General features: G+C 38.3%; 2 protein-coding genes across 3 annotated transcripts in view; one reads left to right on the top strand and one right to left on the bottom strand.

Moving 5' to 3' along the window:
* Positions 1 to 10,512, bottom strand: part of GEMIN2 (gem nuclear organelle associated protein 2) — a 15,906-nt gene extending 5,394 nt beyond the window's left edge. The window contains exons 1-8 of one of the 2 annotated variants that reach the window (XM_068991323.1): positions 10,349 to 10,512; positions 9,885 to 9,969; positions 8,415 to 8,504; positions 8,086 to 8,145; positions 5,046 to 5,159; positions 3,457 to 3,501; positions 1,984 to 2,052; positions 589 to 699 (exon numbers count right to left, since the gene is read on the bottom strand). In XM_068991323.1, the coding sequence (XP_068847424.1) occupies positions 589 to 699; positions 1,984 to 2,052; positions 3,457 to 3,501; positions 5,046 to 5,159; positions 8,086 to 8,145; positions 8,415 to 8,504; positions 9,885 to 9,969; positions 10,349 to 10,485 (711 nt within the window). In that variant the 5' untranslated portion in view covers positions 10,486 to 10,512. The remainder of the gene's footprint in view (positions 1 to 588; positions 700 to 1,983; positions 2,053 to 3,456; positions 3,502 to 5,045; positions 5,160 to 8,085; positions 8,146 to 8,414; positions 8,505 to 9,884; positions 9,970 to 10,348) is intronic. The other variant, XM_068991324.1, reaches the window with a different exon arrangement.
* A 16,775-nt stretch (positions 10,513 to 27,287) lies between these two features.
* On the top strand, positions 27,288 to 87,363 carry SEC23A (SEC23 homolog A, COPII coat complex component). Its single transcript, XM_068991602.1, has 20 exons — positions 27,288 to 27,399; positions 31,203 to 31,447; positions 32,828 to 32,885; positions 33,113 to 33,199; positions 34,112 to 34,348; positions 36,162 to 36,241; positions 37,443 to 37,587; positions 43,928 to 44,086; positions 45,476 to 45,591; positions 49,978 to 50,101; positions 52,675 to 52,755; positions 54,612 to 54,701; positions 56,330 to 56,436; positions 61,093 to 61,246; positions 65,022 to 65,099; positions 66,789 to 66,950; positions 70,370 to 70,456; positions 72,652 to 72,807; positions 75,070 to 75,135; positions 84,023 to 87,363. Exons 2-20 carry the CDS (start codon positions 31,227 to 31,229, stop codon positions 84,110 to 84,112), a joined length of 2,298 nt encoding a protein of 765 aa, XP_068847703.1. The 5' UTR covers positions 27,288 to 27,399; positions 31,203 to 31,226; the 3' UTR covers positions 84,113 to 87,363.
* Positions 87,364 to 144,179: the final 56,816 nt, after the last annotated feature.

Raw genomic sequence — 144,179 nt, 5'->3', positions numbered from 1 at the left:
ATGAGTTAGAGGAAGGGTCTAAATGGAAAAATTCAAAACCATTATTATGCCAGAGACTGTTAGTTGACCACTGTGGCTTCTTGATTCCCCATATTATGTAGCAAATGAAGCTCATTTTTAGATGGGTACACTGTCACCCAACTAAAATAAACATTTCCTATAGTTCCTTATGGTCATGTGACCAAATTCTGGCCAATGAGCTGTTTTGGCCAGATGTGCTTGTAAGAGGCTCTAGAAAGGCTCTTTAGAGGGGAGAACCTTCTCTTCTTCCCAGCTTCCTTTAGTGAAACAAACTGGCGGAACCTGGATTATGAAGTGAGCTTGGGGAGGGAAACCACAAGTGGCAGAACTCGAAGGCCTGGGTTACTGCCACCTTAGATCCAATCTGCCTACTTTCATTCTCCCTGTGTCTGAGAAAAACACTTGCATTTTATTTAAGATAATGTTATTTTGGACTCTTCTACCACGCGGCTAAATCTAATCTTGACTAACAATATAGTCCACCTTTTGTTACTTCACTGAAATTGTTCTTTACCACCACAGAAGCTGCTGAGTGCTTCCGATGTGGAATAGTGAGTCTGAACTTACCACCAGAAGCCTCACTTCAGAGCACCTTCTTGCAAGCTGCCGAATCAGTGAATGAGCCTCCGGTAATAAAGGTTTTTCAAGACAGGCCAATAAAGCATAAAGCCATCTTCCCTATACAGGATTTAAGAAAGTAATAAGTAGGCAAACTACACCATAAGTTTAACTTATAATCACTTAATTGTACCTCAGAAGGGCTGTTATCAAGTTATATTCCACCAGTAGTACGCACGACTGAGTTTATTTGGAGCAACACATCACTCCAGGGACTACACAAGAGTATTTGAACGAAGTTTAAATAGCAATTTGCACAACACACTAAGTTAGCTCCTTAAGCAACCCCAAGTCAATGGTTTTTTTTCCCCATTTTTTTTAAAAAAAAATGGCTTCACTCTATTCAAGCTTTATTTCAATGACTTTCTCTTGAACAAAAAGATTCACATCCAGGTTTCTTTCACAAAGAGTGAGTGGGATTCTCTTCTATGTGAAAAGAGCAAGCATACATTTAAATTTGACCAGAAGCTTCTGGACGGCAAAGATTATATCTTGTGTTTTGACTGGGAGCCTTGAAGCTTCAGATACACTCTTTTTTGCAAATATCCTCAGTGGTGAAAAATACTTGTTTTTAAAATCAAATCTAACTGCAAAGGATGATAAAATTTCTTATTAGGGGATTAAGTAGGTAATTCATTTACATAACATCTATCAAATTTACCCAATTTTGAAGGTGAAAAATTTTTAAGCTGTGAGTGTAAAGCAATAAAACAGAAGGGCAGTACAGTAGAGTTGGTCAGAGTACAGCCAAACTGCCCCAGCATGCGTCTCCGTTCTGCCAGTTATAATCTGTGTGCCCTCAGGCCAGTTACTGAATCCCTATGTGCTCCAGTTTCCTCATCTGTAAAATGGAAATAACAGCTCATAGGTTATTCAAGGATTCGAGGAGTTATTATACGTAAAATCCTTAGAACAAAGCCTGGCACATATATTTGCTATTATTCCTATTTCTGATATTCTTTAGTGGACTGGATTTCAAAGCCATTTTAGAAAATGCATTTCAAACTTCTCTAAGCCAGGACTATTTGAAATGGGGTCTGCAGACTGGTAGCCATTCTGTTTGTTACTGATCTGTGAAAAGATAAGCAGCTTCTCCCAGAATATAAACCAGCTATTTGGTTGATGGTTTTTCTCCCCAATGCAAGATTCTCAATGAAGGAAGTACTATGTTGATTAACATTCTATTGTAAGTTCCTTATTTTACTGCAAACAAGCATTGTCTGCATTATACATATAGATGAATAACACATACATATATATAAATAATACAGAACCATAGCTTACATATAAGGTAAGTATATATAATTTTGTCTGCCTTATGAAAAGAAAAAGATGCAGTACTACCAATTCTGGAGTAAAGTCTCTTTCTCCAAACCAATTATTCAGATATTCCAAGACACTAGCTACTGTTGCCTAAAAAAAGGGGGAGGGGGAAGAGATGGAAGAACAGCATTAGTAATAAAACACTGACAAGTTCAAGCTGAGTTACATTAAGTTCAGTGAGAAAACAACTCCTTAAAATGGACTTCTTTAGACTTAGAGAGAAACCTTTGACTCTATTTAGTAATTTGATTAGATGGAACACTCAGTGAGATAAGGCTTTTTCGACAAATATATTTTTATATATTTTCAATTATCAACACAGTTTAAATCCTAGGATTTAGTTAGTAACTACTAATTTAGTTCAGAACTATTTTTTTTTTAATTCCACACTCTCAAAAAAAAGTCTTTGCATAAATTCAGCTTATTTTCATTAAATCAAAGTACAAATCTAAATACAAAGTTAGCTAGAGAAATATAATCTACCAAATTCTCTAGCTTATTCTAGTATAGATGCTGCTGCTAAGTCGCTTCAGTTGTGTCTGACTCTGTGCGACCCCATAGATGGCAGCCCACCAGGCTCCCCAGTCCCTGGGATTCTCCAGGCAAGAACACTGGAGTGGGTTGCCATTTCCTTCTCCAATGCATGAAAGTGCAAAGTGAAAGTGAAGTCACTCAGTCGTGTCCGACTCTTAGTGATCCCATGGACTGCAGCCCACCAGGCTCTTCCGTCCATGGGATTTTCCACGCCAGAGTATTAGAGTGGGGTGCCATTGCCTTCTCCGTAATATAGATGGGACACTTACAAAAGTCATTCTCATTGAATTTAGTATAATTATTAGAGTATCTTAATGTAAATGATCAAGTAAGTAAAACTGTAGGCCAGTATATTATTTACAAGAGTATGACTTGTTAAAAAAATTTATCTTCCAAGGGTATCCAATATATGTGAATACAAAACAATCAAAGTTTTATTTGCTCTTTAAGTGGGCAACAGAGTTCCTAGTGCTGAGAGACCGAACAACTAAAATTCATATTGCTTCCCTTTTGACCCAAGAAATTCAAATTTCATTCTTAATGAAGTGTGCCCAACATCTGGAACTAGAAATAGCAATCTAACCTTAGTATTTTTTTTCAAACCCCATAATCTAAGACTTATAACTGAAACATAAATGTATGAATAGTTTAGCACCATGATAAAGAGCATGAGTTCTGAAGTGAGATCAACCTGGGACTGAATTCCAGTACTGCCGTTAAAACTTGCCAATAAACCACCTACAAATGACTTAATCACCAACCGTTTCCTCACTTATTAAAAAAAAGTATATTAATAATAATTCCCCATATAAGGTTGTAGTGAGGATTAAATAAGAATTTTAAAGAGTTTAGGACAGGGTCTTACATACTGTAAATATTAAATAAATGTATTCAAATATCTTAATACACACTGCAAACATAAGAATGCATATATTCTTATTATTATTAGCTATATTTTACCTGATTCATTCTGCTAACAATACTAAGCAAGGGAGGAAAACCAATCTGAAAGAAAAATGAGACTGAAGTTTACTAAGTGGTATTACAAAGCGGGAGGGTGGGGGGGCGCTTCATTTTTTTTTAATTGGTGAATTTCTCAACATGCTATTTTATGAAAACAAAACATAGATAAAATTCCTTCATTATATATTACAATAAAACATTCCATGAACTACTATGCTAATAATACCCAAGAAAACAATGTCTTGACATTTGAATACATAAATGTAAAAATATAGAATGATTTGAGTAATGAAGATATTAAAATAAACCATGTAATAAAAAACAGTATGATATTAATAAGTTTTGCATACTCTTTCAAAAATCTTTAGCTAAGCAAACATTCTGGGGAAGTAAGGGTACTTGAATGAGTTCTTTCAAACCTAGTCTGCTTTAAATAAAAAAAGTTATTTTGGACTTTAATGTTGGGAGCTTTGATTATGAAAACAGTACTGACTTTTGAGAAACTTAAGTGGACACGCATTAAAGTGTATTTTGCAATAACAAACTGAATAAATATATATTCTTTGCCAAATTAAAACATTTTGAAAAGTAACATACACTAGGGATATAATCCAATAGAAGAAATGCTGTATAGGAGACAGCATTAAATTAGCTCTCAGAGACCTGAATCTTTCTACACTCCCACCACCATGCAGTAAGGCTGCCTGTTTCCCCAGCCCTTATGAACAGTGTGTCAAACTTGTTTTACCAATGTTAACTGAAAAATGCCAGCTCAGTGGAGTTGTAAGTAATGTTTTTATTTTAAGAGAGTTTGGGCATCTTCTCATATAAGAACAATTTGCATTTCCTTCCTGTGAAATGTCTCTTTATATCCTTTGCTTGTTTTTGTTTTTTTAAATTGAGGTCTTGGGTCTTTTTTAGTGATTTTCAGAGCTTTTACATTTAGGGGATAAACTAATTTTAAATGAGAAAAACAAAACGTGGCACCAAAGAGAAAACAATACCTATTCAACAGAACAGACAACATGGTATAGGGAGTTACCAGTAATGCAGATGTATCAACATCTGCAAGCTTGGGGGCAGATGAATCCTGAAGGACAAGAAGCAGCTGGCCACATACTTTATTATTAAAGTCATATGAAATATAAATAATCTTTATATTTATAAAATATAAATTAAATATAGCCTCAACATTTCACCACCAGAATATGCAACTTATTAAAACATTTTTAAGCACCTGAGTTTTCCTTTGTTTCTCTGACTACTCAGAACTCACTGTTTGACCCTTGCCTAATCATTAAAAAAAAAAAGTCCTATCTAGCTCAAAAAATTATTAAACAGCTAAAGCACACACTGTTTTAGAAAACAGGCTGTTATACATCAGTCATATATTAGTTGCTTTTTAAATTTTTTTTACAACCTTGGAAAACAAAAAAGCTATTATGCTTCTATGTTTAGCAAATGGGCTTATAAAAACAGTCATGAGACTGGATTTGGCCTAAGCTATATTCTGCTAAGTCTCTATACTAAATCTTGCACCAAAACTATGACCTGTTTTTTGTTTGTTTAGTCACAGTATCACTTACTTGTACATAATCGATTCCAGGACTTTCACTTGCAGCTGGTCCAATAGCCCCTTCAGCACATAACCTTTCACCTAGACAAAATTTTTTCCAGCCTTCTTCATCTTCAGATTTTGGCTAAAAGAAAAAAAAAAAAAAAAGAATTTACTTACGTATTTTCTTCAATACTGAACAATGAAAAAACAAGTGAGGATTCCTTCATATTCCCACCACCTCACACAAACATATAGTGCTTGTAATGGAGTGAACTGTGTCCCCTCAAAATTCCTATGTTGAGATCCTCACCTCCAGCATGTGCTGGTTAGGAGACTGAGTCTTTACAGCAGTGATTAAGTTAAAATGAGTTGAGTAGAGTGTGTCCTAATCCAATCTGACTGACATTCTTGTGGGAAAGAGGAAATTTGGATAAAAAGACATTAGGGATGCATATGCACACAGGGGACCCAGCTAGAAGATGGCCATCTGCAAGCCAGAGAGAGAGAGTGGCCTTGAGAGAAACCTGCTGACACCTCGATCTTAGCCCTCTAACCCACAAAGCTGTGAGAAATACCTTACTGTTTGGTAAGCCACTACATCTGTGGTGGTTTGTTACAGCAGTTCTAGCAAACCGGTACAGGACCCAGGTGGTCACACCATATGTGGGACACTTTTAGTCTGGATCATACTTTAATGAACACTGTCAAGCGAGTACGTGCTCAAAAGAGGGTGATAAAGATGTAAAATTGATATTAAAAAAAATACACTAAGAATGCTTACAAGAATGAAGCCTATTTATCCCAAGGAAGGAGACATAATTACATACTTCAAATAAAAGGCTGTCCAAAGAGGGAATAGATTTATTCTACACTGTCAGATGAAAAAAGCATGACCTTTCAGCTCAACCTTAACAGAACCTAAAATTTTTTATTTATTTATAGTTGATTTATAACATTGACTTAGTTTCAGGTGTATAGCAAAGTGATTCAGTTAACAGAACAATTTTTATTTGGGCACATCACCTCACAAATCATTTTACATACATATGCAGTTTCCCCCCCTGAGGATAAAGAGCTTTCATTAGATCCTCAGGGGAACAAAACCCCTAAAAGGTAAAAGCCTACTGTCCTGGAACAATGTTTTCCCATTACTCCATTAGGTCAGAGACTGTTTCTGCTTCAGGTAGCACTGAAAATCCTAATTATTACATATGGTTGGTGTTTAACAAATGATTAGATCAATCAATCAATCAATGTTCATATTTACATAGTTGCCTTCAGAGGTTGCTTTAAAAATTCATCTTATTATTTACATGTTCCACATCTGCCATGATGAATATATATGTTACTGCTATGTAATATTCCATTGTTTTGATGGAGGATCTTCATTTATTAAATCGATTAATTATGCTGTCATTTCTCTTTTGACAAAATTATATCACCATCCTGTTACTGGTGCAGCTTCTTTTTGAATTATATAGGTACCCAAAAGTCCTTACCTTGAGCAAGGAAAAAATGTATCTACCTACCTACCGCCCTCTCCTTCTTCTTACCAGGAGACCTCACCGTACAGTGAAAGGCTTTCGAATCAGACAAAGTTTGGTTTCTATCTCAGCTATACTTTTTATGAGTTAAATGATCTTGGGCAAGTGATGTTAGTGTCTTGCACACTTTTCCTAGAGCAGAGCGTCCAACAAGTATACAGAAGCATATAGAGAGATTACACTGACTCTCTCAGATTTCAGCTGGTAGTCTTAGGCCATGAGAACAGCTTCCTCCATTTATCCCAAAGTGACACCATTTAAAACATGTTAGGAAGCACTGCCTGGAAGAAGCTTCTAAAATCTGAAATCTGTGGGGAATTCCCTGGTGGGCCAACGGTTAGGACTCCATGCTTACACTACATGGGTGTGATCCCTGGTGAGGGAACCAAGATCCCACGGGGAGCACAGCATGGCCAAAAGAACCCCCTGAAATCTACGAACCACCTGAAACAATGAGCAAAATTGTATGAATAGGTGTGTTTTCCCCTCTCTGAAAATAAACAGCTTTCATTCAATTCTCCAGAATATGAGACTCCATAAGAGGTTAAAGAGGTTCCCTGGTTGCTCAGCAGTAAAGAATCGGCCTGCCAATGCAGGAGTCTCGGCTTCAATCCCTGGGTTGGAAAGATCCCCTGGAGAAGGAAATGGCAACCCACTCCAGTATTCTTCCCTGGGAAATCCCATGGACAGAGGAGTCTGGTGGGCTACAGGCCATAGGGTTGCAGAGAGTCAGACACAATTGAGTGACAAACACTTTCACTTTTTCAATGGAGATACAGACATAGGATACAGACTTGTGGACACAGTGTGAGAAGCAGAAGGTGGGAAGAATTGGGAGAGCAGCATGGAACATATAAATTACTATGTAAAATAGATAGCCAGTAGAAATTTGCTGGATGAGACAAGGAACTCAAATCAGGTGCTCTGTGACAACCTAAAGGGGTTGGATGGGGTGGGAGGTGGGAATGAGGTTCAAGAGGGAGGGGACATATGTAAACCATTCATGTTGATGTAGGACAGAGACCAACACAATACTGTAAAACAGTTATCTTCCAATTACAAATTTTAAAAAATTAGTCTAAGCTGATAAAACATCAAATGGTACTTTCCAGTAAGCATGACAAACTTTACTAAAAAGTCAATCATTGGTACTGGCACCATTACCTCATCAAGAAAATCCAAGGAGCCTTTATTCAATCTTTTTGTAAATACTGAAAATGTATTTACTTTCTTGAAAACCAAATGTCTAGAAGAACCTTTACAGACTTGTAGAGACTGATCCAAAGTCTCTCAAGATGTGGATTAAGGGTGTCATAAACATAACTTGCATTACTTATTCTATCCTTTTCAGGCGAAAAGACAATGGAACTGTTACTATTAATAGTAGATGGGAGAGAATGAAAATAATATGGATTAAATGAGAATCTTTAAGAACTGGAAGTAAATATGGAGTATTTCCAATAGCTATAATAGTTACAATCAATAGTTATAATAGTTACGATCTAAAGAGAGAAACTTACATACCATGGTCACGTTACTATCCAACTGTTGTGATTTCCAGTGACTTCTATGTCTGTTCACACTCTAAAGGAAGAGAAATCAGACAAATGATCATAGAATGGATAACTCAAAAGAAATCAATTGCTGCACAACATTCTAACAATCTTAAAGCCTGGAAAATGTTTCAAATTGTATTATGTCAAGTGATTATAATAATAATAATTTGGTAATTGATTCATGAATATTCTTATCATTACATATTTAGCAGCCCCAATTTTTCCAACTACTGTCTAAGAACAGAAATAAATCTGAAGGAAGGCTTTAATTTGATTAAATGATTAAAGTACAGCTACCTGCCGAACAGTTGAAAATTGTGCCACTTGTTGCTGTTGCCACTGCAGAGTGGGGGAGTATCCTTCTGGGGCAGGCTGGCATCCTGAAAGCTAGAGATCAGTTCATAAATTTTAGGATCAATGTTACGTGTTACCACTAGACTCTCAAGCCTCTGCAAAGTAAAAGCAGAATCAAGAGGAAAAATGAGTAATAAAGCAAGTAAGACTACACAAGAAAGGAAGTACTTTTTGCAGATGTAAAAAAGGATGCAATTCATTTATGTCTGAGTTTAAAACATCAAGAAAAGATCCTTATATAGTTGCTTTAGTAAAAGCAATCTGGAACAGTTTATAGTTGGAGTTTCTACAAAATCCAAGTATGAGACCTAAAGATTTAACCCAGTACTACCTTTCTATAATAGCAAAACTATTTGAAGCAAAAAGACATAACGCAAATAAAACATTCTGGTATGAGCAGAATGCAAATAATTAAAAGCATTTGACTTTACAAGGGCTACTTCTGTTTCTTAAAACAGCACATAGGTCACAACTGATCACATACTGCCTTGAAATAAAACTGAATATGGTAACATTTCAAAAGTCAGGTATACAAGATATCATCTGCCATCAACTAAAAATTTCTGTAAAGGAATTATATGAAACATTATAGTGTCTGAGTTAAAATCTCCTGATAATAAACATCAGATAAACAAATTACTTAGAACACTAAAGGAAAAGGAACTGTGGTAATTTAAAAACTGCTGCTCTCCTTCCACCATAGGTTAAACAGCATCAAGTGGACCTTCTGTGGCTACTCCATCCAGACTAGTTCTCCCTGTTACTTACTGGTCGTTATATGTTAACTTTCTTCACAGCAATAGACATAATATATAACTGTTTGTTTTTTAAATGTCTTCCTCAGGAGAAAGGGCAAATTCTACAAGGGTAGGGACTTTCTGTCTCATCCTCTATTGTATTCCCAGTGCCTGGCACATAAGTTGCTTAGTTAAAAAAATGTGCTGGATAAATAAATGAATGAAAAGGTTCACAGTGGGCAAGTAGGTAGAAAAGTGTGATACTTGGGTTTTTATTTTTAAAAAACAAAACCTAGTCAAATTCAAAACATACAAACTACTCTAAGTAAGATTAAACGCCAGCCCAATAATAATTGTGAACTGGTAAAAGGTACCTTAAAAATAAAGCCTAGCATAAATAACCTATTTAAAGACTCCATGAAGATCGGATCATGCTCCTCAAGTGTTACCAGCTCCAGGAATGTCAGGGTTACTAAAAGCCTCTCTGGAGGTAGTAAACGCCAGCTGTCCTTTTGGGGGAAAAAGTACAAGCACCTGTCTAACTGAACATACAGCAATAAAATCTTACATTTTAACTGATCCTGTCCGATACTTTCTGACACTATAGGGTGAGCCTCCGTCTTTTAATTTGCGGGGAGGAAAAAAAAAAAATCCCCTGATGCGTAATAACACTCACAGAAATATTCACACTTTGCGTCCTTTTCAACTTCTTTGGGTCAATTTGAGCTACCACAACATCCGGACATTGAGCTGCTTCGATCCTACAAACAAGTGATAAATGCAAAAAAACGTGATTACTATTGTTCATGTGTAGTATAACAAGCGATCCAACTTCTACAGTTCAATATAAAATTACAAACTTCAGAATTGCAATGGAAGCTCTAAACAATAAATTTCTGAAATTATCTGGACTGAAAGCAATCTAAGAGCATGTATCTTGTCACGAGTAATCAGGTTTAATAAAATGAAGTTCACGGAAACTCGCTCACACAAAGATGTTATCAAGGGATTTTGTTTTGACCGAGTATGGGGACGTAACAGAAGTGGGGCTTTATCGCACTTTGGGGTCGAGCGGGGTACGGGCGATGTGCCCAAGGGCGTAAGGACAACCGGCCCACCCGCACAGGGTCCAACACTCACTGGACCCGCCTCAGGTATTCCTGGGGAGTCCTCGGAGGTACGCTGGGATCGAAACTTTCCGTCAAGTCGCAGGGCTCCACCGGCAAAAGCCGTGGCATCAACTCCTCCACCGCAGACTCCGCAGGTACCCACGCCATAGTTTTCAATGAAGAGCGTCCCACCCAGCGCATGCGCCAGAGTTGGGGGTCACAGCGCAGGCGCACGTAGAGGCGCGTTAGGCGCGGAGTTGAGCAAGAGGCCGGCCTTAGGGGGCGTAACTGCGCATGAGCAAACCTGAAGCTTGTCCCAGAGTTTAAGGGTCCGGTGCTGTAGTGAAGACTGCGAACTTGGTTCCTTGTAGAAGTGGTTCTGAAGTTTTTCTGGGTTTTATTATTATACCTTTCTAAGACTGAGGGTTATTAACTTTTATGCATCGTTAGTATTGAGGGAACTGTAAGTACTTTTTAAGTTAATGAGCAGTTACTGTACCGATCATTTCTTGAGCTTTAAATTCACATCACCTGCATTTCCTCATTTAATTTTTACTGTCTTTTAAAGTAAGTGGTATTATGCAAAGTTTGTGGGGACGGAAATCGACTGAAAGAGGGGTTAAGGACAGTTGTAACTTTCTTCTAAGGAAGACCTATTGGAAAAGACCCTGCCGCTGGGAAGGATTGATAGCAGGAGGAGACGGGAAGGACAGATGATGAGATGGTTGGATGGCATCACCAACTCCAGGGACATGAGTTTCAGCAAACTCTGGGCGATGGTGAAGGATAGGGAAGCCTGGCGTGTTTCAGTATATGGGATCGCAGAGTCAGACACCACTGAACAAGAACGACAAAAGATAAGAGCCGATTCCAACCCAGATTTATCTGATGCCAAATGAATGTAAAATTAGTTTCCCAGAGGAATTTCTTCTACTTGGCTGTGCCAAAGATCAGTTTATATTTATCCAAAATTATCTAGTAATAATAGAGTTCAGTTCAGTTCAGTTCAGACGGTCAGTCGTGTCTGACTCTTTGCGACCCCATGAATTGCAGCACGCCAGGCCTCCCTGTCCATCATCACCAACTCCCGGAGTTCATTCAGACTCACGTCCATCGAGTCAGTGATGCCATCCAGCCATCTCATCCTCTGTCATCCCCTTCTCCTCCTGCCCCGAATCCCTCCCAGCATCAGAGTCTTTTCCAGTGAGTCAACTCTAAGCACGAGGTGGCCAAAGTACTGGAGCTTCAGCTTTAGCATCATTCCTTCCAAAGAAATCCCAGGGCTGATCTTCAGAATGGACTGATTGGATCTCCTTGCAGTCCAAGGGACTCTGAAGAGTCTTCTCCAACACCACAGTTCAAAAGCATCAATTCTTCGGCGCTCAGCCTTCTTCACAGTCGAACTCTCACATCCATACATGACCACAGGAAAAACCATAGCCTTGACCAGACGGACCTTAGTCGGCATGTCTTAGTAATGTCTCTCCTTTTGAATATGCTATCAAGGTGGCTCATAACTTTTCTTCCAAGGAGTAAGAGTCTTTTAATTTCATGGCTGCAATCACCATCTGCAGTGATTTTGGAGCCCAGAAAAATAAGTCTCACACTGTTTCCACTGTTTCCCCATCTATTTCCCATGAAGTGATGGGAATGCCATGATCTTCCTTTTCTGAATGTTGAGCTTTAAGCCAACTTTTTCAAACTCCACTTTCACTTTCATCAAGAGGCTTTTTACTTTCTCTTCACTTTCTGCCATAAGGGTGGTGTCATCTGCCTATCTGAGGTTATTGATATTCCTCCCAGCAATCTTGATTCCAGCTTGTGTTTCTTCCAGTCCAGTGTTTTTCATGATGTACCCTGCATAGAAGTTAAATAAGCAGGGTGACAATATACAGCCTTGACGTACTCCTTTTCCTATTTGGAACCAGTCTGTTGTTCCATGTCCAGTTCTAACTGTTGCTTCCTGATCCACATACAGATTTCTCAAGAGGCAGGTCAGGTGGTCTGCTATTCCCATCTCTTTCAGAATTTTCCACAGTTTATTGTGATCCACACAGTCAAAGGCTTTGGCATAGTCAATCAAGCAGAAATAGATCTTTTTCTGGAACTCTCTTGCTTTTTCCATGATCCAATGGATGTTGGCAATTTGATCTTTGGTTCCTCTGCCTTTTCTAAAACCAGCTTGAACATCAGGAAGTTCACGGTTCACATATTGCTGAAGTCTGGCTTGGAGAATTTTGAGCATTACTTTACTAGCATGTGAGATGAGTGCAATTGTGCCATAGTTTGAGCATTCTTTGGCATATCCTTTCTTTGGGATTGGAATGAAAACTGATCTTTTCCAGTCCTGTGGCCACTGCTGAGTTTTCCAAATTTGCTGGCATATTGAGTGCAGCACTTTCACAGCATCATCTTTCAGGATTTGAAATAGCTCAACTGGAATTCCATCACCTCCACTAGCTTTGTTCGTAGTGATGCTTTCTAAGGCCCACTTGACCTCACATTCCAGGATGTCTGGCTCTAGATGAGTGATCACACCATTGTGATTATCTGGGTCGTGATCTTTTTTGTACAGTTCTTCTGTGTATTCTTGCCACCTCTTCTTAATATCTTCTGCTTCTGTTAGGTCTATACCATTTCTGTCCTTTATCGAGCCCATCTTTGCATGAAATGTTCCCTTGGTATCTCTAATTTTCTTGAAGAGATCTCTAGTCTTTCCCATTCTGTTGTTTTCTTCTATTTCTTTGCACTGATCGCTGAGAAAGGCTTTCTTATCTCTTCTTACTGTTCTTTGGAACTCTGCATTCAGATGCTTATATCTTTCCTTTCCTCCTTTGCTTTTCACTTCTCTTCTTTTCACAGCTATTTGTAAGGCCTCCCCAGACAGCCATTTTGCTTTTTTTGTATTTCTGTTCCATGGGGATTGTCTTGATCCCTGTCTCCTGTACAATGTCACGAACCTTATTCCATAGTTCATCAGGTACTCTATCTATCAGATCTAGTCCTCTAAATCTATTTCTCACTTCCACTGTATAATCATAAGGGATTTGATTTAGGTCATACCTGAATGATCTAGGGGTTTTCCCTACTTTCTTCAATTAAGTCTGAATTTGGTAATAAGGAGTTCATGATCTGAGCCACAGTCAGCTCCTGGTCTTGTTTTTGTTGACTGTATAATAGAGTAGCCATCCCTTTTTCCTTTTAAGAGAGATTTCTTAAATAGTGCAAAGAACAAAGTTAATGCCAACACCCAGAAGTTATCATTATTAATCTCAGGGGCAATCTTGTGAGGGGGTCCTATTATTTCCACTTTACAAGTGAGTAAACAAGGCAGAAATGGATTAAGTTAACTTATGCTAGGTCACAACTTGCAAGAAACAATGAAAGTACTATGTCTCGGTCTTTTCTAAACAAGCTCCGAATGAATACAATTGTTTTCTAAGGTCTGTTTAATTTCAGGCTTTTGTTTGTTTGTTTGTTCTTAAATCAGTCTTTAGATTGAACGCAATTAATTTTAAAACCAGAAAGTAACTTTCTAAACTGGAGATAAAGTAAGGACAATCTTTAGGTTAAGTGCTTAAGAATTAGTGCTTATAAATACTAACTAAACAATTGGGAGACATGGAAAGAAACTGCTGGCTGCAAACTAAAAAGTTATTTGGTTAAAAAATCTTGCTGATTTTAGAAGAAACAAACTTATAAGAGATGCAGAGAAACACTCCTGTCACCGAACATTTTGGTGATGATGAAGAATAAATTAGAAATCATAATGTGTCATTTCTGGATTTTCTTACACATACTTTTTTCTTTGGAAACTAGCTTATTAGCAATTTACCCCCATTTTTCTGTAGAAAAGAACCTACTAGATCAACCACAAAGGAAGAGTTCTTAATACTGGACTCCATATATAAGTGCATGGCAAAACTACACATGGATGAAGGAAACAAGGATAGAGATAAAATGGAACAAAGCTTGTCCCAGGAAATAAGAAAATTTTTTCAAAAGAAGTGTGTAATAAAGGACATCAATAATTCTGAAATGGTTCTAAAATTTTAAATACACAGGAATGAATTCATTCAAGAGAGAGGAAATTAATTAAACATTTATAAGGCTTACTCTCTGGTCTTTAAAACATATCTGGCTTAAAAGAATTAAGGAATGAATTTTGGAACACGTTTAATATGGTTATAAATAGGAGATTGCACTAAGTATTTTTTTTTAAGTCTTTATTGAATTTGTCACAATACTGCTTCTGTTTTATGTTTTGGTTTTTTGGTCATGAGGCATGTTAGCTTCCTGACCAGCCCCTGTATTGGAAGGTGAAGTCTTAACCACTGGACCACCAGGGAAGTCCCCTGCACTAAGTATTTTTGAATGTTTTGATTGAGATATGAGACAGTTGAGAAGAAACTCTATTTTGTTGATGAAATTATTCTGAAGAGAAACTTAACTTTTTAGAAATCTGAACTTCTAAAACTATAATAACCATTTCTTCCTAGGAAGAACTATTTCTAAGATATTTAACTGCTTCTGAGGCCCTGTTTTTAAAGATTTCCAGTCACTTCTCAGTTTACAATGGAAAGATTTTTATGTTTCAATGTTTCTTACATTGGTGCTTGGCTGTGGGAGTAATATAGAGGTTGTGAGCACAGAATGTCTGTTTATTGATGACAGAAGCATCTGCTAAGTCAAACTTGCAGAGCTAAATGAAAAATTTGTCCCTGTACTTTATGTCCTTTTAAGCAGCTCAGTTATTTTCAAGTATTAGTGTATATAAGAATTATCTGCAAGAAATTCTTTAAAATACAGACTCCTGGGTCCTATAACTCTCTCCTCCAGAGTTTCTGACTCTGTTTATTGGCTGTAGGACTCTGAACCTGAAATTTTTCGAAAGCATTACAAGTGAGAAACATAGCTTAGTCCATCCATTTTATCTTTTCCTTCTTATTCTTTAAGATTTACTCCCCGAGAATTTGGGGCTTCCATGTGGTGTTAGTGGTAAAGAACTCACCTGGCAATGCAGGAGACATAAGAGACATGGGTTCGATCGCTGGGTTGGCAAGATCCCTTGGAGGATGGCGTGACAACCCAGTCCAGTATTCTTGCCTGAAAAATCCCATGGACAGAGGAGCCTGGCAGGCTACAGTCCATAGGCTCTCAAAGAGTCAGACATGACTCAAACAACTTATCACACACCCTAGAATTCTGAATTACCATACTTTGTCAGTTCTTTTCTCCTTGGCCACAGTCTGAAATTTCACTTGTCACTTTTATACCATTAAACTTTAATAAATTCGGTCATCCAATTAACGTTTCAATTAAGTTCAGTTCAGTCATTCAGTCATGTCCGACTCTTTGCGACCCCATGAACTGCACCATGCCAGGCCTCCCTCTCCATCACCAACTCCCAGAGTCCACCCAAACCCATGTCCATTGAGTCAGTGATGCCATCTAACCATCTCATCCTCTGTTGTCCCCTTCTCCTCCTGCCCCCAATCCCTCCCAGCATCAGGGTCTTTTCCAATGAGTCAGCTCTTCCCATCAGGTGGCCAAAATATTAGAGTTTCAGCTTCAACATCACTCCTTCCAATGAATACCCAGTACTGATTTCCTTTAGGATGGACTGGCTGGATCTCCTTGCAGTCCAAGGGACTCGCAAGAGTCTTCTCCAACACCACAGTTCAAAAGCATCAATTCTTCTGTGCCCAGCCTTCTCTCTATAAAGAGAGTCTCTCTATAAAGAAAGTCTGATTCTCACATCCATACATGACTACTTAAAAACCATAGCCTTGACTAGACAGACCTTTGTTCACAAAGTAATGTCTCTGCTTTTTAATATGCTGTCTAGGTTTATCAGTTTTCTATTATGTGTCAGACACTATCGTAGGGATTGGGCTTTATTAGGTAATGTGGGGACAGTGGAGGTTTGCTGTCAGGAAATGGGGACAAGTTTGAGGAGGACAATTCTGATGAATCCTGTTCCTTGATTTAAAACTTATATGTGATTTTTTAGGCCTGACCATGTGTGCATGCTCAGTCACTTCAGTCATGTCTGACTCCCTGCAACTCTATGAACTGTAGCCTGCCATGCTCCTTTGTCCATGGGATTCTCCAAGCAAGAATACTGGAGTGGGTTGCCATGTCCTCCTCCAGGGGATCTTCCCGACCCAGAGATAGAGCCAGGCTAATTTCAGTTTCTCAGAAACTGCTTTTCTCTTTCTTGGGCTAAATGTTTTATACAGTTTATCATGATATGTTGTTATTCTAAGCGGTAAGTACAATTATTATATTTATTTTCAGACGAAGAAACTGGCTCAGAAAAGGTTATATAACATGCCCAGATAATACAGCTAGGAAGTGGATGGAGGTGAGAGTCCATCTTGGGTAGTCAGATTAATGAACCATTGCTCTAAAAATTACTATACTCCACAAGATACAGCTCATCTCTTGTCAGAGCCCTTATGACCCACTGTAAAGAGCAATATTACATAGGAACCTGGAATGTTAGTTCCATGAATCAAGGCAAATTGGAAGTGGTCAAACAGGAGATGGCAAGAGTGAACGTTGACATTCTAGGAATCAGTGAACTAAAATGGACTGGAATGGGTGAATTTAACTCAGATGACCATTATATCTACTATTGTGGACAGGAATCCCTTAGAAAAAATGGAGTAGCCATCATGGTCAACAAAAGAGTCTGAAATGCAGTACTTGGATGCAATCTCAAAAATGACAGAATAATCTCTGTTCATTACCAAGGCAAACTATTCAATATCACGATAATCCAAGCTTATGCCCCAACCAGTAATGCTGAAGAAGCTGAAGTTGAATGGTTCTATGAAGACCTACAAGACCTTTTAGAACTAACACCTAAAAAAGATGTCCTTTTCATTATAGGGAACTGGAATGCAAAAGTAGGAAGTCAAGAAACAGCTGGAGTAACAGGCAAATTTGGCCTTGGAGTACGGAATGAAGCAGGGCAAAGGCTAATAGAGTTTTGCCAAGAGAACGCACTGGTCACAGCAAACACCCTCTTCCAACAACACAGGAGAAGACTCTACACATGGACATCACCAGATGGCCAACACCGAAATCAGATTGATTATATTCTTTGCAGCCAAAGATGTAGAAGCTCTATACAGTCAGCAAAAACAAGACTGGGAGCTGACTGTGGCTCAGATCATGAACTCCTTATTGCCAAATTCAAACTGAAATTGAAGAAAGGGAAAACCACTAGACCATTCAGTTCAGTTCAGTTGCTCAGTCGTGTCTGACTCTTTGAGACCCCATGAATTGCAGCACGCCAAGCCTCCCTGTCCATCAAAAACTCCCAGAGTTCACTCAGAGTCAAGTCCATCGAGTCCGTGATGCCATCCAGCCATCTCATCCTCGGTTGTCCCCTTCTCCTCCTGCCCCCAATCCCTCCCAGCATCAGAGTCTTTTCCAATGAGTCAACTCTTCGCATGAGGTGGCCCAAGTATTGGAGTTTCAGCTTTAACATCATTCCTTCCAAAGAAATCCCATTCAGGTATGACCTAAATCAAATCCCTTATGATTATACAGTGGAAGTGAGAAATAGATTTAGAGGACTAGATCTGATAGACAGAGTGCCTGATGAACTATGGACAGAGGTTCATGACATTGTACAGGAGACAGGGATCAAGACAATCCCCATGGAAAAGAAATGCAAAAAAGCAAAATGGCTCTCTGAGGAGGCCTTACAAATAGCTGTGAAAAGAAAAGTGAAAAGCAAAGCAGGAAAGGAAAGATATAAGCATCTGAATGCAGAGTTCCAAAGAACAGCAAGAAGAGATAAAAAGCCTTCCTCAGCAATCAATGCAAAGAAATAGAGGAAAACAACAGAATGGGAAAGACTAGAGATCTCTTCAAGAAAATTAGAGATGTCAGAGGAACATTTCATGCAAAGATGGGCTCGATAAAGGACAGAAATGGTATAGACCTAACAGAAGCAGAAGATATTAAGAAGAGGTGGCAAGAATACACAGAAGAACTGTACAAAAAAGATCTTCACGACCCAGATAATCATGATGGTGTGATCACTCATCTAGAGCCAGACATCCTGGAATGTGAGGTCAAGTGGGCCTTAGAAAGCATCACTACGAACAAAGCTAGTGGAGGTGATGGAATTCCAGTTGAGCTATTTCAAATCCTGAAAGATGATGCTGTGAAAGTGCTGCACTCAACATGCCAGCAAATTTGGAAAACTCAGCAGTGGCCACAGGACTGGAAAAGATCAGTTTTCATTCCAATCCCAAAGAAAGGATATGCCAAAGAATGCTCAAACTATGGCACAATTGCACTCATCTCACATGCTAGTAAAGTAATGCTCAAAATTCTCCAAACCAGGCTTCAGCAATATGTCAACTGTGATCTTCCAGATGTTCAAGCTGGTTTTAGAAAAGGCAGAGGAACCAAAGATCAAATTGCCAACATCCGCTGGATCATGGAAAAAGCAAGAGTTCCAGAAAAAGATCTATTTCTGCTTGATTGACTATGCCAAAGTCACAATAAACTGTGGAAAATTCTGTGGATTTTGACTGTGTGGATCACAATAAACTGTGGAAAATTCTGAAAGAGATGGGAATACCAGAGCACCTGACCTGCCTCTTGAGGAACCTATATGTGTGGATCACAATAAACTGTGGAAAATTCTGAAAGAGATGGGAATACCAGAGCACCTGACCTGCCTCTTGAGAAACCTATATGCAGGTCAGGGAGCAACAGTTAGAACTGGACATGAAACAACAGACCGGTTTCAAATAGGAAAAGGAGTACATCAAGGCTGTATATTGTCACCCTGCTTATTTAGCTTCTACGCAGAGTACATCATGAGAAACGCTGGACTGGAAGAAGCAAAAGCTGGAATCAAGATTGCTGGGAGAAATATCAGTAACCTCAGATATGCAGATGACACCACCCTTATGGCAGAAAGTGAAGAGGAACTAAAGAGCCTCTTGATAATAGTGAAAGAGGAGAGTGAAAAAGTTGGCTTAAAGCTCAACATTCAGAAAATGAAGATCATGGCATTCCCATCACTTCATGGGAAATAGATGGGGAAACAGTGGAAACAGTGTCAGACTATTTTTCTGGGCTCCAAAGTCACTGCAGATGGTGACTGCAGCCATGAAATTAAAAGACGCTTACTCCTTGACAGGCAATTTATGACCAATCTAGATACCATATTGAAAAGCAGGGACATTACTTTGTCAACTAAGGTCCGTCTAGTCAAGGCTATGGTTTTTCCAGTAGTCATGTATGGATGTGAGAGTTGGACTGTGAAGAAAGCTGAGAGCCGAAGAATTGATGCTTTTGAACTGTTGTGTTGAAGAAGAATCTTGAGAGTCCCTTGGATGGCAAGGAGGTCCAACCTGCCCATTCTAAAGGAGATCCTGGGTGTTCATTGGAAGGACTCATGCTAAAGCTGAAACTCCAATACTTTGGCCACCTCATGCGAAGAGTTGACTCATTGGAAAAGACCCTGATGCTGGGAGGGATTTGGGGCAGAAGAAGAAGTGGACGACAGAGTATGAGATGGCTGGATTTCATCACCAAATCAATGGAGATGAGTTTGAGTAAACTCCTGGAGTTGGTGATTGACAGGGAGGTCTGGCATGCTGCGATTCATGGGGTCGCAAAGAGTCGGACACGACTGAGCGACTGAACTGGAACTGGAACTGGCAATTCCAGAGAGAGGCAATTCTATTAGATGCAAGGTCACACCCTTTGGGCATGAACAGTCAGTCTCTATCTCTGAGAATGCTGTTTGTAAGTTTTTGAATCCAGATCCACAAAACGTACTTGATGCCAGAAAGTTGAAGCAAGGTCTAATTTAATTATAGAAACCCCAAACCCAAAACTTTACTCCTCTTTTAAAGTAAAAATACAAATCTAGGTCCTTCGTTTTAAAGTAGGAGTTCTCTTCTTTGCTACATGGTTTTAATAATTCTTATGTTCTTTAGAAATCAAATAAACATTAGATAAAAAGAAAAGGAAAAAAACTTTAAAAAATATTTAAAAATAACCATGTTCTGCTTCTTTAGCTATAACTGAATGAAGAACAGATCATACAATTTCATTTGTTTTGTTTGATCACGTGTACTCTTAGTAATTAATTATGGATTTGGTCAGAGTGGCAGAATGAAATGATATTGAAGTATAATACTGGTGGGGCACTCTGTGGAATAGAAACAATTGCTGTTTGAACAAGAGCTAGAAATTTTAATGCCAAGTCTCGCCAACATTTAAAGAGGCTATGATAGGCATGAAACTAATACTAAGTGCTCTCGGTTTAAATGGACATAAACACCCTGACCGTGGATATGTTACTTAAACTCTATTATCCTCACATTCGTTTGTTATGTACAGGGATTAGACTAACTGATCACTGAGATCTGTTTTGAGTTTAGAATTCTATAACTCTCGTGTATAATTCTTTTTTGCAGATTATCAATTTTTTTGTTGAAGTAGAGTTGAATTACATTGTGTGTTTGCTGCTGCTGTACAGCAAAGTGATTTCATTATACTTATATGTATATATTTATGCATTCTTTTTTAATATTCTTTTCCATTATGGTTTATCATAGCATATTGAATATAGTTCTTTGTGCTATGCAGTAAGACTTTGTTGTTTATTCATTCTATGCATAAAAGCCTGTATTTGCTGGCCCCATCCTCCCACTCCATCCCTCCCCCTTGATAATCACCAGTCTGTTCTCTGTGTTTTGGTTCTGTTTCTGTTTCATAGATAGGTTCATTTGTGTTATATTTTAGAATCCATATGTAAGTGGTATCTTATGTTATTTGATCTTCTCTTTCTGACTTACATCACTTAGTATCATAATCTCTAGCTGCATCCATGTTGCTACAAATGGCATTTTTAAAATCACTGAGTAGTATTCCATTGTATGTATGTACCACGTCTTCTTTATCCATTCATCTGTCAATGGGCATTTAGGTTGTTTCCATGTCTTGGCTGTTGTGAATAGCGCTGCTATGAACATAGGACTGCATGTGTGTTTTTCAATTAAAATTTTGTCTGGATCTGTGCCCAGGAGTGGGATTGCTGGATCATATGGTAATTCTAGTTTTAGTTTTCTGAGGAATCTTCATCTTGTTTTCCACAGTGGCTGCACCAACTTACATTCCCATCAACAGTGTAGAAGGGCTCCCTTTTCTTCATACCCTTTCCAGCATTTGTCGTTTGTAGAGTTTTTGATGATGGCCATTCTGACTGGTGTGAAGTGGTACCTCATTGTAGCTATGATTTGAATTTCTCTAATAAATTGTGATGTTGATTATTTAGGTCTTCTGCCCATTTTTGGAACTAATAAAATAGATCTACATTTTCATTAAGGTCAAACATGAATGAAAATTTATTATCATGTGTATACTGCAATAAGAATATGCAAAATGAAATCCTGAAATTGAAAAGGATTTATCATTCAAGGTGATTTAAAACTAGATAACAGTATAATGGAAAACTATTTTATGAAGTAAATATAACATTCCAAGACTATTTTTCAGATTTTTAAAATCACTTTGCTGGTAAAGGTCCGTAGGGTTAAAGCTATGGTTTTTCCAGTAGTCATGTATGGATGCTAGAGTTGGACCAGAAAGAAGGCTGAATGCTGAAGAATTGATGCTGTTGAACTGTGGTGCTGTAGAAGACTCTTGAGAGTCCCTTGGACAGCAAGGAGACCAAGCCACTCAATCCTAAAGGAAATTAACCCTGAATATTCATTGGAAGGGCTGATGCTAAAGCCGAAGCTCCAATACTTTGGCTACCAGATGTGAAAAGCTGATCTACTGGAAAAGAAACTGATGCTAGGAAAAATTGAGAGCAAGAGGAGAAGGGGAAGATAGAGGATGGCATCACAGACTCAATGGACATGAGTTTGAACAAACTCCAGGAGATAATGAAGGACAGGGAAGCCTGGCATGCTGCAGTCCATGGGGTCGCAAAGAGTTGGACACACTTAGCAACTGAACAACAACAACAGTTGTAGTTGTATGTGCAGCCTACAAGACTATATGGACTATGATATCACATGCAATATATATGGACACTTTGCTGATGCTTAGTATTACTTTTTCTAGTGAGTACTCCAAAAATATTTGGGTAGTGTCTTATAATGTCACCATCTGAACAAATAGAAGACAATCCATGTTAGAAAAAACTACAGGTGGTTCATTTATTCCCTGGTCTAGTGGTTTGGTGCTTTTACTGTTGTGACCCAGGTTCAATCCTTGGGCAGAGAGAGCACTGATATCCCACAGGACAAAAACCAAAAAACAGATTAAACCAGAAAGAAAAAGTAGAGGCGAAGGCTCCATCTGTTGGTGACCCTATGCAATTTCAAGAAATTTGCATTCTTTGACTGTACTACTGGAATCTCCAGTTTGGAAAAACCTGTGGGTTCAAAAGTGGGAAGGAAAATATTAGCTGTTACACATTAACTAGTGATTAAAGTGACTAATGACCGAAGACAAAGTCATAGGTTGTTTAGAACACTTGCCCCTAGATAGTCCCTGGAAAAAGTCCAAGGTCAAATATCTTTGGGAAATGTACACAAATGCCACTCTTAAAGATTCACAATGAATATTAACATATTAAAACTCTTGACAAGTTAAGAGACCTATTTTACATAACTGGCATTTCCAGACTTTATTTGACCATGAGACCTCTCCGTCTTCCTCTCTTTTTTTGATTTGCTGTTGTTCAGCCACTCAGTTGTGTCCAACTTTTTGTGACCCCATAGACTGCAGTATGCCAGGCTATTCTGACATTTTCAAAAAATACCAGTTTGAAGTAATTATCTTAGGAGTATTTGCTTTTAAAAAAGACTTTTTCTGTGGGGAGGTTTATGTCAGATTTTATAGTTTTACAGTCAATCTAAATACATAAGAATGATAATGATAAAAACAGTATTTGATAATTGTTTAGGTTTCATGCTTAATTCATATTTGAGGGAACAGTCATTTTGTGCTAGGACTTACAGGGTGATGTAACTGAAAGCAAACAGTTATAATCAGTTGCATGTTGGTAAATGTTTAACTAGTAGCCTTCAGGTTTACATATTGATCTAAAATGCCTTCGTCTAGGGATGTCTATAATTAAATAGAAAGCCCATAAAGATTTTTTTGGAGATTTTCCCTTTTTCCAATTCATTGTCTGACTCCTTTCTCAGGAGCTCAAGAAACTTTCCATTCTTTAAGATGGCCATACTCTTCAAAGCAATCTACAGATTTAATGCAATATTTGTCAAATTGCCCATTACATTTTTCACAGAAGTAGAACAAATAATCCTAAAAATTTTATGGAACTTCAGAAGACCCAGAATTGCTAAAGCAATCCTGAGCAGAAACAATGAAGTTGGAGGCATAACCCTCCCAGACTTCAGACATTACTACAAAGCTAGAGTAATCAAAACAGTGCTGTGTGTTGTTCAGTTGCTAAGTCGTGACCAGCTCTTTGAGACCAGAATACTGCAGTGGGTTCTCCAGGGAATCTTCCCAGACCAGGGATCAAACTTGTATCCTCTGCATTGGCAGGTGGATTCTATTCTGAGCCACCAGGGAAGCCCAAACAGTGTGGTAGTACTACACAAAACAGACATATGCATCAATGGAACAGAAAAGAGAGAGCCCAGAAATTAGCTCACACATATATGGTTAATTGATCTTCAACAAAAGAGGCAAGAATATACAATGGGGAAAAGACAGTCTCTTTAGCAAGTGGTGTTGGGAAACCTGGACAGTTGCATGTAAATCAATGAAGTTAGAACACACTCTCACACCATTTGCAAAAATAAGCTCAAAATGACTTAAGACTTAAATGACATGATACCATGAAACTCGTAGAAGAGAACATAGGCAAAACATTCTCTACTATGCATCTTAGCTGTATTTTCTTAAGTCAGACTGATCTAGTCAAAAGAATATATACACATATCTATCTATACCTATGTATCAGAATCACTTTGCTGTATACCAGACCAAAAACAAACACAACATTGTAAATCAACTATACTTCAATTAAAAATTTTTTTCCCATTCTCTATTCTTCTTCAGATCAAAACTGCTTTACTTTCAATATATCAGAAAAAATAGTCTTCATCGTTTACCATCTGGACTCATTATCCTTTTTAAGTTTATATCTTCAAGTCATTTCATGAATAACTGATACATATTTAGATTAAAGGGATATTCAATAAAGTCATTATTTAAAAAAGAATAAAAGGATAATAGAGAGCAACTTTATTGGAAATCTAAATAAGTAATCTAAGCATAGAAAGTCCCAGTTTTTATTCCCTATTTTCCTGGTTTTGAAGATATGCCCCAAATGGGCAATGTACTCTGAATGCAACTACCTTCTCATTGCCTACAGTAATGCGTCTGGAACACATCCATCTTACATATAGTGACTGCAAATTCCCAATACATCACTACTGCATACTATGAATTGCTTATTGTTACTTCTGGTTTTTTTTGGAGTTGCATCATCAAAACATAAGAATTTTCTGAAACCTTTAAAGGCTCGTCGTTTTGTTGAATAGAGGACATATCTTCTTTGCTACCTAGTTGCAAAACATTTGTATTTTTAGTTTAATAAATGAGCAACTCAAAGAATTTTTAATTTCCTGATTATCTGTTTCCGTCTTATCATCTTTGTATACAAAACTGCCATTAGCAAATATCCCTTTAAGAATCTTATCAAGTAAATTATCCATATAAACATCATAAAAGATGAAAGAATTCCATAATATGTGCTCTTAGCAAAATAAGATCATGCAGATGCTTGTTGCAAATCTTGTGGAATGAAGTTATTCCTTTTGAATGAATAACTAAATGAGAATATCACAGTTTTTGTCTTTAGAAATATATTGTTGACTCATTCATTCTTTACTTAGAAACATTCATTTAGGAAATGGTCATCTAAAGATTCTTAGTTTAAGATTTTGCTCTCATTATTAGAGAGCAATTTCTGTATTTCTCTCTATTTCTGTGTTCATCTTCTGAATTCTCAACTATATTCAATGGAAGCTAGAGGCATAGTACAAAGATCTTGAAAGGTTACAGTACTTGGAGCATTGCAAAAAGAAAACGGAAGGGTAATGCAATATGACTTACTTCACTATTCTATCATCTTAGGTAATTATATCATTTTCCATTTTCTTATTATTTTAGTATATTTTAAAGCATAGTTTGGAACAATTAATCATTAATGATGAAATAATTCCATGGATGATGAAGTAGCAGAATGTTGCAAGACAGGAAAAATAAGATCAGTAAGTTTCCATGATGTATCCTAGATTTACAAGAGTTCAATGGACCCATGTAACTACTGCAAATAAAATTTTATTTTATCAGGGGCTTTTCCAGTGAGTCAGTTCTTCACATGAGGTGGCCAAAGAATGTGAGTTTCAGCTTCAGCATCAGTCCTTCCGATGGATATTCAGGACTGATTTCCTTTAGGATGGACTGTTAGATCTTCTTGCAGTCCAAGGGACTCTCAAGAGTCTTCTCCAACACCACAGTTCAAAAGCATCAGTTCTTTGACACTCAGCTTTCTTTATAGTTCAACTCTCACACCCATACATGACTACTGGAAAAACCATAGTTTTGACTAGATGGATCTTTGTTGGCAAAGTAATGTCTCTGCTTTTTGATACGCTGTCTAGGTTGGTCATAACTTTCCTGCCAAGGAGTAAGCATCTTTTAATTTCATGGCTGCAGTCATCATCTGCAGTGATTTTGGAGCCCCCCAAAATAAAGTCAGCCACTGTTTCCCCATCTATTTGCCATGAAGTGATGGGACCAGATGCCATGATCTTAGTTTTCTGAACGTTGTTTTCCCTTACCTCACAATAATCTTTGATGGTCACACTGCCTGCCCCACTTTGTTGTAAACTTGTATATAGCATGACTCCCCCTCTTGCCTTCTTGGAGCAATTTTCTCAGGTCTAGTGAGATGCTGCTTCTGGGCTCAAAGTCCTTAACATTCCCACCAAATAAAATACCTCTCTACTTTAAAGTTGTGACTATATTATTTTTTTAGTCAACAAACTCCTCACTGAAGGGTGGGGTTGCCTCAGACCATCAAACTCGTGTCTTTCCAGCCAGTTTCTGTCTTTCCCATTTTGCTCAATTCTTTTCTTGAAAAGAGAAGCAGAAAACACATCAGGATGAATCAACCAAAGATTGTAGAGGGTGTGTATGTGTGTGTTGGTGTGTGTTTAGGGGGGAGAGGTGGCAGAGGCAGTGTAGGAGGGTAGGTAAACTGACTGGGAATACATCAATAGTGTATAAATAGTATGTAAGTTCTTCCAGATCGAATATTTGGCCTTTTTTGCCTACGCGGTATCATAGCATCGCTACTGTGCCTAGCACAAAGCAGACGAATGGTCAGTAAATGTTTGTTGCACTAAGTGAAAGAACGAACTTCTCACTTTGCTTTTCAGGGGAGATGCGGCTTGTTCTTGGAATCAACCGGGGCCCTAGAGGAGAGGATGTCCTAGGGAACACCTCCGTTTCTCTCAACGAGGTGAGGAGTCTGGCGACAGAAGGTCGTACATCGTGGAGGCCCACGGGGACTGGGATCCGCCGTGACTCCCGGGAGAGGAAACCGCATCGCCACGACGCACCCCACCCTCGCGTCTTAGTTCCACCGGGTTTCGGCGCCTCTCCCGGGTACCCGCATCAGGTTTGTCACTGTCGCCCCGCCCCTCCAGCTCCGTCTCCGCCTCTCTCCCCTCCCCTCTCTCCTCCCCTTCTCCAACCTCCGGGCTCCGCCGCGGTCCCGCTCGCTCCCCTGCGGTTCTGCGGCTCGGTCGCCCCGCCCCCAGGGTGGCCCCTCCCCATCCCCGCCCCTCCCCTCCCCCTCCCTTTGACGTGGCAGAGGCGGCACCAGCCATGTTGGTCCAGCAGAAGTCTGTGCGCAGGCCGGGGCGGGGCTGCGCGGTCCCGGATTGCGGTGCCACGGCCGCTCCCGCTCGGCGGAGGGCACGGATTTGTCAGGTAGAGGCTGCGACAGGCGCGGATCTCGTACGTGGTGGCACTGTGGTAAGGATCGATTTCGGGGCCGCGAGCGCTCGCTGGGAAGCGGGGGAAGGTCGGCGGCGGGTCCGCGGGCCGGGGTCTCGAGGGTGGTGCCCACTCTGCCCTCCAGGTGCCCCGGGCCAGGTAGGGGAGCCCTGGGGCTGCGACCCGGCCCGTCGGGGGCTGCCTTGAGCCCTGAACTTGTCACCTTCTCACCCACCACCTCTGCTTAGTTCTGTAAGGGCCTGGGAACCCGGCTCCCTCACCCACCTCCCCCCGATCAGGAGTGAAAAATGAGAGTCGAGTGAAAAACAGCAGTTAGGGCATCTCTCGCAGCACCCAACCCTCCGCTCATGGCCGATCTGCTTTCCCCACCGCACCCCACACCACCCCATCGCCGCTTCTGGGTACTTTGGCTTCTTGGTTCATTCCTTGTCTCTTCAGAAGAGCTCTAGACTTTGACCCGAGGTGACTTGACACTCGTAGTTTGGCCTTCGGAGTTAAAGGGGATAAGGAGAAAAGTGCCAGGTAGAGCTCACACCTTGGGCCTTGATTACAAAGACTTAAGTTTTCAGATTGGACCCATCTTCCGTACTTCCATTCGGCCCTAAATGTTTTCCCGTTTTGGTGGGAAGGGAAAAGTCATAGTAAATCCTCTTGTAATCACTGGAGTGAGTATGTTGAATTCGGGAGCTTCCTCAACGTCCACCCCTCAAAGGAGTGGATAACTAGCCAAGTGAACTTGGTTAAAAGAAGTTTAAGATTTAATTATAGATTTATGTTAAGTCTTCCTTTTCTGCCTTCTCCAGTAGTCTTAACTGACATCATTTTGGAAGTTCAGTCATTTTTAATTGGCTCAGAATTTTAGATTTGGAAGGGGCCTTGTAGTTTTCCAACCCAAACCCCTCATTTTACTGATGAGAATTTGAGGATCAGAGAGATTAAGCTATTTGTGCAGTATAATAAATCTAGTCGTGGGAAGTAGTTGAAGACACTTCACTGAGGATTTTAGGACAGAAAAGTGGGAAAGCCACATTTAATTGCCTGTTAACAGATATATCTGATTGGAAGGAACTCAAACTTTACTTGCAATTTACAATGTGTTTCACTTAGCTATCTATAAAATGGCTAATGGGCATATATCTGATGTGCTAGGTTAAAGTGACTTAATGTTTCTTTACTTTTAGTTATACCATAAGAAAGTACATTCCCAATGATTGTAAGTTGTGCTGAAAAGGAGACATTTCTTTAGAATGGTCTTTTATGTTTTGTACCACTTAATAAAATGTAATGACTAGTATGTTGTCTGCATCCTAGTTTAGTGTTTGAATCAAAATTTTTTAGTTTTATGCTTTTATACAGACAATATGAGGGGAGAGAATGCTTTTCAAATAATGCCATTTCATAAAGAGCTGGTTTGCAAAAGGACTTTGTTTCAGATATGCTGTTGTTGAATATGGGACCAAGCCTGGCAGGATTTGTTTTAGAGTGAGTGATTTTAAGATTAATTTCTCCCTTGGAAAGGTGAGGGAATTTGGGGAGGTGTTTTGCATGTCTCTGTAATCGGACCAGTTAAAGTGAAAAATGTGGGACATTTCTCAGACTGCTATTGAAAAGTGATAATGTAAGAAATAAATAGATGTGATTTAGAGAACAAATATGATCTTAGAGCAGAGCGATTGAGGAGACAAACAGTGAGGAAGAGGAGGGGAATTGTACTTAAATATCAATCAGGTGATACTAAGTATGTCTCAATAAAAAGTAAGGATGTCAAGTTACAATCCAGGCTTGTTGCCTCTTGTAGAAACTTAAACCTGGCCATTGCCTGTGTGTAGATGTCTTCATGATAAGTTTCATAGAGCCTTTCTCTACCAGCTTCCGTGCTTTTAAATTAAGCCCTAGAGTCCTAAAGAAGTGATTCTCAGGGCCTCTTTATATTCTTAAACATTATTGAGGATCCAGAAGAAAAGAAAAGAAAAGAAAAAAAAACCAAAAAAGTCCCTCAGTCATGTCCTACTCTTTGCGACTCCATGGACTATACAGTACATGGAATTCTCCAGGCCAGAATACTGAAGTGGGTAGCCTTTCCCTTCTCCAGGGGATCTTCCCAACCCAGGGACTGAACCCAGGTCTCCTGCTTTGCAGGAGGATTCTTTACCAGCTGATTCAGGCTCAATAGAAGACAGGTGGATTTTCGGATCTACTTGCTGTCTGTTTTGATATGTCATCTGGTTGAATAGTATGAAGGAAATCTGGCCTCACATAAACATGTAGCTGGAAAGCTCTTATTGTTTCCTATGCTAAAACTAAGGTTGGCATCTTCTAACTCCCCTCTGATTATCCTTGACCTTTGTTTTATCATTATCTTTCAACAGCCATTTTTTCTCGAATGCTTCTGTTTTTCTCAAAGCCATCTCCTATATTTAGCTTTAAAATAATCTTTTCTAAACAAATCTAGTTATCTTAGGATTTCTCTCTACCCTTTGTCAATCTTTGAAAAATCCATGATTGCTTTTGCTTAGTATAAAATTCCCTAGTTGTCTCTGAAATTCTGATAGGAGGAAACACAGTGTCTAATTGTTATTTTCTTCTTATATTTTTAATTAGGATATAATTGACTAATAACATTCTTATTTCTTTTAAAGAAGGGAAAGTTCTTAGCTGTTTAAGATACTTAGGTTTGTTAAGCATCAGTTTCTGTAATTTGTATTATCAAAATATATTTGAGCATTTTTCTGAAAACTGTTATATCTAATAATACCTTTTCTTCCCTCACTTATATTTTAGAATCAATTCCTCATCCCATCATTGTTCTTAGCAACTTCAGCATCCGTGCTGGCTCTGTGGCTACCCTACCTTGATAATTCTTCGATTCTTGATGCCATTCATCCCTCTCACAAATCTTTTAGCCAGCCAGATAGTACTTGAGATTCTATCTTCTTAGACCTTTAAATTCTATAATTTCCCTCCATCACTAACCACTGCTGCAGTTTGAGAGAATGAGAGAGACCTGTTGCCTAGGTAGGAGAGCTGGCATCCTAGTCAAACAGTTAGACAATAACAAGATGAAGATGTCTTTTGATACCAGGCCCTAACCAAAATGCCATCTCCCTCTTCTGGTAGTGAGTTTAAATGATTATATTGAAATTATATATCTCAAATTAGAGTTTAAAATGCTCTCATAAGTTGGAATGTTAGAAGTATTCTGAATTGTTTCTGCAAAAGAAGTAAGTGATGTATACATCACATGGAACACACTTATCATGCGTTTATTTCTTGTTCCTCAAATGGCCTGTATTAGTATGATAAAAAATGGCCTGTCTAAAATAGAAGTACCTCGTTTTAGAAAAATCTTTCTGTTGTGTACTCTTAAGCATTATCTTTAGCAAGTTTAATGGAAGCTTACTACCTTCTGGGTAGAAAAGCATGTGAATTTTAGAATTTAATGTTTTTGACAATCTGTTTATTAGAACGATGTAACTCACAAGGTTGATACAGAAAACTTAGGACCTGGATTTTCCCCATTTTTGACCTAAATCAATAGGACATCAATTTTATCATTTATTATTTTTTCTGTAGTTTTTTTCAAGAGTGAATGAAAAAAGGAAAAAATACTTCTTTTGGGGCCTAATGAGCTTTGGGTTCTGTAGAGCCATTCATTATTTTGTTATAATTGAGGTCATTGTTCACTTGCTAATTTTTTTCTGAGATAATTATTTTCTTTCATTTATGATTTCTAATGGATGAGTATCAGTGGAACTGGGAAAAACATACTTACTTTGAATTTTCTTAATAGGATTTAAAACTATCTTTTAATTTTGTTACAGAAATAACAAGAATCAAGCTCTACAATGACAACCTATTTGGAATTCATCCAACAAAATGAAGAACGAGATGGAGTCCGATTTAGTTGGAACGTCTGGCCATCGAGTCGATTGGAAGCTACAAGAATGGTCGTTCCAGTAGCAGCCTTATTTACACCACTGAGGGAGAGACCAGATCTGCCGCCCATTCAATATGAACCTGTCCTCTGTAGTAGGACCACTTGCCGTGCAGTTTTGAATCCTTTATGGTAATTAAAGTATATGGAAAACACTAAAGTGTCCTTATGATTTTAAAAATGTAGTTTCTTACTTGTTCATTTATATAAAATGTTTTTGTTTATAGCTATTTTTTCAAATTAAAGTAGAACCAAAGAGCTATAAAATTTTAGACACATACAGGTTGTAGTGAGTTAAAAAGAAACCAAATACAGAATTGTCAGTATGTAAACTGTTGGATTCTATCAGTATTCTCTAGATACTGATGCTGGCTATCACCTCATTTTGTGTCATTTGTAAAGTCATAATGGAGTGGTATGGTGTTTCAAAAATGTTGTGATTTCTTGTTATATAAGCCAGACTCTGAAGAATCGCCTTTTATTCCTCTCTCTACTCCCTCTCTTTCCACTCAATCCACTGGCAAATCTGGTGGATTCTGTCTCAAGAACATTACTGATCCTGTCTCTTATTCTCATTCTCTGCTAGTACATGGTGCTTCAAAAGATGGTAATCTTTTCTTGGGTGGTTTCATTATCCTCCTAACTGATCTTCCTGTTTCCATTCTTGCCTTTTATCAGTCTCTTCTCCACCCAGAAGAGTGGAGAATTACACTTATAATGAAAAATCCAAACCCCTTATCAAGACCTGTAAAGCTCTATATAATCTAGCCTGTGTATATTTCTGCCTTCATCTGTATCATCCATGTTCTTCATTTTCACCTACATTATACCTTATCTTCTTTCTATTCTTGGATATACTTATTTCTACCACAGACTTTGTGCAATAGCTGCTATACATGCTGCCTGGATTGCTTTGCCCCCAGATTTTCCTGTAACTGGTTTCTTTTAATTTCAGTTACATTTTAGTTGTTTCTTAATTAAGGCTTTCCTTTAAAGTTGCCCTCCTAAATACTTTCTCATGTCTTGCCCTGTTATCTTTAGTTTTTATTATCACTATCTAAAAGTATCTTCTGCATTTATGCATTTATTGTTTATTGTCTTTCATTTCTAGAATATAAGCTTTATGATAATAGGACCTTTGATCTCATTTACTTATCATCAGCACCTAGAATAATGGCATTCAATAACTATATATATTTTTATTGAATATGTGTTTTCTGGAGCTGAGTTTAGAAGTTACTGAGTCACTTGGAGAAAAAAAATAGGATTATCTTAATTTATTGTTGGTATTTACTGAATATTAAAAGTTACAGTATATTCATTTTGGTGAGCTTGTATGTGTTAAAAGTATGAATTAAATATTGGCAACACCTAAAGATACATGGCTTTTAAAGATTGCTTTCACTGTCAGTTTGAATTAATTCATTTTCAGAAAGAAGTTAATTTTATTGAGATTGAAATTTCTGCACAGTTTAGCTGAATCATGAGCTATTGTATCTTTTCTTAAAACAGTCAAGTGGATTATCGAGCGAAACTCTGGGCTTGCAACTTTTGTTATCAGAGGAATCAGGTAAGAAAGCCCCCAATTGTAGATGTTAATGCTGTAATACCAATACTGGTCTATAGATGCAGGAAAATACACATTTAAAAATAAAGACTAATTTTTTATAGGATTAAATAAATAAATGATTAAAGTATTTTTAAGTAATTAAGTGATCAGGAAATAATTCTTTTCAGTTTAAAATTTCATTACTTGGTAATAATTTGTTAAAAAATTTTGCTTTTTTCTACCTCTAGTTTCCACCAACTTACGCTGGTATATCTGAACTGAATCAACCTGCTGAACTTTTACCTCAGTTTTCTAGCATTGAATATGTAGTTCTGGTAAGAACATAAGAGTAACTCTTTAAGGAAGTTTAAAATATCCAGTAATTTAGCAGTACTTTATACCAAAATAATTATTCAATTGATCTGACTTAAAAGGCATCATTCTTCATTCTCACATTGAATTGATTGAGCATTTCAAAGGTAAGAACTGTCAAGGTCAGTTTGAGCAAGGTAATTTTTATTGTAGTTATTTGAAAGGTGGCCAGGATTTGGGGCTGGGAGGTTTGATTTGCTGTATCAAGTAGGTCAATAAATAGTAAAGTATCAATTTTGCTTTGTAGTTGAAAGGTTAGTTACAGATACTTGGTCAATATGATATGGAGCCTAATGATATATCCCCAGTTCTAGTAATGAAATTACTCTTGAATTGGTTCTTGTTAGGAAAATAATTTTCCTTCCCTTTCTGAACAGCTTTACATAATTTAATACTTAAGTATTAAGGTAATGTCTTATGAATGTTGTAGAGAAAGCAGAATATGACTCACTTGAGTCTGTCACTAATTTGTCCACTATGACTAATTTCTAGTTCCCTTACAATGCAATTCAGATAAGATAATTATTTTATAAAAGTCACCTAATTTTGCTTTTAAGCTTTAAAGTTACTGTTTTCTTATTTTAAAAGAAATGCTTGTTGTAAGAAATGAAACTTCGTGCAGTTAAGTAAAATTGAAAGTGAAAATATCTTTCTTGTAACATGACTAATGCTCATAAACTTAATTTTTCACTTGATGATGTATTGGATATATAATATTTCCTTTGTAAAATGGCTTTATTAGAATTCCATTGCTAAACATATAATACATTATTTAATTAGTCCTCTATTGATTATCCTATATATTGAGCTGAAGTATTATACTTTTAAAACAACATTTAAAACAACATGTTTTTAATCACAATATTTTTTAAAAGCGTGGTCCTCAGATGCCTTTGATATTCCTCTATGTGGTTGATACTTGCATGGAAGATGAAGATTTACAAGCCCTTAAAGAATCTATGCAGATGTCACTAAGCCTTTTACCACCTACAGCTTTGGTTGGCTTAATTACTTTTGGGAGAATGGTGCAGGTTCATGAACTTGGATGTGAGGGCATTTCAAAAAGCTATGTCTTCAGAGGAACAAAAGATCTGTCTGCCAAACAACTGCAGGTAAGCAACAAGAATGGTAGTTTGCCTGCCTCTGCATATCACTCTGTGTATGTCTAAAAATGCCTTCTAGATATATGTGTCCAGAAAATATTATGAATGACTAATATGGTTATATTATAACAAAGCCTTTAAATGTAGTGTTGGCCTCAGCTTTCTTTCGTTTGCCTTACACTGTAATCATAGAGATTGAAGACCCTTCACTTTTGAAGTATCTGTAAAACTTAGAGTGAAACTGAAACTATTTTACTAAAGATTTGAAGGTTTGTAGAAGAGTCATTCTGAAGACTGAGAGAAGGCAACCACTTTTGTTTCTTAGCATGTCATTTAGGAACTAAACACTTTGTGTTTGGCAAGGGGAGATATTTTAAGTCTTGAAAGTTAATAGGTGAACTGTGAATGTATATATATATTTTCATATACTGGGATATTTTTGTCTTTGGAGCAAATTAAAGCCTTGTCTGGGGGAGTTATGTGCAACATAGTAGGATTATCTTGGTATATTTTTCAAAATCTTTTTCTGTCTAGATATTTTGATAGATGCTGAGAGATATTCATATTACTTAAAATATGTTCATAGATTGGAAGATAGTTGAGAGGGCAGAGAATGTTCATATAAGTCAGAGAATTAAGGAGCATAGACATGCAAGATGTTTATTACTTTATAACCCCCCTTTATACAATTCCTTATTATTTCTCCATCATATTTATTATTACACTTTTTTTTTTTACTTTTATTTGCATTTATTTTTTGCAGCATTTATTCCCGGGCCATAAGTTTTTGTTTCTTCAGTTTCTTCTGGGATATCTTTTTCTTCTGTGCAGCCTCCTCTTCTGGTTTAGGAACAATCTGTTCTTTTTCAGTAAGGATCATCTCAATGTGGCAGGGAGAGCTCATGTAGGGGTGGATCCGACCATGAGCTCTGTAAGTGCTGCGCCGCACCTGGGGGGCTTTGTTCACTTGGATGTGCTCAATGACCAGAGAATCTACATCTAAGCCCTTAAGTTCAGCATTACTCTCTGCGTTTTTGAGCATGTGTAGAAAAATTCAGCACTCTTTTGGGCCACCGACCCTGTGTCCAGCCCCACTGTTTGGCCTGTGCACACCTACCAACTCCACCGTTGGAACGATGGAATGGCACACATTGCTTCTTTAAAGTGACATCCTTCAGATACTTGCTGGCTTTTCGGGTATGCATACCCTTTCTGGCCTGGGCAGTTTCACGAGTGTTCTTAAAGTGAACACGAAGATTTGAACCTCTTGATTTGCATGATTTTGTGGGGTTTTCTGGATCAAGTGAGTAGCGCACCATTTTTAGGGGTCACCTCAGGCTGCTTAGCAGAAAAGCGTCATTACATTTATTTAGCTAATGCTTTAACTTTTGTTGGTTTCACCAGATTTAAATTTTCATACAGTCAGGGACTGTTTATATTTTTCACCATTACATACCTGGCCCATAACAGATACTTGAAGTATATAGCTGCTGAAAGGAATAAATGAATAAAAGTTAAGAATACAGACATTCAAATTACACAGTAGTTTATTTTGACTATTAGAAATGAAGTAGTCTGAGCTAGTTTCCCCATCTTTGCTCACATAGCACTTTGTACTTTGCTCTCTTACGATGTTTATTTCATTGTATTACTGTTTACCTCATAGTCTTCCCAAGTGGAACTTTTGCTTTCAAGGGAAGAGATTTTGTGTTCTTTATTTTTGTGTTTCTAATGTCTATGGAAGCACCTTCCATGCCATAAATAGTTAATACATCTTTGTGGGAGTAATTAAACGGACATCACAGAAATAATCTCTTTACAGGAAATGCTGGGGCTCTCTAAAGTACCAGTTACTCAAGCAACACGTGGTCCTCAGGTACAGCAGCCACCTCCTTCCAATAGGTAATAAATATGGCAAAAAGAACTTCCCAGTTTTACAGTTGATACATCTGTCTTTACCCTTAACTTGAACACAGGCCTTCAGTGATCCGATACCATTAAATATTTTTAAGAATATAAATACTGAATTAGTATACTTTTTAAAGAGTTGCGGTGACATCACATTGCTGAAATGGTTGGTTTTTCATCATTACAATGTAAGGAGTTACTTTAGTTTTGATATGGTCTTAAAATTTTTTTTTAAATATTGGAGTATAGTTTTTTTTTTTTTTTTAACTTTGTGTGGGGCATTTTATTTATTTGTTTGTCTGAATGGTACTGGGTCTCTGTTGTCGCACGGACTTCTCTCTGGTTGCTGTGAGCGGGGGTTACTCTTCTGTTTGGTGCGAGGGCTTCTCACTGCAGCGGCCTCTCCCATTGCAGAGCGTAGGCTCTAGGGTGTATGGGCTCAGTAGCTGCGGCACATGGGCTCCGTAGTTGAGACTTGCAGGCTCCAGAGCACAGGCCCAATAGTTGTGGCATTGGGGTTTGGTTGCTCTACAGCATGTGGGGTCTTCCTGGATTCAGGATCAAACCTGTGTCTCCTGCATTGGCAGGCAGATTTTTTACCACTGAGACACCAGGAAAGCCCCTGGAATGTAGTTTTGATATATTCCTGATTTTCTATTTTTAAGTTCAAAAAATTTTATTTTTGTGCTTGAGGGCAGCCAAGCAAAAATAGGTCCCCATAAGCTTTTAGTTTTGCCTTCTTAGTTTTGTGGGTAGCTTTTTCTGCTAAACTTAACTAATCAGAGGTGGTATTAGTAAAACTGAGTTGATATATCTTCTCATAATTAATTCAGTAACTCTAAAACTCACTAGATTGGTAAACGGAAGATGCAGTCCCAAAGTAATACTTGGTTTGAATGTTTTCTTTACAGTAATTGTACACACTGAGTTCCTCAGCAGTAGACAGCATCACTTGGGAATTTACTTAAAATGCAAATTCTTGGTCACCACCCCAGACCTGCTGAAACAAAACCCTGGAACCAGCAATCTGTGTCAGTACAAACCCTCTCACCGATTCTGATATACACAAAAGTTTGAGAACCGTTTGGTCTGCCTTGTATTCAGCTTCTTTTTCTGTTCTTAAGAAAGTAGACAATTTGTTTCTTAAACCTTCACCCACAAACATTTATCAATGGCTTTTTGTTTTGTTTTGTAGATTCTTACAGCCAGTACAGAAGATAGACATGAATCTCACAGACCTTCTGGGAGAACTTCAGCGGGACCCCTGGCCTGTACCACAGGGAAAGAGACCTTTGCGTTCCTCTGGGGTGGCACTTTCCATAGCTGTAGGACTCCTTGAGGTAGTGACAGTAACTTTATTTTGGAATGTAAATTCGTACATGTATGTATGGACTGATATGCACAAGATGATGCTGGGTGGAAAAATCAGGTCCCGGGACAGCACATACATGATTTTATTTAAAGTTTGATCTGTGGTATATCCTTTTGTGTGTAGAGAAACTTCTGGAATGATGTTTACCCAAGCAGGATAAGGAGAATTTTACGAAATACAATTTGAAAATTTTAAACTTGACATATCTTAGCTTTATCTTAATAATTAGAAGAGTTTTTGTAAAAAAAAAGTTTTTTTTTATAAAAGTTTGAAATGTTACTAGAAAAGTTGCAAAGGACTTTTTTCTCTGAACTATTTGTGATTAAGTGATGTTCCTAACTCCTTGAATACTTTAGTTGTATTTTCTATAAACTAAGATATTCTCCTACATAACCACAATACAGCTTTTAAAATCAGATTTTAAAATATGTGAGATATATATATCAGTATATATATACATTGATGTTTTATACAATACACGACACTGATGCATTGTGTTGTTGTTCAGTTGTAAGTTGCATCTGACTCTTTGCAGCCTCATGGACTGAGGCACACCAGGCTTCCCTGTCCTTCACTATCTCCAAGAGTTTGCTCAAGTTCATATCTGTTGAATTATACAGTACTAACACAGATATATTACTGCCATCTAATTCTCAGAACTCATTCAAGTTTCACTGATTATCTCAATAATTTTTTTTTGCTTCAAAGATTTAATTCAGAGGCATGTAGTGGTTGGGCTTCCCAGGTGACACTAGTGGTAAAGAACCTGCCTGCCAATGCACAAGACATGCGAGATGTAGGTTTGACCCCTGGGTCGGGCAGATCCCCTGGAGAAGGGCATGGCTACCTTCTCCAGTGTTCTTGCCTGGAGAATTCTATGGATAGAGGAGCCTGGTGGGCTACAATCCATGGGGTCATAAAGAGTAGGACACGACTGAAGCAACTCAGCATGCATGCACGCACCTGTAGTGATTATGTCTGTTTAGTCTCCTTCACTCGACTACATTTCCTCAGCCTGCCTTTACTTTCATGACCTTGGCATGTTGGAAGATTCAGGCCAGTATATAGAACGTCTCTCAAATTAGGTTTGCCTTGATGGTAGCCTCACAATTAGATTGAGGTCTTGGATCAATGGCAGGAAGATCACAGAAGTAATGCTGTGTTCTTGTTATAGCCTATCAGGTGACATGTGATTTTCATTTGCCCCATTATTGATGATGATCACTTTGATCATTCATTAAAATGTGTCTGGCAGAAGTCTCCACTGTAAAATTACTCTCATTTCTCTTCCCTTTATGATTAATAAACGTTAGATGGTGAGGATCTTTAAAACCATGAAAATATCCCATTCCTCATCAAAGTTTCAATTTACTCATTTATTTATTAATACCACTGTGGATTGATGGTTTCCTGTTTTATATGAGTTATAATCTGTGACTTTCCGTTTTGTTTTTCTTTTAACTTTCTAGTTTGGCATAATTCAAAACATATGGAAAAGTCACAAAAATCGTTCAAAGAGTTCCTTTATATCTTTTAACCAGATTCTTCAAATGTTAACATTTATTACATTTGATTTGTCCTTCTCTCTCTAAATATTTATATAGGTAGTGAAACCATTTGAAAGTCAGTTGTAAATATATCCCTTTACTTCTAAGTACTTTAGTGTATTTCTTAATTACACAAAAACATTCCTTTGATAATGCAGTTCATTTAACAGTCATGAGATTAACATTGATAGAACAAATCTTTAAACTTTATTCAGATTTCACCAGTTATCCTAATCCTAACTCTGTATTGTATTCAGTTGTCTTGTCTCTTTAGTGTCCTTTATTCTAATAGTTCCTCAGTTTTTCTTTGTGTTTCGTGACATTAATATTTTTTAAGAGTACAGTCTAGTTATTTTTTAATTTTAATTTTGAAATTTTTAATTGTAGGACAATGGCTTTATAATGTTGTGTTAGTTTAGGCTAGTTATTCTGTAGAATGACTTTCAATTTGGGTTTATCTGATCTTTTCTCATGAGTAGATTGAGCTTTTGCACTTTTGGCAGGAATATTGCCAAAAAAATGCAAATACTTATTTGTGATCTGCTTAGTGCAGCATCTCAGGAAGTCCATGATGTGACATTAACTTATTTTATTACTGCTGGTTTACTTAGCTTTGATCACTTGGTCAAAGTGGTTTCAACCAGGTTTCTTCAATGTAGCATTGTATTTTTCCCATTGTAAGTATCTATGGGGAGATTCCTTGTGTACTCATCAAACTTTTACCCAGTAGTTTTAGCGTCCATTCTTGATTCTTGCTTGATCAATTATTATTGGGAGGGGGGCTAAATAGTGACTTTCTAATTCCATCATTTCTTCTACATTTATTGACTTTCTACTTGAGGAAGAGTGTTCTGTTCTTCATTTATGTTTATATCAGTGTGAATTCTTATTTCATCCAGTGGATTATATTCCTTTACTATCATTATTTATTTTGAAACTCAAATTGTCCAGATTTTGGCAATGGGAGCCCTTTCAAGCTGGCTCCTGGGTCCTTATTATATGTCCTCATCACTGTTTGAACATTTACTTGCTTTCTAATATAGTAAGATGTTCAAGGCTCATCTTACTTGTTCCCTGCCCTTGACCTGAAATCAGCCATTTAGAAGCCCTGGTTTCTTTTAGCTCTGTTTCTTTTGGAACATAACCATGCTTCTACTTCTGCTTTATTGACTACACCAAGGCCTTTGACTGTGTGAATAACAACAAATTGTGGAAAATTCTTAAAGAGATGAGAATACCTGACCACCTTACCTGCCTCCTGAGAAATCTGTATGCAAGTCAAGAAGCAACAGTTAGAACCAGACATGGAACAACAAACTGCTTCCAAATTGGGAAAGGAGTGCATCAAGGCTGTAGATTGTCACCCTGCTTTTATTTAACTTATATGCAGAGTATAACATGCGAAATGCCAGGCTGGATGAAGGACAAGCTGGAATCAAGATTGCCGGGAGAAATATCAATAACCTCAGATATGCAGATGACATCACCTTTATGGCAGAAAGTGAAGAGGAACTGAAGAGCTTCTTGATAAAAGTGAAAGAGGAGAGTGAAAAAGTAGGCTTAGAACTCAATATTCAGAAAACTAAGATATGGCATCTAGTCCCGTCACTTCATGGCAAATAGATGGGGAAACAATAGAAACAGGCTTTATTTTTGGGGGGCTCCAAAATCACTGCAGATGGTGACTGCAGCCATGAAATTAAAAGATGCTTGCTCCTTGGAAGAAAAGCTATGACAAGCCTAGACAGCAGAGTAAAAAGCAGAGACATTACTTTGCCAACAAAGGTCCATCTAGTCAAAGCTATGGTTTTTCCAGTAGTCATGTATGGATGTGAGAGTTGGGTTATAAAGAAAGCTGAGTGCCGAAGAACCGATGCTTTTGAACTATGGTGTTGGAGAAGATTCTTGAAAGTCCCTTGGACTGCAAGAGGATCCAGCCAGTTCATCCTAAAGGAAATCAGTCCTGAATATTCATTGGAAGGACTGATGCTGAAGCTGAAGCTCCCATACTTTGGCCACCTGATGTGAAAAACTGACTCATTGGAAAAGACCCTGATGCTAGGAAAAATTGAAGGCAGGAGGAGAAGGGGATGACAGAGGATGGATGGTTGGATGGCATGACCGACTTGATGGACATGTTTGAGCAAGCTCCGGGAGTTGGTGATGGACAGGGAGTCTGGCGTACTGCAGCCCATGGGGTCACAAAGAGTTGGACACAACTGAGTGACTGAACTGATGGTTCATGTGCTTACTGTTACTAGGATGTCATTGCTTTTATGTCCTAGTGAAAAGAGCTAAGAAGCAGATATGTATAAGAAGATAAGTAGATATATCTATATGTATGTTTCCCTCTCTCTCTATGCTGCTGCTGCTGCTAAGTCACTTCAGTCGTGTCCGACTCTGTGCGACCCCATAGACGGCAGCCCACCAGGCTCCCCCGTCCCTGGGATTCTCCAGGCAAGAACACTGGAGTGGGTTGCCATTCCTTCTCCAATGCATGAAAGTGAAAAGTGAAAGTGAAGACTCTCAGTCATGACCCCATGGACTGCAGCCCACCAGGCTCCTCGGTCCAGGGGATTTTCCAGGCAAGAGTACTAGAGTGGGGTGCCATTGCCTTCTCCGTCTCTCTCTATAGCTATATATTTATATATATACACACATACCTGTATAATTAAGTGTATGTGTGCATATATTTACACATCTACATTCCCCTGCAAACATCTATGTCTATCTCTATTAAAACCATAAACACTATATATATTAAAAATCAAGATTTCTTTCAGATATATCTAATTCCGATTTAGTACCACAGGATTTATTCTGTCCTTCCCACTTTGCATATTTCTAATTCTTTCTTTGACCGTGAGAAGCTGACTGTGACTATTCAAAATCTATTTACTTATTTGCTCAGTCCTAGAATACAGATAGACTAGTTTTAGAATTTTTAGCTCAGACCTCTGTGAAAAAAGCCTAGGAGTTAGGGCTCAATGTTTATTTAAGGTTCTGAGGATATATGAGACAAAATACACTATACTCAAAAGTGAACTGGGTTAGTTATCCACACCCTCCCCCCACTTCATGTGGTTATGTTTTTCATTTGTTGCACATTGTGTACATTTCTTTTAAAAAAATCCCATTCTTGTTTTGCATGTGTATATATGTGTAGTGAAACATTAACATTCTTCCAAATCAAAGTTGTACAAAACTATATATTCGGAGTACGTTAGTCCCTTTGTTGTATGAAATTTGTCTTCTAGTAAATTTCTTAAGATGTAAGGGTACAGAATTTCATAAACTGTCTAGTGTTTAAACACTGTTTCTGTGGTTTTTTTTTTTAATAGTTGAAGGATAACTTGGCAGGATATAGAAAGCCTTGCTTCTCACTTTCTTTTTGGTAGTTTTTGAAAATGATGCTCCATTGTTTTCTTGCTTTGATGATTTTGAGAAGACTGATGCCAGTCTAATTCTCTTGCCCATGTAAATTATTTGATCATTTTGCTTGGAGGTCTTGAGCAATTTATCTTTATTATCTTAATAGCATTAGTAGAGTGTCTTGTGGGTAAATTTTTCTCCAGTGTCTGGTGATCATTTTTTATATGTGTATTCAAAACTTTTGTTTCTGTTAAGTTTTCTTGTGTCATAGTTTTAAGTGTTAGTTTTTTTCGTTGTTTTATCTTCCTTAAGAACTCCAATTACACATAAATTGGATCTTTGCTAGTTTTCCATTTCAGCCACTTTGTCTCTGCCCTTTTATTCTTCTTTACTTCGTTTTTATGCTCTCGGGTATTTTCTTGCTTTTCTTCCGTTTCCTTTAAGTTTTAATTTAAATCTGGCAGTTGTTCTATGCTGGTTGATAGCTCCCTTCTTTCTTCCATGTACTTTTCCCCAAACTGCCCTTGCTCTGTGTGAAGGTTTTCATGGGAGATAGCTCACTGGGACTTAGTCTCTATTTTTTTCCTTATAAGTAATTCAAAGTTTAAATGTTTTTTGTGTTCTAGTTATGAAGATGTGTGGTTTGTATGCTTTTATTTGTTCTTCTTTACTGATGTTTCAGCTTTACATGATTGGTATTCGATCAGCAAGATGATACCCAGGATGAAAAGAATATTTTTATTTATTAATCTAATTTAAGAAAGTCATATAAGTAATAAGTATAACTAATAAAAACATTCAAACAATATATAAGGATATATGAAAATGAAAATTAAAAGGCAGTTTTCCTTGCTCTTCCCTAGATTTACGTATGTGATTTTTAAAATTATTATTAAAGTTTATATCACTTACATTCTTTTCTGCACTTGATCTTAGCCAAAAGCCCGAGAAGTGATATATTCTTTTCTGAATGTAGTGAATAAGTAGCTTGAAAATGCACTCTGTATTTTTTTTCAATAACTGCTTATAGAAATTTAAAAGCATTTTAAATATGATATTATTCATTTGTGGAACAAATAGAGTGCCCTGTTTTCTTCTTCTTTCCCTACTCCTTCCTGTCTGGAGGAACAACCTTGCTTATAGGGATCAGGTTTATAGATAATTTTAAAATTAGGAAAAAAAAATAAAATTAGGAAAGCATGGCTATTAGAATAGAATTTCAAAAGAAAGATATATCTTGTGTTTAAATTTTGTTTTAAACATTTGATTATTCTTGAGATATGTGTACTTCCCTGTTGTTTAGAAAGAATATGTCAAAATTCACTATCAGAAATGTGTATCCATATGTTTCCCTTTAAACTCTTGTCATGGGTTACTTTTTCCTGATAGTGTACTTTTCCGAACACTGGTGCTCGTATCATGATGTTCATTGGTGGTCCAGCCACTCAGGGGCCTGGAATGGTGGTTGGAGATGAATTGAAGACACCCATAAGATCATGGCATGACATTGAAAAAGACAATGCCAAATATGTCAAAAAGGGAACTAAGGTAAGTTTGATTTTTAAGTCTTTTTGCCTTATTAGAAAAATTCATTTGATGAAGGAGGAGGAATATAATTACTTGATGATAAATCCGATATTGTGATGATCCTATAGCTGCCATTCAGAATTAGAGAAATAGTCTTTTTTTTCCTTGATAACTTAGGGTATTTTTTTTCTGGTTTTAAATATTTAAAAGCTTAATTTTGTTGTTTAGTTGCTCAGTTGTGTCTGACTCTTTGCAACTCCATGGACTGCAGCACGCCAGGCCTCCCTGTCTATCACCAGCTCCTGGAGTTTACTCAAGCTCATGTCCATTGAGTCAGTGATGTCATCTGACCATCTCATCCTCTGTTGTCCCCTTCTCCTCCTGTCTTCAGTCTTTCCCCGCATCAGGGTCTTTTTTTAATGAGTCAGATCTTTGCATCAGATAGCCGAAGTATTAAAAACTTTAAAAATTTAATATTTTTAAATTAAACTTAAATATTAACTTTTTAATTAAAAACTTAATAGTGGACACCAGTAGGTGTCTCTTTAAAAATTAATCCTGGGAGAAAACCTGTGTGTCTTTTTAATATTCATGTTAAAGAATGTCTTTTCCATAAGGAAGAATTTCTTAAATTTTCCTAATTCTCATTTTCAAGAGGCTGCCCTTTAGATGTGAATATTATTCGTAATTTGAATAGTCCTTCATTTTCTCATAAGTTGTTCTCTGTTCATGAAACTTCAATTTTACCTGAGTTTGTGTCAGTACATTTTTACTACTTTTGATTCTTGACACCCTTGTATTCGTTCTGCTTGTTAATTCCCAACCATCCCCCTTTTGAAAAAATTCTCTAAAGTTTACAATTTTAGCTTAGTTGTGCTGTCTTGTCTCATGTTTCTTTTTGGTAGTCATCATTCAATTTTTAGTGTGTAGTTAATAACAGATAATTTTTGTTACTATTAATGGATACTATTTTCCTGACACCTAATTTCCCTTTTGAGCTTGGAATATTTCTTAGAGCTACAAAAAAAGTTTTATATTTGTTTGTCTTAACGCTTTTGTTATTGTCTCTCTATTTTTGATGTTACTTGGGTATAGGTTTAGCCAAGAAAAAGTTCTGGGTTGATTCTCCTATTATTTTTATGTATAAAGAGCAAGATGTTCACTATGCTTTTCTTCAAGGTTAACTTGATTGAGGAGTTTAGAAAGAATAGCAGTTAAAGAAAGTGCCAGACTTACTAGAATTCATTGTATTATTTTATGAGACATTATAGAACGTTAAATTAGGACAGATCCCATTTAAGTTATTGTGGACTCTGACCATTTCTTAGACCATCTTGATCTATTAGTGGTGAAAGAGCTATAGGGTGATGACGTTTGTACATTACTCTGATCTTAAAAATTCTGTTGTAGCATTTTGAAGCATTGGCTAATCGTGCTGCTACCACTGGTCATGTTATTGATATCTATGCATGTGCATTAGATCAGACAGGTCTCCTGGAGATGAAATGCTGTCCTAACCTTACCGGGTACGTATGCACATTTTTATAAGTTTTGCAATTATAAACTAATAATGAGAGTTTACGAATATAAACCAATGACAGTTTTGGAAAAAGTAACCGAGTCATCATCCTGCCACTCTAGGGCAACAGCTGTTAAGTTTTTTATATTCCTTTCAGTGATGCTCACTTTAAATTTTTTCTAAAATACGGTTAAAAAGGCACAAGCTCTGTTTGAAAAGCTCATCTTGATACTCTTAAGTCATTGTTGTATTTAGTGGCTTTTGTGAAATTTAACATACCATAAAATTTACCCATTTAAAGCATATAATTTATTTTACTTTCTTTTGGCTGTGCCGCATGGCATGCGGCATGTGGGATCTTAGTTCCCCGACCAGGGATTAATCCAGTGCCCCCTGCGTTGGGAGAACAGAGTCTTTACCACTGGACAGCCATGGACGTCCCTGAGCATATAATTTACTTTTTTAGTATATTCTAACTGTCACCATAATTTAGCTTTAGGACATCTACATTATCCCAGCAAGAGACTCTGTACCCATTAGCAGTCACTGTCTATTTCTCCTTTCTTGCCCTCCCCTTTCAGCCTGGACAACCACTGAACTACTTTCTGTCTCTATAGATTTGCCTGTTCTTGACATTGGGGGGAAGCCATTTTGTCCTTCACCATTAAGAATAACGTTAGCTGTGGGTTTTGTAGATGCTTTTATCAAGTTGAATATGTTCCTATCCCTAGTTTGTTGGATTTTACTTTGAGTGAGATGGGAAGTCATTAGTGAGTTTTCGGGAGAGGAGTGATTTGATTTGACTAAATGTTTTAAAAGGATAATTGATTTCAGTTGTCTTCAGCAGTGAGATACAGGAATAGCAAGTGGTGGTATCACAGGTGGTGAGACATGGTTGGATTTTGGATATATTCAGAAGGTAGAAGATTTGCTGATAGGTTGGATCTGGGGTTTGAGAAAAGCAAATGAGTCTAGAAGGGATTGTGCTGTTCTTTATTGAAATGGATACGACTGGGAGGAACAGTTGGGGAGAAGATTAGGAGTTCAGTTCTGAACGTGTTTGGTTTAATATGCCAGTAGACATCCATTGGAGGAGTTGAGTAGGCAGTTGGATATTAGAACCTGGTAGGCAGAAGACAGGTCTGGATTTATATCTGTAGATATAAATGTGGGAGTTGCCAGAATATTACATGTTTTTTTAAAGTAGTAAAACTGGACGAGATTATAAGATTGTGTAATTTATCACTGTGAAGGTCATTGGTGACTTTCCTAAGAGCGTTGAAAGTTGACTTAGAATGAATAAGAAAAGGAACAGGAGAGGGGATTGTGAGCAGCTGGTATAGACCAGAACTTCTCAGACTTCCATTTCACATTTACACATCAGAAGGATATCTTGGTAAAATGCAGATTCTGGGTTTAGTATGGATAGGATGGGACTTAAAATTCTGCTTTTCGAACAAGATCCCTTGGTGATGCTAATGTTGATGGATCAAGGGCCACACTGACTAGGAAGGGTATAGACAGCTCTTGCCTAAAAGTTTGTTGTCAAAGGGAGCAGATAATAGGGTGCAGTATATGCTGCCATTAATTTAGGATGCTTAACTAGGTGTAGTGATAACGTAGATCATTATAGATGGTATGTTTACAAAAGTAGAAAATCTGAAAGAATGTACATGCCGACTGTAAAATCAGTATGTTAGGTTGTCAAGACTTCTAAATCAGGGTCAGTGTACAAGCTTCAATTATATTTTTGTATACCAGTAACAAATACAGTAGACCCTTGAACACCATGAATTTGAACTGCACAGGTCCACTTATATGTGGATATTTTTTCAGTGAATAGACGCTGAATTACTACACCATCCTTAGTTGGTTGAATTTGGGGATGTGGAACCTGGATACAAAGGGGTAACTAAAAAGTTTTACATAGATTTTTGACTAGAGCATAAGGGTCTGTGTCCCAACTCTGGGTTGTTCAAGAGTCAACAATAAAGAGCGAACAAAATTTAACAACATGCAATCTATGATAGCATCAGAGATGATATAAATTAGGACTTCAGCAATATTAAAAATAAAATTACTGTTGAGTACTTCTCTGGTAGTTCAGTAGCTAAGACTCCATACTTCCAATGTAAGGGGTCTGATTTCAATCCCTGGTCCTGGAACCAGATCCTGCGTGCCTCAGTGAAGACCTGGCACAGCCAAATAAATAAATAAATACAATCTCATTAAAAAAATTACCACTGATTAATAATACCACATCAGTTTTATTCTTTTGCCTAATTTTATTTTTGATTGTTTTTATTATTTAAAACTGCTCAAAATGTTTTTATTATTTAAAAACTATATAAAATGTTTATAAATGTTTGTACTCATGTTGTTTATGAGTATATGTGTCCTCTTTTAATTTTTTATTAAAATTGTTTTTTTAATCCCCCATTTAATGTAAAGAGAAATTTTACATGCCTTCCCCTACTTTGGGCTTCCCTTGTGGCTCAGAGGGTTAAGCATCTGCCTGCAATGCAGGAGACCGGGGTTTGATCCCTGGGTTGGGAGGATCCCCTGGAGAAGGAAATGGCAACCCACTCCAGTATTCTTGCCTGGAGAATCCCACAGACAGAGGAGCCTGGTGGGCTACAGTCCAGGGATCACAAAGAGTTGGACACGACTGAGCGACTTCACTTTCCCTTAATTTGCATTTTTTCCTACTTTGCATTTTTTACTCACATCCTGGAAATAGATTTATACAGTTGACTCTTGAACAATTTGAGGATTAGAGGAACTGACCCTTTGCATAGTGGAAAGTCTGAATATAATTTATAGCTGGCCCTTTGTTATCTGTGGTTCTTCCATATTTACAGTTCTACATTCTCAGATTCAACCCTCAGTAGATAGTATGGTTCTGTGTATTTACTACTGAAAAAAAAACAAACCAAACAACACACATGTAAGTGAACGCATGTAGTTCAAAACCTGTGTTGTTTAAGGATCAGTTGTATATTACTCCACTGTTGGATATACTGTATTTTATTCAGCTAGTTCAACAGATGATCATCTGGATTATTTCTAATCTTTTATTACTGTAAAAATACTTAAGTGAATAGACTTGTGCCTATATTTTGCTTTTTGGTTTTGTTTGCCCAGTAATCTTTGGGATGGATTCCTAATAGTGTGTTTGCTGGATTAAAGATAAAATACATATTTAATTTTGTTATATATTGTCACATTCCCTTGCGTTGGGGTTACATCATTTTCCATTCCCATCAGCAATTATGAAAGTGCCTACTTTTCCCACAATCTCCTCAACAGAATACATTGTCAGACTGCTTTGCTGATTTATTAGGGTGGAAATGGCATCTCAGATAGTTTCTATTTGACAATTAGTGTTTTTTTAAAACTTAAATTTACAGAAGTACATGGTTATGGAAAGAAATTCAACAGTATTTAAGTGCATAAAGTGAAAATGCTCCCAAAGTATCCCTGTGTTCTCATTACTGTGTATAATACTGTTAAGTTTACTGTGACATACAGAGACAAATACATGTGTATAAACATACACATGTAGACATTTGTTTTTAAAAATGAGAATGCCTGCCATTAACTGAGCTGTCTTCACTAGCAGGGAGAACTGGGTAACTGGGGTAGGAGAGACACATATGTTCAGTTCAGTTCAGTAGCACAGTCGTGTCTGACTCTTTGCGACCCCATGAACCAGAGCATGCCAGCCCTCCCTGTCCATCACCAACTCCTGGAGTCCATCCAAACTCATGTCCATCAAGTTGGTGATGCCATCCAAGCATCTCATCCTGTCATCCCCTTCTCCTCCTGCCCTCAATCTTTCCCAGCATCAGGGTCTTTTCAAATGTGTCAGCTCTCCACATCAGGTGGCCAAAGGATTGGAGTTTCAGCTTCAACATCAGTCCTTCCAATGAACACCCAGGACTGATCTCCTTTAGGATGACTGGTTGGATCTCCTTGCAGTCCACGGGACTCTCAAGAGTCTTCTCCAACACCACAGTTCAAAAGCATCAGTTCTTTGGTGCTCAGCTTTCTTTATAGTCCAGCTCTCACATCCAGCACATGTTACTGTGTACCTATTTGTGCTTTCTGAATTTTGTAATGTATGATGTATAACCTATTTAAAAAAGATTTTTAAAAAATTATTGAGGACAAATACAAGTGTTAGGGGCACTCAGGGACCCTCAGAATTGAGATTATTTGTGGGGTAGGAATATTTTCATATAATTGAGTTTTTAAAATTAATGTTAATAAACACATTTTAGGAAATATCTTTAAAATGTTGTTAGTAGTATTGAGAAATAATTTGCTTTTCTGGTTTTACCACATGGACCCAAGTACTGGCATCACATTGTTTCTTGTTCTTTTCATGCAGAGGATACATGGTAATGGGCGACTCTTTCAACACTTCTTTATTCAAGCAGACCTTTCAAAGAGTTTTTACCAAAGATATGCATGGGCAGTTTAAAATGGGCTTTGGTGGTACATTAGAAATAAAGGTAAGAGCTAAAACTTGACATGTGTGGTATGTTACCAAGAGAGAAATTTGTAGGCTTGATCATAATTTTAAAATACCATCAGTCAAATTCCATATATACTTTAAAAATAGTGGTTATTTTATATTGAAACCTGGAGTTAGAGATTTTATTCACTGTAATACTGTTCATTATTAAACATATTATGAAATTTTACTTGAGTATCCATAGATAATTGTTAAAGCAAGAAAAAATCATGTACGTAAAATTTCCTTTGACTCTATTTTTTGTATATATAGGGTTTAATTTTTTAAGGCTAGATATACCTCATTTTATTGTGCTTTGCAGGTACTATGTTTTTTACAAGTTGAGGATTTGTGGCAGCCCTGTGTGGAGCAAGTCTGTTAGCACCATTTTTCCACCAGCATTTGCTTATTTTATGTCTCTGTCACATTTTGGTTATTCTCACAATATTTGAAACCTTTTCATTATTATTGCATTTGTCATCCATGATTTTTAATGTTACCCTTAATACCATATTGTTTTGGGGCACCATGAACCATGCCTATTTAAGAGAGTGAACTTAATCAGCAAATGTATATGTTCTGATCACTCCATCTGTCTCTGTCCCTCTTCTCAGGCCTTCCTATTCCCTGAGACACAGTAATATTTTAAATTAGGTCAATTAATAACCACACAATGGCCTCTAAAGTGTTTAAGTGAAAGAGTCCCACATCTCTCACTTTAAATCAAAAGCTTACTGAGGAAGGCATGTCAAAAGCCAAGACAGGCCAAAAGCTAGGCTTCTTGGCACCAAACATTTAGCCAAGTTTTGAAGGCAAAGGAAAAGTTCTTGAAGGAAATTAAAAGTACATGAATGATAGCAAAAAGAAAGTGAAATAGCCTGATTGTGGACATTTTTAGTGTCCTGGGTAGAGGATAAAACCTGCTATAACATTGCCTTAGGCCAAATCCTAACCTCGAGCAGGCCCTAACTCTCTTCAGTTCTTGGAAGGCTGAGAGAGGTGAGGAAGCTGCAGAGGAAAAATCGGAAGCTAGCACAGAGTCGGTTCATAAGGTTTAAGGAAAGTATGAAAGTGCAAGGGAAGCAGCAAGTGGTGATGTAGAAGCTGCAGGAAAATTACCCAGAAGATCTAGCTAAGAGAGTTGATGAAGGTAGCTAATTAAAACAAGTTTTCAGTGTAGGTGAAATGGTATTCTGCTGGAAGAAAATGCCATTGAGAACTTTCATAGCTAGAGAGAAGTCAGTGTCTGGCTTCAAAGGACAGTCTTGACTCTTGTTAGGGACTAATGCAGTTGGTGACTGTAAGTTGAATTAAGGCTCATTTATCATTTCTGAAAATCCCTGGACCCTTAAGAATCTTCTCTCCATGCTCTTTAAGTGGAACAGCATAGTCTGGATGACAGCATATCTGTTTACCGCATGTTTCCTGAATATTTTGAACCTACTGTTGAGACCTGCTGCTCAAAAAAAAAAAGGTTCTCTTTTAAATACTACTGCTCACTGAAAATGCACCTGGTACTCCAAGAGCTCTGATACAGATGGACAATGAGATTCATGTTGTTTTCATGCCTGCTAACCCAATATCCGTTATGCAGCCCATGGATCAAGGAGTAATTTCAACTTTCAAGTCCTATTTTTAGGAAATATGTTTCATAAGGTCATGGCTGGCATTCATTTGATGAATCTTGGCAGAGGATTCACCATTCTAGATGCCATTAAGAACATATGTGATTTGTGGAAAGAGGTAAAAAATATCAGCCTTAACAGGCATGTGAAAGAAGTTTCAAGCCTCATGGGTCTCTGAGGGGTTCAAGACTTCAGTGGAGGAAGTAATTATAGATATAGTGGAAACAACTAGGGAACTAGAATTAGCAGTGGGGAATTAGAGCTAACTAGAATTAGAGCCTGGGGACTTCTCTGGTGGTCCAGTGGCTGAGACTGTGCTCCCAATGCAGGGGGCCTAGGTTCCATCCCTGGTCAGGGAACTAGATCCCACATGCCGCAAATAGGAGTTCGTATGTTGCAACTGAAAGAAGCCACGTGCCACAACTAAAAGATCCTGCATGCTGCAGTAAAGATCAAAGATCCTGTGTGCTGCAACTAGGACCTGGTGCAGCGAAATAAATAAATACTTAAATGAAGCCTGAAGATGTGACTGAATTGCCACAGTCTCATGATGAAACTTGAATGGAGAGGAGTTTCTTCTTCAGAAAGAGCAAAGAAAGTGGGGTTTCTTGAAATAGAATCTACTGGTGAAAATACTGTATAGACTGTTGAAATGACCACAAAGGATTTAAAGTGTTATATTAACTTAGTTGATGAAGCAGTGACAGAGTTTGAGAGGACTCACTCCAATTTTGAAAGTGGTTCAATTAATGGGTAAAATGCTGTCCAACAGTGTTGCATTCTACAGAGAAATTGCTTGTGAAAAGAAGAGTCATTTGATGCAGCAAACTTCATTGTTGTCTTATTTTAAGAAATTGCCACATGTATCCAGAAAGCTCTCATTCAAATAGATGCCGATGTGGAGCCCAGCAACATGGAGGGCTGACTGTATATTCTTATTTTGCAGACCTCAAGGGAAATAAAGATTTCAGGAGCTATTGGACCCTGTGTGTCTCTCAATTCTAAAGGACCCTGTGTGTCTGAAAATGTAAGTCACGACCTTTTTTTCTAAAAAGAAAATCATTAATTCTCAGGGCAGATCCAATAGAGACCTGGGGTGGCAGTATGTGGCATTCCTTTCAAAATGACTGTGTGGGTGCTTTTCAGTAGAACGTGCTTCAGCTTCCATTGGTATACCTCTGTTTGTGGTGGTTCTTTCCACGTACTACTTTTCCCATCCGTCCCTAAATTAGAACTTTTGCACTGTCGCTAGTCTTCTATTTTTCATGCCTAAGTTATTCCTTGCCCATTGTGCCTGGGGGGAAAAAAGCAAATATTATGATTTGGAAAGTTGGAGATTTCTGAAAGTCAAAATTAATCCCCCCATTTTTTTCATTAGAGATTCCATTGGAGTAATTAAATTAAAGATTTTGAAAGTGAAAGTCACTCAGTTGTATCTGACTCTTTGCGACCCCATGGACTATACAGTCCATGGAATTCTCCAGGCCAGAATACTGGAGTGGGTAGCCTTTCCCTTCTCCAAGGGATCTTCCCAACCCAGGGTTCTAACTCAGATCTCCCACATTGCAGGCAAATTCTTTACCAGCTAAGCCACAAGCTGAATTAATTTCTTTCTTTACTATTATTATATCTAGGAGATGTATAACGTGCTTTGAAATGGTAGAATCATATAGCTGTGAAGAAAATGATGCGATAAAATATAAAGTGTGCAATCATCTTTGAAATGACACTTTAAAAATTAATTAAGTATATAAAAAATTTATATCTAAGATGTTTTCTTGGAAATTAGACTGCTTAAATTACACAGTTCTGATCCAAAGAACCTGTATTCATATATGCATATGTTAAATCACTATCTCTTTAAGTGGATTAAATAATTGGATAGAAGGATAATGTTAGCTGTAATTACTTCATTAAATTGAGTATACTTTTAACGTCTACAATATGAGGAACTTACACTAATACTTTTATAATTTACTTAGCAAAGATTTGAATTAATTTTATTTGTGTGAAAACTGCTTAATTTTATTTCATGGCATGTTTATATGATCTTAAAAAATCATACATTTGACATTTATTGAATTAGTTAGAAACCTGAAGTAAATTTTTTTTCACTGGTATTTTTTTCTACGTTTCCACCTTTATATATATATGCAAATATGTGTGTGTGTGTGTGTGTGTGTGTGTATAAATAGGTAAGTGTTAGTCGCTCAGTCATGCCCGACTTTTTGAGACCCCATGGACTGCAGCACACCAGGCTTCTGTGTCCATGAGATTTTCCAGGCAAGGATACTGGAGTGCGTTGCCATTTCCTTCTCCAGGGGATCTTCCCAACCCAGTGATCGAACCCAGGTCTCCTGCACTGCAGGCAGATTCTTTACCAACTGAGCTACAAAGGAAGCCCATACATATATATATATAGTGGTAATTGGAGAAGGCAATGGCACCCCACTCCAGTACTCTTGCCTGGAAAATCCCATGGGTGGAGGAGCCTGGTAGGCTGCAGTCCATGGGGTCGCTAAGAGTCGGACATGACTGAGCGACTTCCCTTTCACTTTTCACTTTCCGGCATTGGAGAAGGAAATGGCAACCTACTCCAGTGTTCTTGCCTGGAGAATCCCAGGGACAGGGGAGCCTGGTGGGCTGCCATCTATGGGGTCACACAGAGTCGGACACGACTGAAGCGACTTAGCAGCAGCAGCAGCAGTGGTAAATTCCCACCCCAGTACTCTTGCCTGGAGAATCCCATGGACAGAGGAGTCTGGCAGGCTACAGTCCATGGGGTCGCAAGAGTCGGACACGACTATTGACTAAGCCACCACCACCACCACCAGAGATAAATTGTATTCTCTAGCTTTCAAATATGCTGTTTTATTTTTACAGGAGATAGGAACAGGTGGCACTTGTCAGTGGAAGATATGTGGACTCAGTCCCACTACAACCTTAGCCATATATTTTGAAGTTGTCAATCAGGTATGACTTTTATATTTGAATATTGAAATGTATACTTGAAAACATAATTTAGGCCATGAGTATTTCCAGAGCTATGACCAAAAGATTATTCTGTTTTGAAATTTTTCTTTGTCATTTTCTATTTCTCAAGGCTCCTTGGTGAGAGGACATACTATATAATAAGAGACATCAGGGAGAGCTGCAAATACCCAACCTTTTTGGGGAACCCAGCTTTTAGTCTTTTGTTTTAAAACTGTAGCATAAATAAAATCTTAAATTCTGTTCTAGTTATGCGTTTTTGTAGGTAGGTATCTAGTTCCTGCTAGGTGTCTCAAGGTATATATTGATATATGAGTCCTTTTGAAAGAAAGTTTAAGATATCAAAATTTATAGAAAAAGATTGGAAGGTAAAAGATGTCAATATTTGGAAAGATATTTTGTTCTGCTGCAGGAGAACATTATCATATTAAAGAATGATATAACGTATAAATATTGATATACCAGTAGTTATGGGGCATAAAATGAACTATGAAGTATTAGTAGTGAGCCTGCCTAAAATAGATGCAGTAATTTTTTTTTAACTGTTAAAATTTGTGAAAAAGATAGTGGCTCTTATTGACAGACAGTAACAACAACCACAAAGCAAGAATGTCTATTGTCAAAGGGCATGAAGAAAGTTTCCCTTTTGACCGTCTTGTTTCTTTCTGAGGATTATTATCATATATTACTGTTGCTCTCTTCTCATTAATGGTTTTCTGTTGGTCATCTGTTCATCATGTGATTATCTTCCTAAAATCTCTGTTTTCATCTTATGTACCTAGGGGAGGAGAACTTAGCTCAAGTTCTCTTTCTTTTATTGAATTGTAGTCAATTTAAAATGTTGTGTTAGTTTCAGGTGTACAGCAAAGTTATACATATATATTTTTCTATTCTTTTTCAGATTCTTTTCCCTTATAGGTTATTTCAAAATATTGAGTATAGTTCCCTGTGCTATACAGTAGGTCCTTGTTGGTTATCTGTTTTATATATAGTAGTGTGTCTATGTTAATCCCCAAACCCTAACCCCCACCCCAACCTTCCCCTTTGGTAACCATAAATTTGTTTTCTATGTCTGTGAATTTATTTCTATTTTGTAAATAAGTTCATTTGTATCTTTTTTTTAGATTCTACATATAAATTATATCATATGATATACATGTTTCTCTGTCTCTCTTACTTAGTATGATTATATCTCAGTCCATCCATATTGCTGTAAAAGGCATTATTTCATTCTTTTTTATGTTAGTTCCATTTCTTTTTATCCAGTTACTGTTAGGCAGAATTGCCTCACATATGCTTTTTTTTTTAATCTTTTAATTTCTTTATGCTTCTCCCTTCATTTTGCTTTTTCATGTTTCTCTGAATTATATATTACTTGAAATTGATTTACTAGCTTGACTCAATCCCCTCTTATCCTTCATAATTTTTCTCCTCTCCCCAATATATTTCTCTTTCATGTGGTGAATCACCATTGTTCTGTATGCCCTTGAAATAAGCATCCTTCTGATAGATTTTAGAATGAATTGTTAGTGCTAGGATGTGCAATCCATGAGTATATGACAACACTGTAATAGACTGTGCTTAGATTCTGCTCTTTTATTTTTATGCAGCATAATGCTCCAATTCCTCAAGGAGGGCGTGGTGCAATCCAGTTTGTGACTCAGTATCAGCATTCAAGTGGGCAAAGACGTATACGAGTGACCACCATTGCTAGGAAGTAAGTTGTATTTGTTAGAGATTTAATTTATGTGTCATGCTCCCAAAACTGGCTTCCTGTTTTGAATGACATTTTGGAATGAAGTTAGTCTGGAAAGAATTCTTAGATGAGGTGAGTCTAGATGTGAACAAGCTTTTGGTCTATTTTTGTTTGTCTTGGACTTGATTGTCTGGGTAGGAAGTGTTGGTCAGTATAAACTTAACCTGATCTAGGTATGGTTCAGAAAATGCACACTGAAGGAAATAGCTCTCCTCGTATTGAAATGTATTTAAATTCCAGCTTCGTTTCTGAAAACCATGAGACTGTTTTGGTGAGTGATGGACACAGCCTAATGTTTCAACAGGGTGTTGTGTTAGATGGCCTGTTAAATAGTAGAGGGCAGTATGTAGAGAGATGAGATATATTGTCCTGCTGTAACTTTGCTCTGACTTAAAATCCTTGAATGAATGTTAAGGGAATATATTATTCTTTTGAAGAAAATGTGCCAATTGAGCTTTCCTTTATGTTTGTTCAGACTTCATACTACAAATTTTGAAGTATTGATTCTTGGCAAATAGGTCAATTTATTTATGCCCCCTCAACATATACACTGGAGAAGGAAATGGCAACCCACACCAGTGTTCTTGCCTGGAGAATCCCAGGGACAGAGGGGCCTGGTGGGCTGCTGTCTATGGGGTTGCACAGAGTTGGACACGACTGAAGTGACTTAGCAACATGTACACATCCCACCCCCACATGCATGTATAACTTAATTTGGAATTCAAAATATTTGCTTAAGGAAACAACTGAGCATGTCAAATTGAGGGATACTTTACAAAGCCATTGGCTTAGACACAACAAAAATGTCTTAGAAGGCAAAGAAACTGTTAGTAACTTGTCCAAATTAAAGGAGACGAAAGAGACGTTACAACTAAAGCCAGTATGCAATCCTGGATAAAATCCTGTCCGGAAAATTTTTGCTATAGGGACATTGTTGAGACAATTGGGGCAATTTGAATTTGATCTACATATCGGATAATAATATTTTATCTTTTTTTTTCCTTTAACCAAGGACTTTATTGTTTGAATATTTGCAACTATTATTCTATACTCAAATTTTAATTTCTTACAAAAGTCTATATTCCATATTGCTAGGTCACTTCACTTTCCATTTTATGCCAAATTTCCATCAAGAACTATTTCCCCAAATCCTAGTATCCAGATTGTGTGGTGTGGTGGTGGTGTTCATTTGCTAACTTGTGTCCGACTCTTTGTGATGCCACGGACAATAGCCTGCCTGGTTCTTCTGTCCATGAGATTTCCCAGACAAGAATACTGGAGTTATATCAGTGTTTAATTTCATTAATTTTGTAACTGGAGCTGTATAAGGGAACTTTTTTATTCTTAGGAGAGACACACTGAGGTATTTAAGGAGAAGGTGATATATCTATCTTTAATTTACTCTCACAAAGTTTGGCAAAAGAAAAAGTGTGTGTGTACAAAGGAAGAGAGAATGGCAAAACAGAATGTTACAGTGCTGCCAATTGTTTAATCTAGGTGATGAATATATAGATCATTCTACTCATTGCTTTTATGTTTGAAATACTCTTAAAATGAAAAGTTTTAAAAAGAGGTTAATCTTTCAAGAGAAGGCGAACTTTTGTTGTAAGAAATTTTTCATGGATTTATAGATCTTCAAATTTTTTTTGCTTCGAATTTTTGAGGCTATTTATAGAGAGATACCATATGTGTTTTGATGCCATTTATATCATTGTGTCTCACCAAAGCATCTGCTTCTTCAAATTAACTTATCCTGGCCATTTTCAATAATCGAGTCTTATTTTTCTCCCTTTATATATTAGAAATATGACTTTAGGGGCTGAGGCAAGTGCATTTGTTAAGTGAATAAACCATATGAAAGTAAAGGACTTAAGTTCCTGAGATACAGTCAAGTTATCCTGTGTTGTATAGAGAAAATAACTTTGATCTGGAAAGTTTGGTTTGAAACTACTGGTAAGAATCATGGTGAAAGAGTATTGAAAATACAGAAGACAGATTTTGCCATGTGAACAAACCCTTTAAACTTTAGGAATAAAATTTTAAATTTATGGCTAAATAACTTTTAAGTAGTAAATTTGTATGTGTTTGCTTGCTAATATATTTTTCACTGCTGAGCCATTTTGTTTTCAGGAGAAAAATGTTTCAGCAAGTGAATATCATGGTTGTACAAGTTGGGGAAATTCCCATTTAAAACAATTTTGCTTTTGAGAATTCCGTGGTGTTCTAGTGGTTCTAACCATTGGTACTTCAGCTGCTGTGGGCCCTGGTTCACTCCCTGGTTGTGGAACTAAGATTCTGCAAGCCCTGCTGCGTGGCCAAACAAGCAACAGCTTTGTTTTTAGTTCTATGATATTTTTTTAGTTAAAAAGTAATTAAACTATTAATATAATCACTAAGTGTTTAAATTGCACTAAAAATAACCTTTAAAATTATCAGTTCTTATTCCTTTATTCATTCTCATTGTTTTCTGCTTCTTGGTATTTCGTTACACTGAGATAATCTATGGCTATAAGTCACCTGGAAAATATTAAACAATTATTTGTCTACTTGAAAAAAAATTAAAAGCAGAGGGAAAAATGAGAAGAATTTGAGTGCTGCTGCCTGAGTTTTCTTGGGATCCCTTCTTAGAGCTCTGAGTCACGTAAAAGTGGTTCAGCTTTTCATGAAGCTATAAGTATTGCCAGAATTTCTTTAAGTGAGGTACTTTAGGAACAGGATCAGCTGAAGTATTAAAAAAACTCTGCCTGTGAAATGTTAGACAAACAAACAAAAGCTATTGCTGGGTCTCCTTGTTATCAGCTTGACTGGATTAAATTTATAGAACAGGTGAGTTTAATAAATTGTGCTATTTTATATATAATAGCAAATGAATCACTTAGACTAAAATTTTACTCATTTTTGATTGGTTTTATTGTGTCATATGGAGAGAAAAGAATACATAATAATTTTTATTAGGTAATTTTTATTACTAATAATTGAATTAAAGACCAGTGAGAAAAAATTCTGATACTTTATTCATTTTCCAGTTTAGGAAATTATAATTATTTAGTCTGGGAGAAAATTTTATTTTTTGTGTTTCCATTTTTCTGTTTTTATAAGATTGAAGATTTTATAAGATTGAAGAAATGAATTTTTAAAGTCAGATATACCAACCCATGTCAGTTCAGTTCAGTTCAGTTGCTCAGTCATGTCTGACTCTTTGCGACCCCATGGACTTCCAACTCTTTGCAACCCCGTGATGCCATCCAACCATCGCATCCTCTGTCGTTCCCTTTTCCTCTTGCTTTTAAGCTTTCCCAGCATCAGGGTCTTTTCAAATGAGTCACTTCTTTGCATCAGGTGGCCAAAGTATTGGAGTTTCAGCTTCAACATCAGTCCTTCCAATGAATATTCAGGACTGATTTCCTTTAGGATGGACTGGTTGGATCTCCTTGAAGTCCAAAGGACTCTCAAGAGTCTTTTCCAACACCACAGTTCAAAAGCATCAATTCATTGGTGCTCAGTGTTCTTTATAGTCCAACTCTCACATCCATACATGACCACTGGAAAAACCATAGCCTTGACTAGATGGACCTGTGTTGGCAAAGTAATGTCTCTGCTTTTTGATATGCTGTCTAGGTTGGTCATAACTTTTCTTCCAAGGAGCAAACATCTTTTAATTTCATGTCTGCAGTCACCATCTGCAGTGATTTTGGAGCCCCCCAAAATAAAGTCTGTTTCCATTGTTTCCCCATCTATTTGCCATGAAGTGATGGGACTAGATGCCATATCTTAGTTTTCTGAATATTGAGTTCTAAGCCTACTTTTTCACTCTCCTCTTTCACTTTTATCAAGAAGCTCTTCAGTTCCTCTTCACTTTCTGCCATAAAGGTGATGTCATCTGCATATCTGAGGTTATTGATATTTCTCCCGGCAATCTTGATTCCAGCTTGTGTTTCTTCCAGTCCAGCGTTTCTCATGATGTATTCTGCATGTAAGTTAAATAAGCATGGTGCCAATATAAAGCCTTGATGTACTCCTTTCCTGACTTGGAACCAATCTGTTGTTCCATGTCCAGTTCTAACTGTTGAATTTTCCATAGTTTGTTGTGATACCAACCCGTGTATCTGTGTGCATATGTACGCACATACCTGTGCTGTTATTTTTATGTGTAATGATCTTAATGTTTTAAGGAATGTGTTTGGAAATGTACTGCTTCTGCGGACGCTAGTGGTCAAGAACTTCCCTGCCAGTGCAGGAGCAGTAAGGGACACAAGTTTCATCCATGGGTCAGGAACATCCCCAGGAGGAGGGCATTGCAACTCACTCGAGTATTCCCTGGCGGGCTGCTGTCCATGGGGTCGCAAAGAGTTGGACAGGACTGAAGCACCTAGGCACATGCAGTTATTTTAGAGGATTTTATTAGGTTTGGATGTTTTTTTCTGAAAAACAGTGAGTACTATGCTGAAACTACTATTAGTGATTTTTTTTAAACCTAATTTTTCTAGGTAATATTGGAATTTTGAAATATTGAAGTAATTTTCTGTATCTTTTAAATTTAAATCTGTGTAGTAGCCAACTAAGGTATCATGGACATAATAATTTAGCAGCAATTCTGTGTTTTCTTCTTGTTTTTAGCTGGGCAGATGCTCAAACTCAGATCCAAAACATTGCTGCATCTTTTGACCAGGAGGCAGCTGCCATTCTTATGGCTCGGCTGGCGATTTATAGAGCTGAAACTGAAGAAGGTCCAGATGTGCTTAGATGGCTAGACAGACAGCTCATTAGACTGGTAAGAAGTAAACATACTGTTCTAAATCGGTATGCATTTATTTATGGTCAGTGTTTTCTGATAATCTCTTTCAAAGGTACTTGACAGTGTAACTGAAGGACTGTGAGGCACTACTGATCAAGTTGCTGAGAAAGGCATAGTAATGAATAGTAGAGTTCATTGATCTCCTCCAATAAATGAAAATGCCTTTCTTCCTTAAAATGAAGGAGTCACAGTGATGTAACCTATTATTATTTGGGGAGACTGATACCAAATTAATTCCCAGTTTAATTGCTGTATTTGTTTTTACTGTATTTTTACATAGTTTCCTCCACTGCTGTGGTTTTAATTTTCTATTTTTATTTTAGTGAAAGTTTGAAGAGAAATTAGTTAGGATATAAAAATTATACACATTAACATACAAAACATAGACAAGTCTTTATTATCTGTATCTAGGCTACCAAAGTATACGTTAGTAAAGTTGTTAAGAATGATAATTATACTTGGGCTTTAACATGTCAGGAACCCATTACTTGTGTTATGACCTAGAATGCTTGGTTAAGTTCTTAGTTAATGCTTCCTATTTACTCAGCAAATTCTGGCCTATAATTTCCTTGAAAGTACTTCTTCAGTTCTTCCTTGAGTTTGGAAACTCTATTGAGAACTCTCTTTGCTAGGCTATCATATTTCTTTTTTTAGCAGGAAGTTTTTGTGTTGTCTAAATTTTCATGTACATTTAAAACATTATTGAGGGAACCAGTCTTTGTTTAATAAAGTTAACCATTTTTGTAGCATCTTCCAGTGCTTTCACTCTTTCACTTTTGAGGGCGTTTTTATGCTGGTACCTCTTTGTGAAGAAAGCAGTGTTATGACAATATCAGCCTGTCTTTTTTTAACAAGAGTCATAAAACCTCTCTTGGAGCCAACCATTAATTGGACACCATCAGTACAAATGCCAGCATATTTTCTCCAAGGTAGACTTCGGTTTCCATGTAAGAAGGTCAAAGCATTAAATATGTTTTGCCCTTTGCTTGTTTAGGGCAGCAGAAAAGTCCTCTGGAATTTCACTGTTATTTAGCAACTTGGCATGACATTGGTGAAATCTATTGACTTGTTTGCTTGATTAGGGATGCTGTTATTTTTAAGCCAGTTATACAAACCTCTTCAACATCATGTAACATGTCATGAATGCATTCATTTTTTGTATTGTTTTACAATGGAACCTTTCTAATTTATCAGACTTCATCTTATCCTAGCATTTTACTTACTCTAATTTTACATGTGGTCATTATTAGGTTCTTATCCACTGTGTGACTTTTTCTTTTCTAGATAATAAATTTTTCTCTGAAATATCTTGTTTCCTGAGCTTTTTCACTGATTGTGACTATGTAATTTTGACAAATACTTTACTGCTTTGAGAATCTAAAAGCTGTTTGAAGTAATCACATTTATTTGTCATATGGTTTTGATTTGTAGTAAAGTACTTTTTCCATTTTGCTGGAGCTATCACTGCTTTTGTAGGTTATGACATATGACACAAAATTGGATAGTACAACTTGGGTTATCAACTTGTGTAAAACCCACTGATAAGTAGCTTTCAGTGTGAAGCTGGACTTTTTCTGGTATACTGGTAGGACCAGGCACTTTAGTTGTGCTGTTTTTAAGGACTGCTTCCATCATTACCATTTTCTTATAGAGGTTAGGCTTTGACCCTTTGGGCCCATTTATGTGGCTGACTTTGTGCATAACTAATAGCTGGATTAAAGATTAAAGTTCTTACAAGTGTTGTTATTTTCTCCAAGAAAATTGTGTTACTGTCGCTTTATTTGCCCAATCTTACTACTACTAAATAACTGAAACAGTGGATCTTTGAAATACCTCCTTTTTGCTTCAGTTTTTCTTTTTTTTTCTCATTTGTGATAATGTTCTGGTTGGGTTGTAAATAAGAACTCCTCACAATTCCAGTAATTAATGCTAGGGCATTTGAGTGTTCAATAAAATTTTAAAAAGTAACCCAAAGATTAGAAATTTATGTATGTGTATAGTACACAAAATTTATATTGTTATCTGTGGCATAGGCAATATTTATAAAAATAAGTTAATATGTATTTAACCTCTGGATGAAAAAGGACTTTAAATATGAAACATAATCAGAAGCCATAAATAAAAATATTAAAAGATTTATTACATTCAAATGAAACAAAAGTCTGTGTGGTTAAAAATACCATTAGCACAATTTATTACCAACTTTATTACATGTATGGCAAAATGCAAAAATTTTCATCTATAAGAGCTATTGCAAATCAGTAGTATTTGGGTAAAAGATAAGCAAAGATCATGGACAAGGAATTAGCAAAAGAAGGAATGCAGTGACCAATAAAAATGAAAACGAAAAACATGAAAAAGTTGCTGATCTCTTAATAAAATCAAACGATGTGTGACATGGCTTTTCTGAAGAATCTTTTCAATGTGTTTGATGTTCTAGATCTCAAGTATATTTTATATTTTTGACCAGTGCTTTCAGGAGAACTTTTACAATGGCAGAAATGTTCGGTCATCGGCACTGTCCATTATGGAACTACTGCCGACATGTGGCTCTTGAGTACTTGAGATATGGCTAGTGCAACTGAGAAGCTGGATTTTAATTTAATTTTAATTAATTTAAATTTATCATAGCTAGTGGCTTTCATATTGGACAGTGAAAATTATTATCCTAATCTATAAGTTTTATCAGTGAAATGTTGTTAGGGCGCATTGTGTCAGAAATACTCTTATTCCCAGATACCAAGATCTATTTTCTGAGGATTAGTGCTGCAACTGCAGCTTTTTTATCCTTTGGATAGCTGTGGTTCTGAAATGGTTTCTCCTGAAAGCCAAAAATGTGATCAAACCAATTATGCCTTTTATGTGTTCCTTATGGCACAGATAGCTATGTAAATGATTTAGTTGAACATTTTAGGCTATGAAAGCCCTGTACTACTTTCAGCAGTGAACCTTTTGTTACTTTTTGCTTGTTATTTTTGCCCTCGATCATATGCAAGTACTGATAGATGTTGCCAGGAAGCAGACCAGTTACATAAGTACTATAGAAACTTTTCAGGTCAGAGACTTTGCTGAGGAACAAAGAGGAAGCTCCCATTTACTGAGTGCTTAGTGTCAGGCATTGTGCTGCGCACTTTTCTCCTGTGGATTATCTCAGGTATTTTGATGCCTTTTGTTATATTATCATGGAGGGTTTACTTGCCTGTTGCTAGAGTATGTGTCTCCTTTATTGCCTTTTAGTTTCTGCCTTTGTGTTCTTTCTTTACTGGTTTACCTGTTGATCTTGATTTTCTTTTCCTCAGTAGCTCTTTCTTTTTGGCATTTTTTCAAGTGTACCCAATTTTATACCATCATTTTGCCTTTAGAGCCACTATGGTATCTTGACAGTATATCTTTCTATCTGTAGACTGTTGTCTTTTTTAGGTAGGGTCTTAGGGGGCACATATTGAGCTTTTTGGGCCATCACCCAGAGCTCTTCATTTGCTATCAGAGACACTTAGTTTAAAAAAATTCAAACACTTTTAAGATGAGTTGTTCTGCACTGAAGCAAATGTATTGTTTGCTTCCAAAATTAAAATTTCTGTCTTTTTTGGTAATCATTCTCTTGGTAAGTCTATAAATAATATCCCGGTTTTATCCTGCGTCAAGTGTCTGCCTCCTAAAGAGAATAACTTTTTAAAAATAGAAAACACATAGGCAGAAGTTTTAGCTCTGTGCCAGAGAATGTATTACTAACAAGTTTTATTTTATTTAGTGTCAGAAGTTTGGCGAGTATCACAAAGATGATCCAAGTTCCTTCAGATTTTCAGAAACTTTCTCTCTTTATCCACAGGTGAGTAGACAAAAGATCTGTGTTCTTAGTGTTGACAGTAGTGTTGGGTCTCACTTTTCCTGTTTTCTTTTATTACTCATCTTACAGGATTATTCTTTTGGTTAGGTTTTAAGTTTTGAGATAGCTAAGAAAATAGTATTATGATTGAATAGTTAGTGAAAAGTAAGTAGTATTTTCATGATAACCTTGAATATAGCATATATTTGTGGTGAGTAGAAATTTACACCAGAACCTTATTGGGGAGCACAATTTGGTATGAAGCAGATTAGCTTTCCATCTGATAAAAGGGATCTAACTAATTGCAGTACTGCCAAAAGGAAGTAATTTTAACAGTCTGCTAGTCTTATGGTATCGTTGCCTGAGGACAGCTTTATGGAGACATCCCAGATAAACAGAAAAGAACCTTTATCTTACAGAACCTTTCTACTTGGATAGTGGAGTCTATCTGTCTGTTATTTTGGTAGATATTCTTTATAGGTTTATATGATGAGTAATAGAGATAATATTTATTCAACTGAGTATATACGAAGTGCAGGTAATTTAGGAGAATAAAGATGGTTGACATGGATTCTGTTTTCAAGGAGCTTTCATTTTGAAGGGTGAGATCTGTAATATATGTAAACAATGCAGAAAAGAAAGTGAGATTCAACACTACAAGAGAGACACAATATTTAAAGGAAACTTTAAAGAATCCTTCCAAATGGATTATTTGGTATATCTTTATGGAACAAGTGGTATTTTATTTTACCTTAACCTGGAGAGATGATTAATATTGAGATACGGAAATTCAAATTTTTGCTCCTCACAAAAACTTTGTTTAAAGCTTTGACCTTCTTTTCAGAGATACTCTTATTTTTTGAAAATATTTTATTGATCTGTAACCTAGAAACTCCATGTTTCTAGGGGGAGACTTCCCCAAGTCTCTGGTTGAGATTTTGGAGAATTAGAATAAGGCAGAGTCTACTTGTCTTAATGGAGAAGGGAATGGCTACCCATTCCAGTATTCTTGCCTGGAGAATTCCATGGACAGAGGAGCCTGGCAGGCTATATATAGTCCATGGGGTTGAAAAGATTCAGGCACAACTAAGTGACTGTCACTCACTCACTTGTCTTAAGGGAGGCAACCCTTCGTGTTTTGAGAATTCTTGGGCCTCACTTCATATCAGGAAATAGTGAGGGAATTGAGGGCATTCGTCTAAGTTATTGTTGTTTAGTCACTAAGTCATGTGCAATTCCTTTGTGACCCTGTGGATTGTAGCTTGCCAGACTCCTCTGTCCTTGGAATCCTCCAGGCAAGAATACTGGAGTGGGTTGCCATTTCCTTCTCCAGGGGATCTTCCATCCCAGGGATTGAAACTGTGTCTCCTGCATTGGCAGGCAAATTCTTTACCACTGAGGCACCAGGGAAGCCTTTAGTCTAAATATTTGACTTAAATCCAAACAAGGGGTTTTTGTCCCTAGTCTTGTTTTTCTTTTGAGTCATCTCTTTTACTTTTTAGTTGTTGTTGAGTTGCATTTTTAAGTAACTGATAAATATCATGGGTAAGATTCTGAGAAATATAATTTAGAATGTTCTTATTGTAAGTTGTTTTTTTGTGTTCATAGTTGTAATAAAATGTGTTCATAGTAGTAAACTTCTGTTGCCATATTAAAATCAGTAAAAGCTATCTCGCATGTTTTATCTTGTAGTTTATGTTTCATTTAAGAAGATCTCCTTTCTTGCAAGTTTTCAACAATAGTCCTGATGAGAGTTCATATTATCGTCACCACTTTATGCGTCAAGACTTGACCCAGTCTCTCATCATGATTCAGCCTATTCTGTACGCTTATTCTTTTAGTGGACCACCAGAGGTAAGAGGGGTAGAAAAAGAAATTGGTTTTGTTACTGTGCTGTGTGCTATTAAAACAACTAGGTTTTTCTTGAAATATATTTATTAAATATGAGAATTTAATACAAACATGAATATCTTGTTATTCATGTATACTCTTAATATTTATGAGTGCTTACTATATGCTAGATAAAATGCTAGGCTCTATTAGGAAATTATTAAAAAAATAAACAGCTATAAGAGACTTTTTATTTATTAAAAAAAGTTTTTAACAGACTTATTAAAGATCATTTTGTCTAGTCATTGGGTTGATAAAAATCCTATAGGGCTCATGACTAGTCTTATGTCTTTACCAATGTCTGCAGTTGATGATGATTCTAGAAACTGTATTCCAGAGTTTAGTGTCTGACAATTAGGGCATTCTGTATAAACAAAACCTCTTGTTTTAATACAGTCCCATTCTCCTATAGTCTTTTGGAACATAAGATATAGTTGATTGTAAAGATATATACTCAGAAAAATGATAAAGCTATCCATTTTGCCTTCTTAGCAAACTGTCCCAATTATTTTAACCTATTTTCAAATAGATAGTTTTTCTGTTTCATGATTGAAGCAATTTGTTTACTTAAAAGTATGTAATGACTGTATTTGAAAATAATAACTTTAGGAAGGGTCAGTATAAAGAGAATATAATATCTATTGGTTAATGATCTCTAATGCTGCCTTTATTCACTTTTATAAAAAAATAGTGGGTAAAAAGTTATATTTTGTTGCTGTTTTTTAAAGTAATTTGTCATAGTTTTTACTTTTCTAGAAAATGCATTTTTAATTGGTCTAGCTATACATTTGGTCTCATAGTTGTTTGAATGAGGAAAGTAAGTTTTAGAAATACTTTTTTTAAAAAAATTTCATAGTAATATATGTAAGTTGTAAACATCTGGAAAATGTAAAAAACTGTTTAGAAGAAAAATGGAATACCACTGCCTGCTCCTGTCAGATTTCAAACTCTCCATTTAATCCATGAATCCCTTTCATTTCTTAAGGCTTTTGCATTTGAAGTTATCCTCTTTCTCTTCTGCATTGTCACTTTTCTCCTCATGATCATTCTCATTAACATAGAAACCTTAGTGTCACTCCTGTTAAACAAAAGCCCCTGGACTTCACATTGTCTCTAATTGCCGCCTCATTGCTCTGGTCTCAGTCACAGCTAAATGCAGAGAGTTCCGGTTGTTTATATGTTCCCACGTTACATTCTCTTCTCAACCTATATTAGACAGACTCTTGTCCCTGAGATTATTCTGAAACAACTCTTATCAAGGCCACCAAGCCCTCGTCTTGTTGGAACTCACACAGCATTTACACAGTGAGGACTCTCCTTGAAAACCTTCTGCTCTAGGTTTCTCCAAGGGCTTCCCTGGTGGCTGAGAGGTTAAAGCGTCTGCCTGCAGTGCAGGAGACCTGGGTTCGATCCCTGGGTCGGGAAGATCCCCTGGAGAAGGAAATGGCAACCCACTCCAGTACTCTTGCCTGGAGAATCCCATGGATGGAGGAGCCTGGTGGGCTACAGTTCACGGTATCACAAAGAGTCGGACACAACTGAGCCACTTCACTTTCACTTTCACCTTTCACTTTCTCCAGTGCCTACAGCACCTACTGGTTTTCCTCTTCCTCACTGCCTGTTCCTTCTCAGACTCCCCCTGCTGGCTTCTCCCTTTCTGAACTCTAAATGTTGGTGTGCTCAACCTCTGGCTTCTCTAGATTCCCTTGAAGTGGTGCAGTCTAATTACATAGCTCTAATTGCCATCTTCATACCCAAATTTATGTCAGTTCAGGCCACTTCCTTCTATTTCATATTCAGAACTATATTTCCATCTCCAAATTTTCTCTGTCCAAAGCCTTTCCCCTCTCAGTGGTGCTGCACACCATCAGACTTAGGAGTCATCTCTGATTTCCTCTTGACTAGACTCACATGCTAGTAAAGTAATGCTCAAAATTCTCCAAGCCAGGCTTCAGCAATATGTGAACCGTAAACTTCCTGACATTCAAGCTGGTTTTAGAAAAGGCAGAGGAACCAAAGATCAAATTGCCAACATCCGCTGGATCATGGAAAAAGCAAGAGAGTTCCAGAAAAACATATATTTCTGCTTTATTGACTATGCCAAAGCCTTTGACTGTGTGGATCACAATAAAGTGTGGAAAATTCTGAAAGAGATGGGAATGCCAGACCACCTGACCTGCCTCTTGAGAAATCTGTCTGCAGGTCAGGAAGCAACAGTTGGAACTGGACATGGAACAACAGACTGGTTCCAAATAGGAAAAGGAGTACGTCAAGGCTGTATATTGTCACCCTGCTTATTTAACTTACATGCAGAGTACATCGTGAGAAACGCTGGGCTGGAAGAAACACAAGCTGGAATCAAGATTGCCGGGAGAAATATCAATCACCTCAGATATGCAGATGACACCACCCTTATGGCAGAAAGTGAAGAGGAACTAAAAAGCCTCTTGATGAATGTGAAAGAGGAGAGCGAAAAAGTTGGCTTAAAGCTCAACATTCAGAAAACTAAGATTATGGCATCTGGTCCTATCACTTCATGGGAAATAGATGGGGAAACAGTGGAAACAGTGTCAGACTTTATTTTGGGGGGCTCCAAAATCACTGCAGATGGTGACTGTAGCCATGAAATTAAAAGACACTTACTCCTTGGAAGAAAAGTTATGACCAACCTAGATAGTATATTCAAAAGCAGAGACATTACTTGGCTAAGGTCCGTCTAGTCAAGGCTATGGTTTTTCCATTAGTCATGTATGGATGTGAGAATTCGACTGTGAAGAAGGCTGAGCGCCAAAGAATTGATACTTTTGAACTTTGGTGTTGAAGAAGACTCTTGAGAGTCCCTTGGACTGCAAGGAGATCCAACCAGACCATTCTGAAGGAGATCAACCCTGGGATTTCTTTGGAAGGAATGATGCTGAAGCTGAAACTCCAGTACTTTGGCCACCTCATGAGAAGAGTTGACTCATTGGAAAAGACTCTGATGCTGGGAGGGATTGGGGGCAGGAGGAGAAGGGGACGACCGAGGATGAGATGGCTGGATGGCATCACGGACTCGATGGACGTGAGTCTGAGTGAACTCCGGGAGATGGTGATGGACAGGGAGGCCTGGTGTGCTGCAATTCCTGGGGTCACAAAGAGTCGGACTCGACTGAGCGACTGAACTGAACTGAACTGAACTGAGACTCTATTTTCAACTGTTACTTCAGTTTAGCGATTCCTCAGAAAATTAAATTGAAACATCTTTTAAGAATTCATAATAGCAAGAGGTTTTAAGTAGTAAGATAATACATTTAAAAAATTTAAAAGATTCTAAAAAGATCAATTTTGTATTTTTAAGTAATTAATTTTTCCTTCTTCCTCTTTCATTATTATCCTCACGTCAGCCGGTTCTTCTTGATAGCAGCAGCATTCTTGCAGATCGTATTCTCCTCATGGACACATTTTTCCAGATTTTGATTTATCATGGTGAGGTAAGATTCCCTTGTGTTTAAAGCTATGCATGTAGTTTCAGTAAATTCATATTTTAATTCATATTGCTAGAAGCTTTCCTTCCTTTACTATATGACTGGTGTCTCCTCTATGATAAACTTTATTTCCACTTTTATTAAGTTATGTGTAAAATGCAATTCTTCCTTTTGTGAATTTTTAGACTTAATTTGCAGTTGACCTGTCTGTGGTTATTTTGTCCGTCTGTCTGCACATAATTGGAGAAATGAATTTTATACAAAGCATAGCTGTGAAAGTAAGAGTGAGCATATCATACTTTTGGGTTTTACCTGAAGACACTTAGAAGGGAAAAGTCAGTAGGCGGGCTTTCCTTTTTATTATTTCATGTATCCATTTAAAAAGTATTCTGGGACTTCCCTGGTGGTCCAGTGGTTAAGACTCCATACTCCCAATGCAGGGGGCTAGGTTTTATCCCTGGTTAGGGAGCTAGAGCCTGCATGGTGCAGCCAAAACCCGACACAGACCTCATCCCCACCCTCCAAATATTCCACACAAGGTATTTAAAGTAAAAAAAAAAATTCAGTTGATCTTAAAGATTTCATTTAAAGCAGAAGCTAATTAAAATTTATAACTTAATTGGATAGGTAAATGATTGAAAAGAGCACACTACTTGAGTAGCAATTTAGTTAATCTAGGTTATTTAGTATAACTCTATTCATTCCTGTATTTATTCATTCAGGCGGTATTCAAGTGCTTCCTCTGTATAAGAGAGCACTGAAATCTAGATGCTTTGAGAAATACAGATCTCCTTTTTCATAAACTTATACTCAAGCTTATAGTCTAGTATTCAGGTAACTTGGGCATATATATTTTTCCAGTGTTATAACTGTAAATGATTTTAGATATGCACTGTAATAGGGAAGGGGCTTTCCAGGTGGCGCTAGTGGTAAAGAACCCACCTGCCAGTGCAGGAGACATAGGAGACATAACCCAGGGTTCGATCCCTGGGTTAGGAAGATGCCCTGGAGGAAGGCAAAGCAATCCACTCCAGTATTCTTGCCTGGAGAATCCCATGGACAGAGGAGCCTGGCGGTCTGCAGTCCATAAGGTTGCTAAGAGTCAGATGTCACTGAAGTGACTTGGCACGCATGCACTCAAGGAAGATCTTATTCAAAATATCACTTTAAATATATGGGACTTTTAAAGACCTATTGATTATTATTTTTAATTGATACCAGTTACTAGAGCTATTTAACTTATAAGAATAATGCCTGTGACACTAGCTCTGTGACAGAGCTAGATTTTTGATTATTTCTTTTGTCTTTCAGTAGTTTTATTTCTTCAAATAGCTTGTTAACATGCATAAATGAGAAATCAGAAATTCAGATGACTGTTCCTCTGTTAAATATAGAGATATAAATTATGCATTGATTGATTCACTTAACTTAGAAATCAAGCCAGGTTAAATCTTTGGATGATTTAATTAAATGGTGTTTTTGAGTCGTTTACCTAAAAATATTGATTCAAATGCTCTTTTATAGGTATATTATCTTTATAATATTATTGCTATTATTATTAAAGTTTTTACCTTTATGTATCTTGTGAGAATGTAACCCATTGGTAAAGATTCATAATATAAGAGTAATTAATTTTAAAGTCTCTAGGAAATCTTCTGTACCAGAAATCCCCTTTACTTATCATAAGCTTAGGTAGATACCTTTTCGTTGTTGTTCAGTCGCTAAGTCATGTCCGACCCTTTACAACCCCATGGCCTATAGCCCAACAGGCTCCTCTGTCCTTGGAATTCTCCAGGCAACAATTCTAGAGTGAGTTGCTGTTTCCTTCTCCATGGGATCTTCCTGACCCAGGGATTGAACCCTTGTCTCCTGCATTGATTTGTGGATTTTTTACCACTGAGCCACCTGGGAAGCCCAGCGATACCTTTTAGCTAACTTTAATATGATAAGTGTAGTGTTTTAAAATTTTTTCTTCATTATTATTTCTTTTTACTTTTAAAGAAGAAATATCCTAATTTTGCATCTGTTTACTCAAGAATGCTGAAATTAGTATTGTAACTTTAAAAAATTAGTAACTTAAAAATCAATGGGATAATATTCTGTGATTTTCTTATTTTATAAGAATTGTTTCATTTGAAAAAAAAATTTTTTTGATTAGGCAAGAAAAAAAGTAATAATTCCTTTAATCATTTTAAAATTAGACCATAGCTCAGTGGCGCAAGTCAGGATACCAGGACATGCCAGAATATGAAAATTTCCGCCACCTTCTGCAAGCCCCAGTGGATGATGCCCAGGAAATCCTTCACTCCAGGTTTCCAATGCCGAGATACATTGACACTGAACATGGTGGCAGTCAGGTAATACTCTGTGTTTGTTTGCATGTGTGTTGCTGATTTTACAATGAGTTGTTCCTGTTTGCCTTCTGACATTAGTTTGAATAGACTGCTTCCCCAGGCAAATGAAAAGGAAAGAGATGGGTAGATGGTTTCCAGGCGAAGGTGTGCTTTCTTCTTGCCTTAGTTTTGAGAGCAGAGCAGTAAGATCATTGACTAGCTGACTACAGGTGGTGGTTTCTCCCATCTTCTTCCTCCAGCTCAGCTCTAGTAAAGAGCCAGGGTGGTGTTTTGGTGATATGCCAGCTTCAGTTGAGCAAGTAGATATGAACAACTTAGGAAATAATTTAGTGTACTTTTCTCAGATCTCTTTGTTTACTGACAAAGTCTGTGAATATAAAGTTTGTGGTAACATAATTTTTGTTTTCCTCATTCTATCATTTCACTTTTCTAGAAAATGTCATGTAATAGGAAAGCATTATAAAAAGATGTGTAATTTTTAGAGTTATGAGGGTTAAATAACATACATATAGCCCTTTTTGGCCTTACAGAAGACTCAGTTAGGACCCCATAACATACACTCATTTTTTTTTCTGTTTAAAAAATTTTTTTTTATTTATTATTTTTGGCCACACTGGGTCTTTGTTGCTGCACGGGCTTTTCTCTAGTTGTAGTGAGCAGGTCCTACTCTGTAGTTCTGGTGTGCAGGCTTCTCACTGAGGAGCTTCTCTAGTGTGGAGCATGGGCTCTAGGGTGTGCAGGCTGTAGCAGTTGTGGCACATGGGTTTAGCTGTGGCTCCCAGGTTTTAGAGCACAGGCTCAATAGTTGTAGCATACGGGCTTAGTTGCTCAGAGGCATGTGGGATCTTCCCAAACTGGGGATTGAACCTGTGTCTCCAGCACTGGCAGGTAGATTCTTTACCACTGAGCCACTAGGAAAGCCCAACTCTTGAATCACTTTTACTGCTGCCTTTTAATTCTTATTAGAGGTATATAAATTAATTATAGGTTATTGTAAGCTTTTTTCACTTGTTCCTAGAAAGTACAGACCTTGCCTTATTGATGTATCCCTAGTGCCTAGCACAGTATTACAAAGTAGGTAGTAGATATCAGTAACTATTATTCAGAAATGATAGCAATTATTATTAGGGTTTTACTATATTTATAATAGAAGCTACTATGCCCTATTGAGAATTTGCAAAGCTGGTAACACTTTACATAACTTCTCTCATTTGATTCTCTAGCAGTCCTATTATTGTTTCCATTTTACGGATAATAAAACTGAGACTTAGGTTACTTGTGGCCAAGGAAAACTGTAGATGGAGGAATTGGGATTTGAATCCAGATGTTCTTTGCTGCTGCTGCTGCTGCTGCTAAGTCGCTTCAGTTGTGTCCGACTCTGTGCGACCCCATAGACAGCAGCCCACCAGGCTCCCCCGTCCCTGGGATTCTCCAGGCAAGAACACTGGAGTGGGTTGCCATTTCCTTCTCCAATGCAGGAAAGTGAAAAGTGAAAGTGAAGTTGCTCAGTCGTGTCTGACTCTCAGCGACCCCATGGACTGCAGCCTACCAGGCTCCTCTGTTCATGGGATTTTCCAGGCAAGAATACTGGAGTGGGTTGCCATTGCCTTCTCCGAGATGTTATTTAGAAGTAGAAAGAGATGTTGTATGGTACTAAATTTCAAATGATAGGACTGTCTTGTTCTTTTAATGTGAAATAATAATTTATGACTTGTTCTCTCATTGATGTCTCACCACATGTACTGCTATATTCCTTTTCAATTCTGGTTATTATTTCATGATGATAAGGCATGGTGGATAGATGGGCAAAATGTTGGGCAAGTGCTCTCATGGAATAGCCTATAGTTCGAAAAAGTTTGCGAGTCATTGTTTAAAGTGAAAGAACATGTAGAGACTTTGAACCTTTGGAGACTTTGAACCTTTGTTGATGTTTCAGACCAGGTGTTTGGTAAATGTCACACTAACTTTGTCATAATTGTTGCACACATACTCTTTATATGCCGAGTTTTGAATTCTACAATTTGTATTTGTTACTGTAAGTGTTATTATGTATGTGTGATTTGGAGAGGTTACACTTATTTGTAACATATAGTGGTCTACATATTTCAAGATTTATCTCATTTTTTTAAGTTTCATTTTAATAAAATTAATTTTATGAAAATATATTAAATAGAATTGATTTTATATGGCATAATGTATTTGTTTAGCTTATATTGACCAAATCTTATATTTGATGGATAATATTATTTCTTTTTTGCTTTTAAGGCTCGTTTCCTGCTTTCAAAAGTTAACCCCTCACAGACTCATAATAATATGTATGCCTGGGGACAGGTAAGTGTAAATAGCAGATCTTGGAAATTATTTCTTTGTGTTTTTTATAGTTCGTTATTCTAGTGAAAGCTACATTTTTTGCCTTTGTTTTTGGTAATGGTTTCTGTTGGAAAAGTAATAATAAAAAGGTTAAAATAGAATTAGCATTTGGTGGCACCACAGAAAATACAAAAGTGATTATGTCAAATATATAGAAACTTTTCATATTTCAAGCTAACATGTTTCCCTTGAGACAAAAAGCAATAAAGTGTGTAGTAAATGAACTGGAAGGTGATGATTCAGACTTAATGCTAGGCTGTGAACCACAAAAGGCCACAGGACGCTGGGAGTGGTCAGGGATTGTGGTTGAACAAGAGAGTCTGGAGGCCTGGACATCATTATTAATATATTTTAATTTGGTAGAAATTCTGCCTCTTGGTACACTATATCACCACTTATCAAGTGTCCAATCTGCAGGACTCTGTATTGGTTACTTCAGGATCCCAGCTATCATCCCTGCCTTTGAAGAGCTTGTAGTCTAGTATTAGAAATAAAACACATACCTCAGTCATTAGAAATACAAGGCAGATTGGGTTGTGTGCTTTTAGGAGAATTTCAAGTGTTACTGAGGGAGAGAGGAGAAGGAGGGGAAAGGGTCTCATGATGGCAGAGGAAAAGATATTTCCTTTAGAGTGCTTATTACCGCAATAAGTAGAAATTGTGTGGGGAACAGAATTCTAGGTAGACGACAGTATGGACTAAGATAAAGAGTAAATGTCAAGATGAACAGTGAACAATAAACTGGAAATGTAATTGTGCAGTCAGTTATGGCGGCTCTTGAATACCAGGCTGAGGACTGAGGAGCTGAGTTTTTGTTTGCTAAGTTATGGAATGTCACTGAAGGTTTTTGGCCAGAGGGCCAATTTTGGCTCTTGGATAATACAGCTGAATTTTAAGATTAGTTTGGAAGCAGTCTGTAAGTTGGAACTGTTTGTGCTGAAGTAATCCAAGTGAGAGAGAAAGAAGATGAGATGGTGAAAAAGAATAGATTTGAGTTATATTTCGAGAGGAGACTCAGTGAGATTTGGTTACCAGTTGCAGGAAAGTAAAACTCACTCTGGGGCCAGACAGCTGTATGCAAAGTCTGAATTCTGATTGGATTCTGGATTAGAGCAAACAGCTTATAAAGAACATAATTGGGATGATTTGTGAAATATATAGACTGTATGTCAGATACTAGTATAGTAATAAATAACTTAAGAGTAATAACGGTGTTGTGGTTATGTAGGCGATTGTCCGTGATCTTGGGAGATATATCCTAAAGTGTTCGGGGATAAAATATTGTGATGTCTTCAACTTGCAAAAATGATTCAATAAGAAGAAAAAGAAAAGAAAAAATAGATACAAACATAAAATGTGGCAAAATATTCATCATTGATTTTAAGTTTAGCGCTATGTTGGTATTCATTGTACTTTCTTTCTAAGGTTTGAATTTTTGAAAAATAGTTGAGGGAGAACAAGGGAGTAAGGCGTTCTGAGCCTGGGTAACTGAGGAGAACATGTGCCAGTAAGAATGAGAGTGAAAAGAAAACATTTTAGACCTTGAGTTTGAGATATCATCTAGATGCCCAAATGAGTAGGCTGTTGAAAATTTGGGTTTGGTGGTCAGGGCAAGGATTAGACAAGTGATACTGAAAGCTATCACAGTGGATGGTTGTCCAAGGAGACTACAGAGGCAAAAGAAGGATGAGATAGAACCTTGAGGAAGTACAAGTGGTAGGAGTATTTCATATGTAATCAGAGAAGTGGAAGGAAACCGAGAGGAGCACCATGTCCTAAGTGGTGAGGGAGAACTTTACAGAAGGAAGAAGAAGGGAGCAACAAATACGGAGATGCTGCAGATACTTGATTTGAGGACTAGGCGGTTATTTGTGCCCTTGCTAAGCAGTTTTAATATAGTCATTGTGTAGAGGATAGATTGTTAAAGAATTAATGAGTGGTGAAGAAGTGGAGGTCATTAAGTAGAAATGAATATTTTACAAATTTAGCCTGAATGAATAGTAGGAGGATGATTGTTATTAGAGTAAGGGCACAAAACTTATTTGTAGACTAAGTGTAAGGAGCTATTGTTGGGGAGACAATAGAACACTGTATGGATGTTAAGATCCTCAGAAGGAGACAGTGTGATCACATTATGTAGAGTTTAAGCACTGTAGGGAGGCAGGACATTTCTTTCCCAAAAGCAAAGAGTGAGAAGAAGGGTGAAGACAGAAAGATTTTGAGGTGGTGAGAAAAGCTCTCATTGGAGAAGCCTGTTTCTTTTCAGTAACAGATTATTTGCTAGCGTGAGAAATGCTGGGGTTAAGGACTGGATAACAGAACAGGTTAAAAACAGCAATAAGGAATATAAGAAAACAATAGAGGATGAATAAAAGACAGCAGTGTTGAGGGTCCATTTTATTTACTAACAATTTCTTGAGCATGGTTCCATAATGTTCTTTAGCCACGCTGTGTAGTTAGGCATTGCATCAAAGATGGAAGAACTGGGGCTAATTCAGAACTAGAGGTAAGAAGATGGACACAGCAAAGAGAGTAGAATATTTGAGAGCATTGTTAAACAACTGACTATGGGGCCCAGGCTGGTTAGAAGAGAAATAAAGCAATAATTGGAATTCAGGCCCTTTGAATATAGTGAGTGAGTGAGTGAAAGTTGCTCAGTTGTGTCCGACTCTTTGTGACCCCATGGACTATACAGTCCATGAAATTCTCCAGGTCAGAATACTGAAGTGGGTAGCTTTTCCCTTCTCCAGGAGATCTTCCCAACCCAGGGATCGAACGCAGGTCTTCCATATTGCAGGCGGATTCTTTTACCAGCTGAGCCACAAGGGAAACCCAAGAATACTGGAGTGGGTAGCCTGTCCCTTCTCCAGGGGAACTTGCCCACCCAGGAATCAAACCAGGTCTCCAGCATTGCAGGTAGATTCTTTACCAGCTGAGCTATGAGGGAAGCCCTTTGAATGCAGAGGTGCCTCAAAAGTTTGCCTTGACTTCTCTACATTTTAGAGAATTTTTTCTGGGTGATTGTATCCATTCTTGTGGCTTCAGCTTTCATTTGAGTCTAACTTATAAGTCTCCATCTTTGCTTTGGCTTCACAGTGACCTGCAGGCTGGAGTTTATAACCACCAGGTGCAGAGCACTTGAGTTTCCTGTAGACGTTTCATAAGCAGCATGCCCCAACTTGAACTCTTTCATACCATCTTGCGCTTACTGACTTGGAGGTTTTTTACAGAGGAGCCTACCGTTCTCTGAGTGGCCAGGGCTTGGAACTTTAGTCATGTACATTTTCTCCCTTCTGCCCCTAAGTATTGACTTATTTTCCCTGGCCATTCCCTCCTGTCCCCATCGCTAATCAAGGTTAGGCCCTTGTTACTCTTCACATAGACTGTTGGAATTACCTGCTGGCTCCGCTCTAGCCGTTTCCTCCCATTTTGGCACTGGTCAGAGTGGTCTCCCTAAAACAGTTCTGAGTCAAAGCACTGCCTGGAAATCTTTAATAACCCCCTATTGAGTTTCTAAAAGCTCTGTGTTGCTATTGAGGGTCCTTTGTAGTGTGCTCCACATAGCTTTGCCCACTTTTAGCTACTATTTAGTCTTTTTGATCAAACTGGCTTTCCTACCACACTCTGAGTATACTGGGCATGTAATTTGCCCCCGTCACTACTCGTCACACATAGCAGCCATCCCTCAAGGCTCAGTTTTAAAAGTTTACTGACTCCATGAAACTTTTTCTGTGGTTGTATGACTGGATATTATGGAATATCCCTGACCCTTCATTCCCCCTCTCTTTCTCCATCCATTTCTGATGGCACTTATTTTTCCTATTAGAATATAAATTACTTGAGGGTAAAAACTGTGTCACTTTCATTTTTGACTTTGCACAGTACCTTAAACATTAGCACATATTGACTATCATACATCTGGACAGGAGAATAAAGATCAGAGTAGGGGAATCTGTGGAGATGCTTTAGGAGTTAAGAAGCTTTTGTGATATAGATAGATAAATTGAGTCCATGGTCTAACAGTCCTGAAAAGTGAGGAGGATTTTTTTTTTTTTAATAGCAAGGAAAGGAACTAACTCCTGGAAATTGTTCAAAGGCTACATAGCACGTGTGAGAAAAATTTGTCTCCACATAATACATGTACATATAGATTTTCAATATCATCCTTCACTGTCTTCCACTTGGTTGGGGGTGGGGGGAGACAAAAAGCCAAGTAATACTGTGATGTGGAACTTTGGACTGCAGGATGTCCACGAGTTAGCCTTTCTTTTATACTTTAGTCAGTTGAGTACTGGTTTTGGTTCTGGATCCCACAAGTTAAGAGGAACTTATTTAAGAAAAGAAAATCACAGGATATAGAAAATATAGCATCAATAAATAGAGTTAATGAAAACAGTAAATAATCAATATGAAGGGGAAGTTAAAGGATACTTTAAAACAGTATTCATCAGGGGTCATTTATCAATTGCCTGTAGGGACTAGGTGAGCAAATGAGTGAAACTGGCTGCACATAAGAGCCCCTGTCAGTCTCAGTGTCAGAAAGCAATACCTGAGGGCGGGGGGCTGTGGCAGACTAGGGTTTATGGGGCAGGTCCAGAGACCTTTCTCTAAAGGGAGTAGTTGTTCCTCCCCTCCAGATGACTGTTGGTGTTCACGTAATTCAATTAACAAAGTGTTGTGAGCTAACGTTATGAAGTCCAAATAAAACATATCTCCTTGTGGCTGATTTTCTGCATTAAGAAAGCATGGTTTAGTTCTTGGAAATAATGACTTGTTCTTTGTTTTGGGGGATTTAAATTACAACGTGGAGATGTAGATGGAAGGCTTATAAAGAACCTGTTGAACTGGCTTAAATGTTAGGGCTCTTGTTTATGCCCCTAGTGTTCCTATTTCCAGGTAGTAATAATTAAGTTCCGGTTTAATTATTATAGGTTATATTATTATAACCTATGGGCGAATTGAGGTGGAAAACCATCATGGATATATTTTTAAAGAGAAAAAAGGTACAGTTGAAAAATTGAGATCAATCAACTGGAAATTTTTGATAAGATTGAGTTGAGCATTAGTATTTATCATTTCAAATAATATCAGTATAGAAATTTGAAAACCCATATATATTTTGTCTGGTCTAGGAGAAATAGATCTGGGATTGGGTGAGTTGAGGTGGAAAGGTATCAATCCATGTGTCATTCTGGGCTGGTAGTTGAAAACTCTGCAAGTTACTAAACTTCCATATGCCTTCTTTTCCTTATCTATTATAGAGTTTAATGACACATACTTGATATGCCCAGTAATACTCAGTAAATATTAGTTATTAGTTTTCCTTGTTATCACTGGAGAAAACAGTCTCTCTCTGAAGATATTTAAGATAGGAAAGAAAACCTATAATAATATAACCTATAATAATTAAACTGAAACTTAATTATTACTGCCTGGAAATAGGAACATTAGAGGCCTAACACTGTAAGCCAGACCCTGAAGGAGGGAGATCATTTCATTGAGAATATGATGAAGAAGGAAATCCCAGGCCAAGGAACAAACATACATATTGTTTATCTTATTCACTCATTCATTTATCCATCCACCCATCCATCTATCAATTTTGAAAGCCATCGTCTTTGGAGAAACTTAAATATGCTTTGTTGTTACTAAAGGAGTTCTTTTTATTCATTTGATAAAACCTTGTTTAAATATTTGCAATCATTCGGTTAAATTATATCCTTATACTATATGGTAGTTTTAATTATGTTATCAGGTCTGTCTCTCCTTAAATTATTTTATAAAGTTTTTTCCTCAAAGAGGCAGTTAAAAGCAGTTTGGATTTCTTCTCATTATTACATTTTAGAAAATGTAATAATCTTTTCCAGAAATGCATCTGGTTTAGGAAAATTTAAGAATTAGTCACGGTTACACCTTTGGGGGAAGCTGACATTTGATCCTACCTTTTATGAATAGAATCTTATGAAAACAAAACAAGCAACTCCTTTTAGATTGGTTCCAAACTATTTGAAAGATCTTTCAGTCTGTGTTGAATTAGTTCATGTGTCTAAAAACAATGAAATTTTGGTCTGATGTATTTAAATCAGTGTTTCTCAGTCTTTATATTTTGTTAAATTTGAAAGCATCCCTTTTTTGTAACGCTGTGTGAAATGTCAAAATTAAATAAATGTGATAATTAGAAGTGAGAAAGAAACCAAGAGCCTAAGGTTTTTCTTGACATATGACTTTTATAAGAGAAATTATGTTAATATTTTTATAGATAATAATAAGCTGAATCTGTACTGTTTTAGTCATTATACTAAGATTTTCATAAACTCTTGTTTATTAAAACACTCTTGTGAGATGAGTACCGTTAATCTTATTTTTCAGAAGAGGAAATCGACGCTTTCGTAAAGTAACTTTCTCCCAATCACGTAAACTGTGACAAGGGTTTGGATTTGATCCTAGGTCATTCTAACTTTAGAATCCGAATTTTTAACCATCAAGCTAAATTGATGATTGAAATATAGGGAGTTAACATGATAGCCAAGCATTTTGCTAAAAATTATGAAATCTAATACCTTAGTTTTCTTTTTGTCAGAAATCAAGAATCCAGTGTAAGTATTAGCCATGGATGACCTGAAGGGGGCACCGCTGCAACACTACTTCTGTGATGGTGCTGGAGGCCTCTGATGCTGTAGTGCTTCATATACTAAATGATATAAAACTTGGCCCTTTCTGCCCAATCCTGGGTGTTTGTTAAAGAGAAAAAGGGTACAGTTGAAAAATTGAGATCAGTCAACTGGAAATTTTTGATAAGATTGAGTTGAGCATTTAGTATTTATCATTTCAAATAAGGTCACAGTATATAAAGTAGAAAACCCATATATATTTTGTCTTTACTAGGAAAGATAGATCTGGGATTAGGTGAACTGAGGTGGAAAATGTGTAAAGTGGAAGAAAAATCAGGTATAATTACAGGAAGGAAAAAAAGGAGCTATGGGCTTATTACTAGTTTAAGTCACATTTTTGATACCTTACTTCCTATGTTAACTGTGAATGTAGAATAAGAAGTATTTCAGCCTATAAAAGAACAGATTTTCTAAAATAGCTAATAATGTTGTAGGCCAGCTGTGTGTGTCAGGTATTGTTCTGTTTGCTTTATACAATTTAACTCATTTAATCAATAGAACAACCACATGCAATAGGTTCTGTTCTTATCTATATTTTACAAATGAGGAAACTAAGACTCAAAGAGGTTAAGTCACTTCTTCAAAGTTGTACAGGCAGTAAGCAGCGGAGCCAGGATCTGAGCTCAGTCTGTCTGGCTCCAGTCTCTAAGCTCTTAATGCCAGGGCTGTTGTCTCCCTTCATTATGTAGTTTTTCAAGTTCTTATGAATTCACCTATGAAAACACATAATAAGATTGATTTTCCTTTTCAGGAGAGGTTATGGCATGTCTTTGGCTATGCCAGATAAGAACCACAAGAGCTGTAAATTCTTATCTCATGTTTGCCACTAATTTGCTGATATCCTCTGAAAATTACTGAATTTCCTTATTTTAGACTTTTATATATACCTATAAATAAGAAATTGGATATCAGGTGAAGAGTTTAAAAATCCAGATATAAAATACTCCAGGAAACTTTCTTGCTACAATAAAATTTCATTATTAGTGGACTGGATTATTAAGATCATTTCATCAACACGGTTTTTATTAAAAGTCAGGGATTTTCCCTAACTCTTGTTAATTACATAGAACCCACAAGAATCAATGAAAATGACTTGAATGAAAATATATGTGTGTTTTATTTAAAACATGATATAAATTCTCTTCTTCCAGCTGGTAGTTCTGCTAAAATATGTGTAATTGAAATTTTTTTTTAGTAAACAGGCAGCAATGAGGGAGGCTTACTTCTTAGTAGAGATAAAAGCACCAATACATTCAAGACAAATTAATACTTTACTACTTTAAAGACTAAATTGGATATGGAGCCATTCTAATGCCAGTTGATGAATTGCAGTACAAATCTGACTCTGACCACTTGGGGTTAGTGCAGACCCCAAAAGTTGAAGGGTATGGTCCACAACAAGACCTGCCCTACTTCAGATGCCAGCTGAAAGTTGAGTCCCAGGTTACCCACATTTCCGACTGGCTGGCTACAATTTCATGTGTGGGGGGTGGTGAGAAAGGGAGAGTGTTCAGATGGGAGATGGGTGGGTGGGGTGAATAAGAGGATGGGTTCCCACAATCCCCCATCAGGTTTGGAAATTCCCTAGAACAACTCACAGAACTCAGGAAAGCACTGTATTTATGATTACAGTTTTATTGTAGAACTGATAATTCCTTTTCCCATGGAATCGGGGTTTGTCACTCTCCCAGCTGATGCATTGATGTATTTATTCCTCAAATAGGAATTTTCACTTGACTCTGGTATCCAGTGGGGTTTTTTTTTTTTGCCTTTGCCTTTGTTTTGTATGATTGATTGAAAATCTAGCCCCCCACCACCCCACATCATCCCTTCCTCCCTGGAGGTCAGGCTCTCTTAAAGCCCAGCCATCTAATTACATGGTTGATCTTTCTGGTGACTGGTCCCTATCCTGAGTCATCTCATCTCACAGCATAAAGTCTAGTGTGATCTGAAGGGCTCATGAATAACAGATGCTGCTGTTGGTTAATTCCAAGGATGTAGTCTCTCCCTCAGGAATCTGGGACAAAGACCAGTCAGATTCTTTATTATACAAGAACGTAGACATTATTCTGCTTAAAATGATTTCCTTGTCTATTTTTTTTTTACACATTTGCTTATATATTTTAAGGTATCATCCTGTGTCTTTAATTATAGAAAATATCTTTCTTTTCTTCTAGGAGTCTGGAGCACCGATTCTCACAGATGATGTTAGTTTGCAAGTGTTTATGGATCACTTGAAGAAACTTGCTGTGTCAAGTGCTGCTTGATGTGCTGAACTTATTAAGACTGAGAGAATGAAATAGTATTTGTTTCTTTTTTTCTCTTCTTTTCACTTACTCTGTGGAAATCAACAGAGATCTCTGTAGACTCTTTTTGTATTAGTATGGTTTGAGACAGCATTTGGAAAAATGTTCATGTTTGTAGATTAAGCTAGAGCATAAGAGCAATACGAACAAATTTGTTTTCCTTGCCACAGTATTGTAACTGGTTTTAGAAATTTGAGGTCTTTCAGTTCAGTTCAGTTCAGTCGCTCAGTCGTGTCCGACTCTGCGACCCCATGAATCGCAGCACGCCAGGCCTCCCTGTCCATCACCAGCTCCCAGAGTTCACTCAAACTCATGTCCATCTAGTCGGTGATGCTTTATAACTTAATTATGTTAAAAAGTAAAAATAGAGTCTGCCTTGCACTGCAGGGATATAACTCATTTGTATGTTGCAGACAAATTCAAAGTGGCATTGAATGTTCCTGACTTTTTGAAAACTTGTTTCTTAATTTTAATCAGAAAGTAAACAAAATCAACAGTAATGATAAATGTGAACAATTTAACCTATTCATTGGATATTTTTCCATGATATTCAGCACTTATGTATACACTTCTTCTGTACCTACTCTGTTAAGGCAGATTTATTTTTATGATGACTTGTTTAGGAATTATTTGACTTTATATATGGTAATTTTCATGAAGATAATTTAATGTTTTTGGTCATTTGAAAAAAATAGTTTAGAGATGAAAGTTTTTTTGGGTGACAATTCCCATAATTGATAACATGTGAAATTCCCACAAAGGACCCAACTATGTGATTAAACATATTTTTTTTAATAAGGGGAAATAGAAAAGAAATAGTTTCATCACAGTACATTTTAGAAAGGCTTTGCGGTAAAAAGACTATTGTAACTTCTAAACCAAATTTAATATTCACTGCATGCTTTTGTTATTTCCTTTTGTTTTTCTGAGGTAAGTTTTATATTATATCCTTCAGTATTTTAAACTCTTGGGAGTTTACACACTACTTTCTGTTTTTGCTTCCATTTCGTGAACTGTATTAAGTTGTAGTTCTTATTGAAACAGTATTATCTAATATTTTGTTGAATTTTATCATGTGATGATGCTCAGTTCTCCTTTGATTTATTCATTAGTATCATTCACTTTTACCTTTTAAAGTTTACTTGTAGCAGATGTTTACATTGCTAAAGCCAGATATGTTTGACAATGAAATTTACATCAAGTACTGCAATAAAAGGTGGTGCTACTATATGGGCTTAGAAGGACTGTGCGATGATTGTATTTGCATGAACAGAATCATTTGATGGTAAAACAGATACTTTAAATGAATTGTTTATATGTTTTATTCGATTAGAATAAATAAATTGCTCTGTTCCATTTTATTTGAACTATGATAGGTCCAAATACCAATAAAATATACATTTTCTCTGTTTTCCTGCTTACTTTGAAAGCTAGTAAGCCTGAAAAGCCTAGTGTAAAATTAGAGCATTTATAAAACCTGCTATTGATGGATCAAAAAGTCACTTATTAAAAACAAATAACAGCTTTATTGAGTTAATTCACCTCACACAATTCACTGGTTTTTAAATATTCATGGAGTTGTGTAGGTATAACTATAATCAATTTTAGAGCATTTTCATCCCCCACGTAGTTATTTGTTTTTGCTGTCAGGACCTGAGAAGAGTCCCTGTGATGATGATACATGTTTAGTTGGCCTGGCCCCTTTATCTTGGGTCCTTCAAGAATGTATTGTTATTTCTTCTCTTGAGTGGTGAGTTGGTACTTACCCCTAAACTGTCCTCATTACAGCTGAGAGAACTAAAGTATTAATACCTCTGTATTTAAGGGGTAAGGATGGACAAATATATCATCATATCCTTTTAACTTACCATTTGAAAGAAGTCATCTGGATTATTTTTTAGCTATGACTAAATGCTAGCTATTTAAATAGACTTGAAGGAAGAAATGTTAACCCTTTCTATGAATTTAGAGTGGATAGTGAATATTTGCTAAATCATGAGCAGCACTGAGAAGCTTTGGTGTGTCCAGAACTGTTTGGGAATTCATTCTTGAACCTACTTACCCTTGGTGCCCTTATCTCTAAAAATGAGTTTAGATCTCATCTATGCACAGTTATAGTTTGTTGTAACAGAATGAATTTATTCTTTTATTGGCTGATTGCAAAAGTGATCTGATATTTTCTCTATCTACTTCTCCACTTGATAAACTTCGGTTTCACATTTCCTAGCCCAGACTGCATCTAAGGAATGTGCTTGTTGTCCAGACCAGACCAGAAACCAAGGAATCATCTTCAACTCTTCCTCTCCTCAATATCTTTAGTAACCAGACTGTACCAATTCCAGCTCTTTAGTATCTCCCTAATCTGTTTTTTTTTTTTAAGTTTAAGTGAAGTAGCTCAGTTGTGTCCAACTCTTTGCAAAGCCATGGGCTGCCAGGCTCTTCCATCCATGGAATTTTCCAGGCAAGAGTACTGGAGTGGGTTGCCATTTTCTTCTCCAGAGGATCTTCCCAACCCAGGGATTGAACCTGGGTCTCCCGTATTGCGGGCAGGCGCTTTACCCTCTGAGCCACCAGGGAAGCCACTGTTGGCTGGTCTCCGTTCTACTGGTATTCTACCTTCATGATGTCTCCCCTGGTTTGGTGAACTAGTTTTCTAACCAGTCTGCTTTCCCCAGTCTCTTTTTTTTCTCCGTCTCCTCGGTTTACTGAAACCTGGGTTATGATTATGTCATTCCCTTTGCCCTCATAATAAAATCCAAACACTTTGACCTGGTAACATTGTATACTATATATCAAATCTATAGCTCTCCCTAGAAATAGCACAAAGGAAGCAATTGAAAAGGTGGGGCTGGAGGGTGGTCTCTAGTTCTGCCTAGGCTTTAGTCTTAGGTGTGCTGTTTGGGGTCAGTATAGTGACGGGAGCAGACGTGTTCTTTATTGCCTGCTACAGATCAAGTGCTGTGGCTTATTGCACTGGGCTTTAAAAACAAATGAACATATTTTTTATTTTTCAAGCAATACTGACAAATTAGGATTATTTGTTTTCTAATGTCTATATTATCCCTGTTTCTGATGTACATGCATACATACTTCTTGTACTCTTATATATTTGGTTTGTATTCATCTTGAGCATTTTATCAAGTAATTTCAGAGATATTTCTACTTTTTGTTTGCTTTTTAATAGTCTATGAAATTAATACATTCTCCTTTCGTATGTGCATTGTCCCTTCTTTGTTTAACATATTAAAAGCTTGTCTAAGTTTAACATGTTATCTGGTGACTATAATAATAGGCATGCAATAACAAGTATGTAATACTGAAGTTACATTGCTAAATCACATTTTTTACTCCCCCATCCCTATCTATGGCTAATACTGAAATAAAGACAAATTATTTGGGTTGAGAATGTGATACTTGGGAAATTGAGGATTTTTTTCCATAAGTAAACATAGAAAAACATATATAGTAACAAATACATCTGAAGCATTTGGAAGATGGGTAGAAATACTAACTTTAGGTTTTGTTAAATCAACATAACATTAGCTATGTATTTTTAGAAGTTAAGGATAACAAAGATAAAACCAGGATACATACTTTTTAAGCCAGAATATGTAATTTCCAAACCAGTAGAGGAAAAGAAACAATAAAAGTAATTTGATCAATCAAGAAAAAGCAAGAAAGATTAAGAAGGCAGCGTGGCAAATGGGAAAGCATGGTAAAGGAACACAAAAAGGAAGAAATAGTGGATTAATACTTTGTTAGTGTATTTTATGAATATAGAAAAATATCTTTTGGCCTTTCACTATAATAATAACATTACATGTACTGTTTTTGAACATTCTGCCAATGTGTCTTGAGACTGTAAAAACTGGTGTTTTCATAGCCAGGTTGATCATTCTTTATTCATAGTAGAGTGAGTAATTGCTTTATTATTTAAAGCAACAGAAACACAAATAGGAAAATAAAGTTAAGTTGCATAGATATTCATAAATATTCCATTTCACAATTCCTGGATTCTTAAAACTTTCTTTAGGATCTATCCTAATAGCTTTCAAAATGCTTCTTGGACTAAAAAATTCCACTAATATATATAAACCAGAGAATTCAAGATAAATTCCTTTTAAATCTGATAAAAATCCTCCAAAATTTTTCTTTTGCAAAAATGAGAACAAATACCTCAATGCTGGTGAACATTGACATTATTTGATCCTTTGATTTAGAACAAATGTCCTTTTATGGTGAAAATGATCAAGGCATTTGAACATTGCTCTTTTAATGTCTTTGATCATTTAAGACCAACATCTGTTGTTTTCCTGGCATTCTTCAAATTTGATTATTCAATGTAAATGCATATCTTACGTTTTTGTCATCGCATAGCTGATTCTCTATAACTGCTGTGTGCTGCTCTTCACAATTTAAAAATGGAGGAGCAATTTTAAAAATGTTTTACTGTACACTGTTTAGTTCTGTTTAGACTGCAACTGTTTTAATTTCTGATCAACCACATCTAAAACTTTGCACCAAGAAAAATTTCTAAATTGTGCCATTAATGTAATGTTTTATTTTCTTGGTCAGTCCTTTAGTTTTAAAACAGTTCAAAAAGAAAGTTTTAATTGTAAAGATACTAAAACTCAGTAAAGGTTTCCATATGCATACAAAAAAGATTACACCTCATCACTGTTTAAAAATTTAACCACAAACAAAAACTCTGGGTGGCCATATAAAGACTGAGTGAATTGTTTCTTCATCATTGTAATTACCACTGTTTATTGAACCTATTGTTTAAACACTAGGATACTTTGACCAATGGATATTGAAGACCAAAAAAAAAAGATCTCTTCAAGGGAGATTAAATGATTCAAAAACTGTTACTAATTTAACCTTCCAAAGGCAAGGGTGTCTGTATGTTGGGACTAGATTGTATGGGATTTCTCTGAATTAAGTTCCGAGTATGGAACAAACACAATGTTTATGAAAGGATAGGTAGTTTAGTTCAGTTCAGTTCAGTTGCTCAGTCGTGTCCGACTCTGCAACCCCATGAATTGCAGCACGCCAGGCCTCTCTGTCCATCACCAACTCCCGGAATTTACTCAAACTCATGTCCATCGAGTCGGTGATGCCATCCAGCCATCTCATCCTCTGTCGTCCCCTGCTCCTCCTGCCCCCAATCCCTCCCAGCATCAAGGTCTTTTCCAGTGAGTCAACTTTTCGCATGAGGTGGCCAAAGTTTTGGAGTTTCAGCTTTAGCATTAGTCCTTCCAATGAACACCCAGAACTGATCTCCTTTAGAATGGACTGGTTGGATCTCTTTTCAGTCCAAGGGACTCTCAAGAGTCTTCTCCAACACCACAGTTCAAAAGCATCAGTTCTTCAGGCTCATCTTTCTTCACAGTCCAACTCTCACATCCATACATGACCAGTGGATAAACTATAGCCTTGACTAGACCTTTGTTGGCAAAGTAATGTCTCTGCTTTCTTAATATGCTATCTAGGTTGGTCATAACTTTCCTTCCAAGGAGTAAGCGTCTTTTAATTTCATGGCTGCAGTCACCATCTGCAGTGACTTTGGAGCCAAAAAAAAAAATAAAGTCAGCCACTGTTTCTCCATCTATTTGCTATGAAGTGATGAGACCAGATGCCATGATCTTAGTTTTCTGAATGTTGAGCTTTAAGCCAACTTTTTCACTCTCCTCTTTCACTTTCATCAAGAGGCTTTTTAGTTCCTCTTCACTTTCTCAATGTAATAATCAGAAAGTTACACACATATTATAACTCAGAGGTAGCCATAGCAGTTGTATAGATTGTAGACCAATAAAAATTGTTTCAAGCTGGAGTATTTTATCACTGATATTATTTGGAATTGCTGGCATATGGCAATAAAACTCAAACCAAATGCTCTGACTTTGTTACACTGCTGTCCTTGGAAACAAGGTTATTTTCTCATGAGTTATATAAGAAATTTCAATGAAAATTATAAAATATTTAGAATTGAACAATAAAAGTACTCTATCAAATCTTATAATATGGAAAAAAGATTATTAGAGGGATATATTGTTTTAAAGGCAACTGGAGAAAAAAGATTGAAAATAGATGAACTTTGTATCAACTCAGAAAAATGAAAATGAACAAATAAATCTAAGGAAAGAAGGAGAAAGGAAATAAAGGTAAAATAAGAATTTTAATGAGATAGAAAATAAATGGAGGAGATGCTTCATAAAACCAAAAAGATGATAAGCTTTGAAAGTCTTAAATGCATTTTGAAAGCGAAGAAGGAAATTGAGTATCGGCTCATATTCTGAATAGTTTTTTAATGGAAATCTTAAATGAACAATTATTCAAATTTTTTGGTCCAGGCCAATTAAGAAGCATAATTGTTTAGTTGTTTAATTACCAAGCCATCTAAAATTTATTCTCTAATGAATTTCAGGGAAAACTTGATGTTAAAATCATATACTTACTCCTTATGAACATAGAAGTACTTAATGAAGTTGAGAAATTATAGTTAAAAGAGTCCATTGAGATCATTAAGTCCTATTTCCTTACCCAGTTCAAGAATTCCCTCACAATATCCTTGATGGTTGATTGACCTCTGTAGGTCACTTGCAGTGACAGTTAAGACAGGAGAGCTGTAGATAGCTGAGCCCTACAAGTGACTTACACTTTTAAAGAAAAGATAGTGAACTGAGAAGGATTAATATGTGACATACCAAAAAGAAGCCCTGACCAGAATTTGATGGTGAATATTTAAATCGGTTTTACACAACACATTCTGAGGACTATAACCATTGACCTACAAAGCCATCTGGCCCTCTGATATTGTCATTAAATGAGAGAGGGGCAGCCCGTAATGCAGGAAGTCTGTGCTAGTTTAGCAATACACTTTCCAAGCAGGACATCATGTACCTACTTCCCGGCAGAGTCCTGTGTGTTTCCCAACTGCAGTAATCAGAGTACACTTCTAGGTAGAGACAAGGGCATGAAAAACCAGGGGGTGCGAATCTGTTTCCTAGGGAAAATGTGACCTGAGCTGCTGCTGGGATGAATTCTATTTTCTGATCTGTGTCAAGATCTTGCTCAGCTGCCTTAACAGGGTGAAGCAGCCACAGTAGGATCCTATGTGTACATTTAAACTTGTCTGAGGACTGCACCGTTTGTTTTAGCAAAACAGGGAAATCCATAAAATCAACAATTTTTGTAAGGGTTAGACATTTTTCTAAGAATAACAGATCTGTAGATTACTTAGGAGTTACAGCAAAGACATCATTTGAAGTGATAAGCATTCTGATTGAAGAACCTCCAATGAGTGACAATCACATTTCACTAGATTTACTGGTTTAGGGCTGATAGTTCCTGTCGTGAAGGCAATTTAAAAATAACTTAATCTGCAGAAAATTAATCTTCATAAAATCCTTGTGAGATGTTGACAGGTCAAGTTATTTGCATGTTTGAAAACATCTGGGAAGGAAAACTCAATGGAGATGAGAGAATCATAGCACAGTGCTTCTCTAGCTTGACCAGGCATGAGAATCACCTGGTGATGATAAATGCAGATTTTGACTAAGTGCTAACAAGGTAGGTGGGGAGTACAGAGTCAGCCACAGTCCTCCTCTGCTGAGCCCAGGTTATTCCATCCTGTATGATCTCTTGAAATGTATCATTCTAAAATTATATTTTTAATGAGAACATTAAGCCAACTGATTTATCAAATATCCCTTTTCAGCAAGTATGTATTTCTATTACAAAGGTTATTAAGTTACTGAAATATTAATGGGAGTACAGTATCATGTACCTGAAGAGAATGTGTTCATTGAATCTTGGGTTTTGGTAATACCCAGAATCAGCTTCTATATTTTGATAAAGATATTGAGAAAATAAGATTCTGAGTACTAGACTTTGGAATAGCTTTAATTATTTTAGGAAAGATGCATCCCATTTTTTAGGACTGTGAAAGTGAAGGCATGTTATGAAATGCTCTTCACTAGGTATATTTCAACATTCAGAAAATGAAGATCATGGCATCTGGTCCCATCACTTCATGGGAAATAGATGGGGAAACAGTGGAAACAGTATCAGACTTTATTTGGGGGGGCTCCAAAATCACTGCAGATGGTGATTGCAGCCATGAAATTAAAATGACACTTACTCCTTGGAAGCAAAGTTATGACCAACCTAGAGAGCATGTTCAAAAGCGGAGACATTACTTTGCCGACAAAGGTCCGTCTAGTCAAGGCTATGGTTTTTCCATTAGTCATGTATGGATGTGAGAGTTGGACTGTGAAGAAGTCTGAGCGCCAAAGAATTGATGCTTTTGAACTGTGGTGTTGGAGAAGACTCTTGAGAATCCCTTGGACTGCAAGGAGATCCAACCAGTCCATTCTAAAGGAGCTCAGTCCTGGGTGTTCTTTGGAAGGAATGATGCTAAAGCTGAAACTCCAGTACTTTGGCCACCTCATGCGAAGAGTTGACTCATTGGAAAAGACTGTGATGCTGAGAGGGATTGGAGGCAGGAGGAAAAGGGGATGACCGAGGACGAGATGGCTGGATGGCATCACGGACTCGATGGACGTGAGTTTGAGTGAACTCCAGGAGTTGGTGATGGACAGGGAGGAATGGCATGCTGCAATTCATGGGGTCGCAAAGAGTCAGACACGACTGAGGTACTGAACTGAACTGAACTGAATATTTATTAGTTGCTTAGACAGCCATTATGGGTTAGATAGACATGGATATCCTGTGGCTCAGATGATAATCTGCCTGCAATGCAGGAGACCTGGGTTCTATTTCTGGGTCAGGAAGATACCCTGGAGAAGGGAATGGCAACCCATTCCAGTGTTCTTGCCTGGGAAATCCTATGGACAGACAACCTGGCAGGCTACAGTCTATGGGGTCGCAAAGAGTCAGACATGACTGAGCAGTTAACACACTAGGCAACCATTATGGGTTAGACAGACGTGGATATGCATGGAATTAGAAAAAGGAACTCAACAGTCTGAGCAGTCTCTACACCAACAGGCTGCTGTTCTGTGTGTATTACGTCATCTCCTTTTTAAACATTTTATTTCTTTGAATTTATTTTCAACTAGAGGATAACTGCTTTGTATTACTGTGTTAGTTTCTACCATATATCAACACGAATCAGCCAGAGGTATACTGATGTCCCCTCCCTCTTGAACCTCCCTCCCACCTCCCACTCTGTCATCTTCTTATATATTTATTTACAGTTGCACTTTCAATTATGTTCACTTACTGAGTATCATACAGCTTTGGATGTGGCTTGTAAATGACTCTAATGATTAGTTTCCATTTGGAGTCTAAAGTCCAGCGTGGTTTCAGGGAGCTCATGCTTTGTTATTACAGGTTCTCTGGCAAGAATATTCACGGCGCCCATTGTGCTTACTCAGCCTCTATGGGAGACAGCTACATCCGCTTCTCCATCTGCACCCTTCAGTTTTAAGTCCATATGTCCATATCATTAGCTGTCCAGCTGTCTAATGAAGGAAATTAACTGGATTCAAACAAATCTCCACCTTTCTGCAAGACCTTCCACAAAACGATAGTTATGTGGAATGCTGCAAGGATTTTTTATGATTAAATAGATCATGAAACTGTGATGGCTGAAAAGAGATATGTTTAAACATGACCAGAGTTTACTTTTATTTATTAATATAATCACAAAATATGTTTAATAATGAAGTAGCCATGCTACATGTTATATATGGCTCTGCACCTGTCATAGATAAAACCCACTCATAAATAAAATCTAAGGTCACCACTACAGGGTAAGAAAACCAAATCTTTAACATGGCATTCTAGACATATCAATCAGCATGCCTGTAACACTCAGCAAGTTGTCTGCTTGCAGCCCCTCTGCTGAGATAAGCAGTCAGTCCCAGGTTCTTCCTTAAACAAAGGCATGGGATCATTTAAAGGCATCTCTAAGGTGCAGACTGGCTGCTAACCCATAAAGTGATTTGGTATGAAAAAGTTTTCCCAGTAAGGATCAGTTCAGTCACTCAGTCGTGTCTGACTCTTTGTAACCCCATGGACTGCAGCATGCCAGGCTACCCTGTCCATCACCAGCTCCTGGAGCTTGCTCAAACTCATGCCCATTGAGTCGGTGGTGCCATCCAACCATCTCATCCTCTGTCATCCCCTTCTCCTCCTGCCTTTCCCAGCATCAGGGTCTTTTCCAATGAGTCAGTTCTTTGCATCAGGTGGCCAAAGTATTGGAATTTCAGCTTAAGCATCAGTCCTTCCAATGAATATTCAGGACTGATTTCGTTTAGGATAGACTGGTTGGATCTCCTTGCAGTCCGAGGGACTCCCAAGAGTCTTCTCCAACCCCACAGTTTAAAAGCATCAATTCTGTGGTGCTCAGCTATCTTTATAGTCCAACTCTCACATCCATACATAACTACTGGAAAAACCATAGCTTTGACTAGACGGACCTTTGTTGACAAAGTAATGTCTCTGCTTTTTAATATGATGTCTAGGTTGGTTATAGCTTTTCTTCCAAGTAGCAAGTGTAAGGATATCCCAGTAAGGGTACTGGCAATTAATTAGACTGTGTATACTTCCTTTCCTCTAATATTTGAATAGGAAAACTCAGAGAGCAGCAGCTGTTCTGTAATGAGAAGAAAAATGATAGAGAAGAAACAAAGAGTGGAAGAGGCATGTTGATTGTAGAACCAGAGGGTGAAGGTTCATGAGCCATGGCTGGGTAGGGTTCCTAGGTGCCCCTGAATCTTGAAGCGTGGGTATTTATGGAATCCTTTAGCCTTACTCCCAAATGTGTCATCGTTGTTGCTGTTTAGTCGCTCAGTTGTGTCCAACTCTTTGGAACCCTGTGGACTCTAGCACACCAGGCTCCATGGGGTTCTCCAGGCAAGAATACTGGAGCGGGTTGTCTCTTCCTCCTCCAGGGGATCTTACCAACCCAGGAATTGAACCTGTCCCCTGCGTTGCAGGCGGATTCTTGAACCAGTTGCAAATGTGCCCTTACATCAAATCCCCACTATTGAAAAAGAGTTTAACTTGTTGGTGAAACAGTGGTCACAGTGACAATGATGATACTACCTTTTCACCTGGCTGTTGGAAAGAAAAGGGATTCAGCATTGAGAACACTAATCAGACAGCAAGATATGAGGCACATTTGAGTCCCAGAAGATGCCTTATCTGCTCACTTGGAACAGATAAGGTTCACCTGGTTTGGGTGTCTTTCTAGCACTATCCAAGAGGATTCCTAAGAAAAAATCTTAATATCAATGAGTAATGGGAATTACATGGTTCACTCTACGTCTTTATAATTAGTGCTTTGAATGAGCAGAGATCATGAATCATAATTTTGAGAGCTACTGTATTTTTCTCTGTCCCTTTAAGCTTGTTCAGTGTGTGAAAATTTCTATCCATCAACCACATGAGGAAGACCCTAGCAGGTTGATAATTTGGGCGCCACTTCTACCTAATAGATCTTTCTTCAGTCATAGACGTAGTCCCACTTAACAATAGCCATATCCTTGCTAGGAGGAAAGCGTTCATCATTTCATTCACAGTTCTGCATGCTGTCTATCTTACGGCTCACGTTGTATTCTGCTATCTATGTTATCTTAGTCCAAGTCACTTGTTTCACATTTATCCACAAGAAGAGTATAAACTACACAGACACAGAGAATTCCATTGTCAGTCTCTGGTTCTTCTCTCAGTGAAGCTTCCTAATCAGCATGTCTTGGGAATAGTTCTAGTCTCCATATACTCTTTTCCTGGGACCTGGAGATTGCCTCCTGGGTCCGACCTGTTCACCTCTTCCTCCACGGCATCTGCTCTGTGATACACAATTCTCACTTTAGGGCCTTTATTCCAAGTCACAGGATTTGCTTACAAACAGCTCAAAGTAAACCCAAAGAGACCAATCTTTATCAATGAATTCGAGTGGAAGGCTACATTTGCCTCTCAGATGCTAGCCAAGGCCATGTGTCTGCTTTTCCTGTTAATGAAGGTGGTGACCTGACATGCGGCTTTGTGCAGAATGTCGGTGGTTATGTTCTCCTCTGCCCACTGGGTCTGCCCTGCTGGTGGGGCTTCTCTGTGGGCTGTAACCACGGGAAGGGTGTTTCAGTGACGAGAGTCCCACCCTGGTGGGAGTCCATGCTGAAACTGGACGCTTCTTTGCACAAGTCTATGACACCTTGTGTAACCACTAAGTGTTCCTCGGTAATTGTCGCTAAAAAATATCTCAGAAATACTGTCATTCACTCACTTTATATGCAATACTATGTAGGTTGCATAAGTGCTGTAGACTAGAGATGAAAATTATTTATAGAGCAATGCCTTGTGCTAAAAACATCAGTTGCTGATGATTCTAGAAAGTTAGAAAAAGAACTAAACTGCCAGTCAGATATATGCAGGGAGGGAGACATGAAGTATTTTCTCATTTATCCTTCCTGTAAAGAAAATTATAATTTCATTTCAAATAATCAGTGAAAAATTTCTATGGTAGATGATTCATACATTAGAATGTATCTGTCCTTTATTTCGGACTTTTGTTCTTAAATGAAATTAATACTAAAATATTTCCTGCCATGTCTTCTTTACTATTAGATTTTAGAAGGACTGAAAAAACAAATTTGTCAAGAGACAAAAATTATTCTGTGCTTTTTCTTCTGTTAAGGGCTGGGTCATTACATTTCTCTGTATTATTTTCACTTTCTACTGATTTGTAGAATTGCTGAACTAGTTCTTGAATTGTGTGAAAATTTTAATTCACGGTGGTTTTTTTACATTAATATTATTAGGCCTTCAATAAACAAAAGAGAAAACGACTAAGGGAAGAAAATAATGACATAATAAAAATAACAAGGAAAACATTTCAGAGAAATGTTAGAAAATATTGAAGAAATTTCAAACAAGAGGTGAAAATAGCTTGAAGGCACTAACACTTTTTCACCACACAGGGGCAGCAGCTACTACGTAACTGGAAACAAGTCGTTTTTTAGTATTTCTCCTCCACTTTAAATTCTGGACATTGCTAATTATTTTTTGTGATTTTAAAAAACATCAGTGCTCGTGCCTTAGTGTGTGATTTTTTACAGCTAATCTCTACTCCTGTCTAAAATAATTGGACCCTCAAAGTAAAAAAATAGTTTGTTGAAAGTGTACAGATTTGGAAAGTGTGAGTTAATTTCCATATCATGCATGGAAAACTTTAAAAATCTGAGTTCCCAGAAGAAAATTACAAATACATAAAATTTAAAATTTTCTGTAAATCAATTCTTTTAAAAGTAGCAATTGTGAAAAAACAAAAACAATTGTGGACTCTGCAGCACAATTAAGAGAGACTGGGAGGGGATTCCAAGGTCACGCATAACCCTAAAATCTCCAGATTGACCACGTTTTTGACCTACAATTTCTTGCAGAATATTTAATATTTCAGTCATGTTTCATTTGGTTACCATTTAAATATAGATTTAAAGTATGATGTTCGTTTTTTAAGCAAAAGCACAATAACAATAACCAGGAGAATTTGTGTAAGAAAGTTATATTTAGTAGAAGATCCTAAAATGCCAAAAATTCTCTGACTTATGTTTCCATGCTCGAGTGAACTTATCACATGAATGGAGATCATCTGTAGGGATAAACAACTTTGGTAAATGTTAGATATAGTGGGTGTTTCAGCTATTTTTAAACATCAAGGTTTGAGCATTTGCTATTTCCAGCAGGAGTAAACCAACAGAGTTTAGATTAAGAGATGCTTTCTCTTTTATTTTTCTTTAGTATAATCAATGTTTGTCTATCTAGCAAACAAGGGGAAACAGATAGTCTATCTCCTTTAAGAAGAAGAATCCATGGGTGTTGGTATTAAGCACACATGCAGGGACAGAGGGTGCCGAGTGAGGTGTTTAGGATCATAACTGCATGGGTCTGAGTCCCAACTTTGCCACTCCCCAGCTGAATCACTTTGGGCACGTTAATCTCTCTGAACCTGCTTCTCAGGTGTAAGATGGGGAAAATCACAGTACCTATTCATAGCGTTGTGTGAGCATTAAATGATTAAGTGCCTGTCGTATGCTTAGAATAGTGCCTGGTGCTTATTAAATGCCCTGTAAGTGTTGGTTGCCATCCTTGTCATGGGAGGCTTTACTCCTCTCTGACTGTTCATTGTCTGTTGTGCACCCCACGTTATTATCTGCCTTTTACAGATAAAGTAACTAAGACTTAAAGGCCTTATAAAAGTGTGCATGCCTGATAAGTGGTAAAGTACATGGATTATATTATACTGATTGTATACAAATACACCATGAACTGTAACTGAATAACAAAGTTAATAGTAATTAATAACGAATTCAGCACTCACTTTGTGCCAGGCACTGTTTCATGTGCTAAGGATAACCTCTGAGACAGGCACCATTATTATTTTCATTTTGTCAATGAGGAAATGAAGGCACAGAATGATCAAATGACTCATTCAAGATGACATAGCTACTTAGTGATAGACTGGAGTAAGTCCAGGTAATTTGCCCTAGAATCCACGACTTATTTTTGCTGTTTTCCCTGGGGGTGATTAAAAGTTCCTATGGAGCTTCTGTGGAGTCCTGAGATGAGGAAAGGGTATGGGAGGAACTCATTGAAAGGATGTGACTACCAGTTGCATGGAGAACTGGACCAATACAGTCAATGCTCCTCACCCCTGCCCCTGATGCTCTGCCCACTGTTCCCACACTAGAGGCTCTTTCAAAGACACAGCCTTAAAAGAACAGGTGTTGATGAGACCACCTGAACTGAAAAGGTAACAGAACCTAATTAAAGCCTCTGTATAAGCTCTTAAGGTTCTGGTGGGTGAGTGCAGAGATCAGCTCATCTAGAGGGCACCTAAGACAAGTCTTGCATGCAAATTTTCTTGTTTATTAAAACTGTCACCCACCAATCTGGAGTGGTCTGCCCCTTTCCTCAATTCTTCCTTGCTCTAAGTGTTTGGGGCCAGTTGAACCAACAAAGTGTCATTTGGTCATCACTGGCTCGGCTGGAAGGCCATTCCATTTGGTGTTTGGTCATCAGCCTTCCCCTCGCTGCCTGTGGCCCCTGTATCTGGTGGACTGTCTCTCTTGGTGATGTTTCAGGAGAGCCCAGCCAGGAGCCCCTGCTGACCAGCTTCCATGCCTGCTTGCAGGGGTCCTACTGATCTTCCCAAACTCAGTCGGTCCACACTTTGGCCACTGGCTGTGGGCTTTCATCACTGCCCCATGCTGCAGTGACCTCTTGCTTGGTATACTGATTTGTGATTTTTCAAGTAACTTCAGGATCCTTCAGTAAAGTTTCTGAAAACTTCGGTTGCTCTCTCTAGCTCTCTGCCTACATCCAGGTACACCAGTTCTCATAGACCTTTTCCACACTGCTGTCTCCTTCATTATAATTGCCTGTTAGAATAGAACTCCAGGCAGGAACAAAGACTCAAACTCCTATTGATTTGGGATTTACACTTACCAGAACCCTCTGCTACTTATCTCCTCCACCGCGGGTGTTTTGATATTGAGTTGAGGTGCTCAACCTCGTAAATATGTCTTAGATATCCCTCTTTCACTCCCACCCACCTCCCACCTATTTTCCTCTCCCTCTCTACCCAGACTGATTTCTTTAATTTAAATGGAGATATAGTCTGTTTCCAGTACTATCATTACTACAAGCATTATCACCATCACCGAGAATATACAGCAAATTCCCAGACCTGGGTATTACATTAGGGATGTGTTGCAAAGAGACGTTGGAACCTGCAAGAAAATCTAACTTACAAGAGTCTACGGGGGGTATTTCAATTGGGCAATATCTGCTTCTCCAAATTTATCCACTGGGAAAATACAGTAGATGAAACAGCTGAGATAGACACGGGTCATATATTGAGGGGCCATGCAAGCCAGGTTAAGAAGTTTAGATTTTATCTTAAAGGCACTGAGAATCCCATGGCAGATTTTAAGCAGGAAAATGTCTGATTGGAGTGGACAATCTGGAGGTTGGTAAGGCTCAGTTCAGTTCAGTTGCTCAGTCGTGTCCGACTCTTTGTGACCCCAATGGACTGCAGCACACCAGGCCTCCCTGTCCATCACCAACTCATGGAATTTACTCAAACTCATGTTCATTGGGTTGGTGATGCCATCCAACCATCTCATCCTCTGTTGTCCCTTTCTCCTCTTGCCTTCAATCTTTCTCAGCATCAGTCCTTCCAATGAATATTCAGGACTGATTTTCTTTAGGATGGACTGGTTGGATCTCCTTGCAGTCCAAGGGACTCTAAAGAGTCTTCTCTAACACCACAGTTCAAAAGCATCAGTTCTTCAGTGCTCAGCTTCCTTTATGGTCCAACTCTCACATCCACACATGACTACTAAAAACCATAGCTTTGACTAGATGGACCTTTGTTGACAAACTAATGTCTCTGCTTTTGAATATGCTATCTAGGTTGGTCATAACTGTTCTTCCAAGGAGTAAGTGTCTTTAATTTCATGGCTGCAGTCACCATCTGCAGTGATTTTGAAGCCCCAAAAAATAAAGTCTGTCACTGTTTCCATTGTTTCCCCATCTATTTGCCATGGAGTAATGAGACCAGATGCCATGATCTTAGTTTTCTGAATGTTGAGTTTTAAGCCAGGTTTTTCACTCTCCTCTTTCACTTTCATCAAGAGATTCTTTAGTTCTTCTTCGCTTTCTGCCATAAGTGTGGTGTCATCTGTGTATCTGAGGTTATTGAAATTTCTCCCAGCAATCTTGATTCAAGCTTGTGTTTCATCCAGTCCAGCATTTCTCATGGTGTACTCTGCATATAAGTTAAATAAGCAGAGTGACAGTATACAGCCTTGACATACTCCTTTCCCGATTTGGAACCAGTCTGTTGTTCTATGTCCAGTTCTAATTGTTGCTTCTTGACCTGCATACAGATTTCTCAGGAGGCAGGTAAGGTGGTCTGGTATTCCCATCTCTTTCAGAATTTTCCATAGTTTATTGTGATCCACACAGTCAAAGGTTTTGGCATAGTCAATGAAGCAGATGTTTTTCTGGAATTCTCTTGCTTTTTTTTCAATGATCCAACAGATGTTGGCAATTTGATCTCTGGTTCCTCTGCCTTTTCTAAATCCAGCTTGAACATCTGGAAGTTCATTGTTCATGTACTGTTGAAGCCTGGCTTAGAAAATTTTGAGCATTACTTCGCTAGTGTGTGAGATGAGTGCAATTGTGTGGTAGTTTGAACATTCTTTGGCATTGCTTTTCTTTGGGACTGGAATGAAAACTGACATTTTCTGGTCCTCTGGCCACTGCTGAGTTTTCCAAATTTGCTGGCATATTGAGTGCAACACTTTCACAGCATCATCTTCTAGGATTTGAAATAGCTCAGCTAGAATTCCATCACCTCCACTAATTTTGTTCATACTGATGCTTCTTAAGGCACACTTAACTTTCCATTCCAGGATGTCTGGCTCTAGGTGAATGATCACACCATTGTGGTTATCTGGGTCATGAAGATCTTTTTTGTATAGTTCTTCTGTGTATTCTTGCCACCTCTTCTTAATATTTTCTGCTTCTGTTAGGTCCATACCATTTCTGTCCTTTATTGTGCCCATCTTTGCAAGAAAAGTTCCCTTGGTATCTCTAATTTTCTTAAAGAGATCTCTTGTCTTTCCCATTCTATTGTTTTCCTCTATTTCTCCTTACTATTCTTTGGAATTTTGTATTCAAATGGGTATATCTTTCCTTTTCTCCATTGCCTTTTGCTTCTCTTCTTTTCATAGCTGTTTGTAAGGCCTCCTCAGGCAACCATTTTGTCTTTTTGCATATTGTTTTCTTGGGGATGGTCTTGATCACTGCCTCTTGTATGATGTCATGAACCTCCGTCCATAGTTCTTCAGGCACTCTGTCTATCAGATCTAATCCCTTGAATCTATTTGTCGCTTTCATTGTATAGTCATAAGGGATTTGATTTAGGTCATACCTGAAAAAAAGAAGGACAGCTGAGAAGTACTTGTGGACATCTAGGCAAGAGGGATGATGCTGGGAGAGGGGTAATGAGAAGGATAGAATTCAGAGACTCATGTAGGAGGGAGAAGAGACAGGCTGCCTCTGCCTGGAGTTATTTTAGCCAGAAAATTCATACTTATTCTTTCATTTTTTAAAACAATTTTATTGAGATATATTCGATATATAAAATTGTATGTATTTAAAGTATTCAGCTTGATGTTTTGATAAATGTGAAAATATCACCATAATCAAGCTAAGTAATTTATGAATCAGCTCTACACAGTTACAGTTGCATGTACAATTTTATCTCGAGAAGATTTAAACTGAAATTAGTCTTCTTAGCTAATTACAAGTGTGCAATATAGTATTGTTGAAAATGTGAAAAATATGTATATATGTGTACACACACACAAAGAGAAATATTATTCAACCTTAGAGAAAAATCCTGCCATTTGAAACAACATGAATGAAACTGGAGGGCATTATGCTAAGTGAGATATGCCAGAGAAAGACAAATACTGTATATTTGTCCTTAAAGAGCTCCCCAGTTAAGACTTCCCTTACTTCTCATTGCTTGCTCCCATAGCTTGCCTGTGCACATTTGATATGATACTTTTTTTTTTTTTTTTTACTGTGTCTGTCTTTCTCGCTAGATTGTGCTGTCCCTAATGAGGGCAGTAATTTTCCCCCAACGTATTCGCAGACTTTATTCCATTGCTTGATACATAAAAGTCTGTCAAATATTTGGTTAACAAATGAATGGGTGAATAAACAAATGAACAGACCTATCAGAGTACTAGGTGTTACTCTGGAAAGCTATGCCATGTTGTGCTTTGGCACCCAAATCCCCTGAGTCAACATGACTGAAAACACCTGGATCCTACAGTGCTAAGAGTATTGACCCAGACAAGGAGACTGGCCCAGAGCTGGCACAGCAGGAATGTCAATCTGAACATTAAGCACAAGCAAGGCAACTTGACTTTTTGCAAAGCAAAATCTAAGTCCAGATTTTAATGTATCTTAGGATATAAAATGGAGAAGCCAATGGCACCCCACTCCAGTACTCTTGCCTGAAAAATCCCGTGGACAGAAGAGCCTGGTAGGCTGCAGTCCAAGGGGTCGCTGAGAGTCAGATACGACTGAGCGACTTCAGTTTCACTTTTCACTTTCATGCATTGGAGAAGGAAATGGCAACCCACTCCAGTGTTCTTGCCTGGAGAATCCCAGGGACGGGGGAGCCCGGTGGGCTGCCGTCTGTGGGTCACACAGAGTCGGACATGACTGAAGCGACTTAGCAGCAGCAGCAGCAGGGTATAAAAAAATCAGGGATCACTCCAGTCTGTACGTCTCTAACATGGTGGACTGGAATTCTAATGTGCCACCACGAAAAGCAACAGAAGTTACAGGCAGCCACATCCACCCACCTGCATCGTGTCCTTTGCACTATTTTCTGCATTGGGAGCAGATCAAAGGAAAAGCAACTTTTTGAGCTACTTGGTGTCTCCGGTCTTTCCTGCCCTCCAAACCAAAGCCACTCTCGGCGCATCCACTACACACGCACAACACTGGTTAGATTTGTATGATTTTTGCTGGACTAATTGGTGTGAAGCTGTATTCCATTGTTTGATCAAGATTTTCAAAACTTTAAATCTTTTACTTTAAAAAGTTTCTCTTATCTAGATTCTTGATCCTCTGTAACTACTTTCTGTCTTTGCTTTCTGATTAGAGCCAACAGAAATTTGTCCTTTTTTTTTTTTTAAATTTCAAAGAACCATCTTTGGGGTTATCATTCTGATATTTTTCTATTTTCATCTTCATTACTTTCTTCTCTTATTAATTCCTTTGTGCTTACCCTTGTCTTGCTTTATTGCTTTCTTAGGAGTTCTCAGCTCATTTATTATGATGCTTTCTTTGAATGTTTGTGAATATTTTCCTCAGAGTACCTCATTGGTGATACTGTATTTTTAATGTGTAAGTGTTCTCATTTTGGCTATTTCTAAATTGATCTTAATGATTTCTGTTTTACTTTAGGAGGTTTATAGGAGTTGGTGTTCGGTTTGTGGTATAAATAATATGATACACATATCCAATAAACTGATCTTATGTATTTCTTGAAATATCATCCTTTTTTTTTTTTTTTTTGGCCTATATCTGATTGGCCAACATGCAGACAGTGTCAAAATTCTCTAATACTATTGCATTGCTGAAAATGTATCCTTGTATGTCTATGGACATATTTCCTGTGTGTGTTTTCGATACAATCCTAGCTGGCATATAGAGATTTGACTGTTGTCCATGTACTAAGGACTGTATCACTTATTAATGAAAAATAATCCTATTTTAATATAAAACAATCCTATATAATGCTTTTGGCCTTATATTCCTTTTAATTCTTAATGATGCTTTAGCATCATTCCTTCCAAAGAAATCCCAGGGTTGATCTTCTTGCAGTCCAAGGGACTCTCAAGAGTCTTCTCCAACACCACAGTTCAAACGCATCAATTCTTCAGCGTTCAGCCTTCTTCACAGTTCAACTCTCACATCCATACATGACCACTGGAAAAACCATAGCCTTGACGAGACGGACCTTAGTCGGCAAAGTAATGTCTCTGCTTTTGAATATACTATCTAGGTTGGTCATAACTTTTCTTCCAAGGAGTAAGCATCTTTTAATTTCATGGCTGCAGTCACCATCTCCAGTGATTTTGGAGCCCCAAAAAATAAAGTCTGACACTGTTTCCCCATCTATTTCCCATGAAGTGATGGGTCCAGATGCCATGATCTTTGTTTTCTGAATGTTGAGCTTTAAGCCAACTTTTTCACTCTCCTCTTTCACTTTCATCAAGAGGCTTTTTAGCTCCTCTTCACTTTCTGCCATAAGGGTGGTGTCATCTGCATATCTGAGGTTATTGATATTTCTCCCGGCAATCTTGATTCCAGCTTGTGTTTCTTCCAGTCCAGCGTTTCTCATGATGTACTCTGCATAGAAATTAAATAAGCAGGGTGACAATATACAGCCTTGACGTACTCCTTTTCCTATTTGGAACCAGTCCAAGGAGTAAGCGTCTTTTAATTTCATGGCTGCAGTCACCATCTGCAGTGATTTTGGAGCCCCCCCAAAATAAAGTCTGACACTGTTTCCACTGTTTCCCCATCTATTTCCCATGAAGTGATGGGACTGGATGAATTAGTTATTAGTATTTTCATCACTGCTTCTTTCTCCTGTGCCCCTGTTTTTCATACATTTTCCTTTCCTTTTTATGTCCCTTGATATTATATAGGGCTCTTAAACTCAGCAGTTTGGGACTCGATCTGCAACCCTCTGATTTCAATATGTTTGGTGTTACCTGTCATCTTGTTTCATGTTTTGTTTTCCCATTTCTGTGCGTTTTCATTGGTTTGAAATATGGATCTCATTTTCTTTGCTTTTGTCTTCCTTCAGAGATAGTCACACACCTATTTAAATTTTGCTAGTGGTACTTAGCTTCCAAAGTTTTTCAAAAGCATTCATAAATTTACATTTCTCTAACTCCCAAAGAGTAAAACCATATCTTTGATTATCATTTAGAGCAGTTTAAACTCCCCTCCGACTTCTCCTTGAGGATCCCCGGGGGCTTAATGGTAAAGAATCTACCTGCAATGCAGGAGATGTGGCAGAAGCCATAGGTTCCATTCCTGGGTTGGGAAGATCCCCTGGAAGGGAAATGGTAACCCACTCCTGTATTCTTGTCTAGGAAATCCTGTGGACAGAGGAGCCTGGTGGGCTACAGTTCTTGGGGTCTCAAAAGAGTCAGACATGACTTAGCACCTAAACAACCACCATCACCTTCTCCTTGCTTATTACCTCTCACCCCACCCAGTTCTTCTTAATGAAATCTGAGTTTTAAAATTTAGATTATTATACAAATTTTAAAAATATTTTTTCTTTCAAAAATGTTTCTTTTCATTTGTAGCATCAGGAATGTTTGGAGACTGCTTTAGTTTCTCTTTTTAAACTCTTCCTAGATGATTAAATCGATCTTTCAGCCACTTTCGGAGCTCTGGAACACTTCTATGTTTGCCTCCTTCATATTTGCCTCCTTCTAGGCTTCTTTTGGCCAGTTGAAATTGGTTTTTAAATGTATATTTTTTAAAAAGGTTTAAAAATATGAGTGGGTATAGTTTCTGAAACACCCGAGTCTATTTTATTGCTTTCACAAGTATGCAACAACTTGGGTGGATGGATGAGAAAAATGCTGCCTGCCATACCAGTAAAGGAAGGATGCTGTGGCTATCAAGAGAGAGGCCACTACAGCCACACCCAACCATGCCCCCTGAGGGGATCCAGGATGGACAAAAACAGGACACCCGCCCAGGACACCAGGCCTATCAAAGACAGGATTTCAATGAGCCCAGACTCTTGCATCTTCCCCTACTGAGAAATGTGCTAAATTCATTAACTTTAGATGTCTGACTTTCTTTAATTAACAGTGATCTTTTGATGTTCCAACTACCTGGTTTTTGTTGCAAACCTCTTTGGCCACCTCATGCGAAGAGCTGACTCATTGGAAAAGACTGATGCTGGTAGGGATTGGGGGCAGGAGGAGAAGGGGACGACAGAGGATGAGATGGCTGGATGGCATCACCGACTTGATAGACAAGAGTTTGGGTGAACTCCCGGAGTTGGCGATGGACAGGGAGGCCTGGCGTGCTGCAATTCATGGGGTTGCGAAGAGTCAGACATGACTGAGCAACTGAACTGAACCGAACTGATATATACCATACCTCCTCTCTAACTTCTGCTGAAGCAGTCTCTTCCAGCTAGTTGAAAGCTTGGCTTAAGTCCTCAGGATATCTTCAGAATAAAACACAGTTATCAAATTTAAGGCTCCCCCCAACCCCCTCCTTAGTCAATAGCTGTTATAAAATTCTTGGATCACCATGAATTTCCCCTCAGGTGTAACAGGGCGGAGACAAGGTCATGCACACTTGATGGTGCTCCTCAGAGTGGCCTGGAGGCCCGGCCGGTTGCTGCTTTTTCCCCAGCAAACACCTCTGCACTGCACTGTTATAGAGAACATTAAGTAGAAGGGCTTTGTCCTTCAGGCTCCAGGACTGAAGGTGAAGAGAGAGCAGAGAGGGTTTGTGGAGGACCCGGCCCCTGACTCAAGATCATCTGGGTTCTCTGGGGAACGACTGTGCAGGGCGAGGCCCTGGTAGAGTCCCTGCGGCGCCGGGTCTCCAGGGTCAGTCAGGCGGCCGACTCCTTAAGGTGGTCTGCGTGCTTTGCGAAAATCCCAGCACAACCCACGTGTTGATGACGTGGATGGCCCACGTGTTGATGATTGGCGCAGAGTAGTCGTGAGCTCTGTGGAAGGCTGAGGCTGTGTACGGAGCCGGGCTCTGTGCACCTATACCCCCCGGCGCCCCGAGACCGCAGCCCAGTGTCCAGAAGGCCTATGCGGAAGTGGCCGTCAGTGTTGCGCTTGCACAGCTCACCCGCCGCCTGCGCTCCGAGACGTGGTCTAAGACCCTCTCTGCCCCGCCCAGCTGCTGGGTCCTGGTCTTGTACGCAGCTCACGTGCAGTCCCCAGGTGCAGTCCCCACGTGCAGTCCCCAGGTGCAGTCCCCACGTGCAGTCCCCAGGTGCAGTCCCCACGTGCCGCTGCTGCGCCAGGTGGGTCACAGGCAGCAAGTGGGTCACGTGTGGCCCCTGCAGCCAACCAGGAGCACCCGCCGGTACGCGGTGGTCTTAGTGTAGCTGATGTCCACCCGCAGCAGCGCCCTGTGCCCAGGCTTGGCTCCAGTGGTAAGTGTTTTGTACTAAATATAGGATGGCTTTGATTGTTCATTGTTTCACGACCTAGTTATATCCTATAGAGATGCATGATCTGCTTTGAAAGGCTTTTCCGGCAAAAGAGGGTTAAAAAATACATACGGGGTCATACATTCTGAACAGAATAACTAAAATAGCATAATATTTAAGGGCCATTGTCGTTGGTTACTTTGTACTTTAATCTGTAGAACAAAGGCAAAGAACCTAGAAATTAGTGTTTCTAACCAGAGCGTGTTATTGCTACTCCCAGTTAGTACCAAGGTAAACTTGACTTTCTTTTATAGAGAACATTAAGTAAAAGGTGTTTTTTACCTATTCAAGCATGACTTAAAGTTTTTTTTTTTTTTAATCAATTTTGGACTCTGTAGTAAATATTGAATACATCTGGTTTTGTAATAAATGACTCATAGTTGTTGGTTCAGGAAAATCTATATTTTTAATTCTGTTTAGTTTGAATAAATACTTTTTGTAATGAGTGTTCATGGTTAGAATTGGATTAAATGAACTCTGGAAAAAATGAACAAAAAAAATCCAACCGAAAATCATGCCCAAACAAATAAATAAACAAATGAAAAATGAATTTCTCCTTAAATATTTTAAAGAGTTTTTTTTTTTCCTCTGTCCTTTGGCCTTGAGTGTTGCAGTACATTTTATTTTAATCCAGGACAGGAAAAAAGAGGGGGCAGTATTGTATAGTGTTTCAGAGGACTGACTTTAGTACTTCACAGACAGCAGTTTAGGGTTTCTATCTGCCACTTACCTGCCTACCAGTTAATAGTCATAAGATCCTGGGTAAGTTAGGCTTCAGTTTTCCCACTAGCACGAGGAAGAAACCCAGTGATGGTATGGAACCTCATAGAGTTATTGTAAGCATTCAGTGAGTTAATTTCTATATTTAGCCCAGTACTTATCATTCTGTTTTGTGCTTTGCTAAGTCCCTTCCATTGTCTGACTCTTTGGGACCCTACGGACTATAGCCTGGTTGTCTCCTCTGTCCATGGGATTTCCCAGTCAAGAATACTGGAGTGGGTTGCTCCACGGATCTTCCTGACTCAGGGATTGAACCTGCATCTCTTAACATCTCCTGCATTGGCAGGTGGGTTCTTTCCTACTAGTGACACCTGGGAAGCCTGCAGTACCTAGTAACGTTACTCATTTATTTACTTGATTTTCCCTTCTGTCTGTTGGGGCTTTTTTCCAGAGATGTCAGTTGTCTGCATTTCAACCTTTCCTTTTCTTTTTCTTCTGCTTTCATCGTGTTAACTCTTACTGTTTTATCTTTTATAAGAGTATACAAGTTCAGGAACTTCCCTGGTGGCCCAGTGGCTAAGATGCTGCGCTCCCAGCAGCAGGCCTGGGTTTGATTACAGGTTAGGGAGCTAGATCCCACATGCTGAAGCTAAGACCTGGCACAGCCAAATAAATAAATACTAAAAAAAAGGTGTACAAGTTCATTCTCATTTTTTCTTTTATCAAACCTGCATTTTCTCTCAACCTAGATTTTAATTTTGCTAATGTGTTTCCAAAACTTTTAAAGTCATGAAATGTAATGCACATACAGAAAAGTATATATCCTAAATGCACACACTGAGAAATTCTAAGAGAATAAAGTTTATTCTCTAAGAAGGAGGTTAGAAACAGAACATGGCGGCATCCCAGGAGTCTCCACATGCCCCATCCCTAGGGACAAGCTCCTTGTTCCTTTCAAAGGTAATGGTCTTCTGACGTTGATGGTAATCACTGCCTTGGTTTCTGTTTTTTAATCATTTGGAAGCCTATGTATACATCCCTAAATATTGCAGTTTAGCTTTTTAACTTTATGTACAAGAAATCAGCCAATGTGAATTGTTTGTTTGGCTCCTTCCGTAAACCACTGTGTTTGTGGCACTCCTCTGTGGGGGGTGAGTAGGTGCTGTCTGCTGCATCTTTGTTTCTCTACGATAGGTGTCTCATCGTTATGTGCAGCACCATACTACCCTGTCCGCAGGGGTTAGGTTGGGTCCACATAGTTGGGTTGACTATGGTTTTTGGCTACTGAAAAAATGCTGCTATAAGCATTCTCTAAAAAGGTACAAATTATGTATATTTAAGGTACATACCATGATGATTTGATGTACATATACATAGTGAAATAATTACCACCGTCAAGCTAATTACCATATTTTTCCTTTGTATAGTTTCATTTTTTAAATGATTCAATTCGGTTCAGTTCAGTTGCTCGGTCATGTCTGACTCTTTGCAACCTCATGAATCGCAGCACGCCAGGCCTCCCTGTCCATCATCAACTCCCGGAGTTCACTCAGACTCACGTCCATCAAGTCAGTGATTCCATCCAGCCATCTCATCCTCTGTCATCCCCTTGTCCTCCTGCCCCCAATCCCTCCCAGCATCAGAGTCTTTTCCAATGAGTCAACTCTTCGCATGAGGTGGCCAAAGTACTGAAGTTTCAGCTTTAGCATCATTCCTTCCAAAGAAATCCCAGGGCTGATCTTCAGAATGGACTGGTTGGATCTCCTTGTAGTCCAAGGGACTCTCAAGAGTCTTCTCCAACACCACAGTTCAAGAGCATCAATTCTTCAGCACTCAGCTTTCTTCTCAGTCCAACTGTCACATCCATACATGACCACAGGAAAAACCGTAGCCTTGACTAGACGGACGTTTGTTGGCAAATGATTAGAGCACCTGAAATCTAAGCAAGTTTCCAGTATCCAATACAGTATCATTAACTTGAAGTTTGTATTCTGGTGCACTCTGTGATATTTCTTAGGGTAAATATTATATATCCACTAGAAGGTTTGTTGACTAATACAGCACACAGATAATCAAGTCTAGTAGGTATTTTCAGACCACTTACCAGAACAGTACTGTGTGCTATAGTACTTTTAATTTCCTTAAAACTATTCATTTGACCTTCTCATTTCACCCTGCTCTTTCTTTGTCCAGATTCTCTTCATTAGATCAGATGTCTTTTTATATTGTTCTTGAAGACTAATCAGAATTTGGAATTTTTTTTGCTGGAATATAAAGAGTTTATTTTCAGACATTAGCTCTTTTTTTCCTGGACTCTCATATATGTTGTTCTCTTTTTCTTTATCCTGTATTTTTTCCCCTCATAGACTCATGTTGTTTTTTTCTCCTTTTGTTTCCTTGAACAAAGTGAGATGAGTCCAAGCTCCGTATTTGTCTTCAGATAGGGTGAGTAGACTTTTTCTTACCTCCTCACTCATATCTTTAACAAACCATATTGGTGTATTGATATGGTTCCAAGATATTTAGATATGGTCACTTTTTCACAGGACATGTGAAGGGCAGGTTGATGCATTGCGCTTTCAGCCCAGTTTCTCTTTTGTAAGCGGGCATTTGTTTGGTTGACATACTGTTTGTTTCTAATGCTTGATTCTGTGACATGTGAATCGCTATGGTGCACACAAGCTTCAGTCCTCAGCATTCGGTGTTCATAGCAGAGAACACAGATGTCCCCAGCCCCTTCCTGCATCTCCTGCCACCTCGGTACGCATGCTTATTGCCCACTACTTTCTGGTGTTTACTGCCTCTGCCTGGATGCAGAGATTTGGAGGAGTGAGGTAGGGAAGGGGAGTCTTGTGTGGTTTTGTGTTTCACACCTAGAAAAACACCCAAGGGGCATGGAGGGCTTCGTCTCTGTTTGTGACATTCTTTTTTATTTATTTATTTTTATTTTGGGCTGTGCCCAGTCTTCGTTGCTGCTCTGGGACTTTTTCTAGTTGTGACGAGCAGGGGCTACTCTTTGTTGTGGTGTGCACAGGCTTCTCATTGCGATGGCTTCTCTTGTTGTGGGGCCCAGGCTCTAGGCACGTGGGCTTCGTTTTTTTGGACTCTGAGTCAGGGGACTGAAAGTGGGATAATATAAATATCTTTTTTGAATTTTAAATGAAGCTACAAGCCTTGGTGTGGGGGTTAGTGGTTGGCAGGAGCCTGAGGCAACTCTCTGGGCAGCTGGTCTTATTCTGGCTGTTGATCTGTATGTTGGTTACACAGATGAGTTTGGTTTGTGAAAATTCATTGAGCTATATGCCCTAATGATGCATGAACTTTTCTATATGTTACTCTAATAAAAAGACTTTTTAAAGGATAAAAATAATTCTTGGTCGTGTATTTTTTTTTTTCCTTAAGTGGCTTCTTTTTCATGATTTGCACCAGAGTATGTGGTGTGATGAAGAGCAATTAGGTTTTTCTCAGTGTATTTTCAAATGCCTTGGGCTTTGTGTTGATTCCACTGATTGTGGCATGAGGTAATTGATCACTTCATTGTGTGTGCGGTGGATTTAGTTTTATATTTCCATGGGTTATTAGTGCAGACATAGGAGCATCTTTTTGGAGGCTGTTAACCAGATTCCAACCCACTCCAGTATTCCTGCCTGGAGAATCCCCATAGACAGAGGAGCCTGGCAGGCCTCAGTCCATGAGGTCACAAAGAGTTGGACGTGACTGAGTGACTAATCACAAAACCAGATTCCACACTGATCTGGAAATTATAACACATTACATTTAACTATCAAAGTAGAGAAACATGAGGGCAAGGTATATATGCTTGAATCTACTGTACTATATCAGCTGGAAACATTATACTAAAGATGCATTAGTATCTGTTCAAAGAACCAAGCCTAAATCTACCTTGTTGTTTTATGGGGTAATGGTACCAGTTTTAGTCTGACTGCTGAGATTTAAAAGCTCACCTTTTGAGATACTAAACCGATTTGACACAAGTCAGCATTAAAGAAGATGGTTGATGACACCTAGTGAATTGAAGATGTCAAGATAGAGAGTCCACATAATTAAAAATGTATCATCTTTCACATACCATTAGTATGACATGTGCTCTGAAGGGTAAAAACTAACAGTTTTTCCTGAATTAGTTATATTTTTTAATGGACCAGAACAGTGGGTTTTCAAACCTGACTGTGTATCAGAATCAATTGGGGAGCTTGAAAAAAGTACATATATTTTTGCTGTTACACCAGACTTACTGAGCCAGCATATACATGGAGGCACCCGGATATGGGTCAGTATTGTGATGCGTTGGACTGGGGCACATAGCTTCTCTTCTTGCTTTTCTAAACTTCTGGGATGCCATTTTTTTCTTTTTTCTTACATTCTGCTTTTTCTCAATCCACTCTTTATGAGTTTTTTTTAAAGATTTATTTTATTGAAGTATAATTAATTTAGTTTTGCATTAATTTTACTGTACCACAAAGTGATTCAGTTATGTATATATTTTGTGTACATATATGTACATTCTTTTTATATTCTTTCTGTTATGGTTTGTCACAGGCTATCGCATATAGTTCCCTGTGCTATACAGTAGGACCTTATTGTTTATCCCTTCTATACATAGTCGTCTGCATCTGCTAACCCCAGACTCCCAATCCATTATCTTTATGAGTTTTTAATGTTATATTTGTTGCTATGGCAATTTTGTAGCAAAGCAATAACAAATCAAGAATTTCATTCATTCATTAATTTACTCAATCAACATATATTTTCCAGGTATCTTTTCTCAGATATCTTTTATTACATTAAAAATTTGAAAACTTAAGTTGCTTAAAACAGTAAGACTTAATTTTCTTATAGTTCTGCAATATGGGGTCACCTGGAGAGTTCTGCTGATCTTGCTGATGGTCACTCTGGTGACTCACTCAACTTGTAGGTCAGGTGGGGCTTGGATTAAATTGGGACACGAAGATAACGGGGCCTCTGTCTCTCCAGCAGTCTCCCAACTTTCCACGGGTTCCATGGACTCAAAAGCAGAAGTTCCAGGTCTTCTCAAGTCTTACCCTGGGAACTGGCACCACCACTATATTCTATGATTAAAGCTAATCATGAGGTATATACTAATTATGGGGAGGGAAGTACATGAGTATGCTTAAGTCAGGAGTTTTGGGCCACTGGGAGCTGCTGGCATATTAATAATAGATGATCACAATGATTTCTGCTGTGGTAGATATCAACAAAGGGGTGGAGATAGAAGGAAGTGAAACTGATGTTGAAAAGTTACATTCTAGTTGGAGATATGGTGAATATACAGGTATTGTTAAATAACACTGAATTAAGGCTATAAGACCTTAGACGAGTGCCAAATTCATGCTAACAGGGGATAGAGGGTCAGGCAAGGTCACAGATATGTGGTGAATGAGGTAGATTCTTGATAGACAGGTAGGAGTTTCCCTTGGAGGAAGAAGGTAGGTTGTGTGCCTAAATGATCATTAAATTCTTTAATAGTTCACACTCCACAGTGAAGTCAGTCAGTCATGTTTGACTCTTTGTGACCCCATGGACTGTAGCCTACCAGGCTCCTAGTCCTAGGTCCATGGAATTTTCCAGGCAAGAATGCTGGAGGGGGTTACCATTTCCTCCTCCAGGGGATCTTCCTGACCCAGGAAGATGGGGGTCTTCCTGTGTTGCAGCAGACACTTTACCATCTGAGCCACCAGGGAAGCTGGCTCCACAGCTGGGATGTTTCTTAAAGTCCTTTCTGAACAGCTGCTTTGTTTTAGAACCTTTCTAAGCTACCACCAGTCCACAGATGCATTTCGATTTGTTGGGCAGGAGTTAGCTCAGGAGGGAAAGAAGTGTGGGCACGTGTGTGGTCAGAACAAAGAGGCTAAAACTTGGCAAATCAGGGTTAGGGTTATTTTAGGGTTGGCCTACCTTTAGAAGAACATGCATTTGTAGCTTTTGCAGGAATGATGCCGGTATTTTCATTGTTGAGTTTTCCAAAGGCCCCGTTTTACTAAGGCTATCTTTTGTTCCTAAAGACTTTTTTTTTTGTTTATGTTGAGGTAACATTGGTTTATAACATTGTCAGTTTCACATGTAAAACACTGCATTTCAGCTTCTGTAATGGCTACAGGGTGCTTACTGCCAAAGCTTTCATTTCTGTTCGTCACCGTACAGTTGATCCTGTCTATCCATTTTGTCCCCTCCCTCCCTTTCCCTCTGGTAACCTCTGCTCTGTTCACTGTATCTACTTGTTTGTCTTTATGTGGTTTGTTTTGTTCATATAGTTTGTTTTTCTGTTTGTGTTTCCTTTTTGCATTTCACATGTGAGTGAAATCATATGGTATTTGTCTTTCTCTATCTGATTTATTTCACTTAGTATAGTGCCCTTGAGGTTCATGTTGTCACGAATGGTGAGATTTCATCTTTTATTTTTTAGGACTGAAAAGTTAATGACCAAAAAGTATAATATACGTACACACACACACAGCACCTTCCTTACCCATTTACCTGTGGATGGACATTTAGGTTTCCATGTTTTGTCTAATGTAAATAGTGTTGCATGATCATAGAGTGCGTGTATCTTTTTCAATCTGTTTTTGTATTCTTTGGTTTAGAACTACTGTATTATAGTTCTGTTTTAAAGGAGTCTAAATACTGTTTTCCACTGTGGCTGTGCCAATTTACACTCCCATCAGTAGTGTATAGGGGTTTCCTTTTCTCCTAACACTTGATATTTCTTGTCTTTTTTAATCTTCTGTTTTAAGATACTGTTTGCCTCACAAGGTAGGATTTTCAATTTAAAATTCTTTTGCAAAGAGACCAATAGTCTCATTGTTCTATATTTGACTTTATATATGGAGCTTAAATTTTTAGTCACACCACAGATATTTGATGCTCATAAACCACCTGACTTAACACACAAAATCTCCATCCTTGAGCAAGTATCATGGAAAGAACAAGCATTTAGTGCCAAAGGATCTAGGTTCAAGTTCAAATGCTTTACGTTCTTTAACTTCTCTGGCTTTCTGTTTTCTTAAAGTGAAGTGCATTTCTGTAGTAATATAAACTTTCCTAACTAACTCATCAAGTTGGGAGAATTAAATGACATAATGACACATAAATGACACAATTATTCTCAAAACAATCTGAAAAAATGAGTACCATATATATGTTTTTTTAGCTACCTCAGTTCCTTTATAGAATAAAAGAATATTCATTGCTGTTGTTATCCAGTATCTGAATGATGTTAACTGAATCAATGCACAAATTTAGAAAAGCTCCCCTCCCCTGGATCAGCTGGTTATTTAATCAATTTGAGGCTGACTAAATTGTAATGTAACTGTTACCTAAATTAACCACATGTGTATTGGTAATCTAAAATTCAGTATGCTAGAGATAGACTTTTAAATCTGCAGAAGATGTTTTCTTGGTATCAAGTGTCAATGGCTTCAGTTCTCGAAAACACCAGTGAACATGGCTAAATGTTTTTTGTAGGCTGTCAGACTGAGAACAGCTTTGAAAGAGCTTAGTACACTTATGTACCATTACACTGAAAGCTCAACTGGTTATCACCTTTCAAAAAGTTAACCTTCAAGTGGAAGTTTAAACTTGTCTTATTTACTTTTTACTTTTATCTTATTCCAGTAAAGTCAGAAGCAGGTCCTTCTTAAAAAACCTGAAATACTCTAGAACAAGGGTTGGCAGAGTATGGCCCCTGAACCATTTCTGGCTCCCTGCCTGCTTGTGTATGACCCGCAAGCTAAGAATGTATCTCAGTTTTAAATTGTTGAAAGAAAAATCAAAAGAAGATAATATTTTGTGATACATGAAAAGTATCTGAAATTCTAATTTCAGTACCATAAATAAAGTTTTACTGGAACTCAGCCACGCAATTCATTCATGTGTTGTCGATGGCTGCTTTCATGCTGCAGAGTTGAATAGCTGCAGTAGAGGCCATGTGGCTCACGGAACCTGAATTTGTACCATCTGCTCCATTACAGATGAAGTTCACTGGTCCCTGCTGTAGGTTCTTCAGAAAGGAAGCCGAGCATCTGGAATTTTCCCTATGGCACAAGGAGTGGCCGACATGTGGGATTTCCATATAGGGAATCAGGAGCATTGGGGGTCTGTCACCCTTGAAAACACTGTTGTCCTCAGAGATGGAAATTTCCTCCAATGTTGATGGAAGTATCCAGCTCTATAGAGACTCTGAGTCTTACACAGGGCTTCTCTCTCTCTCTCTTTCTTTGTAAAAGGAATTTTATTATTCAGTGAATGTGTGTAGAATATTCACTAACAATGTGTTTCATAATAGGTTGGAAGATGAAGGATAGAGAAAGTCTCTGATTTCCAAGAACTTACTGTCTAGGTGAAATGAAGTGAAGTGAATTGAAGATGCTCGGTCATGTCCAACTCTTTGCGACCCCATGGACTGTAGCCCACCAGGCTCCTCCATTCACAGGATTTTCCAGGCAAGAGTACTGGAGTGGGTTGCCATTTCCTTCTCCAGAGGGTCTTCCTGACCCAGGGATCGAACCCGGGTCTCCTGCATCGTAGGCAGATCAGGGAAATCCCACCAGGGAAATTCACCATGTCTAGGTGAATGACGCATATAAATCGTCATTATCGATAGTATTGATGCTAACTTGAGAGGATGATTTGTGTGTGTGTGTGTGTGTGTGTGTGTAGCACTGTTGGCTTTGCTGTCAGAATCCCTCCTTTCTTTTTGGGATTCTCCCTTCCTCCTTTGTGGAGAAGGCAATGGCACCCAACTCCAGTACTCTTTCCTGGAAAATCCCATGGACGGAGGAGCCTGGTAGGCTGCAGTCCATGGGGTCGCTGAGAGTTGGACACGACTCAGTGACTTCACTTTCACTTTTCATTTCCCTGCATTGGAGAGGGAAATGGCAACCCACTCCAGTGTTCTTGCCTGGAGAATCCCAGGGACAGAGGAGCCTGGTGGGCTGCTGTCTATGGGGTCGCACAGAGTCGGACACGACTGAAGCGACTTAGCAGCAGCAGCAGCTTCCTCCTTTGTAGTGCGTGGATTTTGGGTAGAACTGATCTTGATCCCTGTTCCAGAGGTGAGCATCTAACTCAGGGCTGGGCCTCCTACCAACAGCCCTAGGACTTCTAGAACTCTGGGAAGGAGAGTCCTTTTCTCCTGGGATTTTCTACTGTTAGGATTATATAAGACACCTTGTAGGGAAAACTTGCTTGAGAGAGAAAATGCACAGAGGGAAAGCAGAGCAAAAGGGATGGAGAAGGAGGCAGAGAGTCCAGTGACACTGATTGAACCTCTGGACACAGCTAGGCCTTAATTCTTTTTCTTTTCTGCCTTAGGAACCAGTGCAGTTCATTTTTTAGACTTCTTGCCAGTGAAAGAGAAGAGAATGTGAGCCTGAGTGCCAAATGAGTTTTATAAACAAAGAGTCAGGGAGTCAGAGATTAAGATTGGAGGGAGCTGTGCAAACTGGGGAAGTTGATGTTGAAGAAGTGGACTTAGCTGGGCTGGGAAGGATAAAGGGAAAAAGAGGGATGGAAGGGCAGAGGAGAAGTGTATGGAAAGAAAAATTTCTTCCATTAATGAAATAATGCAAGCAATAACATGTGAGAGGGAGTAGATTAAAGAAACCTCAAAGCCTGGTTAAGTCTTGCAGAAGTGGAAGTTGACTAGACTTCTTATCCCAAATCTTGATGCCTTCGAACAGTTCTTTTTCATAGCAAAGGCAGGTTAAATTTTCTCTTCAAAGAGTATTTGGAAATAAAAATGAAATAGAGAAAGACAGTAGTTATTAACTAATTCTTCCAAAGAGTGGTCTGGATAATAACAACAAAATGCTTTGCATCCATCTAGGTTGAACAGGGCACCTCTTCTGGGTTCAGTCCAGCAAGTCTCAGAGACACAGTAACATCAGGTACAATAATGTCAGATCTGGCCTTTAGCATTTAAAAGGGAAATTTGACCTTTAAATTTTAAAGGAAATGAGAAACAAAGGGATTACATAATTAAAAATCTGTTTCTGTCTCTTAAAAGCAATTCAATTTCGGTCAGGAGCCAGTAGACTCCCTTTCCCTCTAATTGTTTTGTCTTGGCTCCTGGTACCCAGTTCTTGTTTCTCCTGTGAATAGCTCATTAATGTTGGGCAGATGTTCCCATTGGGTGCCCCATGTTAGGGGGAAATAATAGAGGCAGCATTGTCATCCAAGAGATGTTAATACTGGCTGCAAAATAGAATGATGAACGAGAATATGGCCTCTTTCATGCCTCTTAGCAGCCAACCCCCAGCTAGTGTTTGTTTTCTATTTGACCTTTTTGGTAAACTTGCTATTGAGAAACACTGGGCAGGGACTTCCCTCTCAGTCCTGTGGTTAAGACTCAATGCTTCCAACACAGAGGATAAGAGTTCTGCCCCTGGTGGGGGAACTAAAAGCCCACATGCCATGTGCCCCACCCCACCCCCAAAAAAAGAAAAGCATGGGGCAAAAATATTCAGTCCTGTTCAGTTGGTAGGATGCTGAGACTGTCCGCACCCACCCAGGTCATCTAATCTTTAACATTCAAAAAGAGAGAAAGTAGAAATATTAAAAAATATCATGGAGATGGATATTTGAATATAATTAATATTAAATCAAGAATAAATCACTGAACCTATCACTTATAATTCTGAGGATACATGACAAGTCATTAAAAAGTATAAAAGATTAATTAAAGTTTTTATTTTTGACTAGATAATAAATTTGCAAGTTTCAAATGTAAAAAAACACACAGAGATTTATCTCTGTCCCCCATCAGCTCAGTCATTATTCCCCATAGGCAAACACTGTTAAGTTTCTTATTTATCCTTTCAGATAATATTTATGCACATGGAAGCCAATCTGATATATCCTTTTGTGAACAATTGGCTGCATACTTTATACATTTTCGGCTTCTTCAATTTGCTTTTTCACTTAATAACACGTTAGAGATGAGAAGCCTTATGATTTTAAAAGAGCACTTTATGTGGACTCTGGAGGTTTATGTACAAATCTCATCACTGTATCTACAGCATAACATTGCCTGCTTTTAGAAAGAGACACTGGTACAAACAAAAGCAAATGCTGGGAAACTACTTGAATGATAATCTTCAGCCACAACTACTCAGTTTTCTTTATGGCAGCCTTCTTTACTTTTTACATTTGTAAGTCATATCTCTTATAGAAAAATAATTGAAATAAGCAAGAAGAAAGAAACCATAATTTTTACCTCTCAAAAATATCCATTTTCATCTTGATGTTTATTGAGACTCTTCCCTTCCTCCTCTCTTTCTGCTGTAGTTTTCTCTCTCTTTCCCTGTGTACACATATACATTTATATGTGCAAACATACATATTTTAAAAAGGCGATCACATTGTACATGTAGTCTGTGATGTGATTTTCTCTTCTAACAACTGTCCATGTCAATGAAAATAGATGTATACAATAGCTTTAAATCACAGCCAATTACTCTAATGCATGGATAATCCATAAACTATTTTACCAGTTACAGTTCAGCAACTTCAAGTATTTACTATCATAAACAGCTTCACACTCTACAACATTCTTAAGTGCTTAATGTCTTATTGACAGGAGATTTTCAGATACTTTGCCAAAACACATTTATTTCTCCTTCATTCTGTTCCTGCCCTCATTTCTTTTCTCTTCGCACTCCCCTCTGTCTCTTTCTTTTTTTAGAAACACTTCCATTGGCAATGTATTTCATTCTGTTCTGGTAAGATACCAAGCCTGAATCAGGGTGGGCAGCTGGCTAAGGAGGCTAAGAGGATGCTTTAAAAGCTGCTGGTAAGGAAGAGAGGTTTCTGCCTGGCTAACTCGCCATGGTCATTAAGGCAGTGTACAGCCCCGCCTTTCCACATGCCCCCGCAAGCTGATGTGTGTCATCCTTCTCTGATGGTGCCTCTTTTCTCTTTCAGAGTTTGTCTTGACACAGTATTTTCATGAAATCTCACTGGTATAAAAATGCAGCCATGTGACCTAAATAATTATCCTCCCAAGGTGATTATTTAGAAACAAGACTTGTTTGGATATAGAAATTCTGATATGTTTGTTGGAAACAAGAAGCCTCATTATCTTATACTAATGTTAGACATTTCACCGGGTAGAGTCCATAGGCTGCAGGAGTTGAGACTTATGGGAATTAAACAAAATAAGGACCACTTTACCTGAGCCTGTTGGAGAAGAAAAATACATTGGAATAGCGTGAGAACAGCCATAATTATATCAACATTATGTCTTAATTTGCATCTCATCTTCCAGGCAGGTCATGCTGGGTAGCAGAAACAATTAGCATTTCATAATGTAGTAATCGTGTGTTCTAGAAAAACAACCCACATGTGACAGCCAGATTAATTCACAGAATAAGATGCTGAACTCACCAGCACCATGTCTGGTTCCGTTAGTGCATGGTTTGTCCTTGCTGAGGCAGGGGAAGCAGAGAGAGTTTTGGAGATAAGGGCTTCCCTCTTTCGAGGAAGATACATGCTAGTGTAGAAATTTTCCTTCTGCTCTTTCAGTGTGGTGTTGGGTATTTGTGTGTGTTCACATCTGTGCTTTTGGGCTCAATTCTCCATTCTTTCTCAGTTAATTAACAGATTCTGTGAGCACAGTATCACAGAAGCAGGAGCCTTTGTTGCTGACAAAGGCTGTACACCCGAAACTAACACAACATTGTTAATCACTTATACTCCAATATAAAATGAAAGGTTAAAAAATAAAATAAGAAATATGGAGGAATTTGAACCACTTAACACGAAAGAGACATCCATTAAGTTGCGTTTGAAGTGAGAGGCCCAGTGGGTTTACTTATCCTTGTGTGATAACTGACTTATTGTTGTCTCCCAGATCACCTGGCCTGAAGGTTTGAAAATTGGGGTGTTATTTCCTAGCTATGAGTTATTAAAGTAAATAATCTTTCTCACTTCAAAGACAACTTAATAGATGTCTCTTTCTTGTTAAGTGGTTCAAATTCCTCCATATTTATTTTATTTTTTTTAACTTTTTATTTGATATTGGAGTATAAGTGATTAATTAATGTTATGTTAGTTTCAGGTGTGCAGCAGAGTGATTCAGTTATACATATACATGGATCTATTCTTTTTCAAATTCTTTTCCCATTTAGGTTGTTACATAACATTGAGCAGAGTTCCCTGGGGTATACAGTAGGTCCTTGTTGGTTATCCATTTAAAATAAAGCTGTGTGTACATGTCAGTCTCCAATTCTTCCATATTTCTTAAAAGAAGTACTATGTATTTGAATGAGTCATTGATACTCCAGACCCCATCTTTCTAACCATTTTAACGTGGCATGAAAGTGAAAGTGTTAGTCACTCAGTTGTATGCGACTGTTTGTGACCCCGTGGACTTAGCCAGCCAGGATCCTTTGTCCATGGAATTCTACAGGCAAGAATCCTGGAGTGGGTAGCCATCTCCTTTTCCAGGGGGTCTTCCCGATCCAGGGATTGAACCCGGGTCTCCTGCATTGCAGGCAGATGGATTTGTTTACCATCTGAGCCACCAGCTGCATCTAAGCACAAGAATTTTTTGGAATTTAATTTTAAAGGTTTTCAAGTCTTCTGGCTAGATAGCCTGCATTTGCTTCCTTGGATTCCCTTTCTACTCTTCTCCATTCTGCTCCACATCCCAGGAGGGTGACCTGTAGAAACCCTTCAGTGGGCTTTTGTGACTTCTGATTGGGTTCAGCCCTGGCAGGAAGTTGGAGGGAGGGAAGTTGGGGTATTTACCTCCCCAGCTCTCTCCCTGCAGACCACAGTGTTACAAATCATGATTAAACAACTGAGTGCTTACTTTAGATTAGGACCTACTGGCCACCAGTTCCCAAAGATAAGGAAAAAGCAGTCTTTTTGTTGTTTCTTTTAATGTTTCTGTTGTTAATTCCTATGGAAAGTGAAAAAAGTAAATGACATTATGAAAGTCTAAGAAGTCTTATCTAGGTCTTAAAGTTGTTGTCTCTGGGCTATAGTTCCTGACTCCTTTTTTTCTTAAATTATAACAAGATCTTCGTGTTTACTCATATTGAAAAATTATGAAGAATAGCAATTCATTTCTAGATTGACTTATATATATTTAATTTTAACCCCAATAATGGTACCATACAGAATGTGTAGCCCTTGGCCCAGCCAACATGGAAAATATGAATGGACATATGTAGCATGGTTGCAATATTCAAACTGTTCTTTTAGCTATCAGTTTGAGGCTCCATAAAATCGATTTAGTGGAGGCAGATATTGATCATGAAGACAGCTAATGCAAAGAGATCAACTCTGCCCATTTCTCCTCATTTTCCCAACAGCTCTTCAAGTTCAGGGAACACGTCTGCTTCTTTCTGTAAATCTTCATTAGGTGTAGGACAGGGCTGTCCACAAAGGGAGCCCTTCCAGGTGCCCTTGAGAGAAGAGAAGCTGTTAAAAGACTTGGTGAATTGTTTTGATTAAAAGTAAAAACAGCATCTTGAAATAGTGACTGGATAAACCTGACTGAGAAAAACATGCATGTGAAAAAGTGGGGGAGATGAGATTGCAATTGTGGGTTGAGAATAGCCCAAGGAAGGCCTGGGAAACCAGGTCAGAGAGCTGGAACTCTGTAGAAAATGAAAAGTGATTAAAGGGAATTCCAGACGCATTTCTCTTCCTTATACTGGAAGGAAGCTACGGGGAGCTTGGGAGGGAAGAAAGACAATTTAGAAAAACTACCTTTTCTCAGTTCTTGTCTGTCTCATGTCAGTTCCAAGAGGGCAAGGGACATATGTTTTGTTCCCTGCTGCACCCTCAGAGCCCACTGCAGTGGCTGCCCAGGATGGGTCTTCTGGAAACGCCCATCTCCCCTTCTCCGTTTCGGTTGTTTATAGAAAACTTAGAGTAGGAAGAGCTAAACTCTCCACTTGTTTTTGTTTTTAATCCCAATCAGGTAACATTCTTTGTTTTTCCACTGGGATGCTTATAATCTCCTTGATAGCACCTTCATCTGGTTATTATATTTTTCTTTTCTATTTACACTTAAGGGAATGCATTTGATGTAGTTTTGCATTTAATTTTTATATGTGAGTTTTGGTACTAAATATTGTACTCATAATGCCATTTTGTGACATAATGTAAAAGTTCATTTTATTTTGCTCTCTGTTTTTTTAACTTTTCTAGCTTTTTGCCATGGGAGGCATGCAGGAACTTAGTTCTCTGACCAGGGATCAGATGCATGCCTCCTGCTGTGGAAGTCCAGTGTCCTAACCACTGGACTGCCAGGAAAGTCCTAAAAGTTCATTTTAAAAAAGGAAATAAATTTACTTTGTTTAAAGCTTAAGACATCACATTTTTATATTAATATATTTTGTATATACATATATATTAATGTCTTGTAGTAAATTCCCAGGGGATTATATCTGAAGTAAAACCCTCAGGGACATTTTGTGTGTTAAAGATATAATTATAGTGCCAAACTACAAGCAAATCTTTTCCAGTCTAACCAAGGATGGACCTCAGCTTATATTTTTCATTTTGTTTCAAGATATTAGTTCAGTAAAAACTCAAGGAATTAAGATATTGAAAAATAGGTCCTTTTTTTGGTTACTAAAGTATCATAAGCCAAAAATTCATATATGTTAGTGATAATAATTTATCTACTTAAGCATTTTAGTCAGAGAGTATTAGAGTTTCTGAAGAGAAGTTTCAAAATTATTTAAAATGTAATTCATCTTACAAACCATATTGAGAGCACTGAATGTTTTTACCTGTCATTTGCATTTTACTCGCCTGTCACTCACACCATTAACCCTGCTGAGACATATGTGCAAAGATGCATTTTCCCTATGACCATCTGGTGCTATCACACTGACAGTCACTTACCTGGTTGCTAACCATACTGTGTGGTTGTCACATTTTTTCTTGAGAATTAGCTTGATGGGCTAATTTTTAAGATTTACCAATAACGTGGGCTGAATTACAAGCTGCCACTAAAATAGCAAGTCTTTATAGGATGGAACCTCTTTTTCTTGCTACAGAATCTCTCTTTAATGGGTATCTTCTGCCTGGAATGTATGTTCCCTTCTTTGTCTAGTTCAGTCTTGCTTTTCTATGTTGCTTGACATCCAGCCCACATCGAAATATTTGTTCATCGAGTGAATATGTGCAATAATTAACAGGAGAGGAGGTTTTAAAGCCTGAGGAAGCAGCAGAAAATAAGTCAGTGTAAGTGTGTCCATTAATATGACATACCAGTTATATTCAGATAGGATAAAGTTGTTAGGAGGCTAAAGGGAGCTGGCAGTGTTTATTTTTCTCCAGGCTAAGGAAGATAGAATCCAGTAACTACCAGGGTCATGTTGGGGGGAAAACATACCAGAGTAGAAGAGATACTGTGAAAGCATCAAAAGGATGCCTGTTTTCTCTCTCCCTCCTGCTCCTGTTCATTCATGCTGACCGCTGAAATTGATCGGGACCCATGCTTGGGGTATTGATAGTGGTGTCTGAAATGTTAAGTGGGAGTTGGTTGTCACTGATTTTGTGAATTTGCTTAATCAGATTTCATTTATCCTGTGGTATGTTTGCATACGTGGCTATTGAGAAATAATAATTTATCTTTTTAAAAAAGTGATTTGATTCAGTGTCTTATTTATATATGAATTTTGATTATGTATTGTGGAGATCATCAGGCTTGTCACTGAAACTAACAGCAGTAATCTGGGATTGGAGAAAGTATTCTTAGTGAGGATTTTAATATTAAATGCAAAAATCTTAAAAAGAAGATCAATGATTCTAGGATTAGAAGAGACCAAAGTCCCCAGTGGGTGAGACATAACATGGCCTCGGCTGTTGGCTCTACATATAATAGTTGCTTAAAAAATGCTGCTCTTATTTGTATTTCCAAGTGCTGAATTTTGAATTACCTTTGGGTTATATAATTTCAGCCTCAAAAATAATATGAATATTTGTAGATTTTAAAAAGAATATTAGCATTTCTATTTTTTATTTATGGAAGGGAAATAAACCTCACTCCTTGTTTTTATTCTTCCCCAAAGCTAGGTTATTCTTGGTTACATTGGATACCTTGGGACTATTTGTTATATTTTATTTGGGTTCTTATTGGTTGGCAGGTGGACAGGAGCGCATCATTTTGAAAGAAACCTAGTAACTATTGACCCTGGGTTGTGAACAATGGTTTACTCTGTTTTCACTTGGCCACCACTGTCACTGGAAGCACAAGCTATCTTTCAAGTAAAAAACAATTATACGCATCTTGATTATATATTAATTTGTCCAGAAGATGTCAATTTGTTTTATAACCTAGATATTGAGAGGAAAGGATAAATCTGTGGAGATAAAAGTAGTATTTGAAATAAATTTTCTTAAGTTCACTAATCTCAGCTTGTCATTCTTATTTGAAATGATAAAAAAAATACCTTAGGGAAGAAGGCAGATTCTGACTAATGATTAAATCTGAAGGCAGCATGGGACAAAGGAGTTTGAAACTCATATCATTTTATTATTGTCAATAGCAGTCACACAGACAGACAGGAACACCTAATAGATACCTCCTTCAATAAATTTATGAGCTAATCTGAATTAATCTTTATAAAATCCTGTGAGCCATCTATACCTGGACACTCCACTGAGCAATCCATGAGAGGCCGCATGGCTTTGTCGTAATTAGAAAAGAGAGTTGGAGCCTGGTGTACTCTATGCAATCATAAAGGAGCCTCAGTGCACTCTGCTGTGATTAAAACTCCAAGATATACAGAGAAAGAACAAAAGGCTCTATATTAGAATTCTCTGGCATGTTTAAGAATGAATTGAGTGGCTCAGACCTCAAGCTATCATACAGAACACTGATTAGTCAAAACACAAATGTGAGCAGGCCCCAGGCTGCTGTAAGAAGAATAGGATATCGCCAACCCTGTACGGACAGGGTTACATTGGCTAAACTATGAGGCAGGCAAAAATGTGAGATTGTTTCCTTGTCTCCAAAATAAGACTTTTGGATTTAGATGCTCTGATAAATATCTTTTAGGTTTAAAATGTCATGAGGGTATAAGTCTAAAATTTAGGCATTCTCCATTTTCTTGGGTTGTAAAATGTCTTTTTGGGCTTCCCTGGTAGTTCAGGGGTAAAGAATCTGCCTGTTCAAGTTCAGTTCTTGGGCCGGGAAGATCCCCTGGAGAAGGAAATGGCTACTTACTCCAGTATTCTTGCCTGGGAAATCCCATGGACAGAGGAGCTGGTGGGCTACAGCGCATGGGGTTGAAAAGAGTCGGACATGACTGAGCAAATCAACAGTAATAGCAGACAACAAGCTGTCTTTGGGGCTCCTCCTTCATCTATGAGATGCCAGCCTTTCCTCCCCACCTCACACCTCGCTAAGGGGCTCCACCAAGATCTGTCTCTCACTCAGCCATGGATGTGTTTATTTCCTCTGTACTCTGTCCTCTCACGCATTCTTCTCCTTCAGGACCTCCTAGGCCAGAAACCTAATGTGTTCAAGTGATGATTTTAGTGTGCTGCCTCTTCCATAATGGATCTCCAGTTACAGAGGGATGTATTCATGTTTCCCTTTCTTATTTCCTTTAGTCCTTTCAGCACTAAAATGAGACAGGGACGCTGAATTCTCTACTCTCAGGGAAAAGACGTATACGCACAAGTAAGGAGAGAAGGAAGGACTTCATTGAGTTTCTTTCGAGATTTAAACAACAGCAATGACACTAGAGGGAATCGGCACACAATTCCTGGACTTTAATAGCAGCTGCTAGTTTCTGCTTTTGACAATGGCTTAGAAGCTCCTGTCAGGATAACCTTTCCACAGATAACTATAAACACCACATAAAATGGAAAACACAATCATCTGAAGGCGTTAGAGAGCAAACCAAAGAGGCATATTTGTATGTGTTTTATATGGACATTTAGAGGAAGGGACCAGCACTGACTGGGTTTACAGTTTCTCATATTAATAGATTCTAGCCTGGAGGAAAGTCCCAGGCTGGCACACTCGGAAACCAAACCATGGATAGCAAACCCATAGCCTTACTGAAGATAGGATTTGAGATAACCTTAGCAGCCGAAGAGTAAGGCAGGAATAAGAGAGAGCCATGGAAAAGGAGCCCCAAATTCTTTGTATCAGTTGCCCAAATATCTAGATGGGCCCTGAATGACACATAAAGCGCTGAAGAGAAACTGACCCAAAGATAGCTGGATGTTGGATTTAGCAAACAGATTTTAAAGCAGTGATTATAACTATGTAAAGGATATGAAGGAAGATATTTCTGTAATAAATAATGATATCAGCAATTATATCTCAGATATATCTCAGAATAATATCTCAGAAATTACACAAAAGAACCAGATATAAATTTTAGAACTGACAAGTATAATACGTGAAATAAAAATTCACTGAATGAGCTTAATACTTGATTGAAAATGACAGAAGAGTCAGTGAACTTTAAGATAGATCAATAAAAATTATCTCTTCTGAAGGACATAGAAAAAAGGTTTTAAAAAATGACCAGAGATCACAGACCTGTAGGGCAGTATTAAAGTAGGTTAAAAATAAATGGGTGGAAAAAGAGATACTGTGTGAACTATAACCATAAGAAAGCTGAGTAAACTGTATTAATATCAGATAGACTAGACTTCAAGACAAAAGTTATTATTAGTGTTAAAAATGTAACAGTCATAAATAAGTGTGTACCTAATAGCAGAGCTTCAAAGTACATGAAACAAAACTGGACAGAATTAAAGGTAATAGCAACCACTAGGCACTTGAGATCCAACCAGTCCATTCTGAAGGAGATCAGCCCTGGGATTTCTTTGGAAGGAATGATGCTAAAGCTAAAGCTCCAGTACTTTGGCCACCTCATGAGAAGAGTTGAATCATTGAAAAAGACTCTGATGCTGGGAGGGATTGGGGGCAGGAGGAGAAGGGGACGACCGAGGATGAGATGGCTGGATGGCATCACGGACTCGATGGACGTGAGTCTGAGTGAACTCCGGGAGTTGGTGATGGACAGGGAGGCCTGGCGTGCTGCGATTCATGGGGTCTCAAAGAGTCGGACACGACTGAGCAACTGAACTGAACTGAGGCACTTGAGAGTTTTCTGGATCCCCAAAGCTTTTCTTACTGTTATTAAAATTCAGAGTCTGATGGACTAAGTACAAATGAGCCTGAAAATAGAAAAGATGTAGGATGTGGATACTTATAGGGAGATGCTCAGAGTGTAAAGATTTGTGCTGTATTTCCCATAGCATGGTGCAGGAGGGTGGAAACCGAAGGACAGAGAAATGGATAAGCTTGGGGAAGCCTCACTCAGATTTTCTGAGCCAGCAGGGCCATGCATAAGTGCTGAGAGGGCTGGTAGGCTAAACGAGGGCCCAGGTCTCAGTGAGGAGGTTTCAGAATATGCTGCCTTCCAGATTGGATTGGAGTTGAGGCAGGAATTGAACTCATATTTATCAGATACCAGTGCATGATGCCCTGTGACCAGGTGGGTGAGCTAGATGCTACTGGACCAGATACTTCGGCTGCCAAGATTTCTTGCAATCACCTTGGGAAATTATGTTATCTTCAGAGGAGAAGGAAGGTGGAGGGGAATGGGAGACTCTTGAACTGATATAATACCCAGTGAGACAGGTATAAATAAAAAGTGGCAAGACTAAGGAATTAAAAACATTTTTTTAATGTTGAAATTGAACAGCTTGTGAAAGTACATAAACTGTATGTGTACAGTTTAACAAATTATTCAGATTAAGAAATAAGACATTGTGAGTACTTGAAAATCTTTTAGTATGTTCATTCATGGTCATAGCCCCCTTCCTTCCTCTTATTGGTAGCCACTATGTTGATGATTGTCTGTTGTTTCGTTTTTTAAAAAATAGTTTTACTACCTACATAAGAGCAGTCATGCCATGATTATTCTTGTATGGGGCCGTGATTACACACACACACACGTTTCTATAATATGTATAACTAGGAATGACTGCTGGGTCACAGGATATGAACATCTTTGCCATTACTGAATTTTGTCACACTGTTTTCCAAGTGGTTCTACCGATTTTCTTGTCCAGTAGAAGGAAATGGCAACCCACTCCAGTAATCTTGCCTGGAAAATTCCATGGAGGAAGGAGCCTGGTAGCCTATATATAGTCCATGGAGTCGCAGAGTCAGACACAACTGAGCAATTTCACTTTCAATTTCACTTTCAGTGTATGCAGAGAAAAGCATGAAGGCAAAGTGGTTATCTGTGGAGTCCTTGCAAACAGTTAGAGAAAGAAGAGAAGTGATAAACAAGGGAGAAAGAGAAAGGTATATTCAATTAAATGAAGATTTCCAAAGAACAGCACCAAGAGACAAGAAGTCTTCTTCAATCAACAGTGTATAAAACTAGAAGAAAACAACCAAAGGAAAGACTAGAGAGCTCTTCAGGAAAACTGGAAATATCAAGGGAACATTTTGCCCAAAGATGGGCACAATAAAGGACATAAATGGTATAGACCTAGTAGACGCTGAAGAGATCAAGAGGAGATGGAAAGAAGACACAGAAGAACTGTGCAGAAAAGGTCCAAATGAACTGGATTGTTCCAATGGTGTGGTCAGCCACCTAGAGCCAGATATTCTGGAGAGAGAAGTCAGGTAGGCCTTAGGAAGCATTGCTGTTAATAAAGCTAGTGGATGTGATGGGATTTCAGTAGAACTATTCAAAACCCTAAAGGATGATGCCATCAAGGTGTTGCACTCAATATGTCAGCAAATCTGGAAGACCAGCAGTGGCCACAGGACTGGAAAAGGTCAATCCTCATCCCAGTTCCCAAGAAGGGTAGTACTAAAGAATATGTTAATTGGACAATTGCACTTATCTCCCATGCTAGTAGTTCAGTTCATTTGCTCAGTCATGTCCGACTCTTTGAGACCCCATGGACTGCAGCACGGCAGGCTTCCCTGTTCATCACCAACTCCCAGAGCTAGCTCAGACTCATGTCCATCTAGTCAGTGATGCCATCCAACCACCTCGTCGTCTGTTGTCCCCTTCTCCTCCTGGCTTCAATCTTTCCCAGCATCAGGGTCTTTCCTAATGAGTCACTTCTTTGCATCAGGTGGTCAAAGTATGGTTATGCTAGTTAGGTCATGCTTAAAATCCTGCATGCTAGGCTTCAGTATTATGTGAACCAAGAACTGCCAGATGTGCAAGCTCGGTTTAGAAAAGGAAGAGGAAGCAGAGATCAAATTGCCAACATTCATTGTATCACAGAGAAAGCTAGGGAATTCCAGAAAGATATCTATCTCTGTTTCATCGACTGTGCCAAAGCCTTTGACTGCATGGATAATAAACTGTGGAAAGCTTTTAAAGAAATGGGAATACCAGACCATCTTACCTGTCTCCTGAGAAACCTGTATGTGGGTCAAGAAGCAACAGTCAGAAGAACCCTGTATGGAACAACTAGTTAGTTCAAAACTGAGAAAGAAGTATGACAGGGCTTTCTGTTGTTACTTTGTTGGTTTAATCTATATGCTGAGCACATCATGAGAAATGCTGGGCTGGATGTGTTACAAGCTGGAATCAAGATAGGTGGGAGAAACATCAACAACTTCAGATATATGGATCAGTTCAGTTCAGTCGCTCAGTTGTGTCCGACTCTTTGTGACCCCATGAATCACAGCACGCCAGGCTTCCCTGTCCATCACCAACTCCCGGAGTTCACTCAGACTCATGTCTGTCGAGTCAGTGATGCCATCCAGCCATCTCATCCTCTGTCATCCCCCTCTCCTCCTGCCCCCAGTCCCTCCCAGCATCAGAGTCTTTTCCAATGAGTCAACTCTTCGCATGAGGTGGCCAAAGTATTGGAGTTTCAGCTTTAGCATCAGTCCTTCCAAAGAACACCCAGGACTGATCTTTAGAATGGACTGGTTGGATCTCCTTGCAGTCCAAGGGACTCTCAAGAGTCTTCCCCAACACCACAGTTCAAAAGCATAAATTCTTTGGCATTCAGCTTTCTTCACAGTCCAACTCTCACATCCATATATAACTACTGGAAAAACCATATCCTTGACTAGATGGACCTTTGTTGGCAAAGTAATGTCTCTGCTTTTCAATATACTATTTAGGTTGGTCATAACTTTCCTTCCAAGGAGTAAGCGTCTTTTAATTTCATGGCTGCAATAACTATCTGCAGTGATTTTGGAGCCCCCCCAAAATAAAGTCTGACACTGTTTCCACTGTTTCCCCATCTATTTTCCATGAAGTGATGGGACCAGATGCCATGATCTTAGTTTTCTGAATGTTAAGCTTTAAGCCAGCCTTTTCACTCTCCTCTTTCACTTTCATCAAGAGGCTTTTTAGTTCCTTTTCACTTTCTGCCGTAAGGGTGGTGTCATCTGCATATTTGAGGTTATTGATATTTCTTCCAGCAATCTTGATTCCAGCTTGTGCTTCCTCCAGCTGAACATTCCTCATGATGTACTCTACATATAAGTTAAATAAGCAGGTTGACAATATACAGTCTTGATGTACTCCTTTTCCTATTTGGAACCAGTCTGTTGTTCCATGTCCAGTTCTAACTGCTGCTTCCTGACCTGCATATAGGTTTCTCAAGAAGCAGATTAGGTGGTTTGGTATTCCCATCTCTTTCAGAATTTTCCACAGTTTATTGTGATCCACACAGTCAAAAGCTTTGGCATAGTCAATAAAGCAGAAATAGATGTTTTTCTGGAACTCTCTTGCTTTTTCGATGATCCAGCAGATGTTGGCAATTTGATCTCTGGTTCCTCTGCCTTTTCTAACACCAGCTTGAACATCTGGAAGTTCACAGTTCACATATTACTGAAGCCTGGCTTGGAGAATTTTGAGCATTATGTTACTAGCATGTGAGATGAGTGCAACTGTGCAGTAGTTTGAGCATTCTTTGGCATTGCCTTTCTTTGGGCTTGGAATGAAAACGGACCTTTTCCAGTCCTGCGGCCACTGCTGAGTTTTTCAAATTTGCTGGCATATTGATTGCAGCACTTTCACAGCATCATCTTTCAGGATTTGAAATAGCTCAACTGGATAATACTACTCTAATGGCAGAAAGGAAAGAGGAACTAAAGAGCCTCTTGATGAGGGTGAAGGAGGAGAGTGAAAGAGCCAGCTTCAAACTAAATATGAAAAAAACTAAGATAATGGCATCCAGCCCCAATACCTCATAGCAGATAGAGAGGGGAAAAGGTGGAAGTAGTGACAGAGTTCCTCTTGGGCTCTGAAATCACTGTGGACGGTGACTGCAGCCATGAAATCAGAAGACGTTTGCCTCTTGGTAGGAAAGCTAGGACAAACCTATACTGTGTGTTGAAAAGCAGAGATAGTACTCTTCTCACAAAGGTCCATATGGTTAAGGCTGTGGTCTTCCCAGTGGTCACATATGGTTCTGAGAGCTGGACCATAAAGAAGGCGAAGCGCAGAAGATTTGATGCCTTTGAACTGTGGTGCTGGATAAGATTCCTGAGAGTCCCTGGGACAGCAAGGCGATCAAATCAATCAATCTTAAGAGAAATCAACCCTGAATACTCATTGGAAGGACTGATGCTAAAGCTGAAATTCCAGTATTTTTGTCGTCTGACGCACACAGAAAACTCATTGGAAAAGTCCCTGATGCTGGGAAAGATTGAGGGCAGAAGGAGAAGAGGGCATCAGAGCATGATGAGATGGCTGGATGGCATCACTGATGTAATGGACATGAACTTGGGCAAACTTCAGGAGATGGTAAGGGACAGGGGGGCCTGGTGTGCTGCAGCCCGTGGGTCAAAAGGAGTCAGACATGACTGGGTGACTGAACAACAAGTGTATGCAAGTTTCTGTGGTTCACATCATTGACAACTCCTTTTTCTGGTATGTCAGTCTTTAGTATTTCGGGTTTTTTTTTTTTGCCAGAAATGCTTGCAATATTTTGTAGTCCTCATTCTAAGATGATGACTTTCCTGTCCACTTCTCTGAGAAAACAGAATAATGAGAAGAGATAGGCCGCATTCCCATCACTACTTCTACCTGCACACCTGCATCAGTGCCCCTGCAGTCTGCCTTTGCTCCGTTACTGTGGAGGGGCTGTTCGTGCTCTTAACTGTGACAGTCATCCCACTTGTGCCCTAGATCCCATCTTTTGTATTTACTCAGGGACATTGCTCCATTAATTCTGTCCTCTTTCTTCTGCACCATCATTTCCCTTTCCTCCGTTGGATTGTTTCCATTAGTAACAGGCAACTATTTCTCCCAACTTAAACCAACAGCAGCAACATAATGATAATTAGCGCAACTGCCAGCAACTGCTCCGTTTTCTACTTTCCTCTGCGAAACTTCTGCAGTTGCTTCTGCTTGCTCTCCCCCATTCCTCACTGCTCATTCTACTCCTGTCTGTCACCAGTGACCGCCATATCATTAACTCCAGTGGTCCCTTCTCAGTGCTTACCTTACTGGATCAATCAGCAGTATTATTATCACTCTTTCTTTAAATTTCCAGGATACTTCTACTTTCTTGATCTTCTTTGCTGGTTCCTTTTCATCTTTCTCATCTCTTAACATTGGATATTCTAAACCTCAGTCCTTAGATTTCTTCTTTATTTTTTCCCTCTTCACTGATAAACTTATCCAGTCTCATGGTTTTAAGCAGTATAATTAAGCTCACAGCTCCTAAATTGTATTTCCTTTCTGAACCTATTCAGGGAACTCCAGATTTGTTTATTCAGTTACTTGAGAGATTAACTTGAATGTCTAATAAATCCCTTAACATGCCTGAAACCAAACTCTCAATATTTCCTGGAGTTGTTATACATGTGTTTTATGCAGATTAGAGAAAGACTTATCTTTCTCTAAACAGAAGCTCCCTGTGTAGGGCGCACAGTTTTGGCTCCCCTCCCCTTTTTTTTGGTGACTTTTCCTTCCCCTAGTTTTCTTTTCAGCTAACAGCAGCTCCATCTTTCGTGTTGTTTTAGTCAAATGTTTTTGAGTTATCCTTTGCTTCCTTCTTCTTTCCAGCCATTTCCAATTAGCCAATAAGCCCTGGTGGATATATTCAGCTGGAGAAGAGGGAAGAGATTTGTAGCTAAAGGAAAGCAGAAAGACAAGGAGGCCAAAGAGCATGAAGCACATTTGAGGCAGCTCTTCAGCCTTGCCAAGATTCCAGCCTTGCCACTGGAAATGTCTTCCTTTCTGTCTTTCATAGCCCAACTCATTTTTTACAGCTCAGCTCAAATAGGATCTACTCTGTTGAAATGTCTTTAACACTGTTTTAGCACCAAACTCTTCTTTTTACTACTTTTGATCCTTTGTGTCAGTTTGGTTTTCGCCTTGGTTTCCTTATCTGTATGTACAATGCAGGTATTAAATTACCCAATTCATAGCTTTATGAGATTAAATGAATACTTATAAAGTGCTTTGAATTGTGCCTGGCCCATGGGTAATATAAAAAAAAATTAGCTCTTTTGATAATGCTGATGATGTCACTGTCTTTCTAGTAGATTTTGTGTCTCTGAGGGGTCAGTGATGTTATCTGAGTCACCTTTGGATGCCCGGCTTTTTCTTGGGGGTGGGAGGAGGGCTTGAATTTATTAATTTTTTGCAAAAATCTCCTAAATGCCCACATTTTACAGATTGGGAAAAGCCCTTTTTGAGGCCATTGTATTCTACAATACACTTTTCAACATGAAAAAAAGTATACATTATTTTGAGTCCAGGTGCCTAAAAAGTTATGTGCTATTTTCTCTGATGGGGTAGTGCTGCACAGTTAGCCTGGAGAGCAGCTGTTAGTCTCTGTTTATGGGACTCATCATTGCAGTTGTCTCTCCGTATCTGGGTATCTGTGGGGAACTGGGTCCAGACTCTCTGTGGATACCAAAACGTGAGGATGCTCCATTATGTGAAATGGCATTGTACGGTCAGTCCTCCAAGCCTGTGGATTCTTAATCCAGGGATTCAGCCAACTGGAATTCTGTCTGTGGTTGGTTTAATCTGCTGATGTGAATACCTTAGCATACTGTTAGGCACAGAGTAGATGATCAGTGTTTATTGAAGAGGTGGATTCATAGTATTGGGCGTGCAGATGTGATTGGATAGACGTAGGTACATGGAGGCAACAGGGGTGCAGTGCAAAAAGTGATTAGATTAGGAATTAGATTTTATGGCAGAGCTCTGGCTCAGACCAGTCGCATGACCTTGGGCAAGCCCCTTAACGTTTCTGAACCTTAGTTTCTTCAGCAGAAATGAGAGATATATCTCAGGGTAATATTTTAAGGATCACTGGACTTAATGCATAAGAAAGTACTTGGTAATCTATAGCTTAGGATGCAAATGAGGTTGTTTGGTATTAAGGTTTGTAATTCAAAAAATATACCTAGTATAATTATAGAGCAATGAGACTTAGTGTAAATTGTATAAGAAAATCAGTCCTGTCATTTTATGCTTATCTTTGATATATTATCTATATGGATCTCTTTACTCTTTGTCTGGGAAGGAGATAAATGGCTTATGGTTACTTTTTGTGCATATACTGGACGCTCTGAGAACATTTCCACACTCTGTTCCCAGAAGGTTATTTATTTATTTTTTTTGGCTTGCTTGAGTAGTCACAACTGAAGTCTGTTGTTCTTTTCCAAATGGCTTCTTAGCTTTCTCCCTTAGAATATCAGTTTGTGAAAAATTATGTAGGTTGAGCACAATCAAACATTTTGAAAGTAATTTGTAGGATTAAATTTTTAAAAAGCTAATTATTAGTCAGTGAGATTATAGCTTTTTCTTTTTTCAGAATAAATTGCTTGATGAAGAAATCTACATGAAAACCCCTGACACTTAGTCAGTTTGTGGACAGTTATGAGTGGTCAGCTTGAAATCTCCGTCAGATGGAACCCACACCTCCCACAGTCCTCACTGCTGTGGCTGCCTGTGCTGGTGTTTTTCGGCAGATCTCAGCTGTCAGGTCTAGTGAAGTCTTCAAGCAGAGAGGGGCTACTCAGATACAAGCTTTTTGCTCATGCAGCTGCGTCTTATCCCACTTGTTAAGGGTTTCTTTCACGTCTCCTCACAAAAGTAAATAAAGAACTGTTTTTGTATTCTGCTGTTATCCTTTTAAACCTGGCCATGTTGAAACATAATAAGCCTAGTTTCTATGTTGTAATATTGATTACATTTCAGGCCCTGAGTATTGGTGATCTGTCTCATCGTTTCGTGCTTAGCAACATTGATGACCCTGCTCAAGGAGCCGTGTATGTCATCTATGGCAGTTGCAGATTTTACAGTCATACTAAGGCTTATATCACCATTTTTTTTTTTCTGAAGGATGTGACCCAAACATGACTACCTTGCAACTCTTTAAGGTATTTTATTGCTTTTAAACTTATTTTGAGACTAACTATAGTTATGGCGGTTTCAAGAATATCTCAGTGTTAGAGTAACTCAGTTGAGATTCATTCGTTTCTTCAATTCAGCCAGAAAGAGTTTTATAGAAGGATCTCTGCTTATTCTGTATGAGAAAACAATATCTAATATGATAGAATACATAGTTTTTTATTTTTAAAATTGAGCCAAAGTTCTCATATATTCTGGATAATTCAAATTTGTGATTAGGGAAAGCAACATGATATCCAATTTCTATTTATAAAGTCAGATGACTCTTTAGTTCCTGTCATATGTACGTGTGTGTGTGTGTATATAACACTCCTTTTCCTGGGGCAGTGAAGACCTTTGACTCAGAAGGGGTGTCAGAGGAAAGTCAGGAATCAGCAAGGAAAATTAGCTTATCTTTCCACATAGGCGATATTGCTTGCAGTGCCATTGGCTACAAAGAGTATCCTGGAGGTCCTCTTGTAGGAAGTGGCAGCTTGACCTGTTTTGAAAAATGAGTGAGAATGAACTGGATTCAGAAGGTGGAGGGTGATACTGTTGATACTGTTGGGTAAGGGAGGAGTGTATAGCAACATAGCAGGAAAGATCACATTAGTTGCGGAATTGTATTTGGTCTAGTGGGATCAAAAAGAGAATGTAGGGGAATGGTGGGAATGAGCCTATTCCCACAATTGGGCAAATAATTGAGTTGTTGCTGAAGTAATTGTCATCAAGATCATCAGTAACATCATCACCACCTTGCCCTCACACCCACCATCATTGTTATCATCCTGACAAGTTGCACACCAGGCTCAATTAAGGAAGTGGCAGAAAGGGAGATGTTGGGGCAGTCTAATCTACAGGATTTGGGGACTGATTTGATATGGGATGACTATGGTAGATGCTGCTACTTCAGTCGTGTCCGACTCTGTGTGACCCCATAGACGGCAGCCCACCAAGCTCCCCCGTCCCTGGGATTCTCCAGGCAAGAACACTGGAGTGGGTTGCCATTTCCTTCTCCAATGCATGAAAGTGAAAAGTGAAAGTGAAGTCGCTCAGTTGTGTCGGACTCTTAGCGACCCCATGGACGGCAGCCTACGAGGCTCCCCTGCCCATGGGATTTTCCAGGCAAGAGTACTGGAGTGGGTTGCCATTGCCTTCTCAAGTTAAGTGCATTCTTTGAGTAACTGTATAACCGTGAAGGCAAATGGCCACTTGGCTGAATACCTCTTGGGTTTTGAATATTGATCGTAGGGTCCTGTGAGCAAAAGGAGCAGAACTGGGAAAATTTGGAGGCTCCTTAAGGAGGAGAGAGCTAATGGTCAAAATAGATTAATGTCACAAAGGCAGTTGGAGTAGCCACCCCTTATAATGAAGACCTGAAAATTTAAGATTGAAATTAAAACATGAAACATTTTCTACATTTCCTAATAGACAAGGTCTGTTACTATATAGACATTAGATACGATCTGTTTCATTTTGGTTAGTTAGTAGTATTTGGAAATCAGTTTAAGGGTAGCATTGAAAGCACCATCTAGGTCACTATATTCATTAATTTTGTTACTGTCAGTGAATGGAATGCTTACACAGGCAACCTCACTGAACCCTGGTGAAAATGTTCCTTTTCCGTTGTGTTGAACTTGTGAGTTTCAGTGTTGATATGTTGGCTGGTTAATGCTAGTCTGGGCCAAGTCAAAGTCATGTACAATGCAGCCAGCATTCCCTTGGATAATCAACTCTGATTTAGAAGGAAATGGAAAGTTGTTGTAGATTAAATACTAAAGGGAAAGTGGTGACAGATGTTTAATTGGTTGCTTTCTTGTCACTTCTTAATGTGTGAGATGCCCTTACGAGAAGGGCTAGAGTAGACAGATTGAATGGAAACAGCCATTTAACTATCCTCTGACTCATCCTTGTGATAGTATTCATTTCTCATTTTATTTCTAATGTATTCACTGTTTATTACAATTTTCAGCATCTGATTATAGACAAGGAGTAACTGCCCACCCCCATATATTTGTCATTGTTTGGAAAGACAATATTGCTGCTGCTAAGTTGCTTCAGTCATGTCCAACTCTGTGCGACCTCATAGACGGCAGCCCACCAGGCTCCCCTGTCCCTGGGATTCTCAGTAAATTTTATACTCTCTCATCACACATGAAGTACAGAAAGCTAAGCATGGCCCAGCCTTGAGAAGTTCAAAGAACTTGTTGCTTTCATCCTGCACCCTTCAGATACTTTTGACCTCCTCAGATGAAGGTCTGTCATAAACACACAAGCCAGGCACACGGTACAAGCTCATTTTCTATAGTTTTCATCAAGACTGTCAAGAAGTTCTCTTCCTGTTTCTACCTTTCATTTTTGATCTGCCCCAGCCTCTGAAACCCATCTTTCTGGCTATGACCTTTGGCATGAACTTGGGATTTGTTTTCTGGCTTTATGTAATAATGCTGCTGCTGCTGCTGCTAAGTTGCTTGAGTTGTGTCCAACTCTGTGCAACTTCATGGACTGCAGCCCACCAGGCTCCTCCATCCATGGGATTTTCCAGGCAAGAGTACTGGAGTGGGGTGCCATTGCCTTCTCTGTTATGCAATAATAGCTGCTAGTAAAAGTATACTTTGGTCTGTGGAGGGGACTGACTGGAGGATTCAACACTCTTAAAGCCACCTGCTGAATGGGGTCATATATATAAAGCATTGAGCGTGGAACCTGACATCAGGTAATGCTATGTATTTCAGTAAATGTTAATCCCTTGCAAGTTTTCCATGCTTCGCATTTTCAGATGTCAGAAGGAGAGGATGGTAGAGGAGAGACTGTTAGGCTGTTTGAGGTACAGAATCAGAATTGAGAAGGGAGATTTTGGAATGTGAACATTTTGTTTTTTCTTTCCTTTGATCCATCACAAGATCTAGTGTCATGTTAATTCTTCCTCCTAGGCGTGGCTACTGAAGTTGGAAACGTGTTCAAATCAAAACTCGCTAGCTGTGTGACTCTGAGAAAATTAATGTCTGTGTGCTTCATCTGTAAAATTGAGATAATAATAGTACCTAACTGAGAATCATTGAGATGAGTAAAAGACATCGCATGAAAAGCACCTAGAAACGGAGCCTGGTTGTTAGTGAGTGCTTAATGATATTAGATACTACTATTGTTTTTGTTATTTTCTTGTTACTCACAAAAGTCCCTGCCATGTAGAAATTTTTTTGTTATGACTGTCGTCATTATTGTTACCCACATTAGTCATTTTCTGTAGACATAAGTGAAACAAATTCAGGGGTACTGTTTTCTGCATTATTCAGTTCAGTTCAGTCGCTCAGTCGTGTCTGACTCTTTGCGACCCCATGAATCGCAGCACGCCAGGCCTCCCTGTCCATCACCAACTCCCGGAGTTCACTCAGACTCACGTTCATCAAGTCAGTGATGCCATCCAGCCATCTCATCCTCGGTCGTCCCCTTCTCCTCCTGCCCCCAATCCCTCCCAGCATCACAGTCTTTTCCAATGAGTCAACTCTTCGCATGAGGTGGCCAAAGTACTGAAGTTTCAGCTTTAGCATCATTCCTTCCAAAGAAATCCCAGGGTTGATCTTCAGAATGGACTGGTTGGATCTCCTTGCAGTCCAAGGGACTCTCAAGAGTCTTCTCCAACACCACAGTTCAAAAGCATCAATTCCTCGGCACTCAGCTTTCTTCACAGAAAACTCTCACATCAACAGCAACTCTCACATCCATACATGACTACTGGAAAAACCATAGCCTTGGCTAGATGGACCTTAGTTGACAAAGTAATGTCTCTGCTTTTGAATATGCTATCTAGGTTGGTCATAACTTTTCTTCCAAGGAGTAAGCATCTTTTAATTTCATGGCTGCAGTCACCATCTGCAGAGATTTTGGAGCCCCCCCCCCCCCCAAATAAAGTCTGACACTGTTTCCACTGTTTCCCCGTCTATTTCCCATGAAGTGATGGGACCAGATGCCATGATCTTCGTTTTCTGAATGTTGAGCTTTATTAGTCTTATTTAAATGGCACATGCATTTATTTATGTATATGTTACTAGATCAATAAAAATGCACACTCTTATTTCAGCTTTTATTTTTGCCTTCTCTTTTTCAGAACCACCAGAAGCCATCTCCTAGACAGGTGAAGCCACTTATCTCTTTGCAGCTGTGTGCAGAGACTTGGCAGCCAGCATATGAGATGCTTGGCTGAGACAAATTTTGTATCAGAGTCAGATTTACAACATGAGGCCTTGACTGCTGATGCCTTGAAATGACCCATTTTTCTCCCCAGGTTTTGGATCTTTTACTTACTGGTACTGGACCTCTGCTCGTTGCTTCCCCCACTTATGGATTGTTCTCCGTGAATTACTGCTTGCCTGTCTCTCCTCTCACTGTGAATTGTTTTGAGTCCTAGCTCTTGGCTGTAAAATCTTATCCCTTGTCCTGTTCCTGGGTTCAGTAATTGCATACTGTTTATCTTGCTGGCCTGTAGGCTGACCCTTCTGTCCTGACTCTTGATTCTCACCTGGCCTTGTATTATCAGTAGCCTCTCAGTCTAAACATCTTTCTGGTCCTACTAACCCATTACAACTAATTCTGCCCAAGTGACCAAAGCCTTTCCTGAAAAATTGCTGTGGCTGATATACACCATGCCAGGTTTAGTTGCCATTTGGTAGTTTGTTCTAGAACATTCTGAGAGAATTCTCTGCCTTGCCTTTCACGAGAAGTGAGTCAGTGTATATTGTTCAGGCACAAATGAAAAGTGGGTTTGAATTTTTATCCATGAAAATGGATCCTCGCACTGTTGGGGGAGGGGTATGGGTCAGAGAACAGTTCCTAGTGAACTGGCAAACCCATACACATTCTTTACCCCAAATAGTGGACATTTCTTGTTTTGTTTCCTTCTACTCCCAAAATATGTATAGTGCTGCCTACTTTTTTGAGACAGTAAGTTTTGTTTGTGTCACAGACTCAGAGAGTCCTTGATGGCTTGTTGACAGGTATTGAAAATGATGGGATTGGAGTGCTGACAGGTGCTTCATGCAGATGGATGTCTTCTGTGACTATGCATAGCAGTCTATTTGGGGTTCTTTATGGTGGCATTGTCATGGCGATCAAGGAGCAGTAAACAAGGCTCCCAGAGCCACAGGGAGAGTTTCTACAGCCTTTGTGACCAACTGTGGAGCCTCCAATTTATTTGTTTGTTTATTTAATTAGTTTTTTTAAAAGTCAGAATCTCTGTTTTATTCTTTTTCTAAGTTTTTATGAAATATAAAACTTAAAATTAGGAAGTATAAGTTGCCTATTTTCTTAGAAAATTTATGGATTAGACCTTTTTATTTGTGTGCTTAGTAAGTTTTCTGAACATAAAGGTACAAATTATATTAAAAATTTTAAAAATAATCTTGGTAACTTAAAAAAATTAATTTATGTTAATTGGAGTCTAATTACTTTTACAATATTATAGTGGTTTTTGCCATACATTGACATGAATCAGCCCCGGGTATACATGTGTCCTCCATCCTGAACCCCGCTCTCACCTCCTCCCTATCCCATCCCTCAGGGTGGTCCCAGTGCACTGACTTTGAGTTCCCTGTTTCATGTGTCGAACATGGACTGGTGATCTATTTCACATATAGTAATATACATGTTTCAGTGCTATTCTCTCAAATCATCCCACCCTCACCTTATCCCACAGAGTCCAAAAGTCTGTTCTTTATATCTGTGTCTCTTTTGCTGTCTCGCATATAGGGTCTTCATTACCATCTTTATAAATTCCATATATATGCATTAATATAGTATATAGGTGTTTTTCTTTCTGACTTACTTCATCTGTATAATAGGCTCCAGTTTCATCCACCTCATTAGAAATGATTCAAATGCATTCTTTTTAGTAGCAGAGTAATATTCCGTTGTGTATATGTACCACAGCTTTCTTATACATTCTTCTGCCGACCTACATCCAGGTTGCTTCCATGTCCTAGCTATTGTAAACAGTGCTGTGATGAACATTGGGGTACATGTGTCTCTTGCAGTTCTGGTTTCCTCGATGTGTATGCCCAGCAGTGGGATTGCTGGGTTGTATGGCAGTTCTATTTGCAATTTTTTAAGGAATCTCCACACTGTTCTCCATAGTGGTTGTACTAGTTTGCATTCCCACCAACAGTGTAAGAGGGTTCCCTTTTCTCCACACCCTCTCCAGCATTTATTGTTTGTAGACTTTTTGATAGCAGCCATTCTGACCCGCGTGAGATGGTACCTCGTTGTGGTTTTGATTTGCAGTTCTCTGATAATGAGTGTTGTTGAACATCTTTTCTTGTGTTTGTTAGCCATCTGTATGTCTTCTTTGGAGAAATGTCTGTTTAGTTCTTTGGCCCATTTTTTGATCGGGTCATTTATTTTTCTGATTTTGAGCTACATGAGCTGCTTGTATATTTTTGAGATTAATTCTTTGTCAGTTGCTTCATTTACTATTTCTCCCATTCTGAAAGCTGTCTTTTCACCTTGCATATAGTTTCTTCATTGTGCAAAAGCTTTTAAGTTTAATTAGGTCCCATTTGTTTATTTTTGCTTTTATTTCTGTTACTCTGGGAGGTGGGTCATAGAGGATCCTGCTGTGATATATGTCAGAGGGTGTTCTGCCTACATTCTCCTCTAGGAGTTTTATAGTTTCTGTTCTTACATTTAGGTCTTTAATCCATTTTGAATTTATTTTTGTGTATGGTGTTAGAAAGTGATCTAGTTTCATTCTTTTACAAGTGGTTGACCAGTTTTCCCAGCACCACTTGTTAAAGAGATTGTTTTTTCTCCATTGTATATTCTTCTATATTCTTGTCTCCTTTGTCAAAGATAAGGTGTCCATCTGTTCAATTCAGTTCAGTTCAGTCACTCAGTCGTGTCCGACTCTTTGTGACCCTATGAATCACAGCACGCAGGCCTCCCTGTCCATCACCAACTCTTGGAGCCTACACAAACCTACGTCCATTGAGTCGGTGATGCCATCCAGCCATCTCATCCTCTGTCATCCCCTTCTCCTGCCCCTAATCCCTCCCAGCATCAGAGTCTTTCCAATGAGGCAACTCTTCGC

This window comes from Capricornis sumatraensis, chromosome 19, assembly GCF_032405125.1.
Source record: "Capricornis sumatraensis isolate serow.1 chromosome 19, serow.2, whole genome shotgun sequence".
In the NCBI taxonomy this organism is placed as follows: domain Eukaryota; kingdom Metazoa; phylum Chordata; class Mammalia; order Artiodactyla; family Bovidae; genus Capricornis; species Capricornis sumatraensis.
Note: the sequence above shows the minus strand (reverse complement) of the source record. Positions and strands in the feature narration are given on the sequence as shown.

Coding starts and splice junctions, on each gene's coding strand:
- SEC23A (XM_068991602.1), top strand. CDS start 31,227: ATGACAACCTATTTGGAATTCATCCAACAAAATGAAGAACGAGATGGA. Junction 50,102..52,674: donor GTGGTACATTAGAAATAAAG/GTAAGAGCTAAA, acceptor CTTATTTTGCAG/ACCTCAAGGGAAATAAAGAT. Junction 54,702..56,329: donor ATTTTGAAGTTGTCAATCAG/GTATGACTTTTA, acceptor ATTTTTATGCAG/CATAATGCTCCAATTCCTCA.